The sequence below is a fragment of the Tauraco erythrolophus genome, chromosome 24 (assembly GCF_009769465.1).
Source record: "Tauraco erythrolophus isolate bTauEry1 chromosome 24, bTauEry1.pri, whole genome shotgun sequence".
Classification (NCBI taxonomy): domain Eukaryota; kingdom Metazoa; phylum Chordata; class Aves; order Musophagiformes; family Musophagidae; genus Tauraco; species Tauraco erythrolophus.
In genome coordinates this window covers 1,262,857-1,404,468 of record NC_141488.1, presented here as the reverse complement: position 1 = coordinate 1,404,468, position 141,612 = coordinate 1,262,857, and the positions used below count along the sequence as shown (strand labels likewise).

At 50.6% G+C, this 141,612-nt stretch overlaps 2 protein-coding genes across 2 annotated transcripts; one reads left to right on the top strand and one right to left on the bottom strand.

The window, feature by feature from the left end:
• The first annotated feature begins 50,302 nt into the window (after positions 1 to 50,302).
• SCMH1 (Scm polycomb group protein homolog 1) lies at positions 50,303 to 103,393 on the top strand. Its single transcript, XM_086625929.1, has 14 exons — positions 50,303 to 50,363; positions 52,948 to 53,016; positions 58,574 to 58,644; positions 59,627 to 59,861; positions 63,016 to 63,104; positions 64,049 to 64,292; positions 84,158 to 84,390; positions 84,950 to 85,076; positions 86,114 to 86,314; positions 87,325 to 87,510; positions 93,456 to 93,587; positions 99,215 to 99,418; positions 100,569 to 100,711; positions 103,163 to 103,393. Exons 1-14 carry the CDS (start codon positions 50,339 to 50,341, stop codon positions 103,286 to 103,288), a joined length of 2,085 nt encoding a protein of 694 aa, XP_086482055.1. The 5' UTR covers positions 50,303 to 50,338; the 3' UTR covers positions 103,289 to 103,393.
• Positions 103,394 to 111,061: 7,668 nt separating this feature from the next.
• Positions 111,062 to 128,243, bottom strand: LOC104380403 (CTP synthase 1). Its single transcript, XM_086625942.1, is given in 19 exon segments — positions 111,062 to 111,316; positions 113,598 to 113,679; positions 113,682 to 113,741; positions 114,010 to 114,106; positions 114,191 to 114,246; positions 114,517 to 114,613; positions 115,548 to 115,591; positions 116,450 to 116,512; positions 117,067 to 117,161; positions 118,045 to 118,133; positions 119,574 to 119,706; positions 121,050 to 121,201; positions 122,910 to 122,990; positions 123,232 to 123,315; positions 124,744 to 124,860; positions 126,008 to 126,108; positions 127,101 to 127,271; positions 127,657 to 127,822; positions 128,142 to 128,243. Coding segments are annotated over 19 exon segments (1,875 nt in total). The 3' UTR covers positions 111,062 to 111,231.
• Positions 128,244 to 141,612: the final 13,369 nt, after the last annotated feature.

Genomic DNA, 141,612 nt, shown 5'->3' with positions numbered 1-141,612 from the left:
TGCTTTTCATGAGGGCTCTCAACGGGGGCATGGATGGTTTGGAAGGAGGTCTTCCTCTGGTGGGTTAAATAGTTCCTGTCCATTCTTCTCCTGAAGTCTACTATGCCCTGAAGATTACTTCTCCTGATGATTAATACAGTGGCCCTGGGTGAGGGACATACCCAGAGCCACTGCAGCAAAGCTCACTGGCCACCACGGCAGCAGCAGGGCCAACAAATCATGCTGGTGGGGCTGGCAGGGATACCGTGTAAGTCAGGGGCCTTCCCTCAGGTTGTGAGTGCAAAATCCCCAATATAAAAGCCTACAGTAGATGAACAACCCAGAGGTCTCCATGTCTCTGCACAGCTTTCACCTTCGGCCTTCACTACAGTTCACAATCTGCTTACAATGTCCAGCTGACAGAGAGAGCTCCCCAGTTAGGTAGGTGCCATAACTGCAGCAATCCTGGTGATCTGCTCAAGCCGATGGAAGCAGTGGGATGCCCAGACACCATACAGGCAGCCACGGCACTGGAAGAGCAATGGTCCCAGAGCACAGTGCTCAGGTATCCGCTGTCCCCATGGAGCTCACAGCACACAGGGAGCATCTGCCCACAAGGCCAAGGCTGTGGGGGACAAGATGTGCTCATTTGATGACCAAGCGCAATGACTTCAGAGATGGCCGCTGATTCACCTACTCAGGGAAGACCATACACTCTTGAAGAGTGTTCCAGCAGGGACCAGCTCTGGAAGGAAGCCAGCAGCTGGGAGTGAATCCATTCCTCTCTCCCACTGGATTGAAAAGAAGGGATGAGTACTCACCACCTGCCACCATGAGAAGCTCTTAGGGAGCTGTGCTGTCAGGGCATCTTGGGGCCATCCAGGTGATGGGAGGTCAAACCACATGGTCCAGCAGCCTTGGAAATCGGTGACTCTCTTTTATGGGAAGCCAGGAACTCGGATGGGCACTGAGATCATTTGCAGAAGAGGGGGTGCTGAGGACTAGGACCCCCCAGGACTTGTTCTGTCCACAGAGATGGAACCTGCTTTGGCAGGTGGTGTGGGAGCCCTGTATGATACCCACCGTCCTGCTCTGGGGGAAGAGCTGAGCTGTGATAAACGCTGTGTGTCCAAACATGGTCTGGGCATCCTCAGGGTTTCTTTTCACCGCGCCCACTTCGCAGGGTCATCCCGTGGTGCATTGGCACTGACAAGCTGGGCATGGATCAGCTCTGGAGACCTGCAGGGTTGATCAGTTCTTTTCAATTCCCTGCAAGGATTCAGAGCCCTTCATTTCCATGAAAAACCAAGGCAGGTAATCTGCCACTTGGTTATATTTTTAGGTTAAGAACAGATGTGTAAATATATATGTCTCCTCTTCACAGGTATTCAGAGCCAGGAGCTCACCACTTGCCAGTGTTTAAAACAAGCCCACATCTAACCCAATAAGCTGAGCGTAAACCCAGCTCTAACCTGGCACCTTGCCTTGCCAGCCATGCAAACATCACCCCGTTGCTCTGCCATTTGCACAACGCAGCCCCCCATGGCTGGAGCCCAACGGCCAGACTTCGGAGCCTGCTGCTCCACGGGACCCAGCCACAGCCCTGCAAGCTCCCTGCAGCCTGCTCTTGCCCTGCTGCCCAGGCTGAGGTTGCAGAGCTTCCCAGGACAGCTGTTATTGAAACCTACCCACAAGCAGGAGGGTGACCTCTGCACCTGAGGGCTCACCCCAAACCCTCCTGCCACAAGAACAATGTGGTTTGGGAGCTGCATTTTCTTGCGGTGTTAAGAAACCATTCTCACTTTCCTGCCTGCTCCAGAGGGAGAAGATGAATGATGGCTCCAAAGGATGTGTTGCCATGCTCAGGCCCCCAGAAAACAGGAGACTGCCTAGAAATCTCTTTATAAAAGGGTAAGACACCTCAATGCCTTTGCTTTGTCAGTCTGTACTCACAGCTTTCTTCCCCATCAAAGAAGAAGGAAACTGCCTTTATCCAGCAAGGAGAGCTGAGATCCTCCCATCACCTGCTTCCAAGAGCTGGAGCTTTTAACAAAATCCACAGGGCTGCAGAATCTGGCAAGCAAGGCTAAGCCCTGGCCAAGCCTGGCCAGAAAAAAGCAGCAGGTCTCAGTCTCCCCATGCTGTGCGAGCCCTGGCACTGAGCAGGTGGATACCTGGTCTCCAGTAGTGCCACTGCACTAGGACAGCAGCCAGCAGAGGAGCAAAAAGGAAGAGGAGAGATAATTATTAGTGATTGAAACTGATTGCATGAAAGAAGGACAGATGTTTCTTGTTGTGCTTGTGTGCCTGAGGCTACAGAGCCATGCAAGGGACCGGGGAAAACTCCTTCTCAGCCTGGGAATGCTGTGGCACTGAGCTGCATTCAAACGAGGGCTGAAATCCGCACACACTTTCCCTCTGACTCTTGCAAATTCACACAGGATCTGGCTAAAATGTGGATTCCGTCATTTCCCCCATCCAGGTAGGTGATGTCCATATAGGCATCCTCTGGCCATGGACCACAAGGTGCTGCAGAGATCCCCCAGCTACCATTCACACCCCACACAAGCCACCATCCCAGTAGGACCAAGGCACTGGGAGATGATGGGACTGGAGACAGGGCAGCCAGGCCTGGCAAAGCAGGCAGGGGGTAGAAATTTTGAGAACAGCATTGTATAAAGGCACAGGACTGAAAGCAGGGAAAGCTCCTGGCCATTCTGCTGTTTGTGCAAAACAGGCCTTTCCATGAGAGCAGGAGGATTTACTAGTCATCTTCCTCCTTGTAGCACCCAGGGTGGGGGATCCTGCTGCTGTTTTCCTTCAGAAAAGAGGGGTCACCCAGGAGGAGAGCCAGCTGGTGTCCCCACCAAGCAGAGGAGTTGCTCTCAAGGGGACATGAAGCCCCTGTGGTGTGTTGTGTGGGCTGCAGTGCATGTTTAATGCTATAAAATATGTAAATAGAGGGCTTGTCTTAGCAGTGTTACTGGTGGTGGCGATGTGCTTTTGGCACCGGTTCAGATGGCTTCGGTGCCAAGGCAGGATGGATCTGGAGAGACATTAAGGGAGCTGAGAGGGGGTCTTGCCCCACCAGGAGAGGAATCAGCCCCCTCCAGCATGGCGTGGCTCCCTTGAGACGACCTGAGCTCCTCCCTTGGAATCTGTTAGAAGGACCATCCAGCCTCAAATCTGCATCAGTTTCACTTGGAATAACTGTTGGAGCGTCTCAAAGAGAGGATTTAAAGAAGGTCTGTGGGAGGCAGTGGGGCTCAGACTGGTCTGGGTCTCCCTTGAGACGGAATAAAAGGGAGATCAACTGAGCAAAGGGTGCGGTGGGTGGGAGGAGGTGACGGCTCAGCCCTGGAGGGGCCAACATCAGAGCCTGCCGTTGGCTGAACCAGAGGACCTGTGAGGAGGAGAGGACGGTCCCCATCCCAGCAGGTCCATATCCCCCGGGCTGGCCCCAGGGCCCCCCACCGAGGTCACAGCAGAGAACGGCGCTGGGTGCCCCCAGGACGAGTGGGGTGCGCACCCATCGGGTGCCGGCACCCGATCCCTGGAGCTCCTTTCCCCGCCACGGGCTGCACAGGCCTCGGGCGCGGCAGGACGAGGGCCGGGACCCCATCCCGGGACCCCATCCCGGGACCGCGGAGCAGCAGCAGGGCTGGCTGCCCCCGCCCGCAGCCCGGCCCCTCCCCGGGGCAGCGGCACATCCACGGGTGCCCACTGCCCTCTGGTGGGGACGCTCCCTCTGCCAGGAGACACTCGGTTGCCACGGAAACGGGATGTTCGGCCCCTCGGCGCGGTTCCAGCGATGCCTTCGGCTCTCCGAGCCCCGGGCGGCGGGAGCGAGGGACGGGGAGGGCACAGGAGGGGAGGGCAGGGAAGGGCAGCTCCCACCCGGGTCCTCATGTCAAGGACACAGGTGCTGGTGCCAGCCGTGGGGGGAAGGCACAGAGCTGGGTGAGGGCACGGTTGCCTGTCCCTTATCCCACCATAAACCCCCCCACCTTCCAACAGCACAGCGTGGGCCTTTTCCCACACAAACCCCTGGTCCTGGGTGTCCCAGTTCCTCTCCAGCGGTCTCCTGGCCTGGCTCTGCACAGAGGGAGGTCAGACGCTCACCTCTGGTTTGGGGGAAAGGCCCTGATCTTCAGGACTTCAGTCCTTCTTGGCCATTCCTGCTGCTTTCAGGAGCACTCACACACATACGGCCCTCGAGTGGGCCCACAGTGACCTGGTGGCAACCAGGGACCAGCCCCTGGGGTCTCTCCAGTCGCTGTCTGCCCTGCACTGCAGTGCCCAGGCAGTGCTGTGGCCCTCCCGCCACCAAAACTCACCTTCTTCCAGTATGAAAGGGAACAGAGGAAAGGTTTGTTGCCTCCACACTGCAGACATCCCCTGGATATCCCATGGAACACTCCCAGGTGGCTCCGTGCACCGATGTGCAAGCCAGCAAAGTCTCCATGCCCATCCACAGCTCTCCCCTGCCCAAGGAGCAGCTTCCCCCAGCCCTGCAGAACAGCCCACCCAGGTCTCTTCTCCTTCTCCTGGGAGCAGCTGGGGACTTGGGGAAGGCTGGAGAAGCCCTGCTGGAGTCAGCAGCTCTGGCCCCATCTCCCTGAGCTCTCCTGGTACTTGGATGCACTCCTGGGAAGGCCCTGGAGAAAGACGAATGCTGTTTCCATGACCTTCCCTGCATCTTATAGTGAAGATCTGCTGGTCCAAGGGAGCTGGTTGCATGGTTTGGGTGTTCACTTGGACACATCTTTCATTCACCCCGTGCAGACCCAGCCCAGCACTCAGATGGGGGCTGAGGCACTGTGGGGTGCCAGGACAGAGCCAGCCCATGGCAGGTACAGGAGGAAACGATCCTATTCCACCCCCATGGGGGTGATGGCTGCAGCATCCGGATGAGACAGCTGCACTGCTGCAGCACCCCGATTTCTGCCAGGGCTGGCATAACCCCTGCATCAGATGGAAACACAGAGTGGATGGGCACAGCCACACAGGAGGGGTGCAAAAGGCAGGGAGAACAGGAAAGGGACGATTTGTTAATCCTGCAGAGCCTTTGTCCTCTACCTGCCTCTCCCAGTGCCCACCAGTCTATGTGCCTGGGCTGGGACCAGTGGGAGCAGGGGGCAGGGCACAGGCATGCTCAGCCAAGAGCTGCCCAGCAGGGTCCGGGCATGCCAGAAGCTGATGTGCATCACTAGGATCTCCCATCCCCACACCTCCCATGGGTGCTGACAGCCATGAGCCTGGGGTGGGGAGCGGGTCCCTGCACCCTGGTCCTCAGGACAGCCCCAATTCTCGCCGACAGCAGGGGTAAGAGTGCGTCCGCCGCTGCCTCCAGTCCTCTCACCTTCTTCCAAATCAAATACCATATGAAGTGCACTCAAAGTGGAGGAACCAGACCCCAAATTTTTTGCCACTTGGCAGCCCAGGGAAGGGGCTACAGGGTCCCTGGCACACATGTGCTCAGGCACTTGCATGTTTCCTCCTTATTTTCCCTGGATGTTTTTTGGCAGAGCCACAGCAGGGCTCTGCGCAGGGACCTCTCCTCTGCCTGCTGCTCTTGCCTGATCCTCAGGCTGAGACTGGCCCATCAGATGTCACCCAGACCTAGCCTGGCCCCCAGGATGCAGAACTTCATCTCTTCTTTGACTCTGCTCCGGTCCAAGGATGCTCCTCCCACCTGCATCTCTTCTATCCCACGCTGTCTCAGGTCAGGTACACACTGCTCCCAGATCCGGCAGCCCTCAGCTACTGCCCCGCAGGTCACAAATGGATCCGGAGCAATGGGGCAGAGAGACCAGCCCTCACACTGCCTACCATTCTGGGACACATGGGCTGTGCTCCTGAGGCAGGTCAGCCTCTTGGTAAGGAGCCCTTTGGCATCAGCTGCATCCTGCCGGCACAGCGGCTCCATTGGCAGAAGCATTGGGTCAGGGCAGGTGATGCCAAGCGAGAGCCAAGCACAGCCCACGGGGTCCCTCTGTGTCTTGCTGCTGGCACGGAGTCACTGGCAGGGAGCAGCCTGTGGGCTGGAGAATTGGATGCCAGCCAGGGATTGGAGCTGCCCCAGAGCGTCACCAGGGCATTCACCTCCTCTGCACTTTACTTGAGAACATGGACCACAGCTCTGCCACAGCAGCCAGGCCAGGACAACCCATCACCCACCTCTGCACGCCTGCAGCACCGAGCACATGGTGTACAGTGCCAGGGAGGTCCCAGTGTGGGTCTCCCACGTGCTGGGCAGGAGGGCGAAGCATTGCAGTCCACCAGCCACCCTGTCTCCCATCTCACCCCAGGCTCGTAGTCCCGCTCCATGCAGGCGGTTGGACTGATCCTGCTGTGCAGCTCCACTCCAAGACCACAGGTCCTGTCCAGGACAGCAACACAGATACGACCCGTTCAGAGGCTCAGCTCATCCCACCACATCTCCGTGCAGCCTGACACTGCAGCGAGAGCCCGAGCTGGGCTGTGTGTGCCATTGCTGCATCTCTGTGCGTTCTCTGCAAAGGATAAAATCATTCACGGCGTGGAGGAACAGCTGAGGCTGGAAGGGACCTCTGGAGATGATCAGCTCCAAGCCCTGCTCTGAGCATCCGTACATGTGTGTGTCGCCACACACGCCTGTGCACGCGTGTCTAGCCGTGGTGTGCGTCCATGTGAGCGTCTCTCCCCCTGCAGCTCCCTGCCTGGGATTACAGCTCTCAGCACAGCGCGGGCAGACAGAGAAGTTCTGTAATTTGAAAGAGCTGCTTCTCCAGACATCAGTGCTGCCTTTGAAAGCACATGAAAGGCAGGCAGCTCGTGAGCAACCAAAGCCTAGCTCAGGGAGACAAACGTCCTTCTGCGCACCCCCAGCCTTTTCCTGCGACGCGTGTGATCTTCCCGGCTCTCCTGGGCGCCGGGGTTTGAAAGGCTGCGATTGTACCGGGGGCTGCGAGCGCTTGAGAGGATTAACGTGCCTGGGAAGGGGCCTGGCTGGTGTCAGGGAGCTGCTGGAGACACGCGCCGCACACCCTGCGCCGTGGGGAGGGCGGCCACGGGCCAGCGCCAGCCCTGAGAGCCTGGTGTGTGGGGACATGGGGAGGAAGAGCAGCAGGGTCTCAGCCCCCCGGCACTGCCCCGACACCTCCTCCCCCTGCCCTGGCCTTTTGCAGGGACCAGCAGTTGCAGTCCCAGTTCCCTCTGCAGCAGGCAAGGGCAGGGCTGGGTACCCTGCCAGGCAGAACAGCTCGCCCCATCCCTCCGCCGTGCCAGGCTGACACGAAAGTGGGCATGGGCCACCCCCTGACAGGGCAATTGAGCCCTGAGACCTATGGGGGGCTGTGCCAAGTCTGATCCCTGAGGGTCTGTAGACTCTATCTCTCTGCTTTGCAAACCTGCTTTGGCTGCACTGACTGCACTCCAGGAGACCTGTGGCATGGTGTAACCTTCTGCTGCTCCCCAGCACAGTGCCCAAGCACAGTTCTCATTCCTGAACCTGCAGCAGGTGAGGCCATACCCACAGTGACTGCACAAGACCATGCATGGCCCCAGCCTCTCCCACCTGTGGCATCCCCCAGCCCCTGCAAACACCCAGCTATCTATCCACCAGCTCCTGCTCCAACCTTGGCTAACCTCCTCTGCGGTCTCCCAGGATGACAAATCACACCCTGGACCAGAGGGAAGCTCCTGACAATGGTTTAATCACAACCAAAACCTTTCAGCAGGAAGTTTGGGGTTTGGGAAATCGCTGCTCAACTTTTGTCCTGGTGTAACTTGGTGTTCCCGACTTGTCTCAAAAAGCCTCTTGTTCTTTCATCACTTCTCCCCTCACACTGGAGAATAATATTTTCACTCACAGACTGAAATTAGATCCTGATGTTTCTGCCAGCAAAACTTTTCAATAACTTGCTTATGTTCCTGGATGTAATTCCCTGGCAAACTTTTGGTCCCTGCGCACTTGGGGCCAAGGGGGTGTGTGAAAGGAGACCCATTAATCTCCTGCAGCAGATGAGCCCATTTTGGCTGCGTTGTTGGAGCCCAGGCGAGTGAAGGGCGGAGGAGACCAGAGGGTGAGCACGGAGATGGGACATCCCCTCAGTCCGGCACCACGAGGATGGCCGGGCTCTGGAGGAGCTGGGATCTCCAGGCTCAGCGTCACGCAGCTCCCTAACGCACATCAGCAGGTCAGTGCAGAGCCCAGACCCCTCCCCAGCAGCTCGCAGTGGGACCTGAGCTACATCCCAGCCTGGAGGGCTCTGGCACATGGACAAGGGACGCCAGCAAGTGGGGACGACAGCATCACTGCCTCAGTGGCACCCTGCTAGATGCAGCAGCAAAGGAAGACCCTCAAAGTGCTGCAGTGCCAGAGATTTAGTTTCTGGGGCTCCCCAGACTCACCATTTTCCCACTTTGTGGCGGCTGGCCAGGCAAGCACCTGGAAGTCCTGACAGTCCCAGCTGCTGAGCATCCTTCCAGGTTGCTGTAGCTTTGGGCCAAGGCGCCCCGGGGAGCGGGCCAGCCCAGAGATGCCAACAGCCTGCCAAGCGGGCAGCAAAGAGCAGTGATTCCTGCCAGCCTGGTGGTCCATCTGGTGAGCTGTGGAGCGGTTTGGCAATCCCCACTCTGCAGAAACTCATGTGGCAAGCTGCTGAGGACTCAGCAAGCCTGGAAGCCATGATGCCCATCTGCTGGCCTGGCAAGCTCCGGGCAGCAGAGGAACCCCGGCTCCCAGCACCATCGGGGTGGAGCTGGGAGGCAGGCAGAGCGTCCCCCAGGTTGCTGCCAGGAGTTTCAGCAAGCTTGGCAAGGGCTGGAGGGCCCCAAATGCTGCCTGAGCCACTCTCATATTTCAGGAAATCAACCTAGGGAGGAAGCTCCCTTGCCCATCAGGAAATCACAGCTCTCCAGGCTGCAATTGCAAAGTTGTCCTTGAACCACATCTCCAGCAAGGACATTGCAGCTTTGCACTGTATTGGCCAGTACATCTTGTGAGCTCACGGCTGTACACCATCTCCTGAGGCTGGTCTCCCCCAGCACACAGCTTTCAGCATCGTCTCTGGAGAGCTGCTGTCGCAGCGGCACTGCATGCACCTTCGTGCACCCTCCCTGGGCACAGGTCACCTGTGCCACCTGCATGGCCCTGGTACTCAAGGTCACAGCTCCCCCCAGATTCCCATTTCCAACCTTGGTGACCCATCTGAACCATGAGCTCAAGCACCAGGGCTCAGTGCTGGAGCCGCTGGGCACACCGAGCTCCCGTCAGCGCAGCCTCGGTGGGGACCACGTCGCTCCTGAACTCCAGCATCTCCCCATGGGCTCTTCCGGCTGTAGAGCTGAACTTTTTGAAGGCACAAGAAGTTGCTTGTAAACAATGGGGAAATAATATCTTTCTCTTCATATCCTCAGAAGTATCATGGTAATTTTCCTTTGTTTTTTTCCAAAACAGCTCATCCTCTGGCACAGACAACATGTGGGAATCTCAGCTGGATGTTTCAGACAATTACGAACGTCTGAAAAAATGGATGTACGCGGTCTCTGGCGTTAGCTGCAGCAGTTTCTTAAACTGCTGATGGTTTACTAATAAGCATCAGGATGGTAACAGTTATAGCCCAGATCCTGCAAACTTTCCACACACAGTTATCCAGAATTCGGAGTGTGCTCCTTTGGGATCGGAGCTGCTCGCTGGCTCGGGGCTGGCAGGGTGCGGCGTTAGCCCTGAGCAACCCTTGCAGACAAAGGTGGAGCCTGAGCCAGTGGGTCTGACCCTGCCAGTGTCACTGCTGGCCTCCTCCCAGCACCAGGCTTTCGCAGACACCCAGCGCCTGCCCAGCAGACCGTTTCCTAACCCATGTTCAAACCAGCTCCAGTTCTGCTGCTCTTGTTCAGAGGAGGCTTGCAGTGACTTCAAAGGAGATTTGCAGAACCAGAGGTGCTAACTTCTCTCTTGAGCATTCCCCATCACCATCCTGCTGCCCTGGACCATCCATGGAGAAGAGCATCCCCAGGGTACGAGGCAGGAGTTGGGGTGAGTTGGGCCCCAGCATCTGTCAGGGATGTCAGCCTTTTTCCAGCCCTGTCCTCCCTGCTCGAGAGTCTGCGTGCTGCAGCAGGACTGGGAGGTGAAGCTTCCTCAGACCTTGGGGCCAGTGACCAACTACAGAGGCGTGGAAGAGGCTACGCTGCACAGCACGCAGTGAAGGACAAAGCCGGCACGGCAGTTAGTCCTTCCTTCGCTCGGTTTCACAAGAACACACATTGCAAGCTATTTTATTTATTTTTTTTTCAATCAGCTCTTGGAAACTGTGTCTCTTTCTACCTCCAACAGCCTGAATTCCTGCCCGCGTTTCTTGTGGTTTCAGCTGGCTGTAAAAATGCCTGTGCTGGGGAGAAGGAAGACCGTTCGCGCCTCTCGCATGAGCCACACTTTCCAACAACAGTTGCTAATAATTCATGCCGTGATCAAGTGTGTGTGATTTGGAGATATTTCACCTGCCACAGGGAGCGAAGACTCCCACGAACGGACAGACGGCAGGAGCTCACCTCTCCCCTTGCTCCAAGCAGGAGCTGCCTGGAAAAGGTCTGGCAGGATTTATTGCCTCCTATAAAGGGGCAGTAGGTGCACGCTCGCTATTATTACGGGCTGTACTTCTCTTCTGCAGCAACCTGCAGCTTTTACCTGCTCCAGCAGGTTGCTGCTCCCATCCCTTGGTAGGACCTAACGGGGCAGAAAGAGCTCAGCTTGGGCACCGGGACCTGCTGTGCCACGAGTGCACGGCACCGCGGAGCTGCAGCCCAGTGGGCGCAAGGGGACCAGGTGGCCACAGGACCGAATCCTCCCTGTGGCATCTGTGTCCTCCTCCTGCTGCCAGCCTGCCCATCTCCTTGGAGGCACTTGGGCATGGGGATTGCTGCAAGAGCACAGCCCAGTCCTAGACCCCTTCTCTGACTTCACGATGGGGGATTATAATAAATGAACCATCCATATTAAAAATTACAGCACCCACACCACATCTTTGGCGGTTATCAGGCTACAACGGTCAACTCTCAGCCTTTCTCAAGTCAAAGAGTAGCAATTGAAGCCTTTGCAATTGGATTTTACACAGAGGAACATCAGGCTTGTCTGTTCCCAACTGGCCTTTCTGCAATAAAATGTGTAATTCAAGATGAAAATGACTGGACTGGGATCTACTGGACTGGATCTGGAGAGCCTGGCACTTGGTGTGACTGATGAGAAGTGTAGCAGGGAGCTCCCCAAATCTTCATGCTGCCTCAGTTTCCCCTTCTTGGGCATTGAAAATTGTCCAGCACCAAAGACTCAAACAAACTACTTTATTTCATAAGATGCATCCCTATCCCCATCTCAGAACAAACTTTCCAAACCATCTCCTTTTCCTTTTCCCTCAGTGGACTTTTAATATGGCCAGGTCCTGATTCAGACATCACTCTCAGCTTAACCCACCTCTCATGGCCAGTCCAGATCTTTCTTCAGGCTGTCACACCTGATGATGGGTGCAATCAAGGGTCGTTGGAAGCAAGGAGAGGAGGTAGCTGAGAGCCATTCAGGTCAGGAACCAGGTCCTTGGGGTATGAAATCTGCTCAAGGCAGCACCGCACCTTGCCACCTCCAGAGCATTGCGTTCCCCAGCCCATGGAGAGCCCTTTCCTTGCTGGCAGCAGCAACGGCACGAGGGGCTGTCGCTGCGTGGCTCGGTATGTCGAGGCGAGGAAGGAGCACAGGCAGCAAGGAGCTGAAGTGGCTAAAATGAAGCTAAAGGAAAATGCAGCTTTAAGGAAAGTCAACTAGCACATGAAAAGGCTAGAGTGCACCTTGACAAATGTAGGAAAACAGCAATTTTCCTTTTGTTTCCCCCAAGATTGAGAGAAATTTGTCTTCTGGAGTGCTGCCATAGGCACCAGCCTCCCCTTCAAGGGCAGGAGCCGGTGCACCCCGTCGCACCGGGGGATCTCCGACCGGGCACAGGGCAGGTGCCACGGCACAGGGCTCTGCCCAGGCACACGCAGTGCCAAAGCAGCTCCGGGTTTCCCAGGGACTTGAGAAATCTGCGGCTGACGTCACCGCTGTCATGAGCTCACCGCGAGTCCGGCTGGCTCTAATTAACGCGAGGGAGCTGGAGCCTCACGCTAACGGGCTCCACCAGCGCCTCCGAGCAGCCAGGGAGCCTTCCCGTTACCCCGAGAGCAAAGGAACCGCCCGCGCCCAGGCCAGGCACCAAGAAAAGTGGCACTGGGGTCCCCCGTAGGAGCACCCACACCTTCGTCCTGCTCCCTCCTGGTGAAGAGTCCATGCCACCAGCTGCAGCACAGCGGGAACTTGGGCAGTGAAACTTTTGGAGGCAGGAAAGAAATTAATCTACTGTGGTGAAGTTTTAAAGCTCCTAGCCCTGCCGAGCCAGTATTGGGCTGAGTTTTAGCAGGTTGGCCAGGATTAATCCCAGGTGGGTGTGTTAGAGCATCCTCTTGGATGGAGGAGCTAAAGGTGGGGGTGGCAGTGATGGTCACAAGAGCTCTGCTGCTTTTACCAGAGCTTCAAAATCATCTTTCTCTCTGCTTGGGTTGAAAAAATGCCCCCACCTCCAACAGTGCTTCATCTCAGTCCAGCTCCAAGAAGAAAAGACCTCTGGATTTGCAGAAGGATCATCTCTTCGCTGCCCTGGGCACCAGGTGAGCCCAAGAAGGAGCTGTCTCAGCCTCTACTTTATAATCTGGCACAGAGGAGCTGAGGAACATAAACCTCCCCTGACCCCAATGCAGCAGCACGAGCAAAGCTATTTGTTTTCCCAAGGGAGGCTCGTGGACACAACACCCTAAAGCCTCTCCTGGTTTCTGGGCATCCACATGCAGCCCCAACTGGTCCCACCACTGCCCAGGCACCACAGGACCCTCTCTGCATGGAGCTCAGCTGGGCAGCATCATCCATCACGAGGCCACATCCCTGGGTGTCACCACAAGGAGACCCCGTGCCGGTGCTCTCCCCACTGCACAGCCTGACGTGGGTCACCCACATGCTGGGACAAAGCACATGGAGAGGTTTGTGTGCAAGGGCTCTGCTGTCTCAAACACAGGGGAGATAGAGGATGGGCATGAACTAATGCTGGAAGTGGATTTGGTTTAACTCCTTTTCCTCCAAGGACGGCTTCTCGCCCAGGACTCAGTCCGGCAGCCACAGCCCATGCCAACAGCTGAAGGCAGAAAGCAAGACCCTGCTCCTCCTGCAGCAGCTTTCACTCCACCCTTGCTAGACCTGGGCATGCTAAAAGCTGTTCAAACTGCCAGGCTCAAAGCCAGTCTCCCGCAGGACCTTCTCCTTTCCTGCCCCGCCGCGTGTCGTGTCGCAAAAGGCAATACAGCTCCGACGCCAGCACTGCACAACGTCACTGCATCGGGTCTGGATGGGGATGAAACACCTTTGAGCATCAGGCGCTGCCCTGGATCACCTCGTAAGCCCCCGGAGAGCTGGGCACGGGCTGGCTCATGGCCAGCCATGAGGGCATGCAGGGGCAGCGCTTGATGCCTTACTGAACCTCCGTCTCACTCGCATCCCCCTCAGTACTGGCAGTCTGTTTTTCACAGCTTCACCTACTTATTTCCTTCTCTGGGACTAAGAGGAGAGTCAAGTCCAGGCCTTTGAAGATTGCTTTAGCTGGAAGGGAAAATAGCAATTCTTTTTAAAACCTTGATATCACTAATTCCATTGGTTTCAAAAAATAAGTTTTTTCCTACCCTATGTTTCATGCGTTGTTTTCCTTTTCTCTTCTAAGCATTTTCTCCCCCTTTCTCTCCATGCTGTGCCTTGCCACTGAAACACTGTACACTGGAAAGGACGAAAGCAAGACCCCAAAACTGTCTTTTCTTGGTTTCCAATTTTGTCAAAATGGAAATGTAAAAAATAAGCTCTCCAGGTTTTTTTTTCCCATTTAACAAAAGGCACTGTTGCAAGGGAAACATAACTCTGAGCAGCTGTGCTTCCAGGCTCCTTGGCACCACTGGCGTGTCTCCTACCTATGAAAGCAGATGGAGAACCATGGTACCTGTGAGGCTTTTGTCTCCTATCTGTTTTTCTCTCTCTTCCTCAGGAGTATCCTGTGTTTCTTTCATCTCTCAGACTCACAAGTCCCACTGGAGCTGTCCCATGCATTGCTGTACTTTGGCTCTTCCTCTTCAGACATTTTTCCCATATACCATCAGTATCCTGATATGAACTTACACATCTGCAGATCACTTTTTCTAGGATTTTTTTTTTTTATGGGCTTGTTGCTTCTCCCGTGCTAAAATTCCCCCAGGTTTTTTCCTCCTCAGTGCTCAGACACGCTCTTCTATCTCTTCCCATGCTCAAATTGCTGTGGCCGCTCACAGACGTAGTCTCTTGGAAAATGTTTGATCTCCTCGGAGCCCCTCCTGGCGCCTGCCTGGCACTGCCCTTGCCATGCAGACATGTTGTGCTCTTCAGGGCCATCGGTGGGATGATCCACGGGCCATGCTCGACGGTGCCATGAGCAGCCACGAGCTGGGTATGGCAATAGCTTTGCCCCCTAAGTAAGAGGCGCTCCCTAATGGGGAGGGAGAGGTCTTGAAAAAGACCAATTCTGTAGTTTTCAATCGTTGCATGGCTGCTGCTATAGTGTCTTCTCCATCAGAAGATTTGAGTCAAGAAGCAACCTACCCTCCTCTGATCTGCCAGGGACCGGTGAGGTTTTTGCTTCCTTCATGTCAGGGGCACTCCTCACCTCCTACTCATCTGGCTTATTTTATCTAAGTATTGGAAAGCAGAATCAGGAACTCAAGGCACTGGCAATGCCCATCTTCTTTTCTCCTTTAGGCCACCACAGGCTCTGAGGCTCCGTGTTTAGCATCCTGCAGATCTCAGGGCTGTTGCATGGTTGGTGACACTGTAATAAGCAGTGAAACTCATAGGAGGTACTGGTCAGCCATATTTTGTTCTCTGCAAAATGTTAACAAAGAAAAATCTTCAGCATCATGCCAGGAAATCTTTTTATATCTTATTTCCAGAATACTGTAATATCAGTTTATATGTGCAATTCAATTAATGTTCTGGGAGAGGCAAATTAACATCCCCAGGTCCCTCCGTTCTCAGCAAAGCCAGTTCCCACAAAGGGGGAACGTCTTGCACTGCCTCCCTCAGTGGCTCAGAGCGGATCAAGGCAAGACCCCAAACACACAGAGATCCCCTAAATATCCAGGGGGAGACTTCAGACATGCCTTGAAACACTCTCTGTCACAGAACAGCAATTAACTCCTCCTGAATCTGGTAGCAGGATGCAGTGTGACACTCCATCCGTGTATCTGCCTGCTATTAAGTGCATCGTGTTTGGGCTCTATGGATTTTAAAATATGAATCAAATCAGACGACGTTGCTCAGTTATGGTTGGAGCCACTGGATTTTATGCTCACAGAAGCAGTAGGATGCTGCAATTAAAGAACATAACAAGGGAGCTGGTCTTAACACAACCAGGGCCCCGTGGCAAAGAGGAGCCTTCCGCTCCTATTTTCCTCAGCTGACACTCGCCAGCACCAGGGCAGTCCTGTCCCTCAGCATTTTGGAAACATCCAGCCTGGTGCTTAGTGCCAGGAGAAAAGAAGGAGCCTAATACCAATCTTATGGACTGTTTCCCCCACTGGAGTCCCCGTTTCCCCCAATCTGCAGCCAAAGCACCACAAGCAGAGCTGGGAGCTCAACCAAAAGTTGTCACAGCAGGATGCTGTGCTGCCTTGGAGTGGGGACGGGTCTGCTTAGGGACCCTGCAGAGCTTCAGAAGAGCAGGACCCAGCTCCTCCACCATGGCCACAGCTGAGAAGATTCTGGAACCAGCCCAGGTAAGACCTGTGGGCTGCAGCGTTACAGCCCCCAGGCAGCACAAGCAATGAACCGACCTGCTGGAGAAGCATCGCAGCTCACGTGTGACTGTTGGCTGGCGAGAGCAAAGCAGCTCATGCCCACATCACGTTTCCCAGTGTGCTGGTTTCAGCTGGGACAGAGTTAGCTCTTCATTTTAACAGCCAGAAGAGCTCTGTGTTTTGGTTTTAGTCTGAGACTTGCTCTGAGGAGAACGCTGACAGCGCACTGATGTTTGCAGTTGGCACCGAGGTCTCAAGGACTTCTCAGCTGCCGTGTTCTTGCCAGCGTGCAGGATGGGGGGAGCATGGCCAGGACAGAGGGTCCACAACTCTCCTTATGATTTGTACTTGGACTTAGGATTAAGGGCCAAACTGGCCAATTAGTATTCCATATCATGCAGCCTCATGCCCAGTATAAAAGTGAGGGTCAGCCAGAAAGAAGGGCCTTGGCTCTTCCAGGAGTCTCACTTTCGGACTCTCGGAGTGCTCTCTCTGTCTCGCTCTCTATTTTCGGGCCTCTCACTCATCCAGGACTGCGGTATCGGAATTATCTTTTTCGGGATCGTTAGTTCAGGACGAGATGGGCCTCGGTCAAGGGGCGGTGAGCAATCACACCGTACGTCACTCGCTTGTGTATATTTACCCTTGTACATATCCGTACAGAGATATATTGGTAGCAGTAGTAGTAAATTGTTCTTATCTCACCCCATGGGTCTCTTTTCTTTTTCTGCTTTAATTCTCCTCCTCATCCCCGGGGGGTGGGGAGGGTGAGGGAGCCCCTGTGAGGAGTTTAGCTGCCGGATCGGCCTCAACCACGACACCCGGCTGCCGGCAGGATTCCCAGGTACAGCCGTATCCATATCCCGCGGTGAGATGGGCTGGCTGGAGCGAAGCGCCTCTTTGGCACTGCTCAGGCACACAGTGCTGGAGCATCCTGCTGCAAGCTGGAACGACCCAAAGCTGTCCACAAATTCCCAAAAATGCCCAAAATCAGCCCGGGTTTGGTACTCCATGAGGTCAGGCCTGGAGAAAGGGAGAAGGTGGGGGAAGCAGCATTTTCTTCTGCTCCAAGTAGCCCAAACAGGCTCAGGTCTGAGGCTATTTGGTAATGCTGAGCCTGGTAGGTCGCCCAGTGTGGTCCTGCCACCGTGCTGCCCACACTGCCTGTGCTGCCCATGTTGCCCACGCTGCCCATACTGCCCTCGCCAACCCAGCCATATGGAGAAGGATTTCCAGAAAATTAACTGTACTGCTGGGACATCCATCTCTGCTCCCCAGCAAAGACAGGCTGGCTCCCCAAAGTCCACCCTGAGGCTTCTCCTAAGAACTGCACAGATTGTTTCAGGCACCAGCATTAAAACCAGCTGCTTAATTATCACGATGGCTCCAAGCAAAGCCCAGACACTTTGCAACACTTATTCCATCATGGAGTATAGCAGGGGAACACCGCTATCAAATGTTTTCTTACAGTTGGCACCATTTCAGGAGAAAAGCAAAGTCTTTCTCTTCTTATGTGCAAAGTAACCACTTGCAAGTCAAGATGCAGAAAAAGTTTTTTTCTTTTTAGCCTGTGCTCATGCCAAAATGGCCCTGCAGGACATGGGCTCGGATCTCCCTCAGTGCATGGCTGAGTTCTCCTCTGGAGGTTTGTTTTCAGGAGGTACAGCACACCACAAAGGACATAAAGCACCTTAGAGGAAATCCTACTTCTGTTTCAGCCATTTTTGAGCAAAAAATCGGCTTTGCAAATGTGCCATCAGGTCCTGACAGCACTGCGATGTCGGTGGGTCTGCACTCGCACACGTCTCCCTCCCAAGCCTGTGCAAGTGCCAACTGCTCGCAGCACCGCGCCGTTGACCTGGGCACCTTCCAGGCCTTGCTTTGCTGCTGGGGGTTTGTTTTGCAGCCCCTTCCCCTGGCGTTGGGGCTGGCATTGACAGGCACACCCCATGCAGTGGGCACTTCCTGGACCACAGGACTTTGCCCAGTTCTCCCAGCTTACCTGCTGGCCAGGCTGGTGCTGCTGATGATTTTCTCTCCTGCTACACAGTTTACTGGTAATCTTCAGGATACACAACTTTGCAGAAAGTCTGAGACGTTGGATGTTAAGGAAAGCTGTGATGTTTTCCTGGGCACTGATGTACTCGGGTAGAGAAAGCACGACCAGGCACGGTGCAGCAGCTACTCCTCATTGTGATGCGTCTGGCACTTGCTGTCCAAAATGGCCTGGTGATGGCAGAGACACTCAAACTGGCCATGATCAAGCGGACCCCGTGCGTTGGCTGGAAGCATGGAGGAAAACCAGGGCTGGGGCTACTCGTTGCTGCCTGCCCATGCCAGCAACACAACAGGCTCCTGCTCAGTCCTCAGAAAACACAACGGTCAGTCTGATGTGGCATTTGGCAAAGTCATTTTGGTCCAGGCTGAGATACTACCTGTGGGCTTTCTTGTGCTCTCTGGCAGCATTTCAAAACGTCATCACAGACTCAGATGACAAAGAGATCCCGGCCCTCCACGCAGAGTCACCTGCGGTGTGGAGAGGCCAGATCCCCCGAGCGCAGTGGGACACGCGTTGCAAGCAGTGGCACGCAGGGCAGGTGGTGCACGGTGCTGTAGGCAGGGCACGGCGCGCCCGTGGATGCACAGCACTGCAGGCACTGCATGACGCTGAGGGTGGCACACAGTGCAGGCAGCGCGGGGTGCAGGCAGCGAGAGGGGCTGCAGGTGGTGCAGGGCGCAGAGCGCAGCGCTGCAGGCAGTGCACAGGGCCGGCAGTGCGTGGCGCTGCAGGCAGCGAGTCGCGCTGCAGGCAGAGCACAGTGCTGCAGGCAGAGCACAGTGCTGCAGGCAGCACGCGGCACAGGCAGCACAGGGCATGCCAGGCAGCACTGGGCACAGGAGGTGCAGACTGCAGGCAGCGCGGGGGCAGAACAGCGCAGAGTGCTGCCGGTAGCGCACGAGGCGAGCATGGCACAGCGCTGCAGGCAGTGCATGGTGGAGGCTGCCCAGGGAGCTGCAGGTGCTGGCAGTGGCTGGTGCTGCAGGCAGGGCCAAGAGATGCAGACAGGGCAGATGCAGGCAGTGCCCAGGACTGCAGGTGCAGGTGCAGATAGTGCCAGGCGCTGTAGGCAGGACAGGTGTAGACAGTGCTCGACGCTGCAGACAGGGCAGGTACAGGCAGTGCTCAGTTCACCAGGGCTCAGTGCTGGAGGCAGGTCAGGCGCAGGCAGGGCAGGTACAGGCAGTGCCCGGTGCAGGCAGGGCAGGCGCAGGCAGCGCCCGGCGCAGGGGTGCCCTCTGCCGTCCGTGCCCGGTGCCGCGGGGCAGCGGGCACGGACCCGGTGCCGCAGGAGGTCCGGCCTGTGCCCTCCTGCGCTTGCCCCCCGCTCGGGCTCGCCGCTGCCCCTCCGCTGCCCTCAGCCCCCCGGAGCCGCCGGGTTTCGCCCCGTTTCGCGCCGTCGCAATGGCAGCGCTGTGCCCCGAGACCCTGGCACAGACCCTGGCACAGACCCCAGCCATCCTCGGCCTGAGGGTGAGCGTAGGGGACTAAAAACTTGAAGACTGAGTGTAGGTGATAGGGAACAACGTCCTGTTTGACATCCCGCAGTCCTTCGTGGGCAGGTTGCGATCGTCTGGGGAGTAGTTTGGGCAGATGCAAATCCCGCATAAACCCTGGAAAATAAAAAAAAAAACCACTCTCATGCAACTCTCCTAAGTATGCTGGCAAGGGTTGAGCGCAACGTCCCGAGGAGAGCTGAGACATTACGTAGGAAAAGTACTTTTGAAAGCAAAGACAGCTCCATTTCCATATTGAACAGCCTGATTTCCAAGTTCGTGTCCTGAAATACCCCTGTAAGCCGTTTACCAGCAGGATTGAATGGGAACACCTCTCCCTTTCTGTAGCGCAATCTCTGTGTTCCTATATGGATAGATGGGCAATAAATAAGCAAGTGATGTATCTGTAGGAAAACAAAGCGATGCCCCTGAAAACGCTCTCACAAGCCCAACCCCAGGAGCTCCCCGCACCCCCGGCGCCCGCCTGCGCTGGGAGCCGCGTGCCCGCAGAGCTCAGCCACCCGACAATAATCAGAACGAACAACTCGCACAAATTAATTTGCCAAAATGATTTTTCCAACGGGCTTTGAGCAGAGCACGCGTTCAAGGGTCTGCTGCAAGGGGTGAGGAGGAAAAGGCGAATGTGGGCAAGAAATGGTTGGCAGCTGTTGATCCAGTGAGCAGGTGAGCTCACCGAGCATCATCGCCTGCAGCACTGCTGATGATGCTGCCGGAGCAAGGAGCTTGCAGCGAGGGCTTCCACAAAACAGGAGAATTCAGAGGCAAGGAGCACAGGCCGGCCCCTGCTTTCCCACCATCACCAGTTACAGGATTTACCCACTCCTGGCCATGGCACTGTGGCAGTCGGGCACGGGGCAAGCAAATGCAGCTGAGATCTGTTGACCTGAGAGAGGCTCTTCGCATGCAAATAGAAAATAATGTTATTTAACCTGGAAGAGATGAACGATCTGAGCAACTATTTCTACCCACAGAGAGTCTGCAAAAATTAAAGGCAAAAGTAACTATTAGAGACCATTTATGGCGACTTTTATCTGTCATAGGTCATAGTCTCACCCAAATACTCTCTATCGAACCCAAAGACTGTAGTAATCATAGAATCATAAAATGGTTTGGGTTGGAAGGGACCTCAAAGATCATCCAGTTCCAACCCCCTGCCGTGGGCAGGGACACCTTCCACTACACCAGGTTGCCCAAGGCCTCATCCAGCCTGGCCTTGAACACTTCCAAGGATGGGGCATCTACAAGTTCTCTGGGCAACCTGCTCCAGTGCCTCACCACCCTCTGAGTGAAAAATTTCTTCCATATATCTAATCTAAATCTCCCCTCTTTCAGTTTAAAGCCATTGCCCCTTGTCCTATCACTACATGCCCTTGTAAAAAGCCCCTCTCCAGCTTTCCTGTAGGCCCCCTTTAAGTACTGGAAAGCTGCTATAAGATCACCCCGGAGCCTTCTCTTCTCCAGGCTGAACAGCCCCAACTCTCTCAGCCTGTCTCCATAGCAGAGGTGCTCCAGCCCTCGGATCATCTTCATGGCCCTCCAATCCTGTAAGACCCTGCTGCCAGCAGAAAGGGACCAGCAGGGCCACTGAATCCATTGGGATATGCCATGATGATCCTCCCAAGTCAACATGGTAAACCACGTATTTCAAGTGAGGTGGAAACCCCTCAGGTCTCTGTCAGCTTGAGGAGCAGATTCCTCCCGGGACTCGTGCTTGATTAAAAGACATCAATCAGGGCCAGCAGAGACTCTCCATCATAGGTGAAAGCAGGGTCCATCATGCTCCATCTGCAGGTGGGACAGGCCTGCAATAATTTGGAGAAAGGAAAACCCCGAAAGGCACAAGTCTTTGTGTAGATCAGAAGATAAGCTTAGAGTGTAATATTTAAATATAATAAAAAATGTGACTCAAAGCACTGCCCATAGGGAAATGTCTGGTTTCTCTGGCCCTGGTCAGGCTATGCCAGGCACTGGCAGCTCTTCCTGCTCCACATCACCCCCATTTCCATTCCCAGCCCCTCCATCTCATTGCACCATCCAGCTGCTGCCCTGCGAGAGGGGCACGCCATGGTGAAGATCTTTTGTCTTTCTGTGTCGCACGTGAAGAGCTCCTTGACCTCAAGTCAGAAGGATGTTTTCCAGCCCTCAGAAGACTTTTGTAGCTTTTCTTCCAACCCTCTTTTGTGCTCCTACAGGCTTCGTCAGAGCTGACAGCAGAGCTGCCACAGTGTTCCTGTAATAGCTTTTCCAATGCCGTGTGAAGGATCTAGGTCACTCCTGACTTCTTGCTATTCCTCTTCTATACACCTGACGTCAGGCGGATGCACAGAACTGCTCTGAAGCTGCCCTGAATGATGCTTTGTGAGACAGAGTCTCTCATCTTGGGAAATGTGTTTTCCTGGCTCCCAGGTGCGGTTTTGTGGATGGCTCTTCAAACACAGAGGCTGGACTGGGACTATTTAACAATCCTGATGGCTTTGCAGCAGTAACCTGTCCTGCTTAGCCTTTTTGTCATCTGCAAAAGCAGATTTTATGACTTTCATATACATCTTTAATAAAATGACTCCAAAGCTCTGTGTTTCTAATTTCCAGTCCCAGTAGGAACAGCATCTCTTCTTCAGCTCAAGCTGCTGGTGTTGGTAGGGAGTTCTGTCCTGAAGCCAGAGACAGCTAACATTTAATGTGGCTCTAAACTGAGCATTTAATGATTTCCTTGGTGATACTGTTTCCACACTGACTTGTATTCAGTCTGCCTATCCGCACGGTGCTGCCGAGGTGCCCGCTTCAAACTGCTCGGACATGGACATGGGTGTTTTCACCAGCCCAAATCTCTCACAGCAGAAGCCATGAGTTTGTCTGGCAAGACCTGCTTTCCATGCCAAAAGCCATTAATTACACTGTTAGCCAACGCTAAGCTGTAGAAACTCAATTATCCTTCCCACCATTTGATCTGGGTTCGTGGCTTCCTTTCTCAAGCCATAATGACAATTTTATAATCCCCCAGTCCCTTGGGATTTTCCGAGTTCTCAAGACTTGCTAAATCTCACCATTCACGACTCAGACAGCTTCCCAGCCAACTCCCCTGGGAGTCCTGGGTTTAGAGAGTGTTTTTTCAGAGTGTTAACTTGAAAATATTTCATGGCATTAAACTTGCACCCTCCCCGATGCAAAATGACAGATTTCCCAAGGACAACCAGCCGAGCTGGAGCGGTACTTAGATGAACTCACACCAGATTCACAGAAATCTTCTCAAAAATATGCATACAACCCTCAGTCACTGTGGACGCTATGTTCTGGTTTGTTGATTATATATTCTTTAAATTAGCATAAAATTATTAATAATATTTTGTCTTCCAAAGGGATATTCTGTTCTGAAGGGTGATGCCAGCCAGCAGACTATGAGTCTGTTGCTTTGAAGGAGCTGCAAGCTACTGGCCAGATTTTGGGGGAGGAAAAATTTGGAGAGAAAAATTGAATGGAGATGAGGACTTCCTAGAAAAACTTTTTTTCAGTTACTCAGAATGGTCACAACATTGGGAGGAGAGGAACAGCTGGAATCCCGTCCTGTTTCACTGGAAAAGCAGGGGGAAAAATAATACATTTATTATCTCAAATTGATACGTAGGTGCCGAAGAGCAGTAAAGGTAAACAAACAGCAAAACATAGAAATAGTAACATTTTATATCGATCCAAGCTCAATAAGCCCAAGATGACCCCAAATTTAAGGCAGCCCAGAAATGCAATGGGCAATTTAAGAAAAGAGGAACCAGAATAACCTGAGCTATTTCCTCACTCCAATAGTTTATTATGATTCTGAAAAGAAAAATCTTTCTCTTGAAATTTTCTACAATAGTTTGAAAAGCAAAGCAGGCGCTGTGTTGGGAAAAACACAGGAAAAGGAAAGGGAAAAGGAAAGAAGGGAGAAAGTGCAACAGGAGGACTGAACATGAGAACTTTCCCTACTAAATTACATACCTCAAACAATCGTTTTGAAAGTTCGAGGAGGGGGGAAAAGGTTGTTGGTTGGTTATTTTTGTGCAAGAGAAAACTGATGAAAATTTTCATCCAGCTCTGACCTGCTTCGTGTTACCCCCGCGTGCCAGGCGTCCGAGGGCAGGAGTTACAGATGTGATTTATATCCACCCACATCCAACCGCATCTGCGCGCGTCGGCAGGGATCCCTCCGCTCTCTTGGCACGAGTGAAAGCACGGACACAGGCCACTGAGCCGCAAACGACCGTGCCCCGCTCCCTTCACATCCCTGCCGCTCGCTCCCACGCGCACGGGGCCGCTCACCCCCTGCCCCTGCCCTGCAGACCCAGTGACTGACTCAGCCCAGGCTGCCTGGCTGGGAGCCTGCGAGCCTGGTGGTACCGCTGATGACCCATCCCGGCAGCTCCTTATGTCCTGGGGAACGGCGGTTCGTTCCGAGGGGTGGATCAAAGAGGACTCTTGAGTCGTGAATCCCTACGGGAGGATGAGAGGTCGGCTTGGATTAAGACGTGCAGTCATTTGTGAAGGGTACGAAGAGATGAAACGAGCTATTAGGGGAAGCGTTCGTGGCTGGCGGGATCACAGAGCAACAGTAGGAAAGGTTTAAAATAGTGGGAACGAAGGAGATTCAAACCTGTGTGAGTCTATTAACAGACACAGGGAATTTAGTAACAGCGGTAACAAGTCAGGTGCTGGCTAACTTTCCAAGTTCTGCTTTTGCACAGAAACGGAATCTTTTTTCTTGTAATTCGCAAGGATGATGAGGCATTTGCAAGATTGCTACAAGCTGAGAAATTCAAACAGCTCAAAATAAACTTATTTTTCACACATAGGCCTGGATAACCCAAACGGAAGCATCCTTACAGAGTCGAGGGAGGTATATAGCAGGCTTGAAGTACCAGACATGCTGAGATGGGAAGGGTGCTGGTATTGAACTATCATGAACACATGAGGTCAGATAATTATGGGTTGGCTAGCTGGAGATCAGAATAACAGGAAGATGATACCTATGTAGCCAAGCCTGGTGGGGTGTCAAGCAGCAGAGATAGGGGGGATGGGATGGGCAATTGTGCTCAGAAAAGCAGCCGCTCTGGGAAGAAGTAAGGGATGAGCAAAGCAAACCTGAACTACAGGAGTGACTCTGTAACAGAGGTTTTTTTGCTTAAATTTGCGTGCATATATTGGAGAGGAGCGGGTATGAACAGGGACTGTGGGCCCTGAACATGGCACGGTGACAACTTGGCACTTTCCACCCAGGCTTGGTGTCCACAGTAGATGTGGAAGAGATGGAAATAATTGAAAAGAGCCTTCTTGTAGAGGATCACTCTGGGATCTGGCAGGGAAAGGCAGAGCTGCCTGCAAACAATTGGGAGATGAAGCCAGATGATTTCCCACTACCAAAAGTGCCTACTTATATCCACAAAAGTGATTTTCCAGCCCACGAAGTCTTCAGAACAAAATGGACCTTTTTGGGAAGGCATATCATGAGAAAATTCAACAGCTGGTCTCAATATGAGAACGCTTTGGGAAAGGGAATGTATGGCAAGTCCTACAAGGTGATCTGCTGCTCATCGGGGCTTTAAGCTCTGTAAATAACCTTTCCTCCTGCCTTTTCAAGGCTTGAGGAGGAGATTCCCACCTCCCTTCTCCAAGGCAGATGTCAGGTCGAACAGCGTATTGATGACAGAGCCAGGGTTACTGCGTGTGCATCTTCCTTTAAATCATCCTCCTCTGCATCCATCCCTGTGCCCTATTATTTACCCTTTTATTTAATATCAGATTCATGGACCATGAGACATTAGGCTTTTCTTCTAGCAGAATACGGTCCGTATTTACACCATCCGTGCCAGGTTCAGGATCAATTTCCAGCAGAAAACCAAGTCGATGATATAATGGGAATATTGTGAATAGCGGGAACCAGCCTAGGAGGAAGTTTGGTCCTAAATTGCTGAGAGGCACTACTGAGGGAGGAAGAGGGAGGGGAGACAGCAGGAGGATTTCTTCCCAGTCACATTGCCTTATATTCACCTATATCCTCTCCCTCCAAAGGTCCTGCTCCGGCGTGTCTGACACCACACGCATCAGGGGATCGATGCCCTTCTGTAGTCGTTAGCTCCCAGTCGTTCCTCTGCTGGCACTCGCCAAGAGCTGGCCCAAACCAGGCTGTAAATGTGCGTGAGCTTTTCTGGCACCACTTCATAATAAATGGCAAACCATTTCTGCAGCTTGTTTCCTTTGTAATATTAATCAAACCGAATTCCTGCGGTGCTCATATGGATGTCATATGTAAATCCTGCTGAACTCGGCTGCTGCTAACTCCACATTAAAGTCAATGGGGAAATCTCTCTCCTCTCTCCATCTTCACTCTTAGCTCTTGTGCATTTATTCCATTCATGAAATTCTAGTTGTTGTGGAAATGAGGAAATACCAGAGTTGATAAAACCCATGAGGAGTGTTGATAATACCTCTGAGTTTACAGGGAAGGTGCTCTGATGTTGTGCTGATAGTCAGAACCACAAAGGTCTGATATGGCAGCAAACAGACCTCGATGTCCTACCATCATAACCGAGTGCTCCACATATTAAAACAAAAGCCCTCACCAGCATTTCCAGCTGTCCATCCACTCACGAATATTTTAGGAACAAGAGGCTTTCCAGGCCAGTGCTTATCTTCAGCAGTGGTAGATACCACTGTTCAGAAAAGGACATGGGAAACCTTCAAACAGCAGTTCTGGAACAGCTCCCTCTCAGAGCTTTCTCCTGAGACCTTAGGAATGTCACTCCGTTTGATGAAGAGTATGTCTTTTTTTATCATTTTGGTGGGGACAAACAGTCAAATACAGGTTGTGTTTTGCTTCGAGAGTACTGATCCCTTTTGTTTCCTGAGAAGATGGTCTGAGATTTGTGGACTAGTTGCTGGACTCCAGAAGTTAGCTACTGGACAGACAGCAGCTCTTTTGGCCTTGGGCAGGATTTTAAGCCTTGTTTAGGCTGGATCAAATCCAGCATCTGAACCTGGAGAGCATTATCCCCCGCATTGTGTTGTCTCTTGCCTGTAGTAGCTGGAGGCCAGCCATCCATTTCTGTTCCTTGGGAATCCTCCTGCAGCATTCAGCCTAACACAGAAGAGGGCATTGACTTCCCCAAAGGAAAAGGGAAGAGCACAGGCACGGGCTGAGGTGGTTTCAGCCCTTCCTGCAAGGTTGCCCCATGGGCAATGGTGGGAAGGTCCCCCTCCTCGTTGCACCACCAGAGCCTTTGCTCGCCATATGCCTCTCTGCTCAGCATCAGTGTGGGTTCCTGGCCAGGACCAGGGGGTATCGCAGATTTGGCAGCGGGCAGTGAACGGATGAATCATGGCTTTACCTTCCCTTCATCGCATATAACAAAGCTACAGGTAGGAAGCCCTGCATTTGGCAGAGCTTTCTCAGGCACAACCTTTCCAAACTCAACCAAGCCCTGTCTGCACCAGGGATGCTTCCTTCTGACCTTTGGCTTCAGTTTTGACCTAAACACACAAGTTTCCATGTGATCCCCCAGAACAAGAAAGCATTCAGGGGAGACTCAGATGGAATGCTTTGGAAGGTGTTTGGGTGCTTTCTCCCTAGGGAGGCTTGTCACATATGTCTGTGAGTCACTCCAAAGTGATGTCTCCATTGTCTCAGTGAAATATCTGGGTCATGAGAAGTCACTGCTGCGCAGCAGGGGCCCTTTACATCCACTGACTGTTCACATGAGCAGCTTTGAAGATGAGAGCTGGATCTCCAGAATCCAATAAGTTATCTTTTTTTTTTTTCCCCAGGCAATCCAATGAGCAGAGAGAGGACATGATCTCATGCTCTGTATGCAGCTGCAGCATGACCTGGTTGCTGTTTAAGATGAATGACTTTCTTCTTTAGTTGCGATACTTTGCAGTGGAAGTAGGATCTTCAGCACGGCAAACCAGCAGAGAGATTCTTTGAGCAGAGCAAATGGGAAATGGAATCCTCAGCTGGGAATCTGGCTCTGGGAACACTGTGTCCAGCTGGCTTCTGACTGCACCAGAGAGGTGCAGGGTTTGTGCCTGCTGGGGAGGATGAGAGGTGGCTACATTGGACAGAAAGTGGAGCTGAGCAGATGGTGGGCTCTGCTATGGATAGATGCATTGGTGGAGCCAGCTGTGGGCATGTTGGTGCAAGGGGCTCAAAGGGATGAGGGGGAAGGACAACACTGATGGGGGATCATGGGTGCAAAGGTGACCCTTGCAGTAGCCATATGTCACAGAGGGGGATCCCTAGCTAAGAGAAGCTAGGGAATGTTTTTGGGGTGCTATGTGTAGGCTCTGGTGGCTCTACAGGACAGATGAAGGGCACAGCGAGGTCTGTCTCTGGTCAGGAGAGGTCACCAAGGTTCGTGGATCCTCTGTGAGGTTGGCTTGCACAAGAGTCTCTCTGGCTGCAAGCTGAGGGTGGTGCCATGAAGGTAGTGAGATACAGCAGTGGCATAAGCACTCTTTTTGCTGGGAGTCAAAGGGGTATTACCCTGTCTGGGGGGTGTCTGGGGGCACTGAGGTACATTGGTGATATCTAGCAGGACGGACTCTGCAGGGCTGTGTGTGGGACGAGGACCTTCCTTGAAAGGAAAGGGAATATCTGGGGGTTCTCTGTCCCCAGGGCCCAGCTGTGCTGCATGGGGTCCACCTTGGTCCTGGGCATCTCCAGTGGGGCCTGAGGCAGGCACGGGGCTGTCCCCAGTGGGGACCCAGACGTGGATGAACATCAATCTCCGGTACCCACTGGTACTGGTGGGCACTGGGAGTCCATCCCCAGGATGGGGATCACAGTGGGGGTCTGCCCTGTGGTCAGTGTGTTCCAGGTGGGCACGAGGAGATCATTCTCATGCTGAAGATGACAGTGGGGGTCTGCCTCTTGCCCACTGTTTGCTGAGTGGGCACGGAGGAGTCTGTCCCCATGCTGTGGATCATGATGAGGGTCTGCCCACAGCCAGCGCATCCCAAGTGGGCATGGGGGGGGTCTGTCCCCAGGTTGAGGCTCACAGTGGGGGTCTGCCCTGTGGTCAGTGTGTTTCAGGTGGGCACGAGGAGATCATCCTCAGGCTGAGGCTCACAGTGGGGGTCTGCCCTGTCTCCAGAGATGGCACAGGAGAGCCTGTCCTCACGCTGGGGCTTACGGTGGGGGTCTGCCCCGTGGCCAGAGGGTCCTGGGTGGGCATGGGGGGGTCCGTTCCCAGTCTGGAGATCACGATGGGGATCTGCCCCATGTCCAGAGGGTCCCGAGTGGGCACAGGGGGGTCCGTCCCCAGGCTGGGGCTCACGGTGAGGGTCTGCCCCGTGCCCAGAGCGGGGCGGTGAGGACGGGGGTCAACCCATGCGTGAGGACCAGTCTCGAGTGGGCATTGCGTGGGGCCACTCGCAGTGCTCAGTGATGCTCGGGAGGAGCTCGGGAGGGCCGGGCCGAGCCGAGCCCGGCCCAGCTCGGCTCGGCTCGGCTCGGCTCGGCTCGGCTCGGCTCGGCTCGGCCCGGCCCGGCCCGGCTCGGCTCGGCCCGGCTCGGCCCGGCTCGGCTCGGTTCGGCCCCACTCGGCTCCGCTCGGCCCGGCCCGGCCCGGCCCTCGCGAACTCCCGCCGAGCGTCGCGTGGCGGCGCCGTCCCGGGCGGCAGGGGGCGGCGCGGGGCCGGGCCGGGCCGGGCCGGGTCTGTCCGCGCTCCCTCCCCCGCTCCCCGCCTTCACTGCGCATCGGAAACATGGCGGCGGCGAGGGACTGAGCAGCCCGAGCGCTCGGCGGCCGCGCAGGTGAGGGGGGCGGCGGGGGCGGCACGGCGCGGCCCGGCCCGGTGAGGCGCTGCCGGAGGCCGGGCGGCGGTCGGGCGCGGCGGCCCCGCTGCGGCAGCGCCGCAGGCCCGGCCCGGCGCGGGATCTGTCAGCGCGGCCCGGCCGCCGCCTCACCGCGGGGATGGGCCGCGGCGGTCGCGGACCGGAGGCGACGTGTCACCTGTTGGGGCCCGGCGGCGCCCGGCCCGGTGTCCCCCGGGGCCTCTCTGGCGGCGCCGCGATTCCCGCCGGCGGCGGGGCAGAGGCGCGGGGGGCTGCGCCGGCCTCCCGCCTGCCCGCGGGCCGCCTGCCTCTGCCCGGCCGGGCTGTCGCCGCCGGTGAAGCCCCTTCGAGGGGCTTTGTTGTTCCTCTCGGTGTCCCCGGGCAGGACCGGGGCGCAGCAGCTCGGCCAGCAGCGCCGGGCCACGGTTCTGGGGTTCGCCGGAGGCCTCCGAGCGGTTTTTTGCGGACCGCCCGAGCCTGCCCGCCCCCCCGGCGCTGTTCATTATCTGCCGGCCGCTCCTTGCGTGGAAAGGGCAGCAGAACCGAGCTGCCGGAGGGTTCGCAGGAGGCGGCCCCCGCCTGAGGGTTGTGCCCGGGGGAGGTTGTGCCCTTCCCTCCCATGCCCACGAGCCCGTTGGGACATCGGTGACCCCCTCCGGTAAGCGTGGTGCGCTTTGGAGGTGGGCAGCGATGCTCGGAGCGGGACCTGCCACCAGGTCCTGGCCACTGGAGGTGTCAGGGGTGATCCCAGAGACCGGACGGAGAAATCCCGTAAGCGCCATCCCTGGGGAAACGTCTGTGCCTTCTTCGTAGCCCCGAGTCGAGCGCTTGAACAGAGCATGAGCGAGACAAGATTTGAGCTTTTTGTGCACGGTAAGATGTTTAAAAATAAATACAGCGTCAGGCCGGCTCCTGCCGCACGTCGTTCAGGTTTAATCCGCAGGCTCTTTGAAGCTCCCATGCAAAGCCGTGGCAGCAGTTTGGATCACTGAAGGCAGAAACAGGGAATCTGAACAGGCGACCTGACTTTCGGATGCTCTGAGCAACTTGGCTCCCTTTGGCCTCAGAGTTTTTAGGTTCAGCAGCTGAATACTAAGCTAATTGTTTCCATGGGTGAAGTCAGGACGTGGAGACCCAGCTCTGGAGTACCCAGCTTTGGTTTTCAGCTCTGTGTCTGTTTACTGTTGTTGTTTGTAGCAAACACTGTGCACTGAGTGGCTGAGAACAGCCATGTGGTAGCTCCTCTTCCGCAGCCAGTAATATTGGGGAAAAACATTCTCCCACTTCAGTTCGATTGCCGGAGCGACGGCGTGCGGCGGGTTGTACCGAGGATGCTGGCAGAGGGACGGCAGCCTCTCCTCCTCCTCCTCCTCTCCGCCTTCCTCTTCTCTTACCCTCACACTTCTGTTGGCGGGTCTGGGGTGTCCCCATGCTCTTGCTAGAAATATTTGGAGTATGGGATGGTGGTTTCATGCATCTCTTGCGCTTCGTAGCAAGCACTGGCTGGTGGCTTAGCACTAAACTGGCTGGTGGGGGGCTCAGCGTGGGACAAACTGCCGTGGGCTGCAGCCTGGCAGGGCCTGTGCTGTGCGGTTGGGTAGTTCAGGATCTGCCCAGTAGATGGTATGGAAATGCAGACAGAAATCGAGGAGTCCTTTACAACGGGCAAGAGGGAAGTACAGGTATTTCTGTGCTATTTAAAGTATTTATTCTATTAATGTGCGTTTTATTTCAGAGACACTGACCCTCAGTCCTCCTGTTTCGGTATTTACATCTTAGGAAATGATAAGTCTGCATTTAGATAATCTGCTTTTTGGTCAGATATTTGGTATTAAATAAATCAGGTGATTAGCTAATTAAAAGAAAGTGAATGCAGAGTTTGAACAGGAGCACGAGTGGCATCGCCTGTAAGTTGTGAGGCTGTGCCCACTAGTTTTCCTGTGTCCAAAATTTTAATACTGTTTAACCCTTGAATCGCTTCTCTGGGAACTTGGTGAATTTTGCAGCACAGTTTGGTGTCTTTAAATGAAAGATACTGTTAGGGTATAAAATGATGATGTTATTCATCAAGTAGCTGTGTTTCAGACTAGGATATGAGCCTGGGGGTTGCGTCCTTGCCCTGTTTGAAGGAATCTGAAACTTTGTTCCATAGCTTCAGACACAGTGTGTCTGGAGGGGACCTCCAGAGATGTCATTGTTGTTTCCCAACGCAGTGGTAAGGTCAGGTACACATCTAAACCCTTCCTGAGTAATGTTTCTCCTTGTAAGGCTCTTCCTGCTGGCAATTTCACATCCTGTGCAGATGATGTGTGCCGACACTTGGGCCTCCTCACCATTAGAGAGATTTTTGGGGTGTCTAATCTAAGTCTTGCACTTAAAGCCTGTTCCTTCTTCTCTGTTCACCAGAGCACATGGAGAACGCTCTGCTCCCTGCATCTCTGCAACTAAATTTGAAGACTTTTCTTCCCTCTTCTTAAGCTGAAGGAACTCTGTTTCTCTGCTCTTTTCTCGTGGGCTTGTTGTCTGCCCAGCTGATCTCTGCCCCTCTCCGGACTCTGCTGTTGATCCACACCTTCCTTTAAAGCACTGTGGTCAGCCTGGGCTTGGGAGGACTGTGTTAGTTGAGCTTCTGTGGAGCAGTTGTAGTAAGTGGGCCCAAATGACCCCGTTTTGGGTATGTCGAAGTTCTGTTACGTGAAAAAGAATGCAGATTTGCACGTTGTGTTTGTGGCAAAGGACTTGGCATGCTCGGTGAACTCCTGTTTGCAAAACCCGGAGTAGCGTGCTAGCGATGTGGGCTCAGAGCTGGCGTAAGGTAAAGCTTGGAATGTTTGGGTCTCCTAAAGCCATAATCTTTGCCTCTAGCCCCCTGTCTTTTTTCCTTTTCTTTTTCTTGGCTGCAACTGAAATTCAGTTTGTGAAGAGACGAGCAGATTTTGAGTCGTTTACTCGTCCATTTATGTTTGAAAAGTTTCCTAACAAGATGGCCAGGAGGGGTCCATGAGAAATGAAGCAAGATGCATTGAGGACAGAGCCGTGGCTCTGGCTGCCAGCTTCTTTTGCAAGATTGTTAATCTCCTGCATATATATGTATGTATTTCATGTAATTCAGGAACATGCCAAGGTAAAAATCATCCCCACAATTAGACTCTCAGTGTAAAGGAGCTATAACTCTGACCTCCTCCTTCGCCCCAGCAGTACACCCTGGTGTAGCACATGTGCTCCAAGCCGTGTGACAAGAGCAACGTTTCATCCCACTCTTTGCAGGATGACAGGGTCTAGTTCTAAAGGAAAATGCCTTTTTTTTTTTCTTTGTTAATACATTTGTAAAGAACTCCTTTCTTACCAAGCTTAAATATCTAACAGTGGGGAATTTTATAAAATGCTTGGTCAATGTTTAAAATGGTAATGCAAATCTGAAAGCAGCAGGAAGCACATGAAATCTTCCACCTGTATCACCAGGTCTCACTGGGTTTGGGCTTGAAGCAAACAAGACTTGTCCATGTCTGGTGTCCTGACCTGGTGGTGTCAAAGCAGTATGTGGTGGGGACACCTGAGCAGTGGAGATCACCACCGTGTCTTGTTTGCAAAGCTGTGCTCTTTGCTGATTGTCCTACGTAGCAGTCTCTGTTAATAGGAGATTTCAGAGGTAGCTTCAGTTGTGAGCTCTCACCAAGCAGAAGGAGAGTTTGGTACAGGGACATTGCTGCAGCCTGGCTGGTGCTGAAAACTTTAATTCCCAGAGATCTCCTTCTGCATTAAATTTCCTTAAAAAAAGAGAATAATATTTAGCTCTTCACAAAGTTTTCTGACAGACAACCTCTTGCAGGTTTAGACGCTGTGATATACAGTATTGCAGTCTGCAGGGCTCGCTCGGACACCTCCCGAGTGTTTGTGCCACCGTAGCAGGGATTTAAGCAGAGCCCGTGTCCGTGCCTCCGCTCCCGCTGTGCGTAGTCTTGTGGTTTTCTGCAAACTCATCCTGAGCAAAAGTGCAAGAATTTGGCTGTGAACTGAAGGAAAAGATGAACGCCCGTTTTGCTGCCCCCACTGATGGCGTGGCAGCCTGGTCCGAGATGCCAGGTGGGCAGGGTGATGTCGCAGAGGAGTCTGCCAGCGCTTGTCTTCCTGATACCTGACTTTGCCCGCAGTGGTAAGTCACCCTCGCAGCTCCACTGTCTGGTTGGTTACTGGTCATTGGAGATAAGGAAATGAGAGCAGAGGTGAGTCGATGTGGCTGTTACCAGCATGAGGGAGCTGAGAGTTGAGCAAAGGACTGGCTTTTTCCCCGGGACAAGCTTGTGCTGCTGAGATACCTACGCCCCTCTCCGTGTCTGGCTCAGAAGTTTTTTTGGATGTGTTGTAAATCGAATGATCTTAGCACTAGGTGCTTCCTCCCAGCCGATGTGCTCCCAGTTACCCAACTAGCTCTTACGTTTTCCAGGCTGACACATTGTGAACAGTCCAGGAGCCTCCCCATGGCTCGGTTTTGTTTTTAACAACGGAAACCGTAGGAGTAGGTGCCAGTGGAAATTTGTGAAGCTCTGTCTTTGCCCATTGAGTAACACGTAGCTCCTCCCCTCTCCTGGCCCTTCCAGCGTTGCGCCGGACACTGTGTCAGGTCCCTCCTCCTGAATATCGTGGTGAGGGAACAAGTTTGGTTCACACCTTGCTGGAGCTACATCTGCTGTGGTTTGCTTGTGCACGCGGGGGGTAGGCGCACCCTCCTGAGCTCCCCCAGTGTACTGCCGATGTTTGGCTCCGAGGAAGGGTCCTGCTGGGAAAAACGGTTGCTTTCCAGCAAGGAATTTGCATCTGGGGGGGAGCTGGAGGGTGCTTGTGGTGTTTCTTTCAGTTCAGTGATGGCAGAGCCCTGCGCAGGGTGAAAAGCCCAGCGTTGCTTTGGCCGGCAGCTGGTTTGCACCGAGTGAGCCACCGTCTCTTCAGGTGCCATTTGCAACCGCCTTGCCCACCGCCTGCCTGGAAGAGGCCGTGCTGGAACACCTCCTGGAAGCCAGACCCCAACCTCCCCTTGTGCGATGGCCGCACCTTATCCCCTGCTCCTGGGCCTCGGCCTCCTCCCGCTGCACTGAACCCTCTCCGCTTGCGTTCGAAGCGGTGGGACACACATCCAGCTGTGTCTTCAGCAAGGGGAAGGGGGTGGCTTGTGTTCCCTCTCCGCTGCCTCCCGCCTGTTGGCAGCCGGAGAGCCTCCCTGGGCCGTTTCCAGAGGCTGCCTGCCCTCCCTGTGTCCTCTGCTGCCTGCAGCCCGTGGGGTACGCGGCAGCCAGTGAGCGGAGCCGGGCTGGGCTGCACACCCGTCGCGGGGGGACACGGGGACCAGCAGCGCTTCTCCGAGGCGAGAACGTGGACTTGGCTCTTCTCCCGGCAGCATGAAACGCTTCATGTCCCTGAAACCAGCAGCTCTGCAGAGGGACCACGTCAGGGGGAGGTTGGCTCCCCGCGCTCGGGTTGCACGCGCTGGGTGGGCTCTGCAGCATGTTCGGGCATCTCTAGCAGGCGCTCCCCTCCCTGCTGTCGCTGCTGCAAAGAGGCCCTTGCCTCCTCGCTCCCCTGCTTCGCCGGAGCGTGGTCTTTCCTGCCCAAACGGCACACGTAAGGTAGGAGGAATTTCTGCTCTGTGCACACGGAGCATTATTCAAGTGAAGGCGCAGTGAGCAGCCAGAAGAGCTCATCAAGCCTGATGTGGACCGAAGAGGAAGTTGCACCAATTCCACTTTCTAAAAATAAGTTGAGCAAATGTTCCTGCAGCCCAGAGGCTGCCACTTTCTATACACTGGGTTTATTTGCCCTTTTTTTTTTTTTTTTTCCTTGTTCTGGCAAATTTAAAAAAAAAAAGATGCTGCATTCCATCAAAATACTGCAGTGGTTGTGCGGTCAGGTATATGCTTATGAAGGAAATCTTGGTTGTTTCAGTGTTTCTAGAAATGACCTTGAAGGACTACCTACACTTAGTGTTTCCTAGAGGTTTGTCTAAGCTGTTCTTAAAGATTTCCGATGATGGTGATTCAGACTTTCCTCGGCAATCTGCTCCAGTGCCTGACTACTGGGATGATTAAGGAGCTTTGCTTGATTTCAGGCCGGTATTGCTGTGCTTTAACCCCGTCATTCTGACATTTCACCTTCTGTCTGGCAGGCTACCAAAGAGAAGAAAAATTCCGTACATGTAAAAGCAATCATTTGTGTGGTGTTTGATCTTCCTTTCTACCTTTCTCTTCTGTGTTCAGAGAGCATCTGCTGGCTCTCATGCACTGCCGTGTGTTTAATTACACGTGCGCGGCAGCCGGGAAGCCCTGATCCCGACTCCTCATATTGGATTGGCCATGACTAACAGTCCTTGATCTGTGCTGATGTCAGTGAAAATGTGGTGCTGTGGGTTTTATCCAAGTTGTGTATCGCAAATTCCCCAGTTGCCTCATGCTTCTGTAGCAAAATGCACATCTCGAACATCTTACAGAGCTTTTTGTTAGTGCTGGTAAAACCGTTGCTGAGTAGGAAGGAGCAGGATATTATTGTTCTGGGTGGAGTTTTGTCTCCTTTGTCTGTGGTTGAAAATTTGAAGCAATGTGCATTTGCTGTGGAACTTCGTGATCTGCAGCTAATTTCCCATCCCTTTCCGTGCTGCGATGGGTCTTCCTAATAAATTCAAGACGTTATCATAACATTTCATTTCAATCATTCTTAAAGTTGTTATGATGCATTTCAGGGAGATACCTACAGTTGAAATCGGCTGTGGTGTTTGGTTTTTTTTTTCTTTCAGAAAGGGAGGAAAAAGGGGATAAGGTATTCTCAAATTCTTTCCTGGGATGAGAATTCCTGCCTCGCAAAGCCCAGATGGGCCGGGGTGGACTCTTAGCCGTAGAGCAGTAACGATACTGAAGCTGTCTGCGTTGCATGAAGATTTCTGTAACACGGTTGTCCTGCTTCCTTAGTGTATTTTCTAGCCACTAGTATTTGCTTTTTTATCTCTGGGGCTTGTATGTTTTCCTGGATTGTGTTTTTGTCCGGGCAGCATGTGGCTGTTCCTGCAGCCTTGCAAGGGGAGACTGCAGCAACAAATGGGAATGATGCCTTTGCGGTGCCCATGCCCTCCTATCTGCCCAGCTCCTGGAAGTCATTGCCACTGTAGTTTTTAGTCTCGTTATGGGTTAAACATCATAATTTTGCTTCTGTTTTGCTTCTGCAGAAGTCTTTGGTGAAACTTTTCACTGTTGCGTGTACCTAGAGCATGTTTGTGTTGTCAGGCAGTTGTCTGAGCGCTTCTGGTGGCTGGATGTCTCCACAGTGTGATAAGCAATGCCCTTCTGTGCGTGCCTACGGCAGCTCTCCATGCCTGCAGGACTGGTGAAAGGCTCCTGGCAGGTGGAAAGTGATTCTCCCTGCTTTTCAATGGTAGTGAGCCCAGTGCGAGGCAGCCCTGAACTGGGAGCCCTGTAGCTCCGTGGTGTGTTTGGGCTGGGCAGCGGAGTGCTGATTGCAGTTGCACAGGTCCAGCTTAGAGTTCCTGGTGTCTGGTGAGCTTGCACCTGCCTGGGAAAAGACCGTGCAGACATCCTCCTCGTCAGCTCATGTTCTGAATTGTTAGGTAGACTCTTAAAGAAAATAACTCTTCAGGTAGCGCAGCATCATTAAAAGATGTTTTTAGGTGGGCGTGTCCATTAGAGTATCAGCTGTGGATGGAAGATTGAAAACTCTGCTAACGTAGTGATGTGCTATCAGCTACCAAACGTTAGGATTGTTGTTAATTTAGGTCTGTGTTAGCAGTTCTTACCAGTTCCGTAACAGTGTAACGCCTGGTTCCCACCTTGTTCCCTAGATGGTGGGAGTTCACATCTCTCAGGTTTTGGTGCTATTAGTATTTCTGTCCTTGTGTGCAAATTACTCAGTAAAATGCTTTTTTTTTTCTGTAGCAGAATATCTGCTGTACTTCTTGTTATGTACAGTTGACATGACATGATCCAGAAGATATTGGGACTGACTGACAACAGGTACCAGCTCTAAACAGCAAGGCCACCACCTCGTGCTCATCTGGAGCCCGTGACTCTTACATAAGGGAAGTAAACCGTGACAGTCGGCCCATCTTCCTGGCTTGTTACCTATCTCCAGAGGTGAAGTCCATGTTGTCATTTCCGCAGTCCCAGAACGGAGGTTTTTGGGTGGCTGTACAATGCCACACGTCCCCCAGCATGGCAGGAGGTAGCAGCTTGACGGTGAATTGCCTGCGGCCCAGACAGAGCAGGAGGAACTGATTCCCTTTGGGCATTATCCCAGCCCCTGCACTGTAAATCCGGGCAGTCCCGCTGTTGTTCTAAGATTGCAGGGAGGCCGAGGGATGGCTGTGTTATCCTGGCTCGTTTTCCATCACCATGAGCTTTGCTCTCGTCTTGTGCGTTGCTGGCGCCGTTTCGAGCCGTGTCTGTGGCGGTGTATGTTCAGCGTTACCCACTGCGCCTGACCAGAGCGCTCCGTCTGGTTTGAGTCTGTTCAGTTATTTCATGTTGTTGTCAGCTGGAAAATCTGTAAATGCCCTGTGATGTTTTATGGCTTTATAAGCTGTACAAAATGTCCAGCAGGTAGTTTAATGTCTAGCAGATACAGTCTGGAAGAGTACATTTTTTTCATTAGCTCTTTGGCAGACACTGAACATACTTTCAGAGCTGCAGGATGGACTTTTGGTTGCTTGTGGTCATGGTTGTGGTTTTTTTTGTATTGGCATCTACCATATGTACATATTGTTGCCAAAAAAAAGAGACTTTGTAGTGTCTTGTACAGACAACAGTGGAGGGCCTCACAATATATTTTTTAGTTTTTTGAACTCTTGGCCCTTCAAGAATGTAAAGTAGCCTGAAAACTTTTTCTTTATATCATTAAAAACAATCTGTTCAGGGTTTCTTGCAGGAACTGGCTGGTGATTTTTTCCTCTCTGGGAGTAATTCTCTTGAGATGATATTTCTGTGTACTTCTAGATTGCTGTTTCTTTTCTTATTAAAATTTACAGGGCTTTTGATGAGCACTTGTTAGAATTTCTTTGTATCCAGACTTTGCAGCCTGTAGAGGATGTTTCACCTGTTTCAGTAGATTTACAGTTTTGATCCTTGGGATCTCAGCTCCATAAATCACACACGAGACCAGAGTTATACACAGGATAAAAATAGAAAGCAGTAATTAATACCCATCCTCGGCGAGCCTGGCTCTTCTAGTCTCTCTTGACGTGTTGCACTGCTGCAATTTCCTTTCCTTTTCCTAAGAAACAGATGAATTAATATCTTTCTACATGAGCGAGAAAATAAAACAAAGATGCTCGTGCTTGCTTCCTGCCCTGGCACGCCGTTCCCTTGGGGTACGGTGGGTTCCTGTGAGCTCTCATCTCCCACACAGCCCCGTTCCCTTGGCAGGCTGCTGCTGGCCTGGAGGGGCCGGGCAGCAGAAGTGATGGCACAGCCTCTCCCGTTGCCCTCCCAGACATTACTCTTTCCCTCTATCAGGGATGGGATTACCTGTGTCTCCATGGCCCAAGCAGCAGAAACCAACTCCTCTTCAGCTCTAGCAGGGATAAATCCAGCTTTCTGTGGCTCTGCTCCATACCATGAGGGTTCAGATTGTTTTTCATTTCTTTTGCAGGTGGGGCAGATCAGTAGGAACTTTTTCTTATCTGTCCTCTATTTGCACGAGAAGAATCAGCTGCTGGGAGTGTTGGAGGGAAGAGCTTGGCTCTGACTGTGGCTGTACTTCTTGGCAGGAGAGACCCTGAGTTTGTCACTCCAAGGATGTGTGTAGTAAAGGGATCATCTTACCTTGTCTGCTCCGAGAAAACAGGCTCAGGGGGGCAGAGACAGTTGTACTTGGCAGGTCTGGGAAGGTCGGCTGGGTGGATGGTGAGTCAGGGACAGGCTTTTGTATATGGATCTCTGAAGAATTCACCCCTGAGTGTGACTTGGGTCACAGCCCCCCCAGTGCTCCTCGCTGGTGAGGACATGACTGTGTTGGTGCTGGGCCTCGGGAAGTTACGAAATACTGAACTCCAGAGGAGGTCATTGCTTTGTGCTGGAGGAGGGAAGAGATGCAGTTCTAGGTGTGTGAAACCATCGTCGTCCCCGAGGTCTCTGGCATTGTAGCTCATCAGAGAGTGGTGGGTTTGTCCCTTACCTTTTCTTCAGGGCTGGTTTGCTCTTGTCTGCTCCTGGAGCTCTCGGCTCCCTTTCTGCGGTTTCGGTGTCTGTCCCTGGGGAGCATCCTCCTCCCTTGTGCTGGAGCACTTGCAAGATAAGGGTAATGTAAGGGATCAGGTCATCTCCTTCCCTTCTCTTTCCAAGGCTTTCCTCATTTACATTTCTGTTATCTCCCCTAATTACCATCCCTTTGGGTTTTTTTATTCCTCCTCAGGTTACCTTTTCCTGCTTATGGTCTCCTGAGGATGTTATTCTGAAACTATCAAACTTGCATTACTAGAAATAGTTAATACAAAGTCTTTCAGGAATTCTCACATCCAGCTTCCAGCACCATTACACAGTCTGTTGTGACATTTCCAATAGAGACACAACTGGAAGTCAGACCTTTCTTTCTGGATTACCTCCTCTTTCCCCTTGCCAGGGACATGGGTATATATTGTCGTCCTGAAGTTAAGGTTCATTTAATCATTCATTTCATTGATTAGTATTACAAATCATGTAATCATGTATATATTTATCTGCCTGGTACTTCCTTCCTGTATCTCCCATTCCATAAAGAGCTTTGTAATAATATACAGTGCATCGGAGAATAAGTATGAGGTTGATCAAACAGTTTTTTGTAGAATATATATAGTGAGTGTTGAACTTATGAAGAGTTTACACATTGGGACATGTTTCTGGGGCCATGTACACAGTGTGTGTAATTGTCTGGAAAAGCAGTCACAGTTTACTGTGGGAGGGGTGCTGTATTAGCCTGTCCTGTAGCTGGGAGAGAAGGTTGTGCCTCTGTTACAGCCTGGTGATGATATGGAAACCATGCGCTGTTTTTTTGTGTACTCCTGTTCAAATTCGTATTTAAAGACTTCGAAGCATCCTGTTGTGTGCTTTTGTGTGGGCTGACTTTGTAACTGTCATGGGCAGAATCCCATTTCAAGGTCTTCTGTAAGCCATCTGCTTTCATTAATAGCTTTTGGATTTGGCATGTGGCTCAGCGCAGATTAAAATAGCCACATTGCTGCAAAACTTTCTTTTCCACCCGCATCAGTTCAGCCTTCCCATTGATCCTGCACAAGCTGGGTGCAGCCTCGTGGGAGAGGGTGCTGTGCATCACACCCTGCTCTCGGTGTGTGCCCTCCAGCGTGTCCCAGGGCGGTGGGAGACGCGTGACCCAGCACGGAGGCGTGTTGTGGTGCAGCATATCTCTGCACCTCTGCACGCTCCTGGGATTGCTTTGAAAGACCTGGGTATGTGCAGAACTGGCACATGGCCTGGCCCCCTGCCATCAGGGCATCAGAGTACGGTCAGAATACGCCGGGGTCAGGACTGCAGCATGCCACACATGCGATAAATTTTTCTCCTCTACTTTGAGGTGATCCCTGTGGGTTGGGTGTCGGGTACACGGTATGCCACTCTAGATACCTTCCACTGCTGTAATCTGAGCCATTCCTCTTTTAAAGGCAGAAAAAACTTTTGACTGTGTGAGTCCTGCTGACACCGAATAGTTATAGCCCAGATGGTTCAGTGGCAGAAACATCAGCCTAGGGCTCACAGATTCAATTCCTGGCTTTGGCACGTTTGTCCTCTACAGCACTTGGTGAGTCCATCAGTCCCTCAGTTTTCTACATGGGGAAAGTGTCTCGCCTGTTAGTGGTTTAGCCCAGCCAGCAGCTAAGCTACCACTGGGTCACTCACTCAGTCCTCCCCACTGGTGTGGTGGAAGAAAAATGTAATGAAAGGCCTGAGGGTCGAGATAAGAACAGGGAGGGATCACCCACTGACCATGGCCCCCGGGCAGAACAGACTGGGCTTGGGGACAAATCAGTTTAATTCATTAACATTTACTTGAGAGGATAACAAGAAAAAAAGCCAGATCTTAAAAACAACACCTTCCCCCCAGCCCTCCCTTCTTCCTGGCTCTACCTCCTCCCCCAGAGGCACAGGGGGACGGGGAATGGTTGCAGCTCAGTTCGTCACACGTTTCTGCTGTTCCTTCCTTAAAGGGAGAGGGCTCCATTGTAGCCCCTCCTCACTGGAAAAACAGTTCACAGACTTATCCAACGTGAATCCTTCCTACAGGATGCAATCCTTACCCATCAGATTGCTCCAGTGTGGGCTTTTCCCACAGAGTCCTGGCTTCTTAGTGTGCAGCCACCTGCTCTGGTGTGGGGTCCTCCGTGGACTTCAGATGCATCTCTGCTTCATTGTCAGTCTCCAGCAGCGTGGGAGGTCCTTCCCACAGAGACAATTCTCTGGGACCTCTTTCAGCAACAGGTATCTCTGCTCCAGCGTGGGGTTCTCCATGGGCTGCAGGTGGATCTCTGCTCCACCGTTAATGTCCATGGGCTGCAGAGGGGCTGCCTGTTGTCTCACCACAGGCTGCAGGGGAATCTCAGCTCCAGCACACCTCCTCCCACTCCATCTTTGCTGACCTTGGTGTCTGTGTAGCCGTTTCTCTGAGGTACCAGTCCTCTATCTGCTGCAGCCGTGCTGGGCCAAATGAACCTGGGCAGTCCCAGCAGGATGAGCTCTGCCCAGCGGGTGCCCTCGCAATGGGGCATTTCAGAGCTCTCCAAGCCGCACCACCATGGCCATCTCCAGTCAAGTGGTGGTGACCCAGCATGGGCAGCCGTCTGCCCGGGAGGCTGGCAGGAGCCAACACCTCGCCTCTCCCATCTCTTCCGTGTAGGTCCAGCCCCAGTTCAGGCTTCTTTGTCCCCGTCTCAAATAGGGCGTTCACAGAGACACTGATTGGCTCAGCCTTGGCCAGAGGGGACAGGGGCTCTGACCTGGCCAGAGGCCAGTCTAACTGGTTTTGGAGCCTGGAAAACTCGCAGCTTCTTTCGGGGGCTATCTCTGCAGCTCTTCTCCTGCTACCAAAACCCCATCACATAAACCCAGCACACCTGTTCAAAAAGTCAGTTGTCCATGTTGGTGTCTGTTACTGTAAATCTGGGAGAGCTCCACTGGAGGTGCAGTGATGGTACAGGTCAGAAATGTCTCTGCTCAACACTCAGAAAGAGAGACCTGCTGCTTTTCCCAAAGCTTCTTCAGAACATTTATGAACCGTGGTCTTGGTGGCCTCATTCACATCGGGGTGTGTTACATCGGCATTGCTCGCTCAAGGAGAAACAATGGTGATGCAAAGTCTGAAAGTCAGTTCAGCAGCAGGACCAGTGATGAAGGGATCTACTGAAGTAGTTCTGGAGTGTAGTGAAGTTTCCTTAGCCCCAACTGTAATGACAGGGATTTTGTTTTGCATGGGTAGCTTAAGTCTACGCTACATCAGCCAGTCTTCGTGGTGGCCATTCCCTGTCTCCCTGGCAATGGAAGGCAGCCCAGGCCTTCACTCCAAGCCTTGAGCACGATGCTGCCTTGGGGAGAAGCAACACAGGATCATCTGCTTGATGTTTATCCCTGCCCACGGCAGGGAGGTTGGAAATAGGTGATTTTTAAGGTCCCTTCCAACCCAAAACATTCTATGGTTAACGTTGCCCTGCGTGGGGAGGGTTTAGGTTTTGCACTGTTTTCTTTCTGTTTGTGTGGGGTATTTTTAAGAAGCAAAGCAACACCAGTCTTAAAACAAAAGCCATTCTGCTCTTTCATCGCGCGAATTTCTTACAGCACTCAACTGCCATCTTTCTCACGAGGGTTCCAAGGGCCAGAGCGCTCGCTCCCACTGCTGCAGGAGTGGCTTCCTCTTAGCAGGCTCGAGCGAGGCTCACCTGGCTTTCTTTTAAGCCCTTCCCTCTCTGCTTCTCTCAGCCTGGGTATCCTGTTCCCGGAGCGTGCCGAGCATGGAGTTTTATTGCAGTCTCTTGAATCTTTGTGGAGGGCGAGCTCTGCTTGCAGTGCTACACGGCAAGGTGTTTCCGTTTTAGAGCTGAGGCGCATGCTGGGATTTTTCTTTTTTAAGAGAAGAACACTTTCATTGGAATCCTGCAAAGTTTTATTTCATTTCCTCCGCAGTCGTGAGAGGTGGTAACTCCTGCAGCCTCCCTCGCGGTGGTGTTTCCTCCCAGTGATCACTGGTTTTCAGCCTCACCCTGAGCCATTGGCTTTCCCTTGAGCTTGACTGAGCAGTGTCTGATGTTCCAGCTGTCATTTGCTGGGAGGTTGACCCATCTCCTCTCCCCTTCAACCTGAAGGTGTTCAAAAGGAAGTCATAAAGTTGATATTTTCATTGTAGAGACATGGTCTATCCACGTTATTTGCATGTTTTTGTCTCTCTTAAAATACGTTCTCCCTTGAGATTTGGATCGGGGGCTAAGGAAGTGTGTTGCTCATGATCACATCTTCGAGACACCTCAGTGTCTTAACATCTTTCACAAGAATGTGTTTCTGAAGAGCCAGACATGGAGTCTGGAGTTTATCAGTCCACTCCTTACATGGTAGGAAGATAAAATTAGTTCCAGAGAGAGGGAAATGTTGGAAATGACACAAAATCCTTCTGGTAGAAAGAGGAGTAATGGTTTGCAGCCATCAGATATTTCAGGTCGCACAAGGGGATCAGTACTCCAGATGGAAATACCAACATTCATTGTTACAGCGTTTCTTCAGAAAATTTCTTAGCATGAATGTAAGAACCTTCGAGACCTAACGAGGAGAGATGCTTTCAGAGGTGCTGTAGCTTCATCAGCCTTTGTTCAGAGCTGCCAAAACATGACATTGCACAGACAGGAGAAATAAAACTCCAGTCTTGGCCAGGAGGACGGTAACAGGGAGGTGGAAGGAAATAAACCCATTGGTCAAGATAAATTCTGACTTGTCTTTTCAAAATTTGCAGCTACTTGCTCTTGAGAGTTTCCTTCAGGTCTCATGTAAGCATTTGTTTGTCGTTTTGGTTTAGTGCTCCGGGTCGGCGGTGGCTGGCTCCGAGGAGGCTGGTGTTCAGGGTGGTGCTGAGAGCTGTCTGCTGGTCCTTGGCTTCTGCCCAGGAGAGGGGTCGGTCAGCTGCCTCATCAGAGCATGCTTTGAGGGGGAAAACCATGATTTTAGACCAGCAAAAGTTATAGTGTCCGCCGGTCAGGCAGAAATATGAGGAGCTAAGTCCGGTGTGAAAACCGAAAGAGGTAAGAAGTGTTTCAAGTCACGCGCTGGCCGTCCTCCAGTTTCTCAGGCAGGCTGAAAGTGCCATTCTTTTGCCACTGTAGAAATCAAAAATGGAAAAAAATAAAAATATTAAAGGAGCAGGCTGAGGCAGCTGTATGCATCTGCTCTGCATGTCTCTGCCTGGTTTTCCAACGAGATCGGGATGCAACTGGACTCTCCATGTAACTCGTGGTGCACGTATGAGCTTCCAGAATGGTGCTGAAACAGGATCCGGCACAGCCTGAGCCTCCAGCGGGAAGCTGGAACGGCAGCACCGCTGGCACTCGTGATGGGCAGAAACTTATAATGCTGCCCTCACGATTCCCAAGGGAATTTGGAAGGGATAGCTCTTTATTATTGGAAACATTGATAGTGTTTGATGGAAAGAGAGCCGTGAAGAAAAACTCAGTTGAAGCAGGGGTTACGTTGAAGGGATTTTACTGGCTGGACTGGTCGTGGTGCTCAAGACCCATGCTTTTGTGGGGAAAAAAATCAATGACTGCAGGCATTCTGCATTATGAGAAAACCGTCAGGATTCTCTCGTCGCTGTCCCATGGGATTTCCAAGAAGCGTCATTCTCACAGTCCTCCGGCAATATGCAAAGTTTTCTTTTTCATTCCTCTTGATCCTAAGCTGTGGGGTATGCATCTGACCTAATAAAACCATTTTTCAGCTTCGCTGTTGGTAGTTTTCTTCCTCTTCTTTCTGAAACATCTTGCCTGCTGGCGACTGTATTGTCCAAAGAGGTTTGAAGCTTGGCACGCTGTCAACAAACCTTCAGTTACCCTTTCAATCAAACATGGCAGGGCTGTGAACTGACTGGGCCTCCATCCCAAGGTTCACCATAATCTTCCTTGTATAATAGGAAGTCCAAACAACCCCAGGAAATAATTCAGATGTGAGTGGTGCCTTTAGTGGAATAAAGAAGTGCCTAGAAGAGACATTAAGAACCTCAGCTTTAACTCTTTTCATAATTATGCGCTCTGAAGGAGTGCAGGCTTTGTAGATAAAGAGATTACATGCATCTTATGAGGTCTGTATAGCTGTGACAGCATCTTCCACCCACATTTTCTCACTTTTTGTTTTACTGACATTGCGTTTGCAGCATTTAGTGGAAGAATGTTGCGGAACAGGCTACGCTGTAACCCTGAAGGTGCCTTCCAATCTGGCACAGGTAAATTGAATCGTTCTCCCCTTAGGGATGATAAGGATGAGCTTTTGGAAGAGCCTGTTGGTAAGAGCAGTGAGGGGGGAGAACTTAATTAGATTAAGATGCAGTTTGGCGATATTTGTGCCGAGGGTTGTGCGGTGCGGCTGCCCGGAAGGGTGGCAGTCTGAGCTGGGATGCCCTGGGATGCTCTTCCCAGCCCTGGCTGCCTCTGTGCTGCCTTTATTTTTGAACAAGAAAAAGGAAGATACATCCGAGTTGTTAAATCTCAGTGTAAACCTGGTCAGTGGGGTGCCAACAGAACCGTGCCTTAAACTGGTGTCCTGCCTCTGGCTGTGACCCGGTGCTGGCAGCCTGGCAGCAGGGCAAGTGCTTGGCTCTTCCTTGCCAAAAAGCAGCCGTTAATGTGATAATGTGGTGGGCAGGATTGGGCTGGTCACCCCCCTTTCAGTCAGCTTTTGCTTGAGGTGTGAGTACCAATGGCCTGTGTACTTTGATGCAGTTGTAAATGCCAGTTTGCTTTTGAGTGTCTTTGTCCTTTTTTAGTGTTACTTGTTTACTTGTCTTGATAACATCCTCTGAGAAGAAGTTGCATGTCTGTTAGTTCCCAATAAACAAAATTTCCTTCTCCTTGGAATATGCATAATTTTTTTTTAGTATTATAAGTTTACCCTGCTGCACTGTGGAGGGGATAATTTGGAGTCCCCAGTTCGCTCCCTTCGTGCTATTCATTATTTTAGATGCCTCTCCTGTGGTCTCCCTCCTTTTTATTACTAATCAGGTCTAGTCTTTTAAATCCTCCTTTCTGTGATCGTTTCGTTTTACAAACGCTGAACTAGTTTGTATCAGCTCAGTTGATGTGATCTTACTCGTATCAAAGGTGTTTAACAGCCTTGGCCCGTGTGCTCAGCGCAAGCTGAACTTCAGTTGTGTCAAGTTCTGGGCTGCTCTGCTGTGGCAAGTGGGAATGTTTGTTGCAGCTGTCTTTAAATTTAGATTTGGATGTTTTAAATGAATTAAATATGAACATGAATAATGCAACTGGTAACCTAGCCTTTCTGCAATTAAATGCAAACTTTTTTTCATTTTGTCTCTATGCTTTCAGGTTTTGATATGCCGCAGTATTTGTACTGACTTTGCTGTCTTGTAGGAATGATGGGGAACTAGAGCCCATGACAGTTCAGTGGAGCCGTTGGCACTTTTGATATCTCGGTGAGTGGAAGCTGTTTGAAACTGTGGGAAAGGCACTTTATCTGCTGCAAAAGGCAGCAAATCAGTTGGCCTTTTTAGATTTTAAGGTAGCATCCCGCTGAAATGAATTTGCACATTGATCTATCCTTTCAGGGTATAAATTCTGGAAACCAACACCGTGTCAAACCGTGGTCTGTGCTTGCCAGAGTATCTTGATACCCACGAACGTGGGAAATGCAGCTTTGGAAAAAGAGGGGAGTTTTAACTCTGGTATGCAGCTTTGTACAAGTGTCAGGTTCTGGAGATGGAGTATTGCAGCATGTGCTGAGCTACATAAATCTCAGATGCTTTATTTGATGCTAAAGTAAGATTGTCTCCTTCGTGTCATTGACCCAGCCAACAAGTTCTCATCAGGGGCGTGTTTGTGCCAGTTGGTCATTCCGGAAGATCCATCTGTGTGGATAGCCCATTTTTCTCCCTTGGATACCAAACTGTAGCTTCTGCGATTATTATTTTAAGATTATTTTTTTTCAGTCTCTGAACAGTGTAAAGACTACATACATCCGTACAATCTTTCTCCCTGTCCTGCAGTGCTCATTAGCTTGTCTGTTCTTCTGTTTGCTTTCTTCTCTCTAGCATGAAGTCTGTCTTGAGCAACCTGGTGTAGTGGAAGGTGTTCCCTGCCCATGGCAGGGGGGTTGGAACTAGATGATCTTTAAGGTCCCTTCCAACCCAAGCCATTCTATGATTCTTCACTGGAGTGTTCAGGCTTGTTAAAGCCTGTAGGATGATTCCGCTTGCCTTCCAGTCAGTTGTCAGTGAAATAAAATCAGAGTATTTCAGGTTGGAAGGAAATTTTGGAGGTTGTCTGGTCCAGCCCTGCACACAGAGCTGGGCTGGCTTTGAAGTCAGACTCAACTTCAAGGTTCGATCAGGCTGCTCAGGGTGGTAGCTGGTCACGCTTGGAGCATCTCCAAGGATGGGGATTTTACAGCTTCTATGAGCAACTATAGAATGAAATTACAGCCAGTGGGAATTTCCAGTTCCCAAGCCCTGTGTTGGTAAAGGTCACCTTGTATCAGTTTCAGGAGGGCTGGGGTACATGGGCTATGGTCTCTGTGGCTAAGAAGAGAGGGCAGGGACTGGTCCATTTGGCATGTAGTGGGGCTGGGGGCTTGTACCTGTGCTATGCAGGACTAGCTGCTGCCAGGGCAGACAGGCTGAAGCCACACGTTGTGGAGTTTGGCTCTGGCTCTTTTCTGGGTGTTACATGGCCCTGAATCACACTTACTATTTTGCGTATTTTTTTTCATGATTGAGTTATGATCTTCAGGATGAAACCACATGTTGCTGTCCTGTGGTGTGAGAGCGTACCGGGGGGCTGGTTGATGCAAAGGTGCAGTGGAAGACTGTGAAGGGTGGCAGGAGTCAGGCTGGGTCCATCTCAATTGGACAGTTTCTTGGAAGCGTGTTTTGGAGTGAGCTGTCCCCAGGCTCACACCCATGTGGCTCTCAGCAGAGTAGGAGTCTCCATGCAGCCTAAGTCGTCATCTTTGGGGAAAAGTCACCACTTTTTTTTTTTTTTTTAATAGGAGAACATTTACAGTGTCCGATTCTCTTCCACAAGGTGAGATCTTGCTGGCAGCCCACTACAGTGTTGGCTGAGGGACCCCAGCAGTGTCTGCGTGCTTTCCAAGTAGTTAGGGTTACTCCTGTTGCCGTCTGCATGAGGACCGAGGGTGCAGTAGTTTCCCCTCTCCTCCCGAGCCACAGCCTTCCACAGACCGAGCATCTCCTACACGGTCACGAATTTTTGGTCCGAATACTTCTGCAGGGAAGGGTTCCACATCCCCGCCGGGTAGGGCTCCAAAGTGCTCAGGCTGTAGCAGCTTTTCAAAAGCCTTCTGAGTGGCGCAGGAGCGCCCGTCCCGTGCCAGACACGAGATTTATGATCAGTGTTTGGGCACTTCAGAGGGTCCCGTGTCCAGGGGGGCCGGGCAGACAGCAGAGGTGCAGAGCCAGAGGTGGTGAATGCTTGTTGGTGCCTTTATATAACATCTCTCACACTGGGTTTTATGGCTGGCGTATTTTTCCTACCATGACTGCTAGCTTTTACTAAAAGTGACTGAAGAAAATCATGAAAAGAAGCATTAAAAGTTGTAAATAAGCTTTCTCATGTAGGTTACCTGCCGCTATTGAAAGGAAAAGAAACTTTACTCCTTTCACAAGTACGCACGCACAGACATGCTGTTATGAGAGAGGCAATAAGAGGCTACTGTGCACCTTTTGATTGGGATTAAAAAGCAGCCAGTTTTTTTTTTTTTCCTTTAGTATTTCATATTCCTTTAGTATTTTCCTTCTCAGAGTATTGTTCAATGTTGCAACCACTGCATGTAAAGGCTGTGGTTTGTAGCGCTTCTATAGAAAATTAAACTCCTCGTTTCTCTTAGGTTTGGAAAAAGCCTGGTTTTCAAAATGAAACTTCTCGCCACGTTGGATCTGTAAATAACCCTTTAAGCAGAAGCTCAGCCTCGCGTCCTGGACAGCTTCCTCTTACGTCCTCCAGCCTGACTGCCCCACTGTGAACAAAACGGAGTTATATTGACACAATTAATCTTTCATTAGTTAGTCTAGTGTCAAAACATGCTTTTACGAGCTTTCCTAAGGGCTCGTTTGCAGCGCAGCCGTCATTTCGATATTTCCTTGGCAAGGCTCGCCGCGTGCGGGGGCGCTGCCCTGCGACACCGGCTGTTGGGAGCGCTGGGCGCTGCGTGCGTGCCCGGCACGCATCTCCCGAGAGCTCTGGTTTTCAGTAACGTTTGCTTGTAACAAGAATGCAAATGCTTTTTCTTTTTGGTCCAGCCAGTTTTCCTCCAACCAGGAAAAAAAAAAACCAACACAGCGTAAGTTGGACGTTTGTTGCGAACTAATAGCAAAAATATTTCCTGGGTCATTGTCCAATTTCTCATCCTTATTACCCAGAACTGCTGCGAGCAATTTGAATTGCAAGTGGTGAGCTGGGGTTGCAGTGCTGCTTTGCCAGAGTGAATGTTACGGTTTCCATGTGTTTTCCTTCATAATTTCAGCTCTGCCTCCCTTTGTTAGGGAGCACGAGCAGCCCCCCCCTGCACACACACGCCTGGGACGGCTGTAGAGTCAGCACGAAGACTGGCATATGCTCCTCTCGCTTATTTATGCCGCTCCTGCTGCCGTAAATTTGAAGTTTCCACATATTGGAGAAAGACTTGTAGTTTCAGGGGGGTTGAAATGAATTGCTTGCGTTCAGAAGGAGATGTTCTGTGCAACCCAGGGTGAAAGAGCATCTATTTCTCCCCCGCTGTGTGATTAGTTAATGTTGCAGATGACTGTGTGCTCCAGAATGGGGGAATTTCTCATGTCTATTTCTTTGTCCTAGACATCTTCAGTATCTAAAAGCAAGCCAGTCCCAGGATAAGGACGGCAGCAGGTGATATAATGCGGAAACCAGGCCCTCAAAAAGGTGAGCAGTGGTGCTTGGCACAGCCAAAGGTCTGGTAGTGAGCCGGTGCGGACCGAAGGACGGAACGCAGTGCATCGGGGGGCTGGCAGCGGGGCGGGAGCGTGGGGGACGTGCGGGTTGCACGCTCAAAACGGAGTCGTTCGTATCTCTGGCAGCATGCAGAGAAGGTTTCACCAATCCGCCCCCAAGACGGACAGAGGAAGAGTCCCTCACTGGTGCACCCCTGCAGCTCGTGGGGCACAGTGTCAGGCGGCGAGGGTGCTCTGCGGAGCCCGCGGCACACGCCATCTGCCAGTGCTCCCAGTGTGAGGCAAACTGCTTCTCCGCTGGCACAAGCCTCCCCCTTCTAATGAGGCGTGAAACCAAAGACCAGCCTACCTTGTGGAGATGAGATCTGTTAGGGACACTTACCCGAGTCGCTCGTCCCGTTACACGCCGCGGCAGCCGCGGTGCTCCGGGCGGCCAGCACGCGTGCTACCCGCATCCTGCTTGTCCCAGCTAAAAGGGGGAAGTCAGGCAGGCTGCCTGCAGCTGAGCTGCTCGGACTTCTTGTCCTGAACAAAATATTGATTTCCTTTAGTGTTGTGCCATGCATGTGCGTTCGACTGGAGTGATCTCATCACACGCGCTTCGGAGGATGGGGAAGGGGGACGCGTAGAGGATGGAACATCCTCCGCAGTTCTTTGTTCACAGCTGCTGCACGCTCACCAGGTTTATTGCGGGAGGCTTCTATGCTCGTTTCTCTCCTCCCTTTATTTTTTTTAAACGTCTCCTTTGCTTCTCTGGTGGCTCATCTTACAGAAGCATTATCCTCTTCCTAACGCTGCTTGTCCTTTAATGAAGTGAAAATAAATGAAGGAAGCAGGGAATGGGGAGAGCCTGCTGCGAGGCAGCTGGAGGGCTTGGTAATAAAAGAGGCAGGTTGATTAGTCAGCAGTGTGGCTGCGGACCGGGCTGGCTAAATTTAGCCTCTTGCACAGCTTGTCCTCCTGCCTGGTGTTTGCAGGGCATCTCCAGCCAGCGTGGCTGCGTGACCTGTGCTGTGAACGCCGTGCCATAGGTTGCAGGAGCAACACCTGCATCGCGCACATGTGGATTTCTGTCCTACTTACCTGCTTTTTTAATAATGCATTGAACTTCTCCTTTTTCTTTATTTGCCTGCAGATATTCTTGTGTGTCTTTCCCTCTCTGCTGCTTTTGCAGCCTGCTTAATGAGGATTTTTGCATGTTAAAGGTTAACAACAAAATGTAACTTCACCTGCGGAGCGTGGCGAGAGGCTACCTCGAGCGCACGGATGCTGTTAGAGAGCTGTCCTGCAGCACTGAGAGGAGCGTTACCCATCTTGGGAGCTTTTTTGCTTCTGACTTAAATACTGTGTGTCCTTTATTGTTGCTTTCTTAAGGAGATGGCAGAATACTGTCCTTCATGGGAATATATTTAGAGGAACGGTGCCTTTCCAGCTTTTTCGATTCATTTGTGTCCCTCCAAGGAGGTTCTTTGTCTCGTCTATGTCTAGTGATGCTGTGGCTACACTCCCTATATCTCTTGTGTTCATTTAAGGGATAAAAACTACGTGCAGTCCTCCTGTCCGTTGTGTGTGAGGGACATGTCAGGAAGAGAAGATTGCAAAAATAATGGTCTAAAAGCAATTTCAGACATCTTAGGACCCACCAGGCCACTCTGACAGCAGTTCATGCCCTGCCTCTTTCACCTACTTGTCAAGAGATTTCAAAACTCTTCCTGTTGTTTTTTTTTCATTCCTTTCACAAGGACAAGGCATGTTTCGTAGAGCACTACCAAATTATTGTTGGTAATAGCCCTAAAAATGCTTTGTAAAATAAATAAGCTGGACTGCAGCAGCACTCCCAGGGGTGCCTCGGTCCTGGCAGCAGTGGTGGCATGCTGCTCTGGCATCCCTCTGTTGGGCTGGAGATGACTAAGGCAGGGATGGGCATCCCCGCTTCTTGCTCTATCACTTTCCAGAGCTGTCATGGAAACTTTATTTTTTTTGCAATTCTGAGGCCCAAAGCTGCCGTGAGCAAAGACGACTCAGATGAGATGCTCTTCAGAGCTGGTAACTTGCTGCAGTGCGTGGAAAGGGCAGTTGTGCAGACTTTGGGAGAAGTCCTCTCCCCATCACCAGAGGGAGTTACCTGGAGTTGATAAATAAGGAGCAATTCAGGCTCCACTTTTCAGATCCACATGTGCCGTTCTTAGTGGCTTTCGTGTTTGTTCTCTCAAGCCTTGCCACCTCTTCACATAGGTAAAAGGATGGAGCTCTAGCAGGTTGCTGCTTTTTACATTATTGCTTGCTGTTGTGGGAGAAGACTAGTTGGTGAGGACTAGGCAGAGACTCAGATGCAAATCCAAATGCAGGTACCTTTGTCACGTCTTCTCTTGGGCTGTGTGGATGAAGGGAGCAACGCCCCGTAGATTTAGACAAACCATCCGTGTTACCTGGGGTCGTGGCAGGGAGGTCACTCCTCCCTGAGGTGCCTGTAAAGGAGGTGACATGAGCAGATGATGTTAAACAGTGTTAGCTGGCTTCATTCACTGACACAAGTGCTTTATTTCTTGTCTCAGCCATAGACTGGAAAGATGGTAAAAAGCACAAGTATGGCCGTCCGTCAGAGTCTCCATCCCAGTACCAAGGTAAGAGCTCCCTTCTCCCTTCTCCCTTGATTTCCTTTTCTTTTTCCCTAAAAGCTTTTTGAATTGCTTGGATGTGGGAAACTGCAGCATGCCAAATTAGTTTACAGATAAAACTGCTTTTGGACAGTCCTTGTGTGGTTAATTCTGACCGCAGTCAAAAATGTCTGAGAAGACACCAGGGTAAGCACACAGCTGAGCCAGCTCCTTTTTAAGTCAGACAGGATCGAGCAAATCTGTTTCTTACAGCCCAACCACAAGTGCCAAGGGGTAACTCTGCCCACGTTTTCACATGTGTCCTGGGTTTAAGGACCCTCTTACTCCTCCATGAGCTCTTCCACATTCACAGCAGTGGCTAGCCCAGGCCTTGTTGCTATGGAGGGGACATGGTGTCCCAATATTAAGGTGATGTCCATACTTCCCACCAAGTACAGAGCAACAGAAACTAAGCCCTTTCCAACAGGAAACACGTTTGCCTTTGTGGAAGGCTCACCTGTGTTTCTTAGAGCCCCCGGGAGAGCTGAAGTGGCTGCTGTGCTTCAGGGGCTTAGTTATCCTGGGCCCTGAGGTGAGACTCGGGGTGGTGGTTCTCAGGCACATTGGGCTGTCAGCCACCATCAGCCCTCACCATTCTCTCTTGGGTTGGGGCATCTCGTCTGTCCTTGTCTATCCTTATACAGAAGTACGGTGGATCACAGTTTGGGAAGGACCTTCTCCAAGGGGAGGGAGTTTATTGCCACCTCTGATAAAGTCCTGGGTCCTCTGTCACCCCACGCTGAGCTCTGCATGACACGGGGCACCATCACAGCTCCCATGGCTTGTGTATGGTCTGCCTTCGGGGTGTTGGGGGCTCCACCATTTCCCCTCTGCTCCACACTCTGCACCATTTGCAGATGTCAGAGGACTGGCTGTAGTTCAGTGGCAGCACCGACCTGACATGAAGCATTCTGTGAAATTCAGAGGCGTGTTTTTCCACCGGTGCTCATGGTAACCCAGCACACCAACCTCTGCACCTCACTGCATCCCGGGGCTTGCTGATGCAGGGAGGAAACGCTGCAGATGTGCTGATGTGCACGTGTCTGCTCGGCAAGCACATGGTGTAGCAGCGGGGATCAGGGATCATCTCCCCGCAAGAAACTCTGAGCAGCTCGTCACTGCCCGAAGCTTGGGTGCACAGGGAGGGAGGTGAAACTGCAGCAGCTTTCTGATGTGCAGCACCCCATAGTCCAGGCTGGGAAAATTTCTCCTCAAAGCTAATACTGAATTGAGATACCTCTGAGAAGAAGCAAAGCAGACAGTGTTGCGATGTTTGAAACGTATTAGTTTTGGCTCGCACGTTCTCGCATTTCTTCCGACCAAGACCATGAGTAAGCGGGATCGTGTTGTCGCTGTAGCTGTTACCAGTGCAGAATGTGCAGCCGGATTGATGGCTGAGCAAAGTCCCTGGAAACTGTAATGGGTAGGATGTGCAGGAGCTCTTCCATCACGGTGGGAGAGCTGACCCCTTGGGAAGCTGCGCCCAGACGTCGGGGGAAGGCCACCGTCGCCTTTGGATCTGCGAGCAGAGACGATGCTCTGCTAATTTTCATACTGAGTTGGCTCAAACTGTGCTGCTTTCATGTGCTGCCTTGATGCTCGTTAGCAGACACACATATGGGCTGCAGACTTTAATGGGATGCCTTGATCTGGGTAGAGCACGTTCTCCTTCACAGATGTGACCTGAAACGCACATGTATCGTTTCAGTTGGATTGATGACCCCTCGGGAGCTGAAATGCTAATGGAGCCCAAACCAGACTTCGGTTAAAGACATAAACAGAAACTCTGTCTTCATTTAAATTCTGGGCAAAAGATCAACATTAAATGCAACATGATGAGAATCCAAACACAAGCGTGCAGAGTTGCATTGTTCACAACTACTGTAGTTTGACCCCTTGGGTGTGTGGAGTGTTTTGTTTGTAGTAAATATTTTTGAAGGTTAAGACATCAGAGCCTGAATCTGACACTCTGCCTGCAAGTAATATCTCCCTTTGGCACAAGCACACAGTAAGGAGCTTTCCAAAGGCAAGTGAAAGTGATAGACAGTCACCCTTAGTAGGCATTTTCACAGCCGAGTTACAGGGACTCGTATAGGTTTACAGTCCTTGGCTTTTGTTTAGCTCACAGATGTAATTACAAAATCGTGGTGTTTCTCGTTAAATGTCCTCTTGTTTCTTCCTGTAAAGAAGATCTGATTTATGCTACATGAAGGGACGTGGTCCCTGCAAACGGTGATCCCTCCAGTCTGCGGGAGGATGGTGTGCTCTGCAAGGGGCCGGGGGGGTGAAGGAGAAAGCAGAGCCTAAGCGAAATAGAGGGTGATTTTAGGGCTGGTAGAACATTTTGCATGTTGCACTAGATGCTGGGGGCAGCAGTGGGGTGAGTGTTTCCATTTGCTTTTCAGGGTGAGAGAGGATTTCGGTCCTACAGTCAGCTCTGTCCTTGGACACTCCTGCTCCGTCACCAGTGAAAGGGACACTTTAGGATCAGCTGAAGTGCTGGTTTTTCATGAAGCAAAGTGATTCACTGGGAATCAGAGAAAAGCTACCAGAGTTTTTTGACCAACACTCAGAAAACATTCCCCAGTGTTACCTGCCCAGGCCAGATAAGAAACAAGCATCTCTAGACTAAAACATCCTCTCCCTCTACAGCAAGGCATCCAATTTATTAATATGAGTAAGAATATTGAGAGAATAGAAAATACAGGATAGTTGGTCTGTGCTAATGAGAAAACCTAGCAAGGTATTGCCAATGTTTCCCTCTGGCTGTATAACGTTCGTACACAGTGAGCCTGGAAAAGGGCATCAGGCGGCACCCGGCAGCTTTGGCGTCCTGGCCGACGGCACGCTGGGTGCTGGAGGCTCCGGAGCAGATGGGTTTGGAGCTGAGCATTGGAAGTGAGTTGGGGATCAGTATGGCAAAGGGGGGTTTGGGCACGGTCCGGAGGAGCTGAGGTCGAGAGGTCCAAGTGTGATGTATCTGTCTTCAACTCTTCCTCAAGGACCGAGGTTGGGGCTTGTCCTCCGCACCCTGGTTAAAAAAGCCTCAAGTGCCTCCTGCTTCTTTCTGGTTTATTGGCAGCTCTCGCTTTGTTGTGAAAAAAAAAAAACAAAACACAACCAAAACCAACTTTTGTGTTCTGTCCATTTTCGTCTGATTCTTCCTGCAATTTTTTGATTGAAGCTGATCGTATTTGGTTAAGTTTTAAGCGTACTTGAAATTCCTCTTTGGAAAACATTGTTCTGTGAGCTAAATACTACCACTGAATTCATCGAAAACCATTCCCACGTTCTGTGCAGGGCTTCCTCTTGTGCTAAGGCAACGATTTCAGCACGCAGTTTCTGTCCTGGTTTGAGTGTAATCCTGAAAAAGAAGTGCAGCCGTTAATGTTCTGCCATTTCATGGGAGGAAGTGGCCGACAGTGGCCAGAGGAGGAAGGCAGGCTCAGCTCTGCGGCGTCGGCTCTGTCTTTTCTTAGAGTGTAGAGAATCGTTCTGCTGCTCCTGCTTTTCTTTGCAAAATGAGTCGTAAGTAGCTGCAGTTCTAGCATCGTGTGTGTGACTTCATATGGTGGTTGGGTCCCAACAGGCTCTAGAATTCATCTCAAATAAGTTCCATGTCCAAACACTGTTTTTAGAGGCACGCAGCTGTCTCAGAAATTTGTGCTCCTGCTGGGGTTGTGCAGCATCGATCTTGGCTGCAGTGTGAGCTGCTGCAGGGAGCAGAACGGCCTCACTGGGTTCGGAGGGAGTGAAAAGTGGAAGGATTAAAACCATGACTACTTTTAATAGCGAGGGATCGAAACCAGCTGAGGGGAGGGGAGCTTTCTTTTAAAAATAAAATCGTCAAGCACAGCTGATCCTTTTCAAGAAGACGCTTGCTCAGGCCCTGGGGCTGAGGCTTGCACTCCTCACCCCGGTGCTGTCACCACGGGCATCCTCTGAGCTCCATGGACAAGGGCCTCTGAAGGGCCACCCCAGCCTGAGATGAGGCCAGATCAGCAACCAGAGTTATGAGGTGCAATGCAGCAAGGCATTTCCATGCCAGGAGTTGCCAGGGTTTGCTTTGGCTGAGTGTTTATTACCCATTATTCGTACAAGAGTTTCATTGGAGTAACAGAGTGTAAAAGAATCATGCAAAAGAATTTTGTTCTTAAAGCAAAAGAGTTTTGTTCTTGTGAGAGCATCATTGCAGTGAGTCACTGAATTTCTTCCTTCACACCGGTGTGATAATCTTGGCTGAAGAGAAAACGCATGGTGATGGATGGAAAGGTGTATTTGGAGGAATGGAGAGCTGCTGTCAGAGTCTGTAAACAGACGTGTATTCAGCCAGTGTGGCCAGGAAACTATTTTTTCTGTACGTTTCCACTGTACTTAACAGTGTGCTAGTCATCTGCATGGGAGGTGGCAAGAAAGCAGAGTTTCTTTATTTATTTGAAGCTAGAAGATTATCAAGCCCTTAAGGCTTCTCTGTGCCCATGACGCAGAACTGAAGTAACGTGTGCTGACCTTGATGCCTGAATTTTTGGAGGTGCTGCACTGCAGCAGCTAAAATGGCTTTTAATGTAGCTTTTGTTTTGAAAATAGACTGATTAAAAACTTGACGTGAACAGGGGAAGCGGTAGCTGGGTCTTTAATGGTGCTGCCACCAGTGCTCTGGAAATGGCTTGGAAACAGCAGCCTCCCGGGAGCCGTTCAGATGAATACAAGCTAATGTCATGCTGGAAGGATCCTTTCCCAGCTGCTCAGTTTAAATGGCAGAAGTCATGATTTGCTCGGATCACGAGAGCTTTTAATTCCTCATTTAATAACAGGTTTCCCTTGATGGCATTCTGCTTTTACCCTTCCTGCTGTACATGGGAAAGGTGCTGGCGAAGATAAATGCGCATCCCTCAGCAGCAGCACTCAGTGGAAGGGGCTTTGGTGTTGGATGTGAGCCAGTCTGCTTCCATCCTGCCCAAGCTACGGACTCTGTCTGCTCCAGGAAATTAATTGGTGACCTGTCTGCTGATTGCTGGGGACGGGCTGATACCTGCTCTGAGCTGCTGGCTCGTGGGGCAGGCTGTGTGTGTGCTGCACTGGGGCAACGGGGAAGTCACCCCAGTGCAAAGTTTCCTGCTGCTTTGGGCTGCTCTTAGCCCTCAGTGACTGTTCTTAATCCCCAGACTGTGTTTAACGAGTGATTTCCAAGGGGCAGTTGTCTGGAAGACGCCTCAGATTCCCATCCATGCTGTGTATTTTATATGAAGTTGGAGGTTGTTATCCTCACTTTTTGCAGAACCTCCTCGGCAGCGCAGACGCAGTAAGATGCCGTAGGCAGCACCATGCTTTGTTCTGCCTGTCAGCTGCAGTTGTAAATCTTCTGTGGTTGAAAACATCAGAGAATCTTGATGAAAACATGTTGCCTGTGAGCACCTCCTCTGTGAGAAGTGGAGAACTGCCAGTGTTAGGAGTCCAGCCATCTCTTTTTCTGAGATTTTTGCTTGTCAGTTCCTATTTGAATCCTTTTCTTTTCTCTTCTCAGGTCACTTCACCTGGGAGAAATACTTGAAAGAGACATGTGCCATCCCAGCTCCTGCCCATTGCTTCAAGCAGGTAAGAGGGTGAATGAAAAGAAGAAAGGCCAAGGGCGATGGTACCTTGGTGACCCAGCAGTTCTGTGCCTCGAGTAGGCCCCTTTTTTGGCAAGGAAGATGCTTAAGGATATCAGAGACTTAATAGAAATCTAAGTTTCACAGAATCATAGAATCATAGAATGGCATAGGCTGGAAGGGACCTTAGAGATCATCTAATCCAACCTCCCTGTCATGGGCAGGGACGCCTCTCAACTAGACCAGGCTACTCAAGGCTCCATCCAACCTGGCCTTGAACACCTCCAGGTGTTCAAGGTGTGGGGCATCCACAACCTCTCTGGGCAATCTATTCCAAAGTCTCACCACCCTCATACTGAAAGCTTGCTGAAGCAAAGATTAAAAAGATATGTTCAGGCACTGCGAATGGTAGAGTAGTGCAGAAGACTTAACACTCAGATGTGCATGGATGGGAACACGAGAATGTTTTTTCTCTCTGCTGAGTCTTGGAGAAAATGTTCTGAGTAGGGTATGATCCAGGTTTTGGTGAATCCTGCCCATCAAGATTTTCATTAGAGTTCACCAGATCTTTGTGAATGAGTAGCACCCCACCAGCATCCCTACTTGAGCACAGGGATGATAGTGTTGAGTGCAGAGGAGTGAATTGGCATGGCACCCCTGGGTCTGGACAGAGGGGCAGCAGCGCAGAGGAGTATCTGTCTGGGTTGGGTGGCTGATTCTTCTGAGAGAGGGCTAAGAGAAGACAGTAGGTCTAGTTGTCTAGATGATGCAGTACCGAAAGATAGTGGTCTGGGTCACAGATCTGCCAGAGCTCGCTGAACTTTCTTTGCTGCTCTGTGGTGTCTCCTACCCTGCTGTGCTTGGAGGACGCTGTCAGTCTTCAGTAGAATCAGTTTTGATGCTGTTAGGGCTTAAGCCTTATGACTGAGGTGGTGCATATATTGGAAATCCTGTCTGGAATCACGTCCCTGCTCTTTTCTTTGCAGTCATACACTCCACCTGCAAACGAATTCAAGATCAGTATGAAACTAGAAGCCCAGGACCCCAGGAACACCACCTCCACTTGCATTGCCACAGTGGTGGGTCTGACAGGCGCACGCCTCCGCCTGCGCCTCGATGGCAGCGATAACAAGAATGATTTCTGGCGGCTGGTGGACTCTGCTGAAATCCAGCCCATAGGAAACTGTGAGAAGAATGGAGGGATGCTGCAGCCTCCACTGGGTGAGCTGAAGTTCAACTGTCCAGCAAGTGCCTACGTTATCTGTGGGGAAAACCCGAGGGTTTTTTATATTTCTGTGCTTGAGACAGAGACCCAGGGACTGCCTCTGCCTACCACTGTGGTGTAGAGCAGCCCTGTTAGCTTGAGCTGTTAAACAGATCACAGAATCATAGAATGGTTTGGGTTGGAAGGGACCTTCAAGATCATCCAGTTCCAACCCCCCCTGCCATGGGCAGGGACACGTTCCACTACACCAGGTTGCTCAAAGCCTCATCTAGCCTGGCCTTGAACACCTCCAGGGATGAGGTGTTCACAACTCCTCTGGGCAACCTGTTCCAGATGTATCCCACACCAGGTCTGTATTTCCATGTGGACATCATGGCATGAACAGGAAGATGCTTTAGAGTGTAGATGAAAGAGCTTTTTGCACCTAGGTGAACTGCTTGCAATCTTTGCAGCTCAAGCTCAGGATTAGCATGTGCTGACCATGCTCTCATGCCTTCTGAAATTTTGCCTGCATACCTCAAAGGGAAAAACACATTTTCCACCCATTTGTGTGAAAGAATGCCAGAGCCACTCCATTTCCAGAGGACACACAAGTAAACAATAGGGCACCCCAAGACCTGGTGACCCAGGAGTGTGGGCAGTAGCATTGAAGGCAGAGCAACTGTGATGGCCTTTCCTGGGTGATTGCCTGTACAAGGAGAGAACAAATCCAGGTTCTTTTTTTCTGAGAGACCACACAGTCGCGCAGGCAGTGCTGGCACACGGCTGTAGCAGTGGCTTGATCTCTGGCCATTGCTCATTGCTTTAGGCTTCTGATCCTGCTTGCGAGCGCTGTCATCTCAGAGGTGTGCTTGACATGAAACAGCTGCCATCCGTCAGTGCTTTCCCCTGCGCTCTCCCTCCAGTGCAATACTGGTATCTGGGTGGGGGGGCTTTGCTGGGGATCTGTAAATCTTGATGTAGAGAATAAGCAAGAGAGCAGTTAGGGCTGAGGCGTCTGCTGTATCACTGCTAATCCTGACACTGTGATTTCAAAAGCATTTAAATCTTCATTCGTGCTGTCTAAGTGTATTTGTACCCAAGTGTCTTTGGGGCAATAGCAGGTTAGCTGGAGACCATCTGATGGGGAATCATAATGTCTGAAAAGGTTCCCAGTGATTAAGCCCTGTCTCACATGAAGGGATGCTTGTGATATTTCATCTGTTGGTTTATTTAATTTTGCTTGGCTACAGCTACAGCTTTATGAGTAACCTGGGCAGTCGAACACTTCTTGCTGTCTTGGTGGTTTGTTTTTTTTTTCTCACACCGGCCAAATGATGAGCTGATTAGCTGGTTCATTCCTGATTAAGCAGTGAATGATCAAGATTAACCTGCTTTTGCATTCTGCTGCCCATTATTTTTGAAGTGTCTTCATAAATCTCTCTCTCAATTAGCACATCCCAAATAATGCCATGCCGATGTATAGTGATGCAAGAAATCATCAGTAGGACACCTTGAGTTAGGAATGTTTATACATTTTTTTTTCCTGGAGCACGATTCGTGAGCTTTGGTGGAAGTACAGTCTGAATTGCAATGGGACACTTGGGGCTGACCTTTCTGAAGAAGGAAGAAACATCAGCAGGTGCATGTTTCGAACATCAAACCACACAAAGCTGTGCGCATGCAAGTCTAATTACACCCTTTCCCTTCACAATTGCTACAGACAAAACCCGCTGCAGCTATTAACATTAATGCTGCCATTTTTTATGTTACTTTCATGCCTGCTGCTGCCCATTTGCAGACATCTCTTTGAAACCCTGGTCCCAGGGTGCAGCTCACAGCTCGGGTGCAGCCTGCCCAGGAGGTGTGGGTACCTATCCTGGCTGGCAGAGATGGGTTCCTCCTGTGCCTTGTCTGGGTTTTGCCAGCAGATGGCAATAAGTGGCATCGAGTTGGAGAGGAAAACTCCTTTCTGACTGCCAGAGAAGAGGGTTGGTGGTCTGGAAGAATCTGTGTGCCCAGCTCTGATCTGTATTGCCTGGTTAACACTGGGTCAGACGAGCGGTTCTCTTGCACCCAGCACAAAGATAGGTAACAAAAAGCTAGTTCTGCAGTTGTCCTTTCTACCTGCAGAGTGCAAGGGCCTGGAAAATGTGGCAATGATTTTCTGTGCTTCTTGTAGCATTTTCCATTTGTACACATCTGCTGCTGCTCCACTTCTCTACATAGCTAATTTGCAGAAAAGGTTGTCTTTGCCCCCGCGGGAGCGTAGCTCTCCCGTCCCCAGAGGGCTGTGGCTAGCTTCTTCAGTTTCCAGGCTGCCTGGACAAAGTTGCAGGGCTGGCAGGGTGGCCTGTACTGAGCTGGATGAGTTCTGGCATTTTAGCCCTGGCGAAACTTTGCTGTGTTAATCCTCACGGGATGCTCTCCGTAGACGGAGAGCGGTCCAGTCCCAGGGTTACCTTCAAAACACCGCAGATACAGAAGGTGCAGTGCTGTGTTCAGCCGAGCAGCACAAAGTGCCTGTACAGGAAGATGCACATTTAGCAAAGATGGTATTTTGTCATATCTGGAGACTTTTGTCGGTTGTGGAGTCGTACTTAGTGCCGTAGTCTCAGAGCATGTGAGTTTGCTTTTTTCTTCCCATAAACCCCTTCCTATTATTTCTCTACTTTTTTTCACAGAACATGTTGAGCCAAAAACTGCCATCCTTTCCTGTAATGGTTAAATCTGTTTCCCAGCCAAGTCACAGCCTTTCTGTTTCTTCAAATTAGCTTGCCTGCGGCTCACTCTGAAAGGTGGAGGAGGCCACCCAGAAGCTGAGATTCCCTGTTGAGGAAGAAATTTCATAGCCTGAGCCTGCACTTGCTGATTCATGTCTCCCCTGTAGCAGGATCACTGAAGCTGCCAGCACTAGGGCTGCACAAAGTGCTCTGCCTGGATGGTCAATGTACAGACTTTTGTTATGATAAGCGAATATTGCAGTCAAACATCCATTTCCTGATGTTTCTTTTCAACAACACAATGTTTTGTGTTCAGAGTATCTGGAAAAGGTCAAACTTGACTCTCCAGCGTGAGGAGGAGGGTGGTGTGAGATCACAATGTGTGCCCGCTGCAAAATTCCCATCAGAGCAGACATTAAAGTCTCCATCTCTGCTTCCTTCTCTGCAGGCTTTCGGCTGAATGCCTCCTCTTGGCCCATGTTCCTTCTAAAGACTCTGAATGGAGCAGAGATGGCTCCTGTCCGGATTTTTCACAAGGTATTTTACTGTACTGTTTGTGAAGACATCCTTCTGTCGTGTCCCCCTTTACCGCAGAGCACCAAAATCACAGCTGGCATGTCGTGTGAGATCTGCTGATCCCAGAGGTGGTGAACATTGCACAGCTTTGCCATGGTGCTGGTTTTCTAGGACAGATCCATCCCTCTGCTGCTGTGTCGTAGCAGTGTCGAGATGCAGACAGTCTGCTAAGAAAGTGGCTTGGGCTTCAGTGCCTGGGCTTGAGAGTTTTTCATTTGGGCTGCAGGTGCTACTCAAAGTCAGGAATGCAATTTGTGAAAGTCAGCACCTCTCTGAAACTTTTTTTATGTACCAGTGCTTGCAAGAAGTGCACATACTGCTGCGGCAACACTGCAAGCATGATTTCATAGTTTGTATTCTCACACCCCCAGTGAAGTCAGAGAGAGGCAGAAGCCAGTCCAGAGGAGCATGGGATGGTTGGTGTGGCTTTAGTGTATCTCAAGTATAAAAGACTAGGAAGAGCAAGCCCCAGATAAGGATGGGTGGCGGATCTCTCACATGTCTAGCAAAGCTAAAGGTGGGGGAAGAATGATGGAAAGAGACTGTCATAGCTCTGGTTTTCCTGCTCTGAGATAACAAGGTGAGAGGACCCTACAAAGGCTCTTTTCTTTGGAGCTTTATTTTCTGCCCATGTTGCATGACACATGTCACAGGGTGCAGAGTTCATGTAGCACTGTCTGGATTTGGTCCAGCAGCCGGGTGATGGCAGAGCAGTCAGTAGTGGGCTTCATTGCTTCTTGACTTAAAGGGCACATGGTTGCGTACCTAATTGGGGTTCAGATCCAGCCTAGTAGCTCCCTTCTTCGTCTGCTTGTGGAGGTGAGTTTGCTGATGGAGAGGACAGCCCTAGTCTGGGGAGGCACTGACATTTCCTCTTTGAGCACATTTTCAACTTCTCCTTGTAGGAACCACCATCTCCATCCCAAAACTTCTTCAAGACAGGTATGAAGCTGGAGGCAGTGGACAGGAAGAACCCTCACTTCATCTGCCCGGCCACCATTGGGGAGGTGAGAGGTTCTGAGGTCCTCATAACATTTGATGGCTGGAGAGGTGCCTTCGATTACTGGTGCCGATATGATTCCCGGGACATCTTTCCCGTAGGCTGGTGCTCGCTGACTGGAGATAATCTGCAGCCCCCTGGAACAAAAGGTAAGGCCCACGTTGTTGCTTATCTGTCTTCGTCCTCCACTCAGCTCTCAAGAGAGCTGCAAAAGAGCAGCAAAACAGGCAGAGGCCAGCAGGAAGGACATCTGGGTGCCCTGTCTGGCTTTCCTACTGCTGCTTCATGCATGGTAAAGGTACAGGTGATCATACACCTATTAGCAGTGTAACAGCCTGGCGCCAAGGTGCTAAGGAACAGCCATCTGTAAAGATGGACAGGCTGATGGCTCTCTGGAGGGATGGTGGTGCTGTACAACCTGTCTGAGGTCTGTTCCTCTTCAGGAATTCTCTTGGAGTCTCTCCTGCGTCTCTGGAACACACATTCCTAGGGACTTTTTCGCAGGGGGACTGGGCTATTTGTGGATATAAGAAGGGAATAATGAGAACTATGAGGTTGCAGGACCGCGCCTGTTTGTACCTCTGACTGTTATCTTGCTCTGCCTTACGCTGCAGTCTCTGCTGTGCACATGGAAAAGCAGGTCTGGATGAGGTCATGCCTGCCTTGTTCCTTGAGTCATGATTGTTGGTTAGGAATGGTATTGGGAACTTGCTGCCTTGCAAAGGTCCGAGCGTTGGCTGGTGAGGCCTCCAGATGTGTCTCTAGCTTGCTAGCGTCGCAGTAGTGTTTGAGATCAGGGGAGCTGTCGTTGTCCTCATGCACATCCCTCTGGCATTTGCTGGCTGGCAAGTCCAGCACACGCCTGCCAATGAAATGAGAAGCAGGAGAGCAACTTTCTACTGGAGCTGAAGGATTACTTAGGAGAGGCGTTTCTCTGATGAGACTGTTCCTCTTGAAAATCCTGGGTGAGCTCGTGCTGACCCGTCAGGCTGGTGCTTTCCTCCTGTCCCTTGACGTGAGCTGTTTCCGTCTCCTGTGCCGCAAGGTTGGTGCTGGGGCGGGTTGCCTGAGGTCATCTCGCACGTCCTGTGTGCAAGCCAAGCTGTGGGCTCCCCTCGGCTGGAGATGATTTCTGTTACAGTGGGGAACTGAAAGGCACTGTCACTGTTTATGTTGGATTTCTGCATTTGGCCTTGATGTTCCCAGCCTCTCCTTCGCTTCCTGCTGTTTGTTTGTGTCCTGCTGCCCTGCTGGCTCTGCTGAGCTGCTGGGGACCTCCCGGCCAGTGGCTGACCTCTCCAGCAGTGCCTTGGAGTCAGGGGCTCTTGCCCAGCATCTCCAAAGTGCTTCTCAGGTACTGCATGAGTGGCTAAAGACATGTTTGTGGTGGGTGGGAGCTTTCCTGGAAGTATACTGAGGGTGGAAGGTTTCAGGAGCAAGGTGGAAGCTGCCTTGCTCTCAGGCAGGTTTCTGCTCTCGTTACCGTGTTTTTCAAGTAAAGGAGCAAGAGCAGGCATTGGCAGAGGTTGCATGAGCCATGCAAAAATGCCTTGGAGTCAGGATCAGCCTGTCTGTGGTATTTTACTTTCCTCTCTGTGGCTACCCCCTCCCTTTCCTGCCCCAGACCTTCCAATTTCCCCTTTGTGGGATTACACCAAAAGAAAGGAGCGCTGGGAACTTTCCTCGTCTGTGATTAAATTCCTCCCTTGTTTCTTTACTCCTCAGCCCTGCTTTAAAGGAGGGTTGAGCACAGTCCTCCCGGGACCTGAGAGTGCTGCACTTGGCAGGGTTGGAGGATGCTTCACCGCAGAGGGATCCCCCTTTCCTTCAGCTCCAATAAAGCTTCCCTGTGTGCCAGCCCCGAGCCTGCAGGACCATGTGGTGGAGTCAGGGAGGTTCCCTTTCCTGGTGGGAATTCCCCTTAAATCTGGGAGACCCGGGGAGCCGTGGTGGAGGTCAGTGCTAACTGGGGTTATACTGGGCTCTGCTCGCATATGGGGCTGACCGTTTTGCCCTGAGCCAATGGGTACCAGCAGGGTGAGATGCTTGGGGGACCTAAGAAGTCATGCGAAGAGTTAACTTCATCAAGACTGATGCCTTCCTGGGGCTGATTGAAAAGAGGCCTCCTGAAATGAGCTCATGTTCAAGGGAAGCAGAACTTCAAAGAGGCCAGGCATGTTTGTTTAATGCTGGTAACTTAATTCAGCTCTAATCTGTCCCTTCTGCCAGTTGCCAGCAGAGGTGGAGGAGTGCAGGGCTTCTCCCAGGCACATCCCCTCTCTGACTCTGGGGCCTCCCACTCCCACCGGTGTCTGCTTAGCTGGGGTGGCTGGGCAGGGTGCTGGTGGTGCTGGTGGAGCTGGGGCCTGGCCAGCCACGCCGAGGGGAGCTTTGAAGCGGGCACATGTGTGTGAAGGGAGGGAAGGGAGGTGGAGCAGCGAGGAGGAGCAGCTCTGCACACCAGTTTGGTAATGATGGCGCAGTCAGGGTGTGCTGTCTGTGCGGTGACCCGCTGCGAGAGCTCTGCCATGGCCAGATGGCTGCAGCTCCTGGCTGTCTCCTGGAGCCCCTCTCTCCATGCAGCACAGCTTGGAGCTGGGGGTTCAAATAACCGTGTGCTGCAGGGCAAACGTAGCCCCGGGGGTGCCTGCACACGCCGGCGGTCCCAGTCCTCACTGCTCCACGCCAGTGGTCCTGATCTCTCTGCTCCACATCAGCCTGCGGGCTGGGGCTGGAGGTCGGCTCTGCTGGGCTTACAGAGCAGGGCAAAACGTGGCAGAGCTCGTCCTGTGCATCCTCAGCTGCTCCACGCCAGCTTGGCAGCAGTCGGGGATGGCAGGTCCCCGTGACCATCCCAAAGGGAGCAGAGTTTCTGTGGGAGTGTGGCAAGCTTCCTCTGGCTTCCCACTCGTGCCAGCGGGGCACTCCCGGGGTTGTCTCTTGGCAGGAATCCCCACTCCACTCCTCACACATGGTGTACAGCATCTTATGTGTCTCTTCATGCCTCTTACACCTGTGCTCTTTTACCCTGTAACACATATCCTGGGTTTTAGGAATACAAGGCGAGCTGGACTAGCTATTAAACTACGTGCTGGATGGCACCTTTGGGCTCTGCTCGAAGGGCAGACTGTTAGTGGTAGATTCTGCAGTTGCCTTGCACAGGAGGTGCTCACGACTTGTGGATTTATAGAATCATAGAATCACAGAATGGTTTGGGTTGGAAGGGACCTCAAAGATCATCTAGTTCCAACCCCCCTGCCATGGGCAGGGACACCTTCCACTACACCAGGTTGCCCAAAGCCCCATCCAGTCTGGCCTTGAACACCTCCAGGGATGGGGCAGCCGCAACTTCTCTGGGCAACCTGTTCCAGTACCTCACCACCCTCATTTACTTCAGAGTTGTAGAAATTAACTTTTTTTGACTGTTGAGCTGGTTTGTTTGGGGTTTTTTTTGAGCTGTTTGCACGTCCGTTCTTACTGAGTCAAGCAGTCATCCTGGAGGAATATTGATTGAGAAACACTAATCTGTCAGAGTGCATCGACAGAAAAGAGCTGAATTAGGGTTACATGGGACATCAAACTCAAACTTACTGCAAAGGTTTTGCACTTTGCTGTTGCATGGTGGGGTCAGAGTTTCAGAATTAGGGCAAAACAGAGGAGAATGGTGTTTCCCTGTTTTTAGCACACAAAAGCGAGGCCAAAATACACTGCGTGCACATTACTAATGACGTGGATTTTTTCAACAGAAGACCCTGAAGGTGTGTTGAGTAGGGAAGGAATTACCCACGTCTGCCATGCTTTCCCGTTTGAGTCGTAGTGACTCAGCTGACGTTGCAGTAGATGCAGTGCAGGAGGCAGCTGATGTTTCTCAAGCTGAGAGCTTCAAGGTTGAGATTAAGGTGTGAAGCACACAAGCAGTGTACGAGTCTGTCCACTGTTACGTGGAAGTGTAAACTGGGAGGAAAGCAGAGATTGAAGGAGTAAAATAAGTAGAGCAGCTGTGTGGGTTAGCCCCAGGGAGCAGCCACTGAGCCCCCACCAGCTGCTCAGTCACCCCCAGCAGAATGGGGCAGAGCATTGGGAGGGTCAAGGCACGAGAACTGGTGGGTTCAGACACAGCTTACTGGGTGAAGCAAAAGCTGCACGTGGCGAGGCAGAGCCGGGCGTTCGTTCACCGCTTGCCGTCGCAGGCAGGCGTTCGGCCATCCCCGGGGCAGCAGGGCTGCATCCCGCGTACCGGTGACTTGGGAAGGCAAACACCAGAGCTCCGGTTGTCCCCCCTTCCTTCTCCCGTGCCCCAGCTCTCTCGCCGAGCACGGCATTGTATGGTATGGAACAGGCCTTTGGGCAGCTGGGGTCAGCTGTGCCCCCTCCCAGCGCCCTGTGCACCCCCAGCCCGCTCGCCGGCGGGGCGGCGCGAGGCACAGGGAAGACCTGGCACTGTGCAGGGCCGGCTCAGCAACAGCTAAATCATGGGGGTGTCAGCAGCACTGTTCTGGTCACAGATCCAAAACACTGCACCGTACGAGCCATTGTTAAAGAAAGTTAACTCTATCCCAGCCAAACCAGTACAGTACTTTTCAAAAACTTTTTTGTATGCATTTTACTTTTTCTAGACTTCCTACTCCTTGGGGAGTGTGTGGGCAACTCAAGTTTTCATGGCTCTTAAACAGGACAGAAACAATCCTGCTCTCAGGTCGCTGCCATAAGTGGAGCAAGGATTTGGAAAACTACTTTGGAGAGTCCCTCTCCATTATAAGCAGTACAGAAAATCAATATTTAGGTTCAACCTAAAGAATGAGGGTTGTTGCTCAGTTACTTTAAATCATGTCTGGGGAGAAAGAGAGGGAGAGATGCACACAAAAATGGAAGTGCTGCTGCTAAGGTTCAAGGCAAAATGGATTGAAGAGGGAAATACGAGACTGTTATAAAAATCAGTGAGAAGAAAGAGATAAGCAGCTGGTTAATGATTGTAGTTTCCAGGGCCGCCTGCCCTCAGCAGGGAGGTGGGATGAGAGAAATCCCCCATCAGCCAGGACATGGTCTTGTAGAGGGGAGATGTGTCCGCTCCTGTTATCCGTGGGAAACTTGGGGTTCCACAACCCAGCACAGACTGGAGGAAAGTTCAGTTCTTTGTAGTCTGGCAAACCCACGTTGGAAGAGGATCCATGAGAAGTTATTTTCCTTTCTGAAGTGGTTTGTGGGATGGAGAGCTGTGAGCCCCTGGGGTAAGACAAACCAAACCAGGGTCTTCTCAGGTACCTCTGCGAGGTGGCTTCCAGCTCTGAGCTCTTCACCCGAGGAGGTGGGTGCACTGAAGAGTCTGTCTATGCCAGGTAAAGGGACACAGGCTGGGAAAAAGGGACTGAGCAGACAGGATCAGGACTATAACTGCTGATTGTGGGGGCGGGCATCTGGGATATTCTGCAGGATCTGGGTCTTTACACAGGAAAGCATGTAGGACTCTTCTATTTAAAACTTTAAATTTCAGAGAAATGCGTGTGTTTTTCTGAGGTTTATACTACGGTATCAGGAACTTTAGCTGTTATTTGGCTCAAGAAGTGAGAGATGTTTACAGAACCCTCCAGGAGCCCTTTTTAACAGCTGAGCGCTGGTGGCTCTATGCATGATCCCAACAGTACTGCTGCTGGAAGATGCTGTGGCAGGGACAGTCTTCCCTGGCCTCTTGAAAAGCAGCTCATTTTCCAGGTCCTGAGAAATCTGGATTTAATCCATACCTGCACGAGGACCTTCCCCTCACACATGTGCATACACACACCTCTTCCACTGTAGTAGCATCCCTTAATTCTGCTCAACCATGTTTAGTACATCGCTGCTGGAGGGCAGGGAAATACTGTAACCTTAAAAACAAGGATGCAGGGGCACACGCAGCCCGCAGCAACTTGCCCACAGTCACAAGTATAGCTGCCAAAGTCTGTGACTCAGAAGATCCTGCGCCATTCCTCCATTTAAGTGGTGCCTCTGGCTGATGCTGGGTTTCTCCAGAGTTCCCTGGTGGGTTCATTACACCCTTTTCCACCCTTCTGGATGCTCCGTAGCAGAGCGAGGGGTGACGAGGTGCTGGGTGTGGGAGAGGGGCAGCAGTGAAAGCGTTAAGGCTGGGCGGGCAGAGCTGGAAGCGGCTCCAGTGCTGGAATTTGGAGGAGTGGAGTTGCTGCCTTGGCACCAGCCCAGCTGGCGGAGAGGCCCCGAGCCCAGCCGGGTCGGGGAGAGCTACTGCGGAGCACGGCGGAGCGTGTCCTGCTGGCCGTGCCGAGGCCGATGGGGAGCTGCAGTGAGTGTGCAGGAGACCCTGGTGCTCAGCGTGGCTGAACAGCAAGTGCTCCCCTTGGCCGCCTGCGCCCAGGTCCACCGCGAGCTCCCGGCACGCCGCTCCCCCTCCCTGGGCTTGGCTGCCTGCAGAGGGTTTCTCCCTGCTTGCAAAGCAAGCCAAAGTTAATAGTTTTAGATAGTTACCATGGGGATATGGGGAAGTGGAGCTCACATCCGCTCCCGGACTCGCCATCTGGTGCGTGCGTTACACAGCCCGGCTGTAGCGCCGAAGAGACCGGAGCGTGCCGGCACGGCCTGGCCTGCCCGTGCGTGGGTGCTGCACCGGGAGCGATAACTCCGGGAGGTGACAGAAAGGCACAAAATGCTGACCCTGGATAGAAAGTTCGTGAAGTTCTTCATCTCTCGCCACTGTTGCTGCCATGTGATTTATTGGTTAACTGCTTGGTGTCTTCGAATGAAGATGGTGATCGGTTGCTAGATTTTCTGCCCATGGGTGAAGGTAATGTGTATTTTATGACTTTATTTTTGATGTTGCTTGGTTTCTGTTCCTCCTTTGGGGCGAGAACACAGTGGTGGGTGGAGGAGCTTCATCAGGAGTAGCTGAGAGGGTGACACTCAGGTGAGCTCCTGTGCTTTACTGCTTGGAAGAGATGGAAAAATATTAATTCTTGTCACTTCAAGACTGAGCTGGGATTTGGAGGTCATATATCAAGCTGGGTGACATTTATTTGTGTCGGAGTGGCTGGGTTTGAGACCACACAGGTAGAGCTTATGTACCACCAGCGGGAGAAGGTTACACAAAGAAGTTCATCATTTTCTCTTTTATCCACAAGTCTAATGCACGTGCAACCGTGGTACCTCGGTGCTGCTGCCTTTGAGACCACTATCGGAAGATCCCAAGTAAAACTCTTGAGCTGTTTGGAGCACGGAGCCGAGGTGCTTAGCAGCAATCCTGGCTCGGCTTAGATGTGTGTCCTGGAATACGCGTTGGCTTTGGAGGTCTGGGGGCCTGGGTGAGAGCAGCACTGCAGGAGAGCGTGCTGCTCCCCCGACCCGCTTTGGATGCTGACAGTGCCTGTGGTTCAGCAAACAGCACATCAGTGGCACAGCAGGAACCATGGATCTGGCGTGTCGGAGCCCTGATGTTACTGTGTAATGTCTTGGGGCTGGCAAGAGCCTCTGAGAAGAGGAGCTGACCTGGAAGGGCAGAGTTTCCACTGTCCCCAGCCTGTCCTTAATACCGGTGTCTCGACCTTCCTCCTAACTTGACTTTTCCTCATGTGCTTTATTCTAAAATATTCCATAACCCAGAGAGCCTGGGTTGTATTGAGGATGTTTCCTGCCCTTTTCCATCCTGCTTCCTGGCCCAAATCAGAGTTTTAAAATCTCAGGACGTTACTGAGTCTTTGCAGGACGTTTCTACAGGAGCATCGCTGTTGAAACCTTCCTCTCTTTGGGTGAATAGCACTGGGGTTGCTGCTTCATTTCTGCAAGATCTCTGACCAGTATCAAGGTTCTGCTGATGGGACGTGGTGCAGGGCTGTGCGTGAGCTTGTGTGGGCTGAAGGTGTGAGTGCTTTTACGATAGAATTGGCCAAACTCAAGGAAGAACACTGGTCCAGTGCTTCCATTTCTCGGGGTCTCAAAGTGTCTGACTCAGGATGTCCTGAGCTGCTGGTTACAAGCAGGGCTGGTGACTCTGCCTAACCATCCTCTGCTGCCAGGTTTGGAAGCAGAGTTAAATGAGCCTGAAGTGTTCCCAGTGTGACAGCTGATATCTTTAGGAGAGCCACAGGGAGAGCACAGTGTCCCATCTAGATGAACTGTTTTAAACAGTAGTAAGAAGCTTCACATCGAGGATTTATAGCTCCACGCCAAGTTTCTGCTTGTCACCAGCACACATATGCCAGCCCTTTGTGGCAGGAGCTTGGTGCCTGGTAGGGATGCTGCTTCTGATGCAGGCAAGTGTCGGAGGAACCAGAATCATCGACCAGGCTCTTCTCACAAAGGTCTGTAAAGTCTGCGTACGGTTAACGGGGTGGTCATGGTTGGAGCAGTGTAGGCACATATGGGAGAAATGGGCCCATTTTGGTGGGATTTTTCACAGTGGCTGCATGGGAACAAGAACATTATGTCATATTCTCATGACCTACTAGGTAGTTTCTTTGTTTTTCTGTTTCCTTCCCGTTTTTTGGAGAGGAGAAGTCAATGCTGTTGAGCCCAGCTCCAACTCTGGCTTCGGTGAACAAGCATGTGTTGCAACAGCGTGCATTTTTATTGAATCTAGGAACTTCGTACTGACTACACAGCCCCACTTGTTACAAAGATGGGACCTTTTGCAGCTTGTCACAGTTCTCTTGATCTTTGGTATTTTTATAACTTCTGAACAGCTTTAAAAAAGAACAAAAGGTGGAATAAACCGCACCCACCTAGCCGTCTCCTTGATCTTTGTGCACTGGTATATTGAAGGTGTTCTGCTAATATTTAACCAGGAAGCCAAGACTAAAAGAAGAGCTTCAGAGGAGATCAGAACAAGCAGAAACCCCAGGAACAGTGCTGAATAGCCTGAATATGGCAAAAGTACAGAAACATTTTGATTCTCAACATGGGGCTTTGGAAACCCACTGACTGTTAACTCCCAGGGGCAGAAGACATGATCAGTCAGTAGATTGACTGTGGTGGCCTCTTATGCCACATATTTTAACTGAACATGTGTCCTTGAGCTAGCTGGTTATAAATAGCAGTATAGCCATGCTGTTGCAAACTTCCTGCGGGCTGTAAATTGGTGTAGAAACTGGTGACCTCTGTCCTGCTGCACATGTAGCTCAGGTTGACTTGGGCGTGCTTGCACAAGCTGAAGTCTTACCCAGTCTGCAGGTTGGTTGCTTCCTAAGACCACGGCTCTGAGATTTTCTTGAGGACTGCTGTGTGGACCAGGCATGTGTCAGTCACCCCTGGTGCTTTTTGGCAGCCCTCTGTCGGTCCATGCTCTGCTGATGGCCTCTCCTGAAGCGATAAGCCTGGAAGAGCTGCAGGACGATGGTTTTCCTGAAGTGTAGAAATCAGTCTGTTTATGTTGTTGGTGTCTGTGTCAGGACCAAAGGTGCCCATTCTTGGTGCCGACGACACCAAGCTGTGCGGTGCCGTGGACTCACTTGAGGGAAGAGATGCCATCCAGAGGGACCTTGATAGGCTTGAGAAATGGGCCAGTGCAAACTGCATGAGCTTCAACAAGTCAAAATGCAAGGTCCTTCACCTGGGTTGGGCCAATCCTAGGTACAAATACAAACTGGGCACAGAGTGGGTTGAGAGTAGCCCTGAAGAGAAGGATTTGGGGGTGTTTATAGGTGAGAAGCTCAACATGAGCCGGCAGTGCGCTCATGTGACCCAGAAGGCCAACCGCATCCTGGGATGTATCAAGAGGAGCGTGGTCAGCAGGTCAAGAGAGGTGATTCTCCCCCTTTCCTCTTGTGAGACCCCACCTCGAATACTACATCCAGTTCTGGTGTCCCCACCATAAGAGAGACATAGATTTGTTGGAGTGTGTTCAGAGGAGGGCCACAAAGATGATCCAGGGGCTGGAGCACCTCTGCTACGAGGACAGGTTGCGGGAGCTGGGATTGTTCAGCCTTGAAAAGAGAAGACTTGGGGGGACCTAAGAGCTGCCTTCCAATTCCTGAAGGCAACCTATAGGAAGGCTGGGGAGGGACTTTTTACAAGAGTGTCCACTGATAGGACAGGGGGAAATGGGTTTAAGTTGAAGGAGAACAGACTTAGATTAGATTTTAGGAAGAAATTCTTCAGTACGAGGGTGGTGAGACTTTGGAATAGATTGCCCAGAGAGGCTGTGGATTCCCCCTCCCTGGAGGTGTTCAATGCCAGACTGGACGGAGCCTTGAGTAGCCTGGTCTAGTTGAGAGGCGTCCCTGTCCATGACAGGGAGGGTGGATTAGATGGTCTCTGAGGTCCCTTCCAGCCTGTGCCATTCTATGATTCTGTGTGCCCACGGGCACCGTCATGCAGGCGACGATCTCAGCCTGGCTTTGGGGTAATCAAATTAAGCTTGAGTATTGAAGTTCAGAGTTTGACTTGATTTTGTTCTGACTTTGCCCATAAGTATTGGCATTCCCATTTCTCTTGGAGCTCCCGGATTGCCCCGCTATGTCTTCTTTCACCCGCTAGTGCATCCCCTCAGTCAGGAGCCTGAGTTTCAACTCCGCTGATGGTTTCTCACACTTGAGCTGCCCAGCTCAGTTCTCGTCTCCTTTTCGTAGTTCAGAATTTCTCAGTTTTAATTCGATAGCTGCTTCGCAGCCGATTAAAACAACACACAGTTACAACAGCTTAATTTTTGCAGTGGGCTGGAGAAGATGAGATTGACAGAGGGATTACAGCAAACAAGAACCCAGCTTGTGTTGCAGCCAGTTTATTTGGAGTAAGAGGTAGTGGGATGGGGACAGGAGGAAAGCTGCTGATTTGGGATGTGAAGAGGGTAACTGCAGGCAAATTTGGCATTTGCTTGTCATCTGCATTTGAACCATATGCCCCAGGAGGCTCGTTGTAGCTACGTGTTGTCCGATCTGGTCGCTGGGCTGGGAGCAGGAGCTGTGCTCCAGACAGGCTGGGGGAGCTGGTAGCCCCTGTGCTCTTGACTGCGCCTGCAAAGGAGCGTTTAACGGGCTGTGCACCGCTGGACCCAGAGTTAAGTTGTCTGAGCATTGGAGAAATAAAAAACGATGCTGGCACAAAGAGTGCAAGCCAAGGCCACCAGCTTTGTAAAAATGGGCTGCAAAGATTGCTGGACACTGGCTCGTACAAGCAAGTGTTTCTCCAAGGGTGATGAGGATGCTCTGTATAGAATATAAAAAAAACCAGCACAGCTACACTGTGACTTGTAATTCTGTTGAGGGCTTCCTGTGCAATCCAGATCCGCACACTAAATCCCTTGAACCAGCCCCACTGTCAAAAACTGACATTTTTCTCGGTGGTGTAAATGCCTGTGGCCAGGTCTGTTCCCAGCACGGTCCTTCTGCATCTTTGCTTTGCCTTCTGGGAGCTGGAAGAGGGGATGGCAGGGAAAAGAGGGGCTGAAGAAGCAGGACTGTGCTGCTCCTCCAAGCTCCAGGCATATCATTGGCAGCGTGACACATTTCTGGCTGGTTGTGCAGATGTTCCACAGCAAACATGCTGAGAGGTGAGAGGCTTGTGAGCTTCTATTCGGGGAGAAGCTTGCTTTGCTGCTCCAGTGGTGGCTGACGTGATGCTGTTTATCCAAATGCTAGCCTTTGCAGCATTTTATACAAAAGATGCGTGACTCAGTTTACCCATCCATTGATAATGCTACCCAGTGGATACGAAGCAGTTAATTTCTTTCCCATACGGGGGAGAAATTAAGACCTGGGTTTTGGCACTAAGTAAATCTGTGCACTCAGCACTAAACTGAAAATGACTTTTGCTGAGGACGACGATTTAGACATTCTTGCTCTGCACAGCACTGTCACTGTCTTTGGCTCTGATCCTGAGCCAGTCACTTCTCCCTGTTTATTTTGCCATCAGCAGAACGGGGACTGTGCTGACCCCCAGGGCATTTCCATGAATAACTCCATTGTGTTGCACACCCATAACACTTGTTGTGCCAGGTCTGAAAGGACTTTCCCCCTGCATTGAGGAATATCTGCACACGCATTTTTGTACTCTAAAAAGCATCAATAACTGCTAAGTAGTAATAAGAGTTACTGTCTCTGAAATGGTGCTGGGAACTGGTTAAAGTCTGTAAAAGATATTTTACGTTGTACGCTCAGCAGAAGCCAAAGCGGTATGAAGGAACTCTTAAAAATGCTCAGTCTGATCAAAGAGTTTTCTTAATAGGATCAGTGCAGGGCCAACTTGGAGTGGCTCTTGGCATGTAGTGGGGCGAGGCAAAGCTTAGCCCTGGCTGAAGATATCCCTGGAAAGGCTGGAATTCTGTGGAAATGAGAATCCAGGGATCAGCTGCAAGTTTGACGGCTCTTTCCTTGATTTTTAAGCAGTGTAATGAGGATTTCTATTCAGTTGGTTTCTGCCGTGATGTCCAACATCCTGATCTCTCATTTTTCCAAAGTTGAATCTTTTTCCCTGGCTCTTTCTGGCCACTGCTGTGCTCCGAGCTGAGATTCTTGTGCAGTGAACATTACAGCCCGAGTTCTGCCTCCGGAAGGAGCACCAGGCAGCTCAGAGCCCATCATTTGCATCTGAAGGTAGGAGTGGTTTTGTCCACACTCGTCGCTGTATATTTATCGATGTGATGGTCACCTGCTGTTTTCTTGCCCTGAAACTCAGTCTCCTACCTTCTCTCTGGAGCTCCTCACAGGCTGCCACTGTCCTGCCTACCTCGGGAAGTGTGAATCATCAGAAAGCTTTCTCACCTCGCGTATGCCCTCAACAGGTCACTCATGAGTACATCGAGCAGCACAGATCCCACTGCGCATCCCTGCGCGCTCCACGTAGACCTCTTTCCTCTGCAAGAATGGCTCTTTGCCCCTACCTCTTCTAAGCCTTGATTTATCCCTATAGAAACCTTCCTTCTTATCCTATAGCTCTTCAGCTTTTATAAAAGCTTTTGGTGAGGATCTCGGAGGCTTTGTGGAAAGGCAGGTGGGCTGTGTCATATCTGTCCATGTGGTCGCTGGCCACTCCAGACCCTTCCAGGTTTGCAAGGTGGGGTTTCTCTGACAGCAGCTGTATTAACACTGCCCAAGTAGGTCAGATTGCTCTTGGGGGCCGTGTTATTGGGTAAAGCCTCAGTTTTGTTTCGGAAAATGTTTTAGCCAGATGCACTTTTTGCTTGGTAAAATCAGCTACTTGGGTTTAGCAAATGACCGGGTGGATGGGGCGGACAGTGATGCACACAAGGGCAGCCTTCGTGACGCAGAGGTCTCTTTGAGTTGTGAGTTCTGAGGTTTGATCCATATAAGGAGATCCTACAGGTCCAGAAGATGGGTTTTCTGGTCTTTAGCTCCAGGAGCACTGGCTGCAATCTTCAGTTGTTCTTTTTCGCGGGTCTGCGTCTGGTTATAATCAGAGGTAGGACTTTTGGGATGTTTTGCAATACTGTTACTGGTCTGGCACTTCAGGCAAGTCGCTAAACCTCTGGCTGTCAGTGTGTTGCCCAGTGTCTCTGAGATGTGTTGGAAGGTGTCGTGAACACCTGGGAAGGTTTTTAAGATCCCCGAGATCCCTGGCTGCACGGCCTTCCGAAAGTGCCAGGCGTAATTACCAGTGTGGTTGGGGCACACAGGGGTGCTGCTTTGAGAACTGGAAATGTAAGACTTGTGCGAAAAGCAAAGAGCAGTTGCTGGTGTGACTGTCACTCTTGAGACTTTTTTTTTTTTTCAGTTGTTTTATTTTTGTAAAAAACAACCATAAAAATGCCACGGCTTGTGCCAGTGGGATGCGCAGTGGCATTTGCAGTGCACAGATCTCATCCAAGAACATGCAAACAATGACATTAAGAAAATTGCTTCTCCAGACTGTGCAGATTTCTAAACGTTTAAGAAACGAGACGTTCTTGATGAATGTTCAGGGCCTTTCTTGGGTTCAACAAACGCGTAAGACATTGGTTTAGTTTTCAGCTCTTCTTCATGTGCCTGTGGATGTCCTGCCCAAAACCAGCCATTAAAATGCAGCCTGATAGTCAGGACGAGCAGGACAGAGACAGTTTTAGGGACCGTGGGTGTGTGTTTCTGTGCGTGCTGCTGTGTCACTACTGACCAGTGAGGTCTGGGAGGGGATCGATGAATAAAGCACCTCATGGCTTCTAGCGAAGGCACCAGCAAGTTCCAGCAGTCGAAAGCTGAAACTAGAGAAATCTTGTGTAACGAGAATATGCGTCTTTGGAAGTTCATGGATCGTGAGAATGTCTCTGCTGCTGAATCATGCAGCACTTGGATCCTCTTGCTGTGTTATTGAATTAGATATATCCTCTGACGTCTCAGCCTTAGCTCAAGCGGATGTTTTAGGCTGGAGAGCAGGAGTCCCTGCAGGAAACAGTGAATTATCAGAATAATTGCATTCTGACTTTTAAATTCCAGGATTTGGAGGATGCTCTCAATCCCTGTCCTTGCAAGGAGCCCGTGTCTCCCACCCGTGCTCCGGCCTTTTGTCCTGTGTTACGGCTGCCGAGCCTGCTGAGAGCTCAGGATGGACCAAATATTGAGCCTTCCCAGAGCCTGTATTTAGGTCCCAGTCATGCTCGTGGTGGCCAGTGATGACGGTCTCTGCTCTGGGAAGAATTGCAGAGGTTTGAAGCTTTTACATCTTACTCTTGGACAGCACCGAGCTCGGGTTCCTGTTCACCTCCAGCCTTTGGGATGTCCAGGTTTGAACTGCTGCATCCAGGGAAGGATTCAGCCAGATCTCAACAAAATTTCTGTTCTCTGGCCAATTTGCCTATCTTAAATGTGGCTCTCTAACCCACCGCTTTGGGTCATGCTTCTGACCATGGAGTGCTGAAGAAGGGACAAAGGGCAGCTGGAGCACCAAAAAACCACTGGACAAGTGGCCTACAGGGCATGCTTTACAGGTGCTTGAAAATGGATATGAATGGTATTTTCAGTCTTCTAAGAAACCACTCCCCGTGTTTCAGGACACTGCAGAGGCCATTACTGATATCTCTAGAGAAGAAGGGGTGTGAGCTATGGTGTAGCCCCTAGCACGTAAAATGGACATTTTGAGTTTTGTGATCCAGCACTGTTAGTAAATGCAGACTGTTAAATAGCTGGTGCATCGGGGAGAAAAGTAGGAAACTGTTCTTCATCTCAGGCTCTTCTGTTCTGTATTTTCCTGCATGTCTGGCTTTGTTATTCTTATCTCAAGGACATAATTTTGTCTTCTCCAAGCTGTGACAAGCCTGAGAGAAGCTGATGAGTGACAAATGCTGCTTTCTAGTATTGGCTAACCCTCAAAAGTGTGGATGGCAACTTTACAGAGTCTTCAGTAAATAATAGTTTGAGTCACAGTGCAGTGGGCAGCTGCAGGTGCTGCTGGTGCCGTGTGTCAACTGGCAAGGGATATTTTGGCATTAGGAAATAGAGCCTGAAGTCTTGAATTCTCTGTCAAGTCTCTTTGTTTCTGCAGGGAGCTCGAGACTCTTGTTTAAACTAATCCTTCAGTGATTAATAGCCCAGTCAGTGGTGCCCGTCTTTCCTTTGGCTCCGAGTTCAGCAATGTTTGATCCTGCATCTTTAAAGTGACATTTCTCACTGCAGCCAAACCGATCCGATGCCAGCCAGCCAACAAGGATCCAACCCATTCCTCCATGTCCACCCTTGTGCTGGATGCCTGTGTGACCCAAAACAAGACAGTTCAGCCAGCAGAAAACTTTTGTTGATCAGTTTTCTCTTCCATTAATGAGCTGAGATGATTAACCACAAGTTCAGATCACAATAATTCAAGTCAGAAGGGATCTCTGGAGGTTACGTGTCCCAGCTCCTTGCCTAAAGCAAGGTCAGCTTTAGAGTTACGTGAAGTTGCTCAGAGCTCGTGTGAGTACCAAAGGTGTGGGGCAGAGAGATGCTGCTTTTGTCAGCGATAGTAAAATGTTGATTTTTTTAAGTAAGAGGTCCCCACTTGATTTTCTGAAAATTTGGCTCCTCTTGGTGGCTCACCCTGAGGTGAAGACAGTGGTACAAGGAAGAGCAAGGTTCTTCCTGGCAGATGTTCACTGTTGGGCTGGCACCATCACCAGCTGAATAAGATGCAGTGAATTGAGCCTTTTGGCACTTAAAGGACATGTGGGCAATGCGTTGCAGCTGCAAGACAAACCTGCTGCTGGGCACGGTCCTTACTGCTGCTGGAGCTCGTCTGGGCACAGGCAGGGCTGAGCTCTGCACTGCTCCTCCCGCAGCACTCCTGTGCTAACTGGCCACGTCCTTGTAACATCAGGGGCTGAAATCCCAAAGGAAAGTAACAGGCACTGGGCAAAAGGTTTAGGCTCCTTTAGGAAGCATCCGGTCACTGGAAGTGGTTATAAAAGCCTTGGATGAGACAGCAGCGTGGCCAGCGATAACTTTTGGGGCTGTGCTGGTGCTGCAGGGATGCAGCTGGTGGGACAACTGCTCTGAAGTGGTCGGTGTCTTCTCATCACATTGACTGCGTGCAGCTCAGCACGGCTGCTTGGGGGCAAGAGAAGTGACTTAGCACGGGCTGGTGTTATTCCGAGATTCTGGCTGAAATCAAACAAAAGCCAGGCGAGCCTGCTGGATGGCGCAGGATCGTGGGATGATAAGACTTCGTTTCCTTAAATCACTCCAGGTCAGACAAGTGTCTGTGCGTTATATCAGTCTCGTTGAAGCAACCACAGGAAAAAGATACTAGTGCATATTCAGCAATGTATTCACCGTTGGACTCGGCAGTGCCCTTAGGATGTGACACTTGTTAGGATGTGCCATTAGGATGTGACATTTGTTAGGATGTGCCATTAGGATGTTACGTTTGGGTGTAACTTACCCTGTTTCGTTGACAGCCTTCTGAGCTGTGGCAGCCCCTCTGTCCCTGGAGCCGTGGCTGTGGCAGGGACACGCTGCCAGGGGCAGCTGGTGCCATGAAAACTCCCGTGACGTGGCTGAGGGAATGGAGGTGCCCCACCGCGTGGTCTGACCATGCCGAGTTACAGCCGTTTATTGCCCTGAAAGCAAAACTGAGTCCTTAAGCCTGGCAAATTCGTGTTATCTGTGATATTTTCACAGCTGAAGTGGACCGTAGATCTTTCTAGCGTTTATTGTACCAACAGATGAAATAATTTTTTATTATAAAACTCTGCAGTGAAAGCTTGCACGGCAGGAGTTCACCTGGCATTGGTTTCCTTTCGCCTGCCACTGGGATTTCTCTGTGATGTGGTTCCAGCCTGGGAGCCAAGGGTGCAATTCAGCAGCTCTGCCTGCTGCATCCCAGCTTCTCAAATGCATCACTTCTGTGGGTTTTTCACTCGTAAAACTGAGATTGTGCTTGTCTGTAGAATCCTCGATTTCTCGCCCAGGTTAGAGAAACCTTGTTGCAGCACTGCTTGGTTTAGACACTCAACAGCGGTGCAGATTGCGAACGAAATGCCCCCCGTGTTGTTTTACACATCCCTCTGATGTTTAAGAGTTTCTTTTGAAATACAGAATGTTTTACCTGTGTTTATCCTTGTTCTATCAACTTATGGAATTCTAGTAAATCCTTTAATACAAATATTTCTCCGCTGAGATCAGCTGTGCACAAAGGCTGGAGGCACAGCGATTCCATTCCATTCCTGTCCCATCTGTGCCATTCCTCTCTGCAAGCACAGTCTGTTGCCAGATGTCACCTGTAGCAGGTGACAGTCACTGTCCTGGACAACCATCAACTATAAGAAACCCTTGTGCTGTCATATTCCTTTTCTTGCCAGCAAAGTAGTCTTGCTGTTAAATTTAACATCTCAAACAAGGAGTAGTAAACCCCTGTTTTTACTGCAATTCTTTGTATCTGCCTGACACAAAAAAAAGACATTACTTGGGAAGTTAGATAGATCCCTGAATGACTGTGCTCTTCTCCCCAGCATGTGATACAGAACCCTAATGCACAAAAGCAAGGAAATAACACTAAAACTAAAAAAAAATAAATAAGTTGAGAGTACCAGAAATCTTGCCCTGCCCATGTGACATGCAGAACGGGGCCGATTCCTGGATGCACCATGCATCATGTTATTTGCACTGGTGCAAAGTGAGGTTAGGGCGGGCGTAAACTACCGGAAGACAACCGCAGGACATTCTGCACTTCACTTTTTGTGCAGGTTGCTCTTAGGAACACTCAGGAGCTCAGTGCAGTAGGGCAGGGCCAGCAGAGTCCATCTCACAGCAGCGAGTGGAAGCGTACACAAGATTTGCCAGTGGCAGCAGTCGCTGCCAACAGCAGGAGTGCTGCTGTTGTTCCTGGCCCTTCAGTGCAGTAGCTGCTGACCTCTGCATCCTAAACGTGCCTCAGCCAGGCAGCCTTGCCATGACACTGAGCTGGCAGTGGGAGTCAGCTCTGTCTGCCCTCGTGCCCCCTGCACGGCTGCCTTTGGCACTGCCAACAAGACAGACATGCCCACACGGCTGGAGGCTGGGTATCCCGCAGGCAACTTGGACCTGGAGGTGTGCCTGGCCATCGTGTCCACCCGCGTGAAGTCGTCTAGTCCTGCTGTGAGATAGTACCAGTCTGGGTTTCAAGCTGCCTGAATGAACCATTCACTCAGGTTTTCCTGGACATGGCAGCAGGCTTATCCAAAGTCTCCCATGGAGAGCACAGAGTACCCCAGAGTCGAAGCTGGTGATTGCAGTCAGACCAGAAGAGCAAAGCAGGATCCTCCACCTGCAGTGGCTTGTTCACGTAAGACCATAATAAGCTGCCACTGATGGGACCTTACACAGATCTCCCCATACCAGCCATGCCATTCACTCGGTCTGTGCTTTGGTTAGCAGCGAAGTAGTTAACCAAGCCATCAGCTCACTGCCCCATGCCTGGGGTATCTCCTGACTCGGGGCTTGCTGCCATCACCTCGCAGCGCACTGATCTTCTCCAGACCCCAAGGAAGGTGGACCCAGCTCGGTTTGCTGCTTCTGAGCTGTCGGCAGGAAACAGGGTCTTTGTGCCAAGGGAATGAGTCCTCGCTCACAGTAACTGCTCATAAAACCTTCATTAGAAAAAAATGAAAAAATCTCTTTATATACCCACAGTTGTGCCAGTCTTAGGGCTGTATGCCATCCTGTATCGATCTTCTAGTGCAGCCTGTTTCCTTTGCCAAGATTTTCTTCTTAACTATAAAACTCCTCACTTCAAGAGTGATTTTTTTTTTTTCTAATTCAGAGTCGTTATGTTGAATACACAGTGAGGTTTCCAGCTCTGAGAAGCAAGACATCCTAAAGGTCACTGTGCATTTTTCAAAATCTAGAAGGGTTTTGGTTTGTTTCTTTTTAGCAGAAATCTAAATCTAAATGGAACATTGGTCTGCTGAGCTGGGCCAGTTCATCTCTAGCCTTTAGCAGGACGTGGGAAAGATGAATGACCAAATTCAGGGGATTTGTGGGCAAATACACCAGAAACTTGATTCTGTCATGGAAAGTGTAAGAAGTTAAGAAGGAACAGACCGTGTGCTGGCACTTCACTTGCCTCTGGCAGTATGTGAGAGGAGCAGGTCAGATGATCCAGCTGAGATGAGCTATTACTCGGGGCCAGGAGCAGTAGTCCTTGCAGGCGTCAAGGATGGAGCTGGTACCTTCCACTGCAGTTCATTGGTAATTCAGGCACAGAGCACATTTGACTGCTGCCTTGAGAGAGGGGATTTCCAGCACAGCACTGGCCCTGTGACTGTCAGGCAGGTCTTGACTGATCCTTGCCCTAGGAATGTTTTCAGTGCATTGTACATGATCGCTGCTGGCAGGTCACCACTCGCAGAAGGAAGAGGTGTAGGTGCCAGCTATTTTCAGGAAGGAAGGTACAGCTGAAAGCATGATCCTTCTGGAGTTCAGCCCATCCAGGCTAAGCCACAGTGTCCCACAGCTTGAGTGCTGAACCAAAGATCAGTGTGTTTGGTTTTTATTCTGGCATGGGGAGCAGTAGCCTCCGTTCAGGGGGCTGCGAATACTCCAGGTTTTTCCATGTGACACTGTATAAAGATGGAGGCTGCTCTTGTTTTCATTCTCGCCTGATTTAATTATATTTGCTTTTTCTCTTTTTATTTCAGTTGTGATTCCAAAGAGCCCTTTACCTGCCTCCGAAGTAAACTCGGAGAAACCTAGCATGCACAGTAGCACAAAGACTGTTTTGGGGCATCAACAAGGGCAAAGGCGTCGCAAAACAGGGAAGAAGCGTGGTCGAACGACCAAAGCGCTAATCCATCACCCCATGCCTACACCCTCCAAGTCAGTGGAGCCTTTGAAATTCCCCAGAAAGAGAGGCCCCAAGCCTGGCAGTAAGGTAAAAGCTGATGCTGATGCAGGCGGGTGAAAGGCAGGTGCTGCAAGTTCTGCCATGGGATGGTGCATGCGTGTGTTTGTGCACGTTTGTCTCAGCCTCTGGCTGTGTGACTGCAGCAAGTAGGAGACCAAAGGGGTATGTGGGCTGGGAATATCCCTCTGAGTCCAGCCCCAGAGCTGTAGAGAATGTCTGTGTCCTAAAGATCATTTCCATCAAGAAACTGTGTCTTTGGAGCTGCATTAGCTGTGAAGTAGCATGGCAGATGCTGTGATCCTGACAGGGTGGCCAAACGATGGAATAGGCTCTTCCATCCATCGTGCGTAGCTAGTCTAAGTCAAGTAGAGGTAGCAGATCTCAGGCTTGTTATTTTTTCAGGATTGTGGTTTATAAAATACACACATATTGATTACTAGGTTCTTGAGACTCCCCATCATCACCATCAGAAGTGTGTCATGTTCCACAGTGCCTTGTCTGTTGGATGCAAAGGAGAGAGTGTAGTGATCGTGGTGGTAAAGGAGAGCAGGGGATAAAGGGAGAAATATCTCCTCTTTTTCTGCAGAGGAAACCTAGGACATTGCTGAACCCAGCACCCACCTCTCCAACAACCAGTACCCCAGAACCAGACACAAGCACTGTGCCTCAGGACGCTGCTACAATCCCCAGCTCTGCCATGCAGGCTCCCACAGGTAAGGGTCTCGAACCGCATTCTCGACAAGATTGCACAGTCAGGAGCAGCATCAGTCAGCAAGCGACACACGCTCCCGTTTCTCCCTAAACCTGTACACCAGCAAGCGTTACAGTTCCAGAAGGGCTGGCCTAATAGTGTGTCGGGAGGACGAGAGAGGCACGCGAGTTCAGATCAGCTGTTTGTTTGTCTCTCTGTCCGTTTTGGAAATAGTGAAGTCGTAGGAAGATTGCAAGTCCATCTGGACCCCTTTCCCTGAGTTCCCACGTGCATGCTAGTGACTCTGCAGCTCTCGAAGGGCACTTCTGGGCCCATCATGCCCGGGGCAGTACGGCGTGCAGCACCCCTCGTGAGTTCAGAGCGTGAGCTCTGCCCAACCGTGCCAGGCACAGCTGCTGAAGCTACAGCAAGATGCAGAACAACTGCTGAACAGCAGTGGCAGTGATCTGTTCAGCTTCAGCCAGGATATCGAGGCAAACAGGGCCAAGAGAGGGAGCAGGGAGGAAGAGTAGAAGCAGCACTGCAGAGTATGTGCTCTGCTACAGCTGTGAGATGTAGCTGAAGATGAATCTGGGCAGGAAAGTCTAATGCAAAGCTATTTTTTATATGTTCGGTCGAACTCTGGGTTATGGGCTGAACTCTCTGTTTCCTGAGAATGTAACTGGCCAATTTTCAGAGGAACCTAAAGACCCAGTTTTCTTAAAAAGTAGGGGCTGCATTTCTTCATCTCCTTTGAACATCGCAGACACCTTACCTGGCTGGCATGGAAACCACTTGCCTTTGGGAAGCTGAGTGCTGGGAAAAGTGTAGGAGAAACAGCAGCAGCTTGGGAGGTGAGTGTGAGGCAGGAAGGTTTTGGAAGTGGTTCCCCTCTTATGAGCGGCTCTGCTGTTAGGATGCAGACAGGCAGTTGTGGTGGATTCCCCTTTGTGAGTGATTTGAGAGTCTTAAAATCTCAGCATCTCAGCTTGGATTTTAGGCATCTGTTTCTTGCTTTCTTGAGTGGGTTAATGGCAAACACGTTTCTCATCTTGGCAGTTTGCATTTACTTGAACAAGAACGGCAGCACTGGGCCCCACCTAGACAAGAAGAAAGTTCAGCAGCTGCCGGACCATTTTGGACCAGCTCGAGCTTCTGTTGTCCTGCAGCAAGCAGTACAGGCCTGCATTGATTGCGCTTATCATCAGAAAACAGTCTTCTCCTTCTTAAAACAAGGCCACGGGGGAGAGGTCATCTCAGGTGAGAACTGGCCTGCAGCACTTTGCCTTCAGAGATGTCATTGCAAGGATTCGCTCGTTGGAAGATGTCTCTCCTGAAGCTCGGTGCAGTCGTGGGCCAGGGGCAGACAGAAGATTTCTGTCTTCTCTTCCTGCCAAACATCTGTGTGGGTGAAGCAGCAGCCAGCAGCTGACTCAGAGCAGAGCAGTTCGCGTGGCCACCAGGCACAGCTGCTGGAGAAGGCAACGTGCAGCCCCGGTGTCATCCTGGGCAGCATTACGCTTCACCTGGCCTCCCCCAGTACTGCCCGAGCCCCCGGCAGGAGGCGGAACGGGTGGGATTTTCAGAACTCCTGACGGGAAGACGAGAAATACCCTGGTTTTCAGTTTTGCTTTTAATCACAGAATGTCAGGGATCTGAAGGGACCCCAAAGGATCATCTAGTCCAATCCCCCTGCCGGAGCAGGACCACCTACATCAGATCACACAAGAACACGTCCAGGCGGGTTTGGAACATCTCCAGAGAAGGAGCCTCCACAACCTCTCTGGGCAGCCTGTTCCAGTGTTCTGGTACCCTTACTGGGAAGAAGTTCTTCCTCATGTTTAAGCGGAACCTCCTGTGTTCCAGCTTATATCCATTTCCCCTTGTCCTATCATTGGATGCCAGTGAGAAGAGCCTGGCTCCATCCTCATGACAGTCACCCTTTCCATATTTATAAACACTAATGAGGTCCCCCTGTGTTTAGCCGGGTGCCGGGAGCGCAGGCCCCTCCTCGAATGCCTTCCCATTCCCTCGAACGCGGCTTCTCCGGCGCCGCAGCCCCGTGCCTGCCGCTGGTGCAGCAGACTGGTTGTAGCCTGTCCCGGGGAGGCGAGCTCGCCAGCGCGCAGCCAGCGGAAGGCAGTGGCTTTTGTTTGCTCTGGTCTAGACCAGCGATGCTGAGATACAGAAGCTGGCTGTGCAGCCCTGGGCGTAGTCTCCTGCCTTTGCTGGGGGTTTACGTGTTGGGCTCTGTTTGTTTCTGTCTCCAGCTGTGTTTGATCGGGAACAGCACACTCTGAACCTGCCAGCAGTAAACAGTATCACCTACGTCCTCCGCTTCCTGGAGAAGCTCTGCCACAATCTTCGCAGTGACAACCTCTTTGGGAACCAGCCTTTCACTCAGAACAGCCACATGCAGCGGTCACACGAGTACGACCACGACAGGTATCTACCAGGTAGGAGCTGGGGCGGGGGCGGCGCTGTAGGGACCCCAGGTGCTCCGTGCCTTAACCCAGATTTTACCAGATTTTATCTTTCTCTCCGGAGGCAGGCTGTGTCTCAGAGCCCTCTCTGCAGGGTTCATTGCATCACACCCGGTGTCATGCACATGCCCGCAGGGCTCTTTTTGCACAGGGTTCAAGTTGCTGCATTTTCTGCCTGTCGGTTTGATTTCCATCTCTGCCTGTAGGTTTCCGCTCATCCGTGCTGTCTCCTTGTCTTCCCTCCTCTCCTTGTCCCCCGGTCTTTCCCGCTTCCTGTAATCTGATTGTAGTGACTTCATGCAGTTAGGAATTAAGGTGAAAGACTCTGCATGAGAAATAGAAGAGTGATAACGTGTAGCAGGTAAACTGTAATTAGAGATGGAATGAAAACCTAGCGGAGTGGTTTCCACAGTGGCTGCGCATCTGCTGCCAGAGGCCAGCGGATCCAGCCCTCAGTGAAAGCTTAGCCCGTTCAGAGATGATGCACGCTGCACCCATCTGAAGTATAGGTGGTTTTGTTTTCCTTGGCATGGTGAACATTCCACTGCGTTGAAGCAACACCCCTGGCAAGATAGTTCATGCCACGATGCAAATTGTCAGGCTGCAAAATTGCTCTTCAGCCAAAGCGGGGGAAAACAATCCCTGCAGCACTGTGTAGAGGGTGGTCGCTGCCCCCTGCCCCGGGCTGGCTGTGGGGCTCTGGGGGAACCACTGCTGTAGGAGTGTGAGTCGTGGAGAGGATGAAAGCTGTCTGCACCCCCTTTTGGTAACTGACAAGTGTCTTGTGCTGATCTGCTCTTCTATTTGCTTCCTCCACTACCTTTCTGCCTCCAGAGTCAGCAAATAGCTGGTCGAGGTCTTTCCAAAGTTAATCCTTTGGATAATTATGGCTCTGATGAGAAGAGCAAGAATTTCTAATGTAAAAAGGATAAGCACTTAGGAAAAAGTGTTGAAGAAAAAGTTGCTAAGAGCGAAGCTTAGGGGCAACAGCCGAATGCACAGTGCTTCGTTGCATCTCGCAAAGCACCCGTGCTGGGGGGATTAGCAACAGCATAAAGAGCATGAGGATCTCGGAGTGCCTGCCCTGTGCTTCCCCAGGGCTCAGCAGCTGCCTGCAGGCTGGGGCTGTGCAGAGCCATGCTGGAGCCAGCAGTGCCAGGAGCAGGGAGCCATGCTGTGCTGTAAGAAGAGGAGCTGTAGGAAGTGGTTTGGCTGCTGTGGTATGTACAGGAACAGCATGTCTAGTTACTGGGACTAGAGGTTGCCCCTCTAGGGAACCCCCAGTTAGAAGAAATCCCCATGTTTCTGTTTGAAAGTACTCTGTGGTCATGAGAGAGCAAAACCAGAATGGGAGGAAGAGAACTCAGGGTCTAGCCGTGGTAGCAGGCTTGGATGGAGAAGGTCCTGTAGCTCACATACATGATTTCTAACCACCATGAGGTGTCAGTGGTGTCTGTGCTAAGAGCTGGGCTGCCTGGCAGTGCAGAAAAGTGTGAAGAGCAAAATCAGAGTTCAGGGAAACTCAGGCAGAGCACCAGATAAGACACGATGCTGAGACCTGCCCATCCTGAACTCTTGGTTAGAATGTTTGCAGGAATTAAACAAAGATTAACCACAGTCCAGAGAAGTGATGACACCTAGTCCTGTAGTTCATACTGGTGTCTCTGGGATTGTTGGGCATCTCATCATCTAACACCTTTCTCAAGCACCTGAAAGAAGATAATAAACATTTTTATGTGCACATTCCAGAGGCTTCTGGTGAGGACAAAGAAACAGTACCAGCAATTTTGAGAGGTTAGGGCTGGTCATGGAAGAGTGAGGATGCAGTTGTACATCAGCTTAAATCATACCAAGCGTGTCCTGCCTTCTTTCCTCTATGGTACTGGTGCTCGTGTGCTTGAATGGGGCTGGTTCTTCCAGAAAACAGTCACTGGTTAGGACTGGGAGCTGGTCTCAATTCCCAGAGCAGACTTGCTTAATGGGAGCACTGCTGTGGATACCATGGAGAATTCGTGCATGTGCTTGAGGCAGAAGAAGGAAGGTCTTTATCAGCCCTTTGGCCAGATTTTGCTGCCGTGGAGCTGCGTCGTGGCATTCTGTCTTGCTGAGGCATAACTGGGAAAATAAGGGGAAATAAATCAAGTTGTACATCAGGAAACAGTGGGTTTGCAAGAAAGCAGGGAGTTAATTGCTCTTAATAGGAACAGGGATGGGCTGTGAAACGTTGTGAACAGGTAGATCTGATCTGGAGCCATCTGAAGACATAGGACTGGAGGGACCTTATGGACCATTGAGCGTTGGGTCCTGGTATTGCAGGCACTGCAGCATATGGTGTTGCGTTAATTAAGTCTGGAGTTCTGTGTTAAATCAGTTGGGGATTTTGCTTTTCCACTGGAGGCTGCTCCAAGGTTTTTTGCTGAATTTTTAAAAACTGTGTCGTAGTTTCTAGCCCAGATTTGTTCTTGGACAACTTGATATCCGTGTCTCCTTGTCTTAACGTTGTCTTTTAGCTGAACTTAGTTCTCCTCTTTCTGGAAGTGGTTGGAGAGCAGTCATGTCCTTCAGGGGAGCTCTGTGCTCTTCTCATCTAGCGTTGATTTGAGTTAAACTTCATGAGGTGACCCGAGTGCCACCCAGCACTCTGGGGAAGAGCTCATGGGGACCTAGTGCCACAGCACTGGCACCACCATGTTCACAAGAAACGTCTCTGGAAGCTGCCTTTCGTCACTCTATTGTGTAGGAGGTGATGATCAACGCGTCCTGGTCGTGTATCCTGTTCTTCTCATCTGCTATTGTCAAGTGCAAGTTCCCAGCTCATGGGACAATGCTTCAAGTGCACATCTGCGTTTTGCTGCTGGATTTACCTCCTTCCTGGTACTCCGTTCTAAATATATTTTTTCTGCATAATTTCGAATGCTACTTTATCTGGTCTAACGTGGGAAGGCATCAGCAGATTTCATCAGTGAATCTCTAAAATTTGTGCCAAAGTTATTAATAAAAATATTAAATGACACTGCGCTCAAGGATGATCCTCAAGAAAATTAGTTGGCAGTTGCTCTCCAGCCTCGTGCCCTTGCTCAGTGCTCTGCCAGCTGCTTTTTTCCTCAAGTCAGATGTTTGTGCATAGAACAAAGCTTCTGGTAAACCTCACATTCTCCATATCAAATACCTTGCTGAATTCCAGGTAAATCAGGTTGACCACTCTTACTTGCTCGGACAGGTCAGTTGTTTTCCCACGATAAGGACACTGTTGGGTCATTCTCCTCTGACGAACGCGTGTCGCAGGATGTGCCATGTGTAACTGCAGTATTTTACCTTCCGTTTCCTTCCGAACCTTTTGCAAGCCTTGTGGTACTGCTGAGGTCAGACTTTTTTGGTCATTTCATTGCCAAAATGGTTTTTGCCCTTCTTTTTTGAAAGTGAGCACTGTGTTTTCAGTCACTCTGAGCAGCGCATCGCTGAGTTTTGTTAGAACTTGCTGCAGCAGACCCAGGGTTTCACGAGCGCCTTCTTTCTTGAGCTACGTTTTGGCCTCCTCGGCACCCTCACGTCCCCGGTTTGAGTATGGTCGTTATTTGACTTCCACCTCTTAGTTAACTTCTTACTTTCATTCCTGTCCCGTTTCTTTCCCCCTTTGAGCCTTGCCTCGGTGCGCGGCTGCGACTGGAAGCGAGGGGCGGGATCGGTTGGACTGACCGCAGGCGGATGTCACCGAGGCGCCGACACCTGAGCTGGTGCGTGGTCCCCGCTGCAGTCGGGGAGGGGGCACCAGCGCAGTCAGTGCAGTTGCAGCCCCCTGACTTGGCTTTGACTTGGCGAGGTGAGGTGAGCAGGCTCCCACGGACTGTGAAGGTGCCCGTCCTGACTGGGATGGCCAACAGCACAAACCCAGCTGTGGGCAGACGTGCTCATCTTCTTCCCCACCAACCTCCCAGGTTAGGTGAGGTGAAATAGCCCTCAAAGCCGTCCCATCATTCACATACGAGGACAAGCTTTTTTTTCTTTTTTTCTCCATCTCTACCTTTCTCCACAGTACCTCTCGCTCTCTTCCCACGCACTTGTTACATCTGTAGCTGAACATGCAGTCCTGTCTTTTCTTTTGCAGTGTGACAAAAGACAGAATGAGTTAAAAAGTTCACTTCGTCCCCGTCCTCGCCGTCCTCTGAAGTACACAACTCCATGCTGAGCAGGTCCTTTTTATCTCCAGTGAATGATCTGCTTGTTCTCAGCATCCTTGTCGAAGTGACCATTTATCCGCTTGAATCTGGGGCCTTTCCTCTCAGATTGTTTCCTCACTGGTGCTGCACGTTCATGGCATCTTTTGAATTGAAAGTATTTTCTGTTTTTCCTGACGATCCATGTCCTGACTGTTGAGTGCAGCTCTATGTATTCATCCATTTCTTCATTTTCTTAAGATTTATCCTTTAAAAACAGAGGCCTAACTACAGACCTACTTTTGGTTTATCCTTCCATTAATCTACACTGACCTTCTACAACCTGCCTTTCAGCGTTTGCATTCCTTCTAAAATCAACCAATTTAAAAAACAACCAAAGACAAAACCTGGTAAAACCTTTAAAAACTTCACCTTTTGTTGTGGTTCTGTGACTTTGGTGAAGGTGGTCGTGCAGTTTTACAGTTAGAGAAACCCAGAGACATTACTAAGAGCATCCCCATCTCTGTCTGGGCAGTGAATGTTTCTTACTGGGACTTGTCCTGAGGACAGCATTTGTCTTCCCAATAATGTTACAGTGATTTTTGATCATACTCGTACGGAGTCCCTGGGCCTCAGCACAAGCAGCTTATCTTTCCTTTCCCCCAGGCGCTTTGATAGAACAGATACTTTCTCTACCTTTGTATTTCTCTTTAGTCAACTAAACTGTGACCGTCTGACGCTTCCCACCCACCTGTACCTTTGTTTCTTTGTTGGCCGTGATACATCTCCCTCAGTGTCTGGTCCCAGTTGCTCCCCGCCGTGTCTCTGTCCCCCCTCCAGCACCCGTCCCTGCCCTGCGCCGGCAGCTGGGCCGCTCCGTGCCGTTGTCCAGCTCCCGGCATTTGTCTGTGAGCATTTCACCCCGTCTGCCCGCACACTGTGAACGCTGCAGGCTCACACGTGTCGCCCACCATGGGAAGGGTCCGGCCAGCTGGACGGAGCGCTGGTGGCCCATGTGGGCAGGCGGTGGCTGGTGGGTCACCTCTTCATTGCTTTTTGATTGACCGTGCCTTGCCCAGATGGGGCACGGTCTGCCACCCACCGTATCGCTTGCCTGGCTGCTGTTCCCATCCGTGTAAGCGCTTCCATTCCGTGTTCATCCACCCACTGACACTTTGTGTGCATCCTCTAACCGTCTGCAGAGAGACGTCTCCCAGCCCAGCCTGACGTCTGCTCTGCCGCGTGCAGAACGGAGAACCCCATCGTTGGGAAGCGTTTGGAGAAGAGCAGAGCGACAGCTGGGGCACTTGAGGGATCCACTTGGGGAAAGATGGAAAATTTGAGTACGGTTTAATCAAGCACTGTGTATGGCACAGTGTTTGCAAATCATCCAAGAGTTGTTTGCAAATCATCCAAAGGTTACGAGCATCTGAAATGTGAAGTGTGGGGAGGAGCAGGAATTGCGCAGGATGAGCCAAGGGGTAGAACGAGGAGAAATGGAAATTAAGTCAATCAGAGGTGATATTTGGGGTGAAATGTGGCAGAACATGGCTAAGATTCTTCGTTAGGTTTCTCACCACCCTTTATCTCTGATAAAACTTGCTAAACAAAATATAAAGTGTTAAGCACTGGCAGATGTGCTGGATTGCAACTTGAACAGGCTGTTCCCAGGCTGGCGATGCATGCAAGTCTCCAGTGACTCTGGCAGGACTGAATTTCCCCGAAAGTCTCTGCTCCTAAATAGGGCTTGTTCTCTTTTCCTAGACAGAAGCAGTTCGTTAGACGGCACTCTGCAGGGACCAGGCCGGGGTACAAAGCGATATTCCCAAGATTCCCCTCCATACAGTGCTCCTCTCTCCCCCAAGTTACCAAAGAATGACCGTCACCCTTTGGAAGGTGAGCACAGCGTCTCTTCCCAAAGCTGGCTGTTTGTAGCTACTTGTAACGGATACAGCAGGGTTAGATTTGCCGTGCCAGAGCGAGCCGTGGGTGCAGGAAGTCTGCTTTGCTGTGTCTCTGGGATGGGTCAGGGCTTGGCGTTTCAGAGAGAAGGGAAGAAACTGCTCTACACCAAGGCAGGGTCCCCAAGCAGTTGTGTAAGGAATGTGGAATGCAGGGAGAATTCCTTCTGCACTGGTAGTCATCATCTAGTAACGTATAATCTGAGATTTAATTACCCGTATTTTAGCTTCCATTGCTATGCATGGTATTAGTGGTCATAAAACTTGCCCAGTTGCTTCAGTCAGTCTCCCCCAGCCCCGAATTTTTCCATGAAGGTTTGCTGCAGTGTATGGTACGGATGCTGATGTGCAGCTGTATAGCCAGGAACCTGCTGCCCTTTCCCAGGATCCCGTCTTGTTCCTCACAGTCCTCCCTAAAGAGCAAGGAGAGTCTCGGTAGTGTGAGCTTCACCAGCTGAACCCAATCAGATCATACCGGCCTGCGGTGTCCGTCGGTGACGCTGGCGCAGACGTGCTGTGCCACGTTCTCAAAAGCACTTGCAGAAATGTTCTCTTTGGTGGGTGGTCCATAGGTGTCCCTTGCATGTGCAGGTGGGAGATTTCCAGTGGGTCCAGGTAGCTGGAGGACTACCTGAGCCTGAGCAGGAGTCTTCAATAAATACCCTTCCATCTTCCCTTTTGTTTCGAAGTGCAGACACTCCATAATGCACACTGGAGATTTAACTTTGCTAAAGCCTTTTAATTAATTGACGGTGAAATCTGCTCAGGCGTTAATCTCAACTTTTTGTAATACATCCCTGAAAAATTGCTGGAGACTCTTGGCTGGGCTCATAGTTCAGTGGCTTTGTGATCTGTTACTGGCCCTTCGGCGTCACCGTTTCCCTGGTCCTTGCTGAGTTTGCTCAGCTTGTGTTGTTGATCCCAGATTTAAGAGTGTACAGCCTCCTGTGCACTGTGGTGTGATTTTAGTCCATCACTGTGCCCTGTGCTCTTCAGGATTCCTGATCCCGTATCTGACACGTCTGATCTGAACCTGTGCCCTGTGCCGGACGGTTTGTAGTGGCCTTAAGTATCTACATTGATTAAAATCACAGATTTGTCACATAGCTGATATGAAGAGCAAGGTGACCTGTGGGACTATCTCATCTATTCCAAGATATCGACGATTCAGAAATTGTTCTCTGAGGCCCAGTTTTTTCTCAGCTCTAGATACAGGTTCTTGCTGGTCTCCTTGACGTTCTTCTCCAATACATCAACCGCTGCACGTAGGTAACCATTAGCAAAGCCTGTCCGCTCCTCCTCTAGCAGCAGGCGGACCCTGCAGCATTCAGCCTGTTCTTGAAGCGCAGTCATGGGCTTAAAAATTAAGTGCCTTGGTTACGTGATGAATATTGTACACACTATATATTGTTAGTGAAGAGAGAAGGCTTCCATAATGGGTAACTCCAAGGAGGAACCTACATTAGGTTGTCTACAAGATCAATTCTTAGTCTGCCTCAAAGTCTATTGAATGATCTCTCGGGTCATGCCATCTGGATGCCCAGCACGCTCCAGCCTTTTCTGTAGAAGTAAAGACAAGTGGGCAGAATGTGTGCCTTCACGTGAGGATGATGATCTTGTTGGTGTGTGAACTTCCTACAGCAACTTGGTCTTGGTCTGTTCTTCGTCCAAGCAGGGGGCGTACAGGGCAGGGAGTACCGAAGTGCAGTTCCAAATTCCATCTAGAAATCCATTTTTATCCCACAACTAAAAGCCTATTCATCCTCCTCCACCATGAAATTTAAGTACAAGCAGGACTATTTGCATTTCACAGGGTATGTTTTAAGAGTATGAGCCTGAAATACTTAGATATTGACTGTTTCTCAAGCAAGGAGGTGCATCTTCTCGCAGGGATGAACTACCCCAGCAGAGTCTCTTCTGGCTTCAGCAGTGTGACAGACAGCAGATCCTGAACAGTTCACAGTTTGCCAGATTGAAGGCAGTGAGTAGCAGTGGGAATTCTTCATTCATTGTGCCTTCAGGAAGAAGTCAGAAAGATGAGGAGGGGATCTCACTTCTTAAATTGTTTTTCCTCTTGCATCTGGTGGCATTTATGTAGCTTTTTGCTAGAAAGCTGCAGTTCCAGCACAGTGGGGACCTGCTTTTCAGAGACTGTCATTTGTTGGAAACAGTGGGTGTTGAGTAGTTGTGCAAATCAGATTGATGCTTGTGGCCAAACTCCGTGTTTTAGCCGTAAAACCACACTCTTGAATCTGTAGCACTATTTGTTTAATTAAACTTTAATTATCTGCTCCCTGCCTCTCCCCTGCTAATCATGGCATGTTTTCTTACAGCGCTCCAAACGCAGGCCTGTATTTAAAACTAGTAGTTTGTGTAAGAAAATCTGCCTAAGAATTAACCACCTCCTCCTCCTCCCTCCGAAATTGGTTATCCAGGGTGAAAGGATTCTGGATAGTGTCTGTGCCTGAACGCAGTCGGTGCCCTGCCACTTGCAGAAGCATGTTGTCTTCTGCTGCAGATGATTCACAGGGCTCATAATTGTTCCCCTCTTGCCTTGTTTCCCTCTCCCTTTTCTGGAGGTGTTGTTCATCTGAGCAGTTCTCTGTCTGTTTGTATTTTTAAGAAAATCCAAAATCTCTCTTGCATTAACCCTACCAAGAAGCCTCCAGCTCTGCTGCAGTGTTTACAGCATGAGCGAGCGCTCACCAGTCTAGAGAGAGGGAGCCTGAGGATGAACAAGCAGCTTCAGTTCCTCCTCTTGGGCAAAGCAAAGTAGCGCTGCCCAGTTGCGTGGCCTCATCCTCTTCAGGTGTATCAGCATTTGCACGTGTGAGAACATGATGACATATTTGAAGAATGCATCACGGTGCATTCCCATCAGAATAATGACAATGTGTTAATAGTTGAGTTAAATATTTTCTGAAGGTGTTTTAGTGTTGCACCAGTGTGAACCCGTGCTTGTGGTCTCCCGGCCTCCCGAGCTGTAGTCTTTGTTAGGTGAGCCCGGAAATTCCTTCTGCTGATATAAATCCCCTCTGTGTGAGCTTTGGGGTCTTCACAAGCAGTTAGACACACATCTTTGCACATCTGAGGCGAGTGTCTCGGGGCTTCCTGGCAAGTTGAGGCTGTGTTTCACCTTCACGTCCTTGAAGGATGGAGATGTGCAGCACAGACCCGTTCCCATGCCTGTAGCTGCTTTCCTGTCACAGAGCATCCAGACCAGTGCAGTGACCCCTCTCATGCCTCTGCACTTTCCCGTGAGTCAGACATCACCCTTTTGCACAGATGTTTCATTAGGAAGTGGTTTGGGTTTTAAGCAAAACTGTCCTGCTGGAGAGGAAACCAAATGTAGGTGCTGTGAAGAAGCTCCTACGGAGTGCCACTGGTGTAAGTCGCATCCGCTGCGTCGATCTGCATGGGCCTGGATCAGGGAATCTCTGTCCACCCCTGGGCCAGAGCAGCCACCCCAGTACAGAGTTTACATCCAGTCTTGTTCTGAAATGGGATGGTGAGAGAGTGGTGTGGGAGTGAAGGAGGGGTCCAAAGTTGTTCAGGAATAGTCATGAGTCAGAGAGCCTTCTTTTGTGCTTGGAGAGCAGGTGAAAACACATCTACCCACGTGGGAAGCTACAGCATGTGGGCCAGCACGCAACACAGGTCACGGGGGGAACAACAGCCTGCACACAAGCACTTTTTCAGCAGGAGATTTTAAGGATGTGCTGCTGGGTTCTAAGAACATCCTGGAGACCTAAAAGCAAAGAAAGGCAGAAGTGCCTCAAGTGTGGAGTAACAAAGCCCACGAGATGGAGAGTGGCAGTTATGTAGGTGATAACCTCACATCTGCTTCACTGAATTGCCAAACAGCTCAACAAGAGGGATGTTTCCATTTTGTAGCCTTATGAGATGAAGCCAGGGAAGATGTGGGCTAGCTGCCTCCAGCTGAACTCACCTCTGGGGTCTCTGCTCAAACACAGACAGCAGAAGCCCTGAAACCAGAGGATCTCAGTTCACAGACTAGTCCTATAGTTTGTAAGATCCAGAGAAAACATGCCTCCAAGAGAGGTTGCCCCGGTTGGTGGGACCCAACCTCTGCAACACATGGGTACCTCTTCAGGCTCTGGCAAGTTGCATCTCCCCTTGCTGGAGTATGGCAACATCAGCTTAGCGGGAAAGTTTGGGAAGATCTCAACAGCTTTTGGGTCTCACGGGCTACAGTATTGACTCTGCACCCTCACCACCATCCCAGTGCAGCACAACTGTGCTGTCTGGCTTCTCACCTGTGGCTCCTGCAGTCTGGGAAGTCCCAGGGAAGAAGCCTGTGACGTGGCTGGGACAGTTGCTCAGGTTTCTTCATCCTTGTCACCTACCATGGTGTTTGAGTGGCAGCAGCTCAGGACTGTGAGCTGATCTTGGGGTCTCTACAGACACTGGTAAGGAGCTCCTGCTCCCAGCCAGGTGCAGTGGCCCAGCATAGAGTGCCCAGGCGATACCCCTTGTTGTAGAACTGTGTTCCTCCTTGGCTGTACGAACTTGCCAAGTATTTCACAATGAGGAACCCGCGTTTTTGAGAATGACTCATGAGGCACCAAGTCTGCCTGGACTGAGACTAGGTTGCGCGTGCCGTAGTAAAATCTAAACCCACGTGGTCCTGGGATGAAGCTGGCACAGTCTAACAGCAAAGGGAGATGGGTTGCTGGCTTGGCCAATGCAGTATATCACCCTGGAGAGTCTGCTCAGCCCCTTCATCCTAATTCTGCCGTTGACAGCTGAAAATTAAATGTGTTTCTGGAAAAGAAGGTGGGGAAGCCAGTCTCGCACTGGGACCCCTGCCCGGGGAGAGCCCTCTGCCCTGTCCTTCCTGCGCGTGTCCCAGCAAAGGGTGTTGGTCACTGACTTGGTTAGACAGTGAAAAAGGGCCCAGGAGGAGGTTGAGAGCGGTGAGCAGCTGGTCACCAGCACCTTGCACTGGGGGCCAGGGGATCAGCGTGGAGTGTGTGTTGCCTGGCCATGACTGCAGCCGAGCTGCTCAGGGAGCCTCCTGCTCCCTCCTGCCCTGCCTGTGTGCTGCCATCCTGCAGCAGGAGCCTCACTAAACATCTCCCACAGTCCCAGCCGCCTGGTCCGTCCCTGCACGTGATGCACAGCGCTTGACCCCGCATCTCGGGGAGCCTCCTCTCCCCACCCAGGGCTGTGGTGTGAGTCCTGTGCCCGCTGGCAACCAGAACGGGCAGCCCTCCACCACCTGCCACCCCGTGCCACATAAGGGAAGCAGTAAGGGCACAGGACCGTGAGCCAGAGCTGGTGGTGGCATTAACAGAGTAGCTGCTGCTCCGGCCTGGGTACCAACCACTGTCACTGTTAAGTGGTGAGACTGGCATTTGCCAGGCAAACACCAGGCTGCAGTGCTTCAGCAGTGCCTGGTTTAAGTTCTGTGCTTTTGAGGAGACCACCACCGTGGTGGCTGGACCCTGCTCCCGCAGCCGCGTGCGAGCTCTGACGCCGAGCGGTAACGTCGGGCTGCGTGGCGTTCGGGTGCACTGACTGCAGCTTGGTGCGTTCCAGGTGAAACCTTTGTTCTGGGAGATGGCCTCCCAGGGCCCTTGGAGCCTCGCCTGGACCCCATGGACTCTGCCTTGAATTCTGTCAATTCATCCAGCCACAGCAGGAGCTCCAGAGACTATCGCCTGCAAGGATACAGGCACCTGCACCAACCCTCTAGCCTCACCCAGGGCAGTACCTCTGCCTTGCGTAGGCTTAGCTCTGGGGGTAAGAGAGTTCAGAAGCCAGCCCTCCGATTGTAAATTTGGCAATAAAGGGCTTTTCTAACTCCAGTTACACCTTTCTAACTTCAGCAAGTACCAGAGACTGGCCTCTACACTGTTAACCAGGTAGTCTGTTAGGTTTAACGGTAGCTCTAGAGACGTGGCAGATGGGCGGGTGGAATTACGGAGAGGTGATGCTTGCAGGGTCACTCGTTCGGCGTCGTGACTAGGTGGGACCTGGAGGTCAGTGGATAGGAAGGAGGAGGCAGGAGCTGGATTTGCGAGCATGGGCAGGGGGCTGCCGAAGTGATACCTGGGTCTCTGAGTCTGTGAGGATGGACTGGGAACGGCCAGGGAGTGGAAAACTGCCTGACGGGGCTGGGACGTGGGGCGGGTGGCCGGGAGGGTGGGCGCACGCGCGATCGGCAGGTGTCCGTATGGCCGAACAGGGACAGGAGGGCTGTTCGTTGCGGTAAAGCAGCACGTGTCAAATCCAGGCGTTGGCAGAAGAAGTTGTCGTTTCAGGTGCACGGCATCAATTAAAGCATCTAAAAAGCTCAGGCTGCTGATGCCGTGGTCCGTATGCAGGCAGAGAGCTGGGACGAGGGGCTGTGCCGATGCCGGCACGTTGGGAGCAGGACTTTTGTTAGCTGGGGCCGTGCTTCAGTACAAGGGAATTGTGCCCGTGGGCTCAGTCCGTCAGAAAATGCAACCGATGAAAACGTAAAACAGCTTTGCCGTGTTAAAATTGCTGCAGGTGGTGTTGGGAGCAGGGGGAGAAATGGTGCGTGGGGAGAGAAGTGGGAACGGAGGGTTGTTTCCTGCGAAGGTGGGAACCGTCAGCAGGTGGGCAAGAGTAGGAATGGGGGGGGCCAAACTCAGCTGAAGGAGAGCAAGAGGAAATTGGGGTTTAGAGTGAGGAAAAGGGTTCAGTGTAGGAGGCTGCCCTGAGGAGTAGGGCCTAAGGAGAGAGAATAAGGCTGCGGTGCTAGACCTGTGCCACGGGAGTCTCTGGGGCATGGCTGGGACGTGCCCTTGGCATTGTCTGTGCCGTTGGTTTGAGAGAGGAGACTGAGTGGTAGAGGGTGAATAACTGCTGGTGATGCTGCGGGGATGCCTGGAGTAACGGCCGCTGTCTCGCCCTTCCTCCCCAGGCTCAGACAGATACCTGGGATCCCGAGACGTCTCGCGGCTGGGCAGCCGCGACCCCTCGTCCTGGACGGTGGAGGAGGTGATGCAGTTCATACGGGAAGCGGATCCACAGCTGGGACCCCACGCTGACCTCTTCCGAAAACACGTAAGTACGTCTGTACGTGCGTGTGTGTACGTATATATCATATATGGGAGGGGGCAGATCATCACACAAGGGAAATCGGGGGGGTCAGAAGAATGGCAGCACTTTGTACCAGCTGGAGTTTTGTGCTAAGAAAAACATCCTCATGAATGAGGATGTATCCTGCCGTAGGAGGATGTATCCAACCGTATCCTGGGCTGCATCCAAAGCAGCGTGGGCAGCAGGTCAAGGGAGGGGATTCTGCCCCTCTGCTCTGCTCTCGTGAGACCCCCACCTGGATTACTGCGTTCAGCTCTGGGGTCCCCAGCACAAGAAGGACATGGAGCTGCTGGAGCGGGTCCAGAGGAGGCCACGAAGATGATCCGAGGGCTGGAGCACCTCTGCTATGGAGACAGGCTGAGAGAGTTGGGGCTGTTCAGCCTGGAGAAGAGAAGGCTCCGGGGTGATCTTATAGCAGCCTTCCAGTACCTAAAGGGGGCCTACAGGAAAGCTGGAGAGGGGCTTTTTACAAGGGTGTGTAGTGACAGAACAAGGGGCAATGGATTTAAACTGAAAGAGGGGAGATTTAGATGAGATCTAAGGAAGAAATTTTTCACTCAGAGGGTGGTGAGGCACTGGCACAGGTTGCCCAGAGAAGTTGTGGCTGCCCCATCCCTGGAAGTGTTCAAGGCGAGGTTGTATGAGGCTTTGAGCGACCTGGTGTAGTGGAAGGTGTCCCTGCCCATGGCAGGGGGGTTGGAACTAGATGATCTTTGAGGTCCCTTCCAACCCAAACCGTTCTGGGATTCTATGATTCTATGAATCCCGCTCGTACATGTTCAGGCTTGGGATCCTCTTACTCAGCAGTCGTTGAGGGGAAGCCATGGCAGCCCAGTACGGCTCCTGGGACCGCTGCCTTTGTGCCTACGGAGAGCTCAGTTCTTCCCTGGAATTGAACCCTAGTGCCAAAAATACAAAGCCGTGTTCATCCTGGAGTCTTAACATTCACCTTGTAGCACATTTCTCCTGGCAAGAAACATGTTCCAAGTGGAATTCATGGAGTGTGTTGTGTTAAACTCCCGTTTCCTGTAAAAAGGTGTCTCCCAAGGCTCTGGTTCTTGTGCGTGTCTTTAAGTGTAGAAGAGCTGCAGATACACAGCATGGTGTTCGTACAGTTAAAGCTACAAAAAATTTTGGCAGCTCCATGTCCTGATTCCTGCCAGACAGTTCGTCTTCCACCTTTTGATTCAGACCACGTTGTACCTGGTGGTGCTCTTGAAGTCAGAAGAGCAGTAGGAGAAAATACCCATCTTCCCAGGCAGGAGAGGTGGACGAGATGCTTCTAGCTCCGTGCTGGGCTGAGACAATGCTCTTTTTTCCTTTTTTTAATTAGTTCTATTTTAGAACCACCAGTAATTGAAAAATGTTTTAATTATGCAAGAGAGTGCTCAGCTCTGCTGAGGGATGAAAGTCCCCTGTGTCAGCAATCCTGAGGAAGAACTTTGCTTTAATTTGAAGATGGGAAAAGAAGAACAAACCCGGTACTGGAGATTACTGGAGATCTTGCCAAGTGCAAGACCTAACTGAGCATCCACACAGGACAGGATTTTCTCTTGTTAGATGCTGTGAATTTTACTTTTCATTTATAAGTCCATTAACGTTTTCTTCATGGAAACCTGTCCACTGCAAAGCTCTGGGCCAAGCCAGGACCAGGTCAAGGAAAGGAGCGCTGCAAGGGACTGGGAAACTTCCATTCGCAGATGCCAAGTGCAAGGCTGTTCTCCAGTTGTTTTGAGCTTAGTGATCCCTCTTCTCCTGAGCCTCAGCGAGGGCACATCTGGCTCAGCTGTAAAGCATCAGATAGTTTTGAAAGCTGTGATGTTGAAACCAGCCCTGCCACAGCTGGGATGCTCCAGCATTGCTCTGCCAGATGCTGGGACTTTGCTTAGAAAGCCCAGAAACCAGCTCCGCACACAGCGACCGGCTCTTGCACAGGGCTTGGTCCCCTCATCTCCTTCAGCCTGGGCACCAGGGCTGGTCAGGGCCCCTGCACGCTGTCCCAGGATGTTTTCCCTGCAGTGGGGTGACAATGCCCTGGAGTGAGAGACTGCTCCCCTGCCCTGCCGCTGCCTCAATTACTCCTGTGTCAGGAAAACCCCCCTCTTTCCCTTCCTCTCCACCTCCCTTCAGGATTTGCTGACCAGCTGAACAGGGCTCCTGGGTGTTTATCACCCAGCAGATTTCCCATCGCTATGTTGGGGTCTGGGAATGAACCCTGGGATGCAGGGATGCCCGCGCTGGGATGCTGCAGTCATGTACAACCCTCCTCCTTGGCTGTTGAGCAGCGCTTTCACACCCAGCTGTGCTGCTTCAGCTGTTGTCGTTTTGAGCATGGTCTGGCTCGGTGGGCAGGGTTGGGGCTTCCAGATGTCCACGGCTGGTGGTACTCATGGGCACTCGTGTCTCTCCTTGCAGGAGATCGACGGGAAAGCCCTGCTCTTGCTGCGGAGTGACATGATGATGAAGTACATGGGGCTGAAGCTGGGGCCAGCCCTGAAGCTCACTTACCACATCGACAAGCTAAAGCAAGGCAAGTTCTGAAAGGACGCTTGGCTGGACGGATCCTGGAAGCTCCGCTCCCGGCCATCCATACCCGCGCTCGCCTGCCGACAGGTACGCATGCACACACACCCATTTACGCCGCAGACGGACACCTCGCCGACACCCCGGCCCCGCTGCAGGGGTCCAGCCACCCGCCCACCCCTGCGCCAGTGGCCAGGCCCCGGAGGGTGCTCGGGAGGAGGCTGGCACACAGCTGGCCCCAGGGCTTCGCACCGGACTCAGCCGTGGGTGTCCGATTGGAAGCGGAGAGTCTCTCCCTGCGGCCCAGCCGGCACTTCTCTGCAGGCTCCCGGTCCTGCTTCCCTGGGATGGAGCACTGGCTGTGGGCAGAGCCAGTGGGGACTGGGCACTCGCGCCAGCTCCTCTCCCTCCCGGCCTCGCCTGCTCAGGGTGGCCCTCGGCACCCGCCCCCTCGGAGGGGCAGTGGGCCAGGGGGGCTGAAGGCTTTGTGCTCCGCTGGGCAGCCCGGCTGCGAGGGGCACAGCACCCCCGACCTGAGCTCAGCCCCCGCAGCATCACGGCGACCTCGGAGCAACGACCGTCCCATCCCATCCTGTCTTCCATGCCCGGAGGGAGCCAGCTGCCCGTCCCAGGGGCCACACGCCTCCCGGGCTCTGCCTGCTCCACAGCTCCCAGCCTTCCTCCGGCTGAAGACACCGAGCTGGGGATGGAGCCCTTCGTATTTATTTCTGACCAGGAAGGCTGCACGGTGGCACACGGCACTGCCCGGGAGCGCGGAGCGGCTGCGGGAGAGCCGCGGAGCGAGGCTGGGTCTGGTGCACCCGTGGCAAGGACAGGCCTGGGGCAGCGCCGGAGGCTGGCTGGATGCTGCAGGACTCGACTGATCCTTCTCTCCTTTTTTTTTTTGAGTTTTTGGTTGTTTGTTTTTTTTTTTTTATAAGGAGTTGTCTGTTTAAAATGAAATTTTTCTACCTATTGTTGAACTCACAACTCTTGGAGATTTTTAGCCAGAGATGCAAAGGTTCGTCTTCCCAGGGGCCCTCCCGGTCCTCTGGTGTTTCGATCCGTCCCAGCTCAGCGTGTGTGAGAGGGTGTTGGGTCTGGCAAGTCAGAGGATCCCAGTGCGGTGACCTGTCCTTGCGTTGCTCTTCCTGGGAGGGCTTTGCCCCACCGGGGGCATTTGTTTGTTTCAGACAGTCTAATGTATTTATTTTTGATGGCACTTGAGCGGTGACCCGCTGTCCCAGACACGTCACTGCAGCTGCAAGAGGAGTATCAGAGTGGATGGAGGCCACCCAGCCGTGCCCCGTGTGCCCTGGCAGCAGCTGCCAGGCTCGGGGCTGCCTTTGGGGACAGGGGCTGCCCGTCCCCTGAGCATCTCCTGCCCCGGCCTGGGAAGAACTGGGGAAGGGCTGACGGGGAGAGGCGTGGCGGAGGCGAGGGCTGTCCCAGGCGTGTGCCCACGCGTGCACCCACAGTGTGCTCCCGCACACGCTTCCCTTCTGCCGTGACAAAGGGCTGGGACAGGGATCTCCACTGCAAGCACTTCGTTCTCCTGTCTCCAGCTCACCCTCTGTGCATCCGGAGCAACATCTCGCATCCTCTTCCCTGCCAGCCTCGAGGGCCCGTGGCCAGCAGCAGAACGGGCGCCCTGGCAAACAACCCTCCAGTCTCTTGCACTGGGTCAGGTTTACCCCTAAGGGGAAAAGTTGCAAAAAAAAAAAAAAAAATACCCCAAAGTAATAAAAAGGCTTTTTGTTGTACAGCAGAGGCTGCGCTGCAGTCCCTGCGGCCGGAGGGAGCTGGGGCTCCGGCCACCCGCAGAGCCCCGTCGCCGCTCCCCGCGTCGGCCCCGGGACACCCCTTGTTTTCTCCCACCGCTGATCCTGCTGGCCCGCTGCAGACTGGTCCCCGTGCGGGGTCAGCCCGCGCTTTCCTCGGCACTTATTTTACGTTCATTTGTTTCTAAATAAAAGGATAACGACGTTCCTCCCCGCTGGTGGTGTGTGCACTGACGGAGTGCTCGGCGGGTCGCCGGCAGCATCTCCCCACGGGCACCTGCCGTTGGGGTGCTGGGGACAGGCACTGGGGGGTGCTCCAGGACAGGCAAACCCCTGGCGGCTCCTGCCCGGCTCCTCCGGTGCTGTCTGTGGGAGAACTGGGCCGGACCTGGGCTGAGACAACCCAAAGGACACAAGTGCTCTGGTGGCACGATGAATGAGGCACAGCAGCGTCTGTCCCGTCGCCACACAGCCCCTCTCACCTGCCCCAGGCTCCTGCTGGTGCCACCTCTGCCTCTCAGAAGCCTGAGAGCTTCTCTGAGCCTCTCAGAGTGGTGGTTGGTCCCGTAGCCAAATACAGACCAAGCACCATTGCTGCTCTCCAGGATGTTTTTCCCCAGGAGCATCCCTGGCAGAGAAGTGCTGTGTGTCCCTGGGCTGCCACACACGCGTGGTGGAGGGGGCTCCATCACTACAGGAACGGTTCGGAGCCCCCTGGCATTGCCGGTTCCTGGGCCAGGAACGTGGTTGCTCTCAGGGGTGTGCAGGATTGGCAGTGGTGTGGGCAGAGGCTTCTGCAGTTCTTTGGAGCTTCTGGGGCACCCTGCCACCTGGAGGGATGTTGGGGCAGGGAGCAGCCCCCACTGGAGTCCCTGAACCACACACCTTAAATCTGCCCGTCTGCCCCAAGATAGTGCCCTGAGGCAGGTAAAAGTGGGCACAAGGTGGGGGGAACAGCTGAGCCCCCCCTCCCCAATCGCTTACCAACGCAGACCATCGCCATGACCATGGACCCCACATCCGAGCAGCTGCAAGTCAGCTGGGAGCTGCTGGAGGCAGCTTCATCCCACAGCGAAGGAGCAGGGGCAGGGGCATGGGCTGGGCAACACAGAGGGGCCAGAGACCAAAGGGGCCCAGCCAGCCCCACACCGTGCTTGGGCACCTGCAGCACATGCTGGGGTGCTCTGCCTGTGCCCTGGGCCCAGCTGGGCTGCTCTTCCAGTGGCACTACGAGGTGGTGGTGACCTACCAAAGTGGGTCTCCCCTTCATGCAAATTTGAGCCTGGGATTTGTGTCCTGGCTTGAGATGGGCCTGGACCACCATGTGACATCTCCTCGGGCTGGTGGTGAAGGGAAGATGCTGACTGGAGACCACAGGTGAGAGGCACCCAGCCCCAAGGAGGGCAGTGAGGTGGGTGCTGCTGGGGAGAAAGGGCCTAGGCTGCTCCTGGAGGTCCAGCAATAGGTTGGGTGGGAGAAGCACCCCAGGTCTTGCCTGTAGCCTTGGCTTTGCTGCCGTGGGGCTCGCTGGGACCCCTGTTCAGGTGCCTCTGGCCCAAATTCAGCCTTTGGACCGTTTGGTGGCACTGGTGCTCCCAGCCTGGGCTGACGGGGACGTGGGGCTCTGCTGTGTCAGCGCCCAGCCCTGGCCCCCACACCCAGCATCTCCTCCCGGGACAGCAGTGGGAGTGAGCGTGTCCCTGCCCACAGCCCCACGGCGCAGAGCCTGGGTGGTGGCTGGATCCATCACCTTTCAGGCTGGAAGGGGCGCAGGGGTGCCTTAGCCAGGTCCCACAGTGGCCATGCTCCCGCCTCTCAGTGACGAGCCCCACAGAGACCCATTTTATTTGTAAAATTTCACTGCATCTTCCTTCCTTCAACTTTACATGCTGGTTTCTGTTGCAGCCCCAGACAAGGAGTTAAAATGCAGCAGCTAAGGGTGGGCATCAAGGCAGAGAACAGCTGCCACCCTGGGGCATGCTGCCCCAGCCCTGGCAGGAGATGGAGGACTGCGGTGGGGCTGCCTCCGCCATCCCACCACAGTGGGAACGCCGCTCAGGGGGAAGTTTTCCCAGCACACCCCCAGATCAGGCTGTAGAGACAGCCAACTCCTGCCTGGGCAGAGGGTGGTGGGCAGAGTCAGGACAGAGCTGGGAGGGTGGTGGGCACAGTCGGGACAGAGCAGTTGGGGCGGGTGGCCCTGGGATACCTGTCCCCAGGGCAGCTTTGGGCAGGGGGGGCTGGCTAAATACCCCTAGGCACGTTCCTACCACCCTGTGGTGGGCACCAGGCAACCAGTGCTCCCAGCTATCAGGGATGAGGGAGCAAACCAGCCCGCAGTGTCATGCAATTCCAAACTGTCATCCTCCTGCCTGGCACAGGCTCCAGCTTCCCCCGGTTTCTCCACTGCTGGGGGAAAGCCCCATCATTTCAGCCAGACTTTAGAAACGCCCATCTAAGACCCACTGCAAATCCAGATAAAGTTTTTCTGGCTTACACTGGGTTAATTTAAAATTAGCCAGAATTATCCTGCAGTCCTTTCTCTCCCTCTGAGCTACGAAGGAACACAGCAAGCTCCTGGCTACTCATTTTATTACAAAGAAGCAGTTAATGGCCCAGTCGGTTGCAGAGTTTTGGCCCAAACAAGAACGTATCAGGAGAAAGAAAACCAAGTCATGCTCCAGATAAGGAATTCTCTCCCGCTGGCAGAGGAGCAGCCATTTCCTGGCCAGTGTCTGTTGGGTACAGAGAGCATCTCGACTGGGTCCAGCATTTTTGCAGCACTGTTACAATTTTGGCACACACGAGGAACGCTCCAAGCTCTCCTGGCTGAAAGCAGCTTGGCAGTGTGTAGTTAAAATAACGGAGGAATAAAGCAGGAGGGGCTGCGGGAACAGTCACTGCGGCTGAGACAGGGCAGCGTTCAGTGACGCTGGGCATCGGGCACGCGGGAGTCAGCGCTCAGCCAGGCTCGAGGCGTGCAGCCTCCTCAAACCTGAGCGAGCTGCAGAGTTGTGGACACACCGAGACACCTTCCTTCCTTCCTTCCTTCGGCATTCCCAGCGCCCAAAAGCTGTGCTGCTCCCGCTGCAGCAAGGGGGGGAGTGCATCTTCCCCCGGGAACCGCAGAGCTGAGCTCCTCCTAGCACGGCACGCAGCTACGCACTGGGAGTAGCCAGTGGGCACTGGTAGTAGTCAGTGGTTGCCCACTACTAACGCTGCCGGCCAACCGCGGCGCCACTCCCTGGGGAACAGCACTTGGGAATTGCATCGAGGGACACAGCAGCCGTAGGGAAAGGCAGCGGAGGGCTCTGCTCCCAATCCACTAAGGAACGCAGCACCGGCTGCTCAGTGCGAGGCAAATCCCAACTGGAGCTCTTAAAGGCAGCATCTGGAAGGAGTTAACTTCCTTTTCCAAACCTCCCCCTTGATGCAAGGAGTTGGCGTTTCCCAGCCCAGCAAGCACCAGCAAACACTGGCATGACAGGGCTGACAGTTACACCTCGTTCCAGGCAACCATGGGCTTTCCTGACAGTTTTGATTATTTTTTTTTTTTTACCTGATCCGAGTTAATTGCATCCCTGCACGGTGACAAACCACAGTTAGGGCCGATCACGTTCCAAATTAACCCCATTCCAGGAAGATTTTCCTGGTTAAAAGTCCATTGCCGGCAATGAATGCACCAAGACCACCAGCACCAAATGTTTTTAAATACTACTGAAAAAAAAAAAAAAAAAAACATTTACCCCATAAAAAAAAAGACTGCATAAAGCTGAACAGACCCATCCTCTGCAGCACAGCTCAAGACCTGAGCGACCCCCAAAATCTAGTGGTGTCCACTTCATTTCACCAGTAAGCAACACATCTGCTGAGGGAGCAGAAAGGCTGGAGGAAGCAACTCCACTGTCAGTATCCAAGACAGAAACTCGTGCCAGTGTTACCATGCATTAGGAAGGAAGCATGCGACTGGATTCTCCCCAGCACATCAGATCCTGTACTCAAATTTGCTTTTTATCTCCCAGGTGGTGCTAACTGAAGAAAGTCTAGAAGTGTGTGTGCTGCGATGAGCTCTCCTCCAGAAACAAACAGAATCTACACAGGAAATAAACAAAGGACAGAAGCATTGAGGAAATAAGGGGACAAGGTTCCGTAATGAAAATTATAAAACCATAACTTAAGAAAGCCCAAAGCTGACAGTGTTCAAGCTATTGCTGTAAGAATGCCTGGAAATTCTAATGAAGGCTCTTCTCTTCAGGGAAAACACATCTGGAGAAAGAAAGGAAAGGAGCAGGAATTACTGACAGCGAAGAGACAGGCTGGAACTGCAAAGTCTTACACTGAACACACTGAGTCTTACACACATCACCTCAGCCAAATGTAACACCTGAGACCTGACAACTCTCCTCTGCCAGGATAAAACGTGTCTGTTAGTTTTACAGGGGCACTCCAGCAACATTCTAGAACCACAGACTGGTTTGGGTGGAAAGGGACCTCAATGATCATCCAGTTCCAATCCCACCCCTGCCCCACCATGGGCAGGGACACCTTCCACTACACCAGGTTGCTCAAAGCCTCATCCAACCTGGCCTTGAACACCTCTAGGGATGGGGCATCTACAACTTCTCTGGGCAACCTGTTCCAGTGCCTCACCACCCTCAGAGGGAAGAATTTCTTCCTTATCTCTAATCAAAATCTCCTCTCTTTCAGTTTAAAGCCATTGTCCCTTATCCTATCACGGCACACCCATGTCCAAAGCCCCTCTCCAGCTTTCTTGTAGCTCCTTTAGGTACTGGAAGGTGCTGGAAGGTCTCCCCGGAGCCTTCTCTTCTCCAGGCTGAACAGCCCCAACTCTCTCAGCCTGTCTCCAGAGCAGAGGTGCTGCATTATACCCCTAGGAAAGCAGGCTCCTTCTAGAAGTCAACATTTAAATAAAACGTAGGGAGTAAGCACTGTTGAGCTAAGAATTATCTTCATGCCCTTCCCAGCCCTGCCCACTGCCGGTGCCAAAGGAAAATCACTGTGATGTTGCAGCTATTGAGAGAGCTGAGCAGAGATGTGCACCAGTCAGCTGGGCAGGGGACACGCCACACATGCCAGTGGCACTTTCCCTACAGTTTCCTCCTTTGGGGACAAGTCTCCAAGCTGCAGGTGTCTATGCAGCACCCAGACTTGTGACATGAGGCAGCACACCGGGTACAGCCAGCAAGCCGAAGTTTCAGGATATCTTCAGGAGGATAAAAATTCACAGAGAGCTTTGAATTTGCTGCTGTACCAGATGTGGGAACAGCCTAACACCTGGCCACCCCAGCTATCTTCAGCACTGCAAAGGCCCTGTCCCGTGCCCAGGGATGGGGAGGTACTTCTGTGCTAGGCTCAGGCTAACCCTCATTTTCACTCCGCAGTTAATTTTGGAAGCATCCGTGTTATGAAGGAAAGGGGAAGAGGGAAGAGCTGCACATCCTTGGTCCCCTGGCACTGAGCAATAAACCCCTGCTCTCACTCGACACGTGTGTGCACAAACACTGCTTAACTTCTCCAAGAACACCACACCAGCCAGAGCAGTGGGAAGAAGTGCTACATCCGGATCACCTACTGTGAGGGAGAACTCCGACCTTTCGTGCAGGTGGAGTTGGAACGCTAGGGTTTAGTGCCTCCACGACTGGATGACACACATCCAGTTTTCGCATCCTCACAACATCTGCAGCAGTTACTACAATTCAGAGCTCAAGTCCACTGGTTTGACAGAGAAATTTGCTGTCTCAAGAGACAGGAGAGAGCGGCTACTTCCAAAATGTTCTTTGGCAAAGGTGAGAGATTGCTCCCAAAACACCAAACTTTCTAAATCCAGTAACCCCTTGCTCAGTTTTGCCTCCATTTCCAGGAATGCGTGCCGTATTTGTGCTTTGTTGCTTTATTTGAATTTAATCTCAAACTCCCCGTGTATTTTTACACTTCATTGTGTGTTAATTTGCACAGGAAGTACCCCCCACACCTGTTACACAGACTGAGGCCTAATGCATCCCTCAGCACAGCTGGAACACGCGTGCGAGCACCAGCGCTTTTCGTGGTGTGCCAGTTTTCTACCAACTGATGTGAAACATTCAGATGCCAGGAGGAAAGACTGGGCAAAGAATTTTTTCCATAAGGAAAGAGACTGAGGTCATTAAAAGTTACCAGGAATCAGTCATGATTTACTGATGGAAACTTCAGCTCCGTTATCTCCAAGTCAGGCGAGCTGCTGCCACTTCTGTCGCTGTAGGTGTCCCTGCAGGGTTCAGAAAGATTTCGGATTACAGAGCTCAAGTACTTCACAGAACTAGTTTTGCATCAATCAGGAATTAGCAGGGTTTGGTAGGAAGCACTGCTGGCTGAGGCTGAAAAGCAAAGCACACAAAATTCCTAGTGTAGCTGTCCCTTTGGACACAGGGCTGAGTCATCATCAGTTTTAAGGTCTGTGAATTAAAATGATGGTACGTATAATGGGCGATTTATAAAGTAAATTATTCTAAAGGAAAGTCAATAAATAGGAAGTAGGATACCGGTTAACCACGCATAATTCTATTTCAGCCTCCCAGTAACAGCTGATTGCCTTTAATCCATTAAAGAGCTCTTTCAGAATCACAAATCATTTGGACAAGAAAGGACCTGAGGACCATCACACCGCAGGGATCAGACACGGCTGCTCAGGGCTCTCTCCAGTCACATCCTGAAATCCTCCAAGAGCAGTGACTGCACAGCCTTTCTGGGCAACCTGCGCCAACGCGTGACTGATCTAATGGTGAAAAAGATTCTCCTTGTATCCAGCCAGAACCCCTCGTATTTCACTTTATGTCCATTGATTGTGTCTCATCCTCCCACCAGGCACTTCGGTAAAGATCCTGTTTTCATCTTCTTGAGAACATTTTTGTAGGTGCTGGTGGGCTCTCAGGTCCCCCATAAATTCTTCCCTTCTCTAGCTGAAGAAGCCCAGCTCCTTCAGCCTCTCCTCACTGGGCAAGTACTCCAACCTCCTGACTGTCTTAGTGGCCCTCCACTGAAGCCCCTCCAATTTATCAACATTTACTTGTACTGGGTGACCCCAAACCACACAGAATATTCTGGATGTCATCTAACAAATGCCAAGTAAAGAGACATGATCACTTCCCTCTGTCTGCTTGCTGTGCTCTTATTCAGGCAGCCCAGGATGCTGTTTGTCTTCCCTGATGGTTCACGTTCAGTTTGTTGCCCCCCCAAGACCACCCCAGCTGCTTGGTCTCAGCCTGTGTCACTGCAAGGGGTTCCTAGATACAGGGCTCTGCATTTGTCCTTGTTGAACCTCATCAGGTTCCTGTTGGCCCACTGCTCCAGCCCAGGTCCCTCTGAACAGTGATCCCATCCTCAAGTGTATGGCTGTTGTGTTGCGCCCAGTTTGGTGTCACCTGCAAACTCCACGACAGTGCAACGATGAGACCAACCTGGAAACCTGGTAACGTGTTACAAGGGCACAGGAATAAAGGGAAGCACGGGCTGGGCTACAGCTGCCACCAATATTTTTAGATTATATGCTAAACATGAAACAATGAATGACCACAATCACAAAAGGCCCCAACAGCAGATAGCACTAACTTAGGATGCTGCAGTAGAGAGGAAACTTCAGCTCCTCTGCTGTGAGAGGCCATTTCAAACTCAAATGTGCAAAAGCAGGAAATTAAACTGTCCCTCCACACTTGGAACACTGAGATGAGGCATCTTCACACAGAACCTCTCCTCAGAGCACACTGACAGCTGTTGTCCAGACATCGACACATCACAGCTGTGATGCAGCTGCACTGCAGGTCAACCCAGAAAGGCCAATACTTTCTGCATTGCTTTTGTCTAATACATTCAGTGCTATTTCTCTTTTGCATTTAGTTTGAGGTTTTTTTGTCTAGTGCACATTAGCACTCCCACTACACAAGCAAATCCTCTGTGTTCTCCTCTGGAAGGAGGAAAACAGGTCACTATCAAAGTGATGTTTGTTTGTTGCATATTGCCACGACTGCTGAGCAGAACTGCAGGGCATTAGGGAGCAGCAGAAGGAAGTAAGCGTGCCATGAAGTCTACCTAAAACATTTGCAAACTGAGACAAAAGAAAGCTTAAAGTCAGCAGGGGAAAAAAAAGAAAGAGAGAAGCTGCAACCACGAGAGCCCATTCTTTAAACCAGCAAGGGAACAAGTTTCTTAAGGACCAGCTTGTACCTAGGACTTGTACAAGGAACGTGGGGAAAAGCCCACGAGGTCTCCAGTCATCCTTTTAGCTGCAGTGTCTGCAAACACCTGGGACTGACAACACGAGGCTGCAGTTGCTCCCCCTGCAGTCGGGACCTCACTGAGGGGCAGCTCTGTGGCATCACAGTCAATCTTAAAACGCAAGAGAAAAGGCTCAAAGAAAGAGCGGGAAGAAGAGGTGCAGCAAATACCCCCTGGTTACCTCGCAGTAACTCTGTGCCAAGAGGATTCTCCAGTTTATCCTGTAGGAAGCAGCACTGCCCTGTGAAAAGCCTGACTGGTGTCTTCTTTCAACCTACCTGGGCGAGAGCCTGCAGCCCTTCTGTAGGTAATGCGTGAGTCTTCCTGCAGATGCCAAGAGGAGGCCAAAGTACGGGGGGATGGCTTAATTGGCCTCGAGAGGAATTCAGGGTGATACTGAACGCCAACAAAGAAAGGATGCTCTAAGAAAAAGAAACAGAAATCATTAATGTCAAGTCTCTTAAGTGCAGCTGAAAGCACTGATCATGCTGAAGCCCTAATGATGGGAAAGAAGTGTCATTTCTATCCTGCCTTTTGTCCCTAAATGGACAGGCACATGGGGTTCTTTTTTCGATTTTATGGATGGAATCATTCTGAGAGAGCCTGGACTGGTCCCACCTCCTCTATTACCCTCTGAACACTTTCCCTTGTAAACACCTGCACTCACAGACTAATGGCTTAAGTACTCACCTTCCAACTCAACCACTTCCATGCGCTCTCCCTCCTCATCCTGGCCTACAAACTTCAAACCTTGCTCTTCAAAACACTTTTTCAATTCTGGATTGACCTAGAAGACCAGAAGCAAGAAAACCCATGATCTCTTGTGTTTGGATTACATAGAAAAGCTCAACACCTCCAACAGCATTTTTACCTCAAATCTGTGCCTGTGTCTCTCTTCCAAGAAATCATGATCTCCGTACAGCTTCCCTACACCAAATAGAGACATTTCTTAGAGTAAATGCCAAACAGTTAAAACTTGGCATTGTGCAAACAAGTTCATATGAAGAGCATCCATCAGAATCTGCCACTTCTAGAGGGGACTAAACTCACAGATCTCCATTTTGTTACCAGAACAAAGTCTGCAAACACTGACCATTCAAGGACGCTTTGACATCCCCAGGTCTCAATTCCCCATACCCACCTTAGATGCACATCGTTCCCAGGAAACACTTCCAAAAGAGCTAAGAAATGCCTTACTCATGATTGAATTCTTGGTTTGGAAGAGTGTTCTTCTCTTGCCAAGCCTCATGGTCCCACCCATTTGCCCAGGATTATGTTCTGGCATGTCTATGACCTGCAAAAAGCATTCAGACAGGGAGGTGGGAATGAGGGAGGAGTAACAGTCCCAGGCAGACTCTGAAATGTCAAAGGGGGGGGGCGGAACCCAACATCCATACAGAAAACAAGCAAACCACTCCAAGGAACATTGTCTTGACAAGGCAGACAAACAGAACTAGATTGTTTAGTTGAGTTTTTCTAGTAAAGGCTGTACAGAACATTTGGAAGGTTTGCAGGTGCTCAGGAGCTTTAGCATAGGAAATGGTCTCAGTCAAAGCCTACACAGATCCCACACACCATGTGCTATTTACTGAACTACATGTTAAACAAACAAACAAGCAACTTTACAGAAACAAAATCCCCAAATCAGAATCACTAATAGTTTGGTAAATAACTTCATAAGCTGTTTTCTTGAGAACTTCTTCCTTTCAAGCAGCATTTTAAACTATAGCAAAAGCCAGTCATTATGGTGGACCCTGGACAGGCCACATGGAGCCCCTAGTCTAAGATACGCAGGTTCAGAAATGTGTCTGCAAACATTCCGAGGAATTCACGTCTGTCTCTATTAATTTCTGAGATCATAATTAAACAGCTACGCAGTGGAATCTGGATATCACCAAATCTTTACCGTTCATTCTGTGATACCAGTTAGCTTTCAAAGTGCCCTTTAAGACCCTTTTACCTCTCAGAAAACACCTTGCTTTACAAAAAAGTGTAATCAAAAATAATAAAAAAAAGTGTTTCACCTATAATAAGCACTGCAATCTTCTATGAAGCAGCCATACAGTTAACTAGGCAAAGCCATTTTCTTTTCAGATTTTTACTAAATGATGGAAGACAGACTTAAAAGCCACAAGACATAATAATCCAAGCTCCTAACTGTACCAACAGGTATGTGCAGAGAAGTCTAGCACAGCAAGGATATTGCAAGCAAGTTGCCATAAACTCACCACTGGATGAGCAGTTTTGGGGTCAAATTCTGTCGAGTTAGCATCTGCAATGTCACATTCATCAATCAGAAACACCAAGTCCTCCATAACCATGACATGCAACTGCAGGACCTCCCTCCCCAGGTACAGCTGTGTCTCGTCCCCACACTTCTGGCGAGCAGCCCCATGAACTGTGCTGAGCCCCTCACCTGCACCGAGCTCTGACAGCAGAAGAAGGACTGTCAGCATTGTTTGATGTGAACTTCTGAAACTACCTGGAGGCTGCAACCTTGGGGCACCCAGCCTAGTGCAATCGGTACTGAAAGCGAGGGCCAGGGTCGTTCAGGAAAAGCGCACGTTCAACAGCTGAGAATGTTTTCCATAAAGCCAGGGAGGGGGAAGGGAGCAGAAGTACTCCGAGAAACACGTTTTCCCCTTCCGTCACTACTAGTGAGACTCGGAATCAGGCGGAGAAGCTAGATGTAGCACCCTGTGAAGGGAGTTCTGACCACAGGGACCGAGTCAGTTCCAGCAGTGGAGCCCAGCAATTCAGCTCACTGAAGCAGGTGCAACTGCAGGGTCAGCTGAAGTGCTTTTTGGTCGTCATTCCCACTGGCTATCATGGGAATTTAGGATGTCCAGCACTCATAGGCACAACTCCACTCAGGTGTTTTATTCAGGAGATGAACCTCACTAAGCAACAGAAAGTTTTCTGTCATTATAAGCATGCCTTACTCCATTCATTTTTATTTGAGTAAGACATGGAAATTGTTCTTTTTCCTTTGGATTAGCAAAGGAGATGGGGAATTTTACAGGCCTAGGAAAAGAATTAAATCTACCTACCAATGAGAAATGAAAATTTACAGGTATTAATCAAGCAACCAAAGAAACGAACAAAACCCAAGAAGGGTTTATGGCATTACCTTGCCAACCAAGAACGCTGCGTGCAAACTCCACAACTGCTAACTGCATTCCCAGACAAACTCCTGCAGAAGGAAAGGCAGAACACAGCTCAAGTCAGGACAAGGACCCCTGAGCCTTACCCCAAAGCACACACACCTTCACAGAGCAGCCCTGAGCCAGAGGAAAACCTGGATGAGACAGACCTTTGGCTCGGATTCAGGGGTCTGGTCACTCTGTACCAAGTAGTTCTGACAAGTTTTACTCCACACCTCCCTTCCCCAGCCACTCTGCTCACACACCATTTCCGACCTCTCACTGTGTCCATCCCGTATCATGCAGTCACATATTTCTTCGTGCCGCAATCACAGCAGCCTCCTCTGAGACTCCCGCCCCCTCGTTATGAAGATTCCATGTCATCGCATCCCAGCCAACTCTGACCCCTTGGGAGCTAACTCCAGATGATGGCTGCCTTGCCCAGTTAAGCTGAGCATAATCACTGCCTTCCTCAGCCCATTATCTTCAAAATTCCACAGTCTAGGTACTCACGAAAATCAGGAAAGCTCTTGCAGACAAGTTAGGCTGTTGTTTAACCCCTCCTGTTCTTTATTTCTTTTTATGGATGAAACGTGTTTCTCACCTAAGAAGGGTTTTTTCTGTTTTCTTGCCCAGGAAATAGCTTGGATTTTGCCTTCTGTCCCTCGAACGCCAAATCCACCAGGAACCAGAACTCCGCTGCATGAGGATGAAAAGATTCCATTCACGCAGGGCTCACCAGCACGGTTCCCCCCAGCCAGGTACCACCCCTCTCCCATAAAATACTGGGCTGCATGACCTCACTCCCGAAAGGGCTTTGAAGCTCCCCACGTGGCAAGGCCTGCCTGCAGCAGGGTTTTCGTGCTTCACACGAGCCGCCACGCAAAACGTCACAGAACTTTCAGGGAAGCATTTTATAAAGGCACATCTTACCTTCCAGAGAAATCCCAAATACAACGCAGGTTACAATACCAGAATGGCTCATGGGGCACGACCCAGGTGCTCTGCACCAAACATGTTTGCAAACGGATCGCCCAGCCAGGCCATGCTGAGGAAGCTGCTGGCTCCTGTGCCAAATCATCCTGACTGCAGGGACACGGACACCAAATCCTGCCCAAGGTTTTCATTCTCCTGGTTCCACCCAAAGCCTATTTCCCTGAGGAAGCCCCACTTGTTCTTGGTTTCTGGGCTAACTCTAGCACTCTTCTGCATCCTAACGCTTTTTCCCTTCTCATGCTTTCTTCCTAAAGAACTTTGTACCACATTTACACCTTCTGTCCTCTCTCTTTGGCTTTAATAACCTTTGCCAGTGCCTATCCTTTCCCCTTATTTCCTCTCACTCCATTTCCCCAAGCCTGTGCACATCCTCATCTGCACGATCATCTCCCCTGCTGCTGCCTTTCACAATTCTTCATTTTGCACCTTATTCTAAATTTCATTGAGAGGTATCTGGGGCAATGTCAGAGTGTGCTGGTACAGCGCCTAAGAGAGTCTCCAGTGAGGTTCTTAATTCCAAAACTGTCAAAAGCAGCAAGTTTACCAGACATTGTCCAAAGAAACAGCCAGAGCTTAAGAGTCTTACTCAGCACCACACAGCTTCTGCCATGCTTCATGGTATCGGACAGGTTCTTCCTGCAGAGTATCTGGCTCCAAGTCAGCAGAGTCAATATACTGGGAAGAAATCCAAAAAAGGATGATGAGATACTGCCACAAGAGTGTAAATACAGAGTCTCCTTAATTCTTATTAAATTAAGATACTATCATTCCTCCTGGAGAGGTCTGGATTTGTTTCTGACTAGATACCTGCTTATGTTTTTTTCTGGGCTGACTTCCCGTCTGCTAGTCAACAAAACTGCTTTCCAGCACCATCATACTACAGATGCACAAACAGAATTTTGTTTGGTATCTTCCCTTCTCTGCAGCTCTGCTGTGACATAAATGAAGCTGATGTCCATAAGACCCAGACTCCTTAAATGTGAAGCCTTAGTGCAGCACAGTCAGATGGGAGCACACGGCTACGCAGACAGACACAGCCGCACAGCAAGAAAACAACGGCATCGCTCTCTCATCAAATGTACTTCGCTTAATCTTCAAGAGAGACTGGAGAACAAACAGGACACGGTGAAACACAGGCTGTGGTAATTAAAGGATGCTATGACCAATGTTGCATATGGAAAAAAATGCAAATTTTCCAGTTTCTCATCTCCAGTATTCCAGTCTCTCTGAACAGCTGAATGTTCTGGCAGTCTGCTTACTCTTTTGAACAACCATTTTTGTCTTGGCTTTTTTTTTTTTTTCTCTTTTTTAAAGCTTGGAATACTGCTAACCAGTTCTTTAAACCAACGTAAGATCTCACAGAACCCATTGCCCATCTGAACCATAGAAACACAGCTGTGGCAGGAACTACCCAGAGACGCGTGTGCAGGGTTTACCCTTCACCAGTCTTACTTGCTTTTCTTCTTTTCTCCTCTACTGATTTTGCAAGTTGAATGGTAACCCAAATGTAGAGCAGTGCTGTTACAAAGCAAGCACCTACGTCCGTGACTCACCAGCATCATGAAACGGCTGGACATTTAAATGAAAGTAAAATTTCTGACAACAGATACATATTTCACCTCTTCTGAGCATCTAGCTACAACCCTTAAAAAGCACCTGTGCAGCCAAACCAGCATTAAAACCTTAATAAAGTCTGAGGCAGAAATATCCTAAAACCTGTGAGTACCACAAAGACAACAACAACAGCCCTAAAAAAAGGGTCATGTTCAACAACCGCCAGAAAAGTTACAGTGAACAGTCCCCTCCTCCAATACATCTGCTGCTCCATCACGGTCCAGCACACAGCACCGAGCACTGAAGAGTCCTGTGTGTCTCACAGGATGAAAGGCTGCTTTGCTCTGAAGCTGTTTCATGCCTGGCAAGAGATGTTTTGATGCTGTAATTCAAGGAGAAATTTAAAGTTCACTGGCAGAATCAACTCTCCCTTACTGTCTACGGGTTTGTGAAAAACTTAATTAAGATGGGTAGTGCTGTTGGTGGAAGGAGTATGAGGGGGGAATTTTATTTTGTTGTTTTGTTTTTTTGTGGTTTTTTAACACACACGCCCTTCCCTACCTTAATTTCAAGTTTGTGGTTGATAGCCAGTGCAGAATGCTCCAGTGCTTTAATGACAGATGCATAGGAATCTGAAAACTTGGTGTATTTGCCAACCAGTGCAATGGAACATGTTTCAAGGAGACGGTCATACCTAAACAAAATCAAAACACAAGGGATATTTAGTCATTAACTCGAAATGGGGGCAAGAATCACTTACATTCTATTCAGCTTCTCAAGTAATATAAACAGTTGAGCTCTTGAAAATCTGTCCAACTACAGAGATGACGACTTTGGAAGAGATGACCTTTTGTAACAATTATGACTTAAAAACATGAAAGCAAGAATAGAACAAAGGAAAAGAAAAAAAAATGACAAAGAGTTGCAGAAAGTCATGTATAAATTAACTCATGCCTCCTTATGATGAAAAGCCATTTTGAGTAGATGCGAGCTGTCTCTTCAGGACACTGTACTAGACTCAAAGCCTGCAGTAAATTAGGAGAGAGGATCAAAGCACGACTCTGCGGTGTTTATCCTGCACAGGATCTTCCCACGCTGCTTCTGGGCGAGCTCACTTCAGCAGCTAGACACACAGAAAGCACTTCCAGAGCGCCAGGGTTCTGCTGCCTGCACTTTCAGTCCGCAGCATCTGACAGCACGGGATTGACACAGCATTCCTGGCTACAGCTAAGGGATTGTTTAAAGTTTATTTCAAAATTGCCATGTACCTTCACACAAGCTGGTTACCAGGAGCTTTCCCTGTCGAAAGAAAGTGTTCTTGAAAGTGGTGGCTTGTGTCGTGCGTATAAAGGCAAACATATTTGTGGCTTCAGAAAGGGCCTGAACGCCAGCTGAAAAGATTCAATTCACTATCTCCCACCAACACGGAGTCTGTTCGGCTTTGGGCAACCTGGTGCAGTGGAGGGTTTCCCTGCCTGTGGCAAGGGGGTTGGAACTGGATGATCTTTGAGGTCCCTTGGAACCCAAACCATTCCATGATTCTATGATTCTATTCCCCACAAGAAAAAAAAAACCAATGTCGGAGGAGTCTCAGACAGAACAGTTACAAACCAGTTGTTTCACTGGCTTGAAAGGATACTCAAAAGATACATTTTTCTGGATGCTCCTGATGACTTCTACACATGCCTACATAAAGGATTTCAACACTCTGTAATGTCATTGGGTTTTTCTGTAGAAAAGGGGAGGGCAGAGCTGTCCATCTTTTAATTACTTCAGACTGGTTTTGACATAGTACACTACCAACACGAGATAAGGAACTCAGTAACATCTTACAGGATTCTCATGTTAAAGAATTTTTTTTTTTAAACAGAAACATCTAGAAAGAAAATGCATTTTTGCACTAAAAAAAGAAGAAAAAAAATTGACCACATGAGAATGCTTGAGGAACATGAATATGGTTGAACTTATCACCTAATAACCAAGACGAGAAACTGATCTGGAGTCTTAATTTAAAATAGGCCCAGTGGTGCAGCTCACCTGTCAGCCATTTCCTTCCACTTCATGAGCATCTTCCTGGGCTGCCTCTCAATGGGAAGGTCAAGTCTGTGTCTGAAGTAGTCAACAACTCCCTGCTCCTCTAACAACAGAGGAACTCGGTAGATGGAAGAGACATCATGAACACAGATGACCTGTTCATAAAATATGAATGTCACTAAAACAGATCTAAGTGCCTGTGCAATTATTTTTAGACAGATATTAAGAGAGCTTTTATCTCTAGCAGACAACCATATGACCACCTAAACCTCCAGGAAATAACATCTGTTGAATACCATAACAACACACAGATAGCTCAGTACTTGTTTCCACATACTTGAAAAGGTCATCCTTCAACACTTCCCAGGCATTACTGCTCCCTGGAGCTCTCTGAGAAGGGCTCTAACATGATAACCTGGCAGGAAGAAAGTCAGCTGCTATGCCAGTTATGCCAGCTTATGGCGAAGTTCACCCAACGCTTCCAAGAGATTTCTCCTGTGATACAGCTGCTTGGTAATCCTCACTGAAACCACAGTTCCACTGCCCACAAGCCCAGCTTCCCCATTTCCCACCACTGTCCTTCTTAGCCAGGGTTCGCAGTTTGATGAAAGTCCAGGGAAATCTGTCATCTCAATACAACAACAAGTTTTACATCAAACTTAGGATTAAACAACTACAACCAAAGAATTTTTAGGTCCATGAGGAATATCTATGTCAATGGTTCTAGTTCACTGAAATGGGCTTCTACAGAGAAGGAAAGACGGCTCTGGACAACTGCCACCTGTCCATCAACAGTGAGACTGTACTTTAAGGGTCAAAAATATACTGGCACAACTATTTTTAAATCATCACTTCTCCTGACTCAAAGGAAAGCAGAGTTCAACACTGCACCAGTAAAACCCTCCAGGCTGCAAACTCTGCTCCTTGACAGTCAATAGTATCTACTTCTCCATTCGAGTGCAACTGCAGTCGGAGAAACACCTGTGTAAAACTGCATTAAACTTCCTCGGAAGTGACCATCAGCTTCCGTTCAATTCCTGGCCAACAGGAGCTGGATATCGTACTGCCGACACGCCAGTTATTGCCAGCTAATTCTGAAGGTCACATTTGAAGCTACAAGGCTCAGATTTATCTTGCTGTATGGGAAACAAGTAAAGCTGACTTGACAGAGCCTGGAATTGTGAAGTGATACTCAGTCTTCCACAAAAGGACCAAATTTTTCAAGCTCCAGCTGGATTGGGAAGTGGTAGCATTTAGCCTACAGACTGTTTGATGATTTTCCAAGGTCGAGCTCAGACTGTGCTAGGCAGAGTAGTCTCAGTACAAGAAGAATCATGCTAACATGGAATTTTTGCATATCACATAACACTGAAGTGAAGCAATGCTTCTCTCAAACACCATTTCAGCTTTTCTGTACAATCTCTCCTCACGCAATCTCGGGCAGAAGAATAATATCATGAAAAGAGCAGTGTACAAAATACATTCCTGTATCCTTTAAACCTGAGCAACTATTCTTTGGCCTCTAATACTGAAAAATCCCATTCTTGTGCATTCACAGAAGGAACGTAGAAGCATAACTAATGTCAAAGCCAACTATTCAGAAAATACCTCGGATTCCACAGAATTCTCTAAGCCCATGCTAACCACTTCATAAGAAAACCTGTGTGCTGGCATAAAAAGAACTATTTTTGCCAGAGTTACATGTGTAAGGAATGTAGGTAAGACAAAGCAGTAAATGAATTATGCAGCTAACAAAAGACACAGCTAGAACACAAAAAACGCCACGCTCAGATCAAACTCCACTCAGCGTCTGACAAACCACTAGAATATTTATTGCAAGGAAGTGCAGACAGCAATCTTTACCTGTTCAGGTTCAACATGACAGAACATGGAAATCTTTTCTTTTACTGAGGTATCCAGTGGAGTGGAGCACCTGCAAACAATCTAACAGAACAGCAACATCAAGGCTGTGAAGCAAAACAGAAGCACTAGACATTCGTGTAACAAAGCTCTAAAAAAGCTTTCTGCAGTCTCTGTGACTTGGAGAAAAAACCCAACTCTGTTACTTTTACTGGTTTATTATTAATAGACACGAGCTCTCACCCTAAGCATTATTTGGGCTTGGATCTTGTCGCAACATGCCAGTAGTGCATTTTCAAATTCAAAGCCACGAAGCAAACCTTACCAGATCTGGTGAGAGACCAAGACCTCTGAGTTCACGAACACTGTTTTGGGTGGGTTTAGTCTTCTGCTCTCCTGTAGAGCTTGGCTGGTCAGAGAAGAGCACAAGTTGGTATATCAAATTATGATGATACGTGGCAATGACACATCAGGCTAACTGGGACTCTCCACCCCACTGATCTTGTAAAAATTTTTACTCAGTTCTTGGACAATTCACAAACCTTAAATAACTCTGTATAGTGTTATTTTAATCTCAAAGACTAAAAGCAACCAGCAGAAACCACAGCTCAAGTCTGTACAGTAAGCAGGTATGCGTTACAGGGAGGGAAGGAGAGAGCAGAGCTCTTAGGGTTTTTATCCACTGCTCTCTCCAAATACCTCATGTTTTCTATTTCTAATTTTTTCTCCATAAAACACCTGGCCTGGACAGAAAGAGAAAGACAGAGAGAGAAGAGGAGAACGAAGACTGATCTGCACTCCAGTAGCTATCAAGTTGCTCTGTCAAACCCAGTTCCGAGACAAGGCATACTCATGCTCCCCAAAACTGTTAACATAACCATGGAAGGATTTTTTCAGCAGTGACTCCTGCAGTGCACATTTTTTTCTTTGGTTAAGAGTGTAAATTGTCTCCAAAAGCAGAGCAGATAATACAGACGAGGTTGTATCAGGCATTATATGGCCTAAAACACCTTCATATGTTTTTGATATCGACCGGAGCTCACCCATCGACTTGGCACATAAGGATACGTTGTTTTTCTTTGTGATTCCTAATTAACTGACTCTTATCATAGCACTGCTTCATAACACCTTTTCTTAGTTGAATCTCTGAAACAAGGGCAGCTGCCACTCAGATTGTTATGGCTTGCATAGCAGTCAGACGTGAAAGCCCATGAAATCACTGTTAAAGATCAAAACCTACATTAAAAATACTGTATAGGGGGAAAAAAACGCGAACAAAAAAAACCCGAACAGATTGTATTTCAAAACACAGTATGATGTTTTGAAATTGCAAAAGTTAACTCAACCTATTTAATGAACTACAGCTAATGTAAATCTTGGGAGGGGAAGGCACACAGCAACAGAAATATTAAAGAACTGCACAAAAAGCTTGGAATATGATCTGATTAATAAGTCCAACTGGCTGTGCAGTCTGGCTGTATCACCAAATTTTCTGTTAGCTTTGCAGAAATGAAAGGCTATGCAAATGGAAAGCAAGTTTACCTGCAAAAGCTAGGAGACAATTAATTCCACAGAGAAAAACAGCAGTTAAAGATGCAAAACTGCATTTGCTGCTACTCCCAACTATTTATTACACATTTACACACTTTGAAGTTTCCCTTCGCTTCTTGCAAATCTTTTTAAATATGTAACCATACAGTCTCTGCATTTCTTCCAGAAGTTTCTACATATAGAAATACAACAGTGCCTATAGAGATAGCCTTTCAGAAATATATATTTAGAAAGCAAGTTTTGGATTGGGGAAACTCCTGACCATCAAAACATTTTGGGTCCTTACCTGGGGAACGAGGCTGACATGGATGTTACAAAAATTCTCTCTTTTGGCTTTGAACTGGAACTGGCGGAACGCTTCAATGAAAGGCATGCTTTCAATATCGCCTACTGTCCCACCAAGCTGAAGAAGACAAAGACATTTAGAATTAAAGTTAGCACCAAAACATCACCTACTGAATTTGTACACCAAAGCATGCTAAAAGACACGTAAAAGGACACTAAACATCTCCCCAGCACCTCCCTCCGATTCCCTAAAGGAGCATCAACACCCATATGAAAAGCAGGATTTGCCAGTTCTATGTACTACCACAGCCACCAATCTACCCCAGCTACTACTTTACCTTCATGATTTCCCCAAAAATCAAAAGCCTCAAGAAAAACTGCTTCTCATATGGGCAGCACCTCTCCAGAGGCATTTGCTTTTGCCTGTATTCTCTCTTCAGGGAAAACATTTAGGTGTTAAAATTATGGTTTATGAACATGAGGTGGCACTGAGAAGCAAACTTTCTGTTATGGTAACTATGTGGAGTGGGGTTTGGGCACACGCCGGAACAGCGACACGAGGCACTCTCTGGAGCACAGCCAGCCTCCCGTGCCTCCTAGGTACTTCAGGATCCCGGCTTGTGAATCCTGAAACAGAAACTGGCACTCAAGCCACAGGGAGAATCCCAGGTCACCATGACCCGGGCACTCTGACCAGCTCCTGCTCTCCTGCATTAGCACATCCTGCCAGTCTGCGGTCTCCTCTGGCAGCAGGAGATCCCGTGCCACGCGCAGGAAACTGAACGGAGTTTGTGACTGCTGACTTGTGCGATTCCCTTCTCTAGGGCTGTGCTTGAGCTAGTCAGCTCCAGGCTGCCTTTACTGCTGAGGAGGAAAGACAACTGCATCCAGAGGGTGATTTGCCCACCCTCCTTCTATCCACTAAGGGAGAAGAGGGCAGAGCATGCTTAACTCAGACTTCAGTATGTACTTAAAAGAGCTAAAATTCATTCCATAGACTAATTCACATTACACTAGAGAGCAAAGCATCTCAAAAATGTAACTGTCCAGGACCTACGTCTTTCTAGATGTGGATTCAGAAACAGAGCATTCGAAAGATTCAACCAAATAAGAGAGGCTAGCAAGGGGGGATTTTTAACCAATTTGACAGCATGCAAAGTAGAACATTACTGTAAAAAAATTTTATTATGCAAAATATGCATACAGTTCACTTTACTCCATACAAGAAGCAAAACTTTTTCTTTTTTTTTTTTAAGGTTACAAACCTCAATCACACAAACTTGGGGTTCAATGCCATCTTCATCTACGGGAATTCGTGCCTGCCTCATTACCCATTCCTGTATAGCATCTGTGATGTGGGGAACAACTGAAAAAGAAAGTCAGGCAAGGGTAAAAGCCACGACCCATGCACATTTCTCCCTCTAACTCCTTACAGAGCGAATTATTGAAACTAACTAGCTAGTGCTTCCCCTATCACTTCAGCACCGACTCGTGTCTTTACAGAAGTATGCATTTTTGAAGTGATTATTCTTGGCTGTGTTTTCAAGAGCAGTGCCTTGGCAGGAAATGTAATCCTGCCTCGATTTAAACACATGTAAGCGACGTTTCCTTTAAGCTGCAGGATTCAAGCACAAACGGTTCTCTGCTATAAGGAGAGAGAGTTACTCTGTTTTAAACAGTCGGTAAAAGTCCTTATCCAAACCAGCTGTGGAGGATGCTTAAAAAGGGAAGGGACTGATCTGATCCTCAAAGATCCTTTGGGTTTTCTAATTACATGACAGTTATCAAAAGCAATAACCATTTTAACCAGCTAACAAATAATCCAAGCTGTGCTGGTCTCTAGTCAGTTCACATTTACCATTGGCTATGTTAGACAGCTGGAACCAGGTCCAGCATATAGTCCCAACGATAGGCAGCATGTTGCTGAGCACTGGAAACTTTTGAGGAGCTTACAGGTAACCTGATTCAGTATGGCACGTGCCACTACACCTGCACTGGCACATCTTCTACTTCCCCTTTTATGAAAACAAACAAACAAAAAACATGGCAAGGACAGCATATAACAAAGACCTCAAGTTAGGATGAAATTAGGCACTGGCACATACAGGTTGCCCAGAGAAGTTGTAGATGCCCCATCCCTGGAAGAGTTCAAGGCCAGGTTGGATGAGGCTTTGGGCAACCTGGTGTAGTGGAGGGTGTCCCTGCGCATGGCACAGGGGTTGGAACTAGATGATCTTTGAGGTCCCTTCCAACCCAAACCATTCCACGATTCTATGATTCTATGAAATGCAAAAGCATCCAACCAGGACAGAAACACAGAATATATTTCTAGGCAGCAGGAACAAAGCTTCACAGCACCTTGGACGGTTTTGCCAAGATAGTCTCCTTTCCTCTCCTTGTTGATGACATACTGGTAGATCTTCCCGGTGGTCAGGTTGTTGTCCTTGGTGAGTCGGATATCAAGGAAGCGCTCATAGTTGCCAAGGTCCAGGTCCACTTCCCCTCCATCATCTAGCACAAACACCTCCCCTGCAGCACACGGAAAAAGGCGCAAACGCACACGTCAAGGGGAAACGGTCCACATCAGCAATTTGTTGGGTTTGCCTGCGGCAGCTGGAAGAATCCAATGGAAGGAAACACCTTGTCTGATTGCTACAGCAAGTTTAGGAGTGGCTAATAAAACTACAAGCCTTCTACAACTAAGAGGACTGGATCCCTCAACCAGGCTGCAATGATGAAAGACCAGAGAACCATCTCTGCTGTTCGCTGGTGGCACGATCAGCCCCACCAGTCAGTCCAGAACCACTGACAGGGACCAAACTCTTGCGCCAGGCGAAGGAGCTGGGTCCTTCCAGGCAGAGCCAGCCCTGGAGCCCACCTGGAAGAGCCCGGTGCCCAGCTCGGGGCCACTCACCGTGCTCGTAGGGCGAGAAGGTGCCGGCGTCAATGTTGATGTAGGGGTCGATCTTGATGGAGGTGACATGCAGCCCGCAGGACTTGAGGATGGTGCCGATGCTGCTGGCGATGATGCCCTTGCCGATGCCCGAGATCACCCCGCCCGTGACCAGGATGTACTTCATCTGCCGCGCTGCCTGGCACCGACAGCGCCTCAGCGAGGGCTCTGCCCCGGGCACGAGCGGACAGACCCGCTGCCCGCAGGAACCCCGGGCCCGCCATCCCTGTCAGCGACCGCCCCCCGCCATGCCCTCCCTGTCAGCGCCTTCCTCCCGCCGTTCCCGCCTGTCAGCGAGAGCCGGTCCGCCCCTTCCCCCCCGCCAGGAATTCCCGCCGCAGGCGCGGCCCCCGCCACCCGGCCCCCCTCTCCCTCCCTCCCTCCCTCCCTCCCCGGGAGCCCGCGCGGCCCCGCCCGCTGCCGCCCCCCCCGCCCCTCACCGGTGCTCGCCGGGCCCCCGGGGCGGCGCGCGGAGGGTGCGTGGCGGGCGGCGCGAGGAGCAGAGCGCGCGCCGCGCTGCTGCCAGCCGGCTCGGCGGGGAAGCGCATGGGGCCGGCGCGGCGCAGGCGCAGGCGCAGCTCAACCTCTGCGCATGCGCAGTGGGGAGAGGAGCGGCACCTCCCGCGCCCCGCCCCGCGCCGCCCCAGGCCCCGCCCCTCAGCGCCCTCCGGGGCTGCCGCCGGTGGCCGCCGCCGTGCGCGGGGCGCGGGGGTTTCCCTTTGCCGCCGGACAGAGCAGCCCGCTCCGCTGGCCGGACGCTGCTCCTGACGCTCCGCACACGGTTCCCGCTTTCCACGCCCTCGATCACACCGGGTCATAAACCACCCAAAGTGTTCCCGCAGGTTTTCCACGGGCAGCGGTTAATTGTGCCGTGCGTGCCTCAATCGGCCCGCTGCGCTGTGCCAAACGGGGCTGCCTGCGTGGAAGTGCAGTCTTAGGAAATAAATCCTCGCATCTCCTGGGTTTGGGAAATTCCCTAATGCTGCCTCAAGCTGTTTGTCGGCTCCTATTTTATCCCACTTTCCTTTCCTGTCGTGCATCTCCCTTGCGGTGAGGTCCCTGCGGTTTGAAGAGCGTTGCTTCTCACTGCGGTGGCTGTCGGTGCTCCTCTTCCTCAGCGCCTCAGCCTTTCCGGCTCCTCTGTCGCCATTTGTGCTCTCCCATCTCCGTGAAGCGGCTTACCCCTCTGCGCAGCCGATGCGACAGCCCTCGCAGCCAGAGGCGTTCTCTGGCTGCACAAACGGCGTATTCCAATGACTTAAGGAATTAAAAATACCGCTTCCCAACCCAAATACTCGGCAGGTTTTGCCTCCAAAGAGCTGATTGATGTTTCGGTAGGTGTTGTGCATGTCAGAAGCAGCCTGTGAATGGTGAGGCACTGGAACAGGCTGCCCAGAGAAGTTGTGGCTGCCCCATCCCTGGAAGTGTTCAAGGCCAGGTTGGATGAGGCTTTGAGCAACCTGGTGTAGTGGAAGGTGTCCCTGCCCATGGCAGGGGGGTTGGAACTGGATGATCTTTGAGGTCCCTTCCAACCCAAACCGTTCCATGATTCTATGATTCTATGGTTCACAGTGAATGGGTTCTCTCATTGTCAGTCTTCTCCTCTTCCAATGTTCATCTGGCCTGCCAGCATATTTCTCCGTGGACATGTTCTCCCAAATATTGATCAGGTCTATGGGCAGAGCTGCCTCTTGCCTTCCGCACAGGCGGGAGGTTTCCCCCTGCTGCTGGCGCGCCGTGGCCAGAATTTGCTTTCAGAATTGCCTGGCAGTGCTGCTTCCTTTCTCCATGAAGGCCTCCTCTTGCTTTCTTCTGTTATGCAAATAGCTCATAAGTGAGAAGAACGTCTGTTTCCAACACCCTTTTCAAGGAAGGAGTGGTGATGGGTTTGATGCAGAGGTGACAGTGAGCGTGCACAGATGTACGTGGGGGGGTGTGTGTGCACCATTTGTGTGCGTTGGCTGTGGGTGTTTGGTGGCACGCCCCGATAAGGCACAGGGACGTTGAGCTGCTCCAGGGCTGGGTCTAGATGTCCCAGCTTTTCCCATTTCATGAGTGGGGCATAAGATATCTGCCTGTAGCAACTGCTTTGTGACTGAAGGCAAGTCCTTACTTTCAGAGGTGTATGTAACCTGACTGTGAGCATCTCCTTTTCAACACATAAATCATTCCCTCCGTGCCTAATTAAGGCCTCAGGGGTCGGATATCCAGTGGTGCTTAAGAGAGAACTACACTCAGTGGGAGCTATTGTGAACATTAAATAAATGGTGTGGAACAACAGTGACTCAGAAAAGTCAAATCACAAATATCTCAAGTTATGCAAAATTTCATCAACTTTTTGGAGGAGAAGCAGGGGAAGAGTGGTGGTGGTGTTTCACCCTTAGCTTTGCCCTTAGTAAGTTTTGCCCTTATAATGCCTTGTTCTCAGCTCTCAGTAAAATAAAAATTGTGAATATTTTCCTTTTCAGAAATGTCAAATGAGATTAAATGGATCCACTTTGTTTGTTTAACAGGATTTGATTCACAGCAGAACAAATTAATGGGAAAGCATTGCTCAGAGGGCTGGCATAGTTCTGGGGAACGTTAATGTGTTACAGCGATTATGCGAGGAAAGAATATATTGGAATCCTTGAATGCTCGTTTGAGCTTCCTTATTGTTTAGGTGCCTACTGACACAGGGAAATGCTTATTATGCTATTATATGTACATACTATTAATGATGATGAGAACTGTAATAAATTATATTTTATATAATATATTATTATATTGATATATTGATACATTGACTATTATATTGTATTCAATCCCAATTATAGCTATTGGCATTTGTGTTTTCTCTGAAAGGTATATTTAAGGGTTTTCTTTCCAAGTGAAGGCCTTTCTTCACAAGTTCACTTTGTTCATCATTGATATTGCATTTTTGTCTTTGATTACCTGAAAATTCCTCAGAAATTTGGCTTTGCCTAATCGTAATATACGCAAGATGCGAGCCCTGATCTACAAGCGAAAGGAGGCCTGTCGATCCTGCTCCCACAGGCCCTCGTAAATCCACCCGAAAAGTATATGGGGGAATTATCAGGTGAAAAATAAAAATGTATACAAGCATTCTAAAGCAGGTGATGGAGTTTTATTTGCCATGTCAGTGCAAAATGTTGCATGTTGGTGATGTGTGCACTGTTTTGTTGCACGGACAGTGAAGTCGGCTCAGTGTGTTGGGAGATACCTTGGCAGCGGTGCTGGAGGGACTGATGTGAGAGGGTGGGGTAGGTGACATCCCCACTTTGTGTGTACCTGATGATGTTCTCCCTGCTATTTCCAAGGGCTGTCTCCACGGTGCTGGAGGTGATGGGAGTGTTCCGCTTTTTCACTGTGGCTATGCCTTTGTAGCCTCCATTTCTGCATTCTCTAATAATGATCACCCTTTAAGGCTCAAGCAGAAATTATCTTAAGCCTTCAGGTGTGAGCCAGTTGTCCACTAACCTGAGTCACACTGTTGCCCTGTATACATAGAATCCTAGAATGGTTTAGGTTGGAAGGGACCTCAAAGATCATCTAGTTCCAACCCCCCTGCCATGGGCAGGGACACCTTCCACTACACCAGGTTGCCCAAAGCCTCATCCAACCTGGCCTTGAACACTCCAGGGATGGGGCAGCCACAGCTTCTCTGGGCAACCTGTGCCAGTGCCTCACCACCCTCAGAAGGAAGAATTTCTTCATTAGATCTAATCTAAATCTACCCTCTATTCTAAGATCTTGCTGCCAAAATAAAGCGTTTCAGCTATGGCTTTGCCCTATTTCTTGGCTCTAGTTCCACCCGAGAAGCAGGAAGCCCCTCTGCCTAGGTGGTACCACACAGCAGTTGCTGGGTGGTGTGTGATGAGCAATACTTTGTAAGTATCGAAACAAACCTGTGTTTCAAAAGAAAAGTCGAGCAGAGACGGCATTGCATGTGCCTGACCTGGCATTCGGTGCCCTCAGACAGACGTGTTCCCCCGAGGTGGTTTACACTCCTGTTGCAGGCAGTGGAGGTGCCCCGAGAAGGGATGACTGACATCCAAGAAGTGTCTTCTTCTCTAGTAAGGATGAACACAGTTGTTGCAGCCGGGACTTTTGCAGCCTCCTCTTAGCGTGGTCACTCCTCAAGATGAAAACGTGACCTATTGCACCAAGATTTTGAGAATGGGAGATCAGTTCAAGCCAGTAACTCTTCTTTGCTCTGACCAGTGAAAGAAGCAGCTAAAGATGTCCCCTGCACTGTTCCTGACAGTGATGGGATATCCAGGAGCTTGGCCGAGACCCTGTGAAGAGGAGTCTGGCAGGTATGCGGGCTCGGTGCCAGCCCAGGAGCACTGTAGAGAAAACATTTTGTCTTTATTGTCATCGGTATTGCACATCACCGCACATGTCTAGTATTTACATTTAACACCTGTCTCAGTCGTATCATGCTGGGAGGGTTTGAGCTCATACTCATCTGACGGTTGCCTGCTCCAAATGCCCTCCACATGCCCCAAACGACAACAGTGTGGGTGAGGACATCCCTGACACCATCCCATCCACCTTGTCCTGTCCCTTGGTGGCAGCAGAGGGCTTTGCAGAAGGCTGGAATTGGCATGGACAGGCTGGACGCTTGCTCCCTCTCCTTCCTGGCTTAAGTCCCATCAGCTGGCTGCCACCCAGCACTCTGCCACCCGCTCTGACCTAGCCCGAAGCCAGCTCTGACCTGTCCCTAAGAGCTTGATATGATATCTGGGGTGAGCCAAATCCTCCAAGTCTTGCAAAATCAGATGCCCTTTTCTTTTGCTTAAAACCCTACCGCTTGCCCTTATTACAGTTCGTAGTAGTTTTAAGTCTTTTGTTTTTGTTTTTTGTGTTTTGTTTGGTTTTTTTTTGTATTGTTTTAGTTTTTGTTTTTGTTTGTTTGTTTGTTGTTTGTTTTTTGTTGGTTTTTTGTTGTTGTTGTTGTTTTGGTTTTGGTTTTGGGTTTTTTTGACTGTGCTGTGCAGTTTGAGAACTTCACAGAAAACTGCCGAACATTTACCCCAATGCACCCTCCCAGACAGGAAGGCGTTGGCACTACCCAGCCGTGCACCAGAACAAGCATTTACACCGCTCGCAGACGCGCAGGAGATGCGGCTCCTCCGCCCCTCTGCTCTCCTCTGCGCTGTGCAGGGCACACCAAAACATCTGCAGAAAGCAGTAATTCCTGCAGATCCAGCTGGTTTGTGTGGCACTGCCACCGCTATGTACTGCAAACCACAAGGAACAACCCGAAATGCTATGCAGAGAACGTATCTGACTGCTACCCTTCACCTGAAGGAGTGCACAAAGCCTCCCGTTGGCAAGATGGAACATCCCGCATGCTGAGTACTTGTGGAAACCATTCTTGGCTGGTTTTCAATACAGAATGTTGCAGGCAGCTAAAAATGAAGATGTGAGAGCAATTGCCACCCGCCCTTCTCCAGATTCATCCTCAGTTTTACTCTGTGGCTGCTGAAATGGTGATGATATAGTTTCTACTGTGATCCAGATGTCAACTAAAAGGCTTCTTCAGTGATGGAGGTGGCAGTTCTCTCTTAGTAATGGAGGTGTGTACTACCTGAGATACGACACTGCTCTTTTTTCTGCAGAGAAGACTGTGAAAATCCCAATTTTTCAGTTTCTTCTGACCAATTCCTATCAACACATGGACCAAAGCTACTGCAGTGGTCAGCCAGGCCTTGGAACACACTGGAGAAGCTCTTTAACATCTGGTGTTCCCTGTGTGCTGGCCACTGGATTTCACCTGATGTTTCACTGTCGGAAATTTAACAGGGGTGATGTGGAGTCATTGGCAAGTGTCAAGTAGACCATACAGAATTTGATCTGGGAAGAAAATCTCTTTTTACAGCTGGGGTCCATGCCCACTTCCACATAGCAGGACGTTCCCCTTGGGTCTTCTGAATGGCTCCTTTAGGTTTCCATGTGCAGGTTTAATGCAGAGTTTGTGTAAAAGTGTTCAAGTCCTTTACTGAGTCTACGTTTTGCTCTGAACTTGATCAGGTTTTCACCAAAATGCAAATCAAACACATCTGTTACCCTGAGTAACAAAGAGGATTGGGCGGATCCTACAAAAGATGCAAAATAATGTAGGAATAAGAGCTGTATGAGGAAGGTGCACAGTGTACAGCAAGTTCTGTGGCAGCTCTCGTCCTCTCGTCTTGCCCAGCGGATGGCTGCTCTGTGTCTTCTCCAGAAAAGCCCACTAGATGGTGGAATTGAACAGTAAACCAAGAGTTTCTGAGGCAACAAAGGGACGGACCAGGCAGTGGTGACACGTGTGGGGATCTCAGACCTGCTGTCGGGTCCGAGTACTGGAGCACCACATGGTCTTTGGGGGTTAGCTGCTATTGGTGAGGCACTGGCACAGGTTGCCCAGAGAAGTTGTAGATGCCCCATCCCTGGAAGTGTTCAAGGCCAGGTTGGATGAGGCTTTGGGCAACCTGGTGTAGTGGAGGGTGTCCCTGCCCATGGCAGGGGTGTTGGAACTGGATGATCTTTGAGGTCCCTTCCAACTCTGACCATTCTATGATTCTATGATTTGGCAGTGCCCTTCTGGGTCAGTCTCTGCGGTGCCATCTCCAACTCGCTGTAGTTTGTCCCACTGGGAATGAGGAATTGTGATCCTTCCTGGTAGGTCTGGATTCTTTCAGGCAGGGTTTCTTTGCCTTCAGGCCTCTTCCTTCTTTTTCTCCATGAAGAAGAGTCTCTTTCCTAGGAAGCAAGGAGTGAACCCACTGAGGTGCTGCGGAGCTCTGCCATGCTGGGAAGGAAACGTCTTCATCGGAGGACTGTGACCTAACAAGAGGGTAGCAGTGAGTAGGGCTGGCCGAGAAAGGGCAGCACATCACCAGAAAGGGGGGTGGGTGGGATGAAAAAGTTTTGCCAGTGCAGAAGACAGTGTGTGCTGGGCATTAAAGCACCCATCTCTGTGTGATGAAGCCTGTGCTGCCCTTGGACATAGTGTTGGACTAAGACCAGCTCTCCATCCTCACTCCAGGGAGGTTGTGTCACAGCTCTGTGCCTCAGTTTCTCCTGTGTAAGGTGGAGTCAAGGATTTTGACCCTTTTGGGACAATCTTTTGATATCCGCAATGAAAAGGGGATTAGAACTCTGTGTTGTCTTTACTGACTGCCCGTGACTTCTGAGCCTGTGTCCTCCCTATCTGGAGTCACAAAGTGATGAGGCTTGACCTCCACTCAGGAGACTGGCCAGCCATGGGGCCTGGACCTGCACTGAATCGTTCCCCTCATGTCAGTTAGGGCTGCATCTCCTACGTGAAGCAAACGGAGACCTGCCCAAGCCAGCTGCTGTTCAAGGGGCGATGGATGCTGACTGAGCTGCTGGCCACTGCTTGGTGCGGGTGCAGTCTGCAGCAAGACTCATGCAGATGGCACACATGGAGATGCTGCAGACTCGGAATGAGACATTTTCCTTTGCAAAAATGAAGCGTCCTTCTCTGAGGGGTGCTGTGCTAGTGGGAGCTTTACTGAACACCTTCTTTCTGAGGGGAGAAACCAGGTAGACGGTTTTAAGCCCAAGGGGTGTACTCAGCTCCTCCAGCGTTCGGGGTTTCCAGCTTGTGCACTCTAGAGAAGCGAGGCCAGCTGCCACGCAGTCTGTTACGGAGGCGTGCAAGGACAAGAGCTAAGATTATCAAGAGCTTCTTCTCTACCTGCATGACTGAGCAAAAATTAATTACATCTGCTCCCAGGAGAGCTGGCTGGTCCTTGTACACGAACCATGTAATTTAGGTTTCCTAACAATCCACAGCCTGCTAGTCCTCTAGCCCAGTAAGTTGCCTCTAGTAGTGACCAACAACAGCTGGTACAAGGACTTCGTAGTGAGTCGTTCAAGAAGAAGAATGGTATAGGGAAAAGAAAATTGCTATCCCCAGGCAACGTGCCAGTTGGATTTGCCCTGAATCATCTGCCTTTAATATTTTTAGCCTGTCATAGTTCCATACAGTCATTTACATCTGCCTCTTTAATGTTGTGAGCTTGACCATCAGGAGGATTTCTCTGATGCCTCTCAGGGCACCATCCAAATCCTCGTACACTGACTATTGGTTTTATATTTTCAAGACTTAAATTTTATCTGCTGTCAGGTAACACTTTTGATTCTTATTGACCAAGGAGACTAATTGTTCCCTTTCCTTAGCAGCAACAGGTAGCTGTTGCAAAATTACCTCACAGAGCATCTCATCAGACATGGTCGTGGTAATGAACGAAGTTTTGAAGAAGTGGCTCAGCACAGAGAGGTGAAAGGGCTAGGTGAAAGATCTGCAGGAACATTTATGTAGGTGACCTCACCCTGGGATGCCAGGGTGTGCTAGCAGGTTCCACAAGCAAACACAAGCCGTCCCTGCTACTTGTGCGTTTGTCAGTCATGCATGTCTTGCCATTGTGATAAAGCACAGGAAAGCTCATCTGTCCAGGTGTTCGATAAATGGGCAGAATTTGCTGTGATGGGACCTTCTGCATGGGAACAAAAGGCCACTGCCAGCCAGAAAATAGGGGGCTCGGTGCTGTAGAAGATAATGCAATCGCTCAGGGAAGAGTCAGGTTTAGGAAACGTGAGGCATGACCTCTGCGGAGCAGGGCAGGGATGCTCAGCAAAGCAGCGAGGTGCCAAGAATCATAGAATCATAGAATGGTTAGGGCTGGAAGGGACCTTCAAAGGTCATCTAGTCCAACCCCCCTGCAAGGAACAGGGATATCTCCAACTAGATCAGGTTGCTCAGGGCCTTGTCCAACCTGGCCTTGAACGTCTCCAGGGATGGAGCAGAAGAAGGAAGAGGCAAAACAGGTTTTGGTCTCATTATTTGCAATGTACAGCACATCAACAGAGTGTGACCAAGGGTTATTTTAGTGTCTGCTGTTTGTGCTAGCCAGGTGTGCCAAGGCCCAGAGGAAGACACGAGGTGCTGCGCAGGCACGCGTTGCAACTCCTATCCTCAACAGAAAAGTCCGAGAAGAGAATAAGAGTGATTCTCTGCCACGTTTTACCTTAAAATATACACCAGGATCATTGTTTCCCCAGCAGCTTTTTGGCTGCCATCATGTCTAAGCCTTGATCCAAGAGGGACTTTTTCAGGTATGTGCTTGTCCGTGTGTGTGTTCATGCGCAGTGTATTCGGTAGTGCATGACAAAGTCAAGGCCAGAAGCTGAGCCCTCTCCTCGCGCTGGGTCTGTGTGCCATCTGGGCAGGACCGGGCTGCCACACGCAAAGGCCATCACTGCTGTCAGATTGGGTGGGATTGGTCCATAGGAGACTTGTGTGTCACAGAAAACCGCTGCGAGGAAACGCCAGAATCCCAGAGGAGGTCTGGGGATGTGAAGTCACGCTCGTCCCTAATGCAAGACACTTCTGTGGATGTGCCAAAGACTGGAATTTTATTTAAATACTATGTAGTAAATACTAATACTATACTAAATTTTATTTTTATTTAATATACATCACTGTGTAAGTGTCCCAACAGGTCACTGACCACAGAAGACAACCCACCTGGAGCTAATGTAAAGCTCTGTTAACATGCTTCATTATTTCCATACCTGTCTTTAAACCTATGCTGACAATATTTGCATTGTAATGATTGAACTCTCTGCTTTCACCTCAACATTTGCCTGGTAGCAAAGGTGATTTTTGGGTAACTGGAGAACACTGAACCTTCCCATTCCGCTGAGAGTGGTCTCACCTCAGTGCAGCATTCAGCTCTATCCAAGGCATAAGGGAGCTGCTTTTTCCCATCAGTTCAGGGGAAGGTTCAGAGCTGCAAACAGGTGCCAAGGTGCCAGAAATGCCTTTCAGGGACTAGTATCAGCCAGGCAGCTCTGGGAGAAAGTTGGGTTCTCCCACAAGTTTGTAGGTGCCTCTTTGAAGATGGTGATCTAGGGATGAAGGCTCTTGATGTTTGCTGAAGGCCATATAAGATTTCTGGCAGAGTTAAGGGTGAAATCGGATCTCCATGTTTCACTCCACAACATAAATCTGACAAGATCTCTCTCTCTCGTGCAGAGAACAGATGACACAGACTCTCACCCAGGTGTCACTTTCCCTCAGGTTCTTTTGCCTGTAAAAAAAGTAGCATCCTCCTTCCGTTTTAGGAGCAGAGCATATGTGATCATCAGCAGGAGGGAGGATATAACTAGCACAGGGATGTGCACGAGCTGTGAGGACCTGACCTTGGCTAGAGGACAGAGAAGCACAGCTCAGCACCTGCGGAAGGAGCTCCACTGACCAGTTCCAAAGAGGAACTGGTGAGAGGGGACACTAGCACGAGCAGAGGGTGTGAGAAATCGAACGAGCAAATGTTCAGACAGAGTGTTTTCAGGGCAGCGTGGCTGGCAGAGAAGGACCAGGTCACACAGTGATGCTCTTGTATCTCTTCCTGGCAAGCTGGGTGAGGAGAGGAGAGGCATAAAGGCTCCAGAGAGAATGAAGAAAATTCAGGAGAACACACACTGAAGCCTGAGGAGAAGACTGCCCTGGGGGGTTTCTTGGGTAGGATTCTGCAGAGGTGAAGCTGAGCTAGCAAGGAAACCTGGCAGAGGCAGCTGATCTCATGTCCTGCCCAAAGCATCTGTGGGCCTTCTGTCCCACGCCGAGAGATGGCAGCTCCATGGGCACATCCATGGGGTCAGTGTCAGGTGGAGTATTTGGTCAGTGCCCAAAGTCAACAAAAGGCTTCGCCTCCAACAGGCAGCCTCTCTGGCTGCAGCTGGTGATGGGAATAGGGTATCAGCAGAACTGGTGTGGTTATTTCAGGAGCTGGACGGGCTTTGAGCCACCAGATCTAACACACTCTTAATACAGTCCTGAGTTCTGCAAAACCTTTGGCTGTGTGAATAACAGGTGTACTACAACACCCATTGTGACTGAGCAGAAACCCCCACGAAGAGCTCGTCACCATCACTGACACCCCTGTGTCCACCGTGAAGGGTGATGGCAGCTCCTCAGTGCAGTCATTTAAGGGACACCCACCAGTCTGAAATGTCTTTCACTCTCTTACACCCATTTGTTTGGACTCCTGCACTTTGAACATGACTCTGCAGGTGGCCTCTTCCTCCTTCCTGCCATTGAGTTTCTAATTCTGAAGAGGCAAAAAAGTTGAGGGATTTCAATTCCTTTCTGAGTGCCTACGTGCTACCTTTGTTGGTGAGTAATGAGTGTGTCACATGAACAGTGTGGACTCGGAACGGACGGCACGGAGAAGGACAAATCACTCACAGTTCATGCAGTTTTAAAGGCAGCAAAACCCCGCTGTGAGTACTCTTTAAAATCAAATGTGATTGGATTATTCATCTTTATGAAATGTGTGAGAAATACAGTGACTTTCAGTTAATTCAATTGCAGGATAATTTGAACTTCTATTTAATTCAATCAAAACTCCTGAAATAAAACCATTTGCATTCTTGAAACAAAACCATTTGCACTCTAGTTCTACTGGGCTGAAGTAGCTCTAATGGGTTTTTCATTTGAAGGCCACTTCACAGCTAATTTTTATAGTTTTTGCTCAGCTGCCAATGAAGAAATATTCACACACTTGTGCTACTAATTTCTGCCTAAATTTATAACATTTCCCTGCACAAAGTGAGTCGTTACAGAAGAAGCCCTCAAGTGCAGTCAAAGGACTTCGGTGCGCTTTCCCGCTGAGCTGCAGCCAAGCTAATGCTTCCAGCTCGTTTTGTTCAACGTTCCTGCAAACTCCACCTCGTGCCTGCAGATGGGACGGGCTGCTGAGCTCGAGCGGGTTGTCACCTCGAACCCTTGCTGAGAAGAGACCAACGGTATGAGAGATGCGAAAGAATAAAGAGCTCAAAGGGAAGGGAGGCGCGAAAAGACGGGCAGCACCTGCGCTGATGCTGCGACCCGCGTGTGGGCATAGGGGGGTGACAAGATCTATTTGTCTCAGCCAGGAGGAGTAGAAGAGACCAGGTCAGGGACAGAGGAGAGCTCCGTGCAAGCACACCTGGGCTGTTTTCAGATAGAAATGTGGACCGTTCGTCACCTTTGTTTTAGGAGAAAGGGAACAGCAAGCGGTCCTGCAGCGTCGGGAGCGTAAACTGAGCATAAACTCCGCGACATTCACCCCATGGTGAAACAGTTGGCATTTTTATTCGATCTCTCCCTCTTGATCTCTCCAGCATAAGGCTGAGCATGGTCTTACGAGTCCGGTAGCGAGAAGATGCGCCCCAACAGCAGATCAGAGCGTCGGCTTTTGTCCCTGCCTGCACCCCAGGGCTGCAGCCCTGCTGCGTTTGCGGAGGGGCAAGCGGATGGGCCAGAGGAATCTTAATCCTGAGTGGTTTCCACATTCCTTCCAGCATGGCAAAGGATTGTGCTGAGGCATCAACTGCCTTGTCCAGCTCGGCCTGTCCTACATCTGATAAGTTAATTGAGGGTTTAATTGAGGAATTAATTGAGGCATTCTGCTGGTTACCACAACATAGTCAGTCAGCTTCCCAGAGTCAGAGCTTTCCAGACCGTTTGGACTCAGTCCTGCAAACAACTAAATTCCATCAACCTCCTCTGAAATCCCTGGAGTGGGAGGTGCTGGAAACTTCAGAGATCAGTATCATTTTTGCAGGCCCTTGGGCGCTCCTTTACTCTCACAGTCTTTACCTAATGGCTTAACTGCCTTGTGCTGCCTGCTGCTCAACCGAGAAAGTTCACTTTGGAAGCAGAACTGCTGAAAAGACTTTTTTTTCCCTCCGTGTACTAGTTCTGCAGCTGCAGCTGATTGTGCTGTTTATTAGATCTGATTCTGATGTTTGTCTTAGCATCCCAGGAAGATGTTTAGCTTTTGTTCTCAAAATAATACAATACCCAGAGAGATTTCTATCTCCATTCAGTGCATTTGTGCAAATTGTAGCTGTAGTATGTAATGCAGCTGCAAGGTAATAACTGCACTTTGATTACATTTGAGCTCCTGAACCATAACACATAAAACCAAAAACTTCAAGGGATTCTCTCTAAACTTCAGGGGCTCATTCTAGTCTCATTCAAATTGGTGTGAATGGGAATAAGGTAACGGGATAATCATGGGACAAGAGGTCAGAGAAGGTCTGCACTTTCTTCCCTTTATTAGACTTTTGTAGCCAACTGCAGAATTTTGTTCAAAGCAATTTTTAAATCCTTGTTTTCCTTTTCTTTCCTCATCCCTAAATTATAAATAGTGTACTCCAAGGAACCTGAAACAAGGAACAGGCACTTGGAACTTACCAGGTCTCTGCCATGGTAACTTGTCTATTTAAGATGAAGATTTCTACAAGCTGACACCATGGGTGTTTTGTCAGCATTACCAAAAAAACACATGTCCTTGTAGACTGTATGTTACTTAAGTTTCTAACAGGCTTTTTGTACCTAAAGCTATGCTGTCCTTCTAGCAGCATAGAGCTCTTGCTGCTCTTGCCACAGGTTCAGATGCCTTACCCATCTACATGAATTTGAATAATCCAAAACTATTTTGTCTCCCAGAAAGTGATAAACTAAAACCTTAAAAGAATGTTTGTGGGCTTTTGCTGTGAGCTGAGGCTTAGGTTCTAGCCTTGATGATTTCTAGTGAAGTGACATAGGACTTGGCTTTTAGCTACTGAGAGTGAGATCAAACTTCTCTCCAAGTCTCAAAGCTGAAGCTCTGCATCTTTGTCTCCACTACTGTGGAGACAAATGCACTATTGTGCATGTTGGCACAGTCATGAGTGATGGGAACCTGCATGAGGCCCCTGAGCATCACTGGAGCTTAATCACAATACTGCTTTTTCTGTCGTCCTGTCCCAAGACAAATCAGGATTTTTCAGGATTATAGGAACTGAACTCTTCCAGGTTTCTGTGCTATGGCCCTGACTACATTTTATTGAAATAACACCCCGCTTCCT

Excerpts from the sequence above, each read along its gene's own strand:
- SCMH1 (XM_086625929.1), top strand. The coding sequence starts at position 50,339 with ATGCGGAAACCAGGCCCTCAAAAAG. Across the intron at positions 85,077-86,113 it reads TGCCATGCAGGCTCCCACAG|TTTGCATTTACTTGAACAAG; the intron begins GTAAGGGTCTCG and ends TCATCTTGGCAG. Across the intron at positions 86,315-87,324 it reads CGGGGGAGAGGTCATCTCAG|CTGTGTTTGATCGGGAACAG; the intron begins GTGAGAACTGGC and ends TTCTGTCTCCAG.